We start from the raw sequence: 112461 nt of genomic DNA, 5'->3' as shown, positions 1-112461 counted from the left end.
CCACACCTTTGGCCCAGAGGCCACCCCTCCCCCTCCTCAGTCCGGAAGCATCGGAAGCGCAGGCCATTTACTTTTCTATTTGTGTCCCCCGCCCCCGGCCCCGCAAGCCGGCTGTGACCCCGGCAGGTCCGTGGCGCTTCCTCTCTGGCTGAGGCAGGGCCGGGTGGGCAGGGCCGCGCTGCCACACTGGGGGGGGGGGGAACGCGGCGGGGCACCCTTCAGCCCCAGCGGCCCCCTCCTGCCAGCTTGGGGCGGCTCCTGGGCCTGCCCCCCCCAGCACCTGGGGCCGCCAGGGCTCTGTGGGCCGTGACCCCGGAGACCCCACCAGGCTTCCCCCTATTGGCCTCGGGGCAGGCAGGGCTGTGGCGGGGACAGGGGCAGCAGCAGCCCAGCTCCGGCCTCAGTGTCTCCGTCTGCACAATGGGAAGAACCGCATGCCCAGGGCAGCACCTCTAGGAAAGTCCCCGGCCCGCCCCCCTTGGCCCGGGCCCAGCCCCCCCAGAGGCAGCACTTGGGGGGCAGGAGCTTCCCCAGGGACCGCCAGCCCCGCGGCTGCTCAGGCTCCAACAATGCGCTTCCCCCACACAATTCCCAGAAACGCAGCCCTCCCTGCGCTGCCAGCCAGCCTGGCGGCCACTCCACCCTCCCTGTCCCCTGGGCCCGGCGGCGCGGGGGTGTCAGGGGCCGCGGGTGCGCGGGAGCTCCGCTGGCGGGGCGCCCCCGGAGGTCCCTGAGGCAGCGAGGGGCGGGGCGGGCTCGGCAGTCCTGGGGAGGCAGCTCCCGGGGTGGGGGGAGGCGGCCTGCTCCAGGGCTGCGTCCGTCCTTCGTGCACCCAGGGCTCCGCCGAGGCCCTGTCCCCGCGGGTCGGCCCCTGCTCACGACCCTCCCAAGCCACCAACTCGCCTTCAGAGGAAGAAAACCAAGACCTTCCCAGGCCCCACGCAGCTCCGTCCACTCCCTCCTGCGCTTCCGGCTCGCCCCACGTAGCACACCTGTGAGCCCGGGCCTTTGCACGTGCTCCGCTGGTGCAACCCTTCCCCGGCAGCCCCGGCTCTTCCACAGGCTCCCTTCTGGGCTTGGCTCAAAGGTCACCTTGCGAAGCCACAGGCCGGAGGCCCCACAGCCCGACCCTTTCCCACACCCGCGGAGCACATGCCGCACCTGGCGCCCCACCTTCTCCCGCTGCTGCACCTCCTGACCCCTCGGCCCCAGAGGGGAACCGTCCTCCTGTGGCCAGGGCTTGGGTCTGTTTGTTCCCCGTCTGCTGGGACAGAACTGGAGGCGCTGCAGATGCTCACAGCAAGCGAATGAGGAGGGGTGGGTCCCTGGGTCCCCAGGAACACAGACCCGCCCCCAGCCCAGGTGGTGCCCCAAGTGCCGGGGCCCCTAAAGCTGCCTGTCACCAAGCTCGGGCAGCAGAAAGGACATGCATGGGGCGCACGGGGGGGGTCTGCTCTCTGCTCCCTTCCCTGGCTGCTGGGCACTGGCACCGGGCCCACAGGAGGGAGGTCGGGGGGCGCCGCCCAGGACACACAGACACAGACACACGGACAGGACAGCCCGTCCGCTCCTGCAGGAGCCCTCGGGAGGGGGGGGTACAGGGCTTGCCTCCCGAAGGACGGGGCACCCGATTCGAGCAAGGCAGCCACGGCAGCCCCGGGCCCAGACCGCAGGCCCCCAGACCGGGCGGCAGGGGGGCGGCGCTGGGGGCAGGAGCCGCAGGCCGGCCACCGGACGGCTGGACAGACAGAGTGTCTGGCGCCTGCTCAGCCGGGCTGGCCCTCGGCTCCCTCCTCGCAGCTGCGGCCTTCCTTCCTGAGCTGCTTCCTGGCTCCTCCCTGCTGTTGCCACGGAAACCCGGAGCCGGTTCCCATGGAGCCCCCGCTGCGCCTGCGGGGGGCCACACAGCTGGCAGGGCCCCCCACACCCGGCCACGGCCCCCCCGACTCCCGGCCACGGCCCCCCCGACTCCCGGCCACAGCCACCCCAACAACTGGCCACGGCGCCCCCGGACACCCAGTCACGGCCCCCTGACACCCGGCCACAGCCACCCTGACAACCGGCATGGCCCCCCGACACCTGGCCACGGCGCCCCTCCAACACACGGCCACGGCCCCCCTGATACATGGCCATGGCGAAGGGCATCTGACCGACCCGCCACGTGGGACCTGGGGCATCACATCCTCACAGCTGCCAGGCCCCGTGCTGTCCACCCAGAAAGCCCCCCAGCACCTGGGGGTGCGTCACTCCCTGAGGTGCCCTGGCCGCCGCCCCAGGACGCCAGAAACACCCCCGACAGCCCCACACCCCCCCTGCTCAGACTGGCAGCCGGTGGGACCCCCTGCCCCAGCAGACATCCTGGTTCCCACAGCGCCCAGTTGGCCTGCGGCGCAGACCCACAGCTGGGGGACCACACGACACAAGTGACCCCCACGCCACGCCCGCTCCCTCAGGCCCCCACCCTAACCTTTCCCCAGGGGCCAGGCCCCCCCCGCGTCCTGGAAGCCGGGTGACAGGCCCAGCGTCCCAGGGCTGAGGGCGGGAAGGCACGGGCCACCCGCCATCCGGGGCCCAGACCCAGTGTCCCCCAAACAGGCCTGCAGCAGGGGGCGGGCACGCACACACCTCCAGGCCATCGGGCAGCCTCCTCAGAAGCCCGGACCCCTGCTCGCAGGTTGAGGCTGACCCTGCACCTTGTCCCCCGCCCCCCGCCCCGGCCACGAGTGGAGGAGGAGCAGCCCCAGGACGGCGGGCCCAGAGCCCCCGTCTCAAGGGCCTCAAGGAGGCGGGATCCGCACTGAGCAGTGGCACTCAAAGCAGAGGTCTCAGGACACAGGAGATCCCCCTCCACCTGGACTCGCTCTGACAGGGACCCCGCCCCCACCCTCCAGGAGAAGGAGGGTCCGGCCCCAAGGGACCCCGTAATTGGTCCCAGCCTCCGCTCCTGCAGCAGCCAGGGCTGGGTGGGTGGGAGCCTGTGAGGTCTGTGCCCCGGGCAGCGCCTGGGAGGTCCGCCCCTCCCAGAGCCCAGCCACCCCCCACCCAGAGCCACCGAGGAGGACTGCCCAGCATCCTTTGCAGGCTTCATGCAGAGCCCGGGGGTCTGGTCCTGGCTGAGGCAGGCAGTGGGTGGAGGGCGGTGGGGGGGGCCGTGTCCACGCCACCCTCGGGCCAGCTGACACTGCAGAGCTGGCCCCTGCACCCCCTCTGTCCGGGGCCCTGGGGGCTGCACGCAGGACCCCCATGAGGGTGGGCAGCAGCCAACCTGGACCAAATGGGCAGGGGGGCCCCAGACTCACAGGTCACCCCCACGTCGGAGAGAGCTGGGGCCCCTCCCGTGGTGGGCGTGGAGGGTGAGGCCTTGGCCACGACGCCCTGTGCGGCCCCTTCTCGGGCCAGTCCAGCCCGTGCCTGGCTCCTAAGGCCCTGGGCAGCCTCCACGCGAGGCCTTCCTCGCCCCACTCAGGCAGACAGATGGGACCTTCACCCTCACACACGCACGGACCACCCACAAGCACAGTCACCCAAGGCCCGTGCCCCTCCCCCAGCACAGCTGACCACACCCACACCAGCCCTGGCAGAGCCCTGGGAGCCCCCCAGCCCTGCGCCTCTGAGGTCAGGGCCACCCCGACTGCAGTCCCCACCCCCACTGTCTTCCCATCTGGACACTGGGCCAGAGCACCACCAGGCAGCACACTCGGGGAGGCTAGCCTGACCCCAAAGGGGCGGGGGGCACCCCAGGGGGCTCCCCCCCTGCCCTGCCCGGCCCCAGCCCACAGGACGTGACAGCTGGACACCTGAGTGGCACGGCTCCGCCAAGAGGGGGGGCCACTGGCTGGCGCCAGCAAGGCAGCCACCCTGGGGGGCGCTCCGTGGTGAGGTAATGCCGGGTGGTGCCGCGGCTGCATTTGGAGCAGCTCGGTTCCTCTGCGCTGCCGGGAGGTGCCGCGGGCCAGGCCGGGGCTCCAGGAGAACCGGAAATCTACCCCAATGTAGGGGGGCCACAACGGAGGACCCCATGGGCCTCCTCCCCAAGCCCGGGGCCCATCCCCCAACCAGCCAGGCCCCAGTAGCCTCAGACCACTGCTCCAAGGGGGCGGGAGTCTCTACGGGGTGCTGCCTCCTCGCACCCATTTTCAACCTAGAGTCTTCCTCACACACGTCTCCCCCCACCCCTGCAGGACACCGTCCACCCACTTACGTTGGTCAAACAGGAGCTGGCACCCCCAGAGAGAACGGTGGGCCCAGCCCCCCAGGGCCCCCATTCTTCCTGCCTCCCAGTGCTTTACTCCCCCAGCCCATGGACAAGATCCTTGTGATAGGATCCCCCACAGCCCTCAGGTGGAGGGACCCTGTGGGGGTGCGGGCTTCTCCTCAAGCGGGAGGGCCACTGGGGCAGCTGCAGGACCGCCCATGTTGGACTGACCGTGGGGCCGCACACCCGGGAGCTGGGAGCCGGGGGTGGGGGCTCTGCCCGGGAAGGAGGCAGCTCAGCTCCCAGGCTATAAACAGATGTACAGGAAGGAAAACTCACCTCCCCCCCGCCACCCCCCCCCACCGCGGCTGAGCACACTCATCCCGCCCTGGGGGAGCCTCCTCAGCTGGGGCGCAGTCCTGGCAGGGGCAGGGACCCTCACACCCAGCAGCTGCGGGAGCCCAGAGCCCCCTGGATCGGCCGCTGGAAGCCCCTCTGCAAGCCCTGGAGCCTCATGGCCAAGGGGGGGGGGGCTGCCCTGCGCTCTACCTGCCCCGACCCCATCCCCACCCGCCCTCTGCGTGTCCCTCGCGACCACTGGTCCCAGCCACTGGTCCCAGCCCGACCGGCAGCCCCGGGGCTCTGCTCTCTGTTCACGGGGGCGACCCTCGGAGGTTCCTGGCAACGCCGCGGGCTTTGCCCTGTTCACAGCGGCTCTTGCCCGTGGGGTGGGGGGTAGCGCCAAGTCCACCTCCTTTGTCCTGCGGACGGGCCAGGAGCTCAGGGCCGCAGGGGTGACGCGGGCGGAGGAGCTCGGGGCACAAGGGTGACCCGGACAGAGGAGCTCGGGGCACAGGGGTGACGCAGGCGGAGGAGCTCGGGGCGCAGGGGTGACGCGGGTGGAGGAGCTAGGGGCGCAGGAGTGACCCGGGCGGAGGAGCTCGGGGGGCGCAGGGGTGACGCGGGCTGAGAAGCTCGGGGCGCAGGGGTGACGCGGGAGGAGGAGCTCGGAGCCCCCAGTAGTGATCCGGGCGGAGGAGCTCAGGGCGCAGGGGTGACCCGGAGGGAGGAGCTGGGGGCACAGGGGTGACGCGGGCGGAGGAGCTCGGAGCCCCTAGGAGTGATTCGGGAGGAGATGCTCAGGGCGCAGGGGTGACCCCCATGCGCGGAGGGCTGGGGACCCCGCGCCCCGGGCCGCCCCGCGCGCCCCCAAGACCCGCGGCAGGTTTCCCCACGCGCCCAGGGCTCCTGAGTTCTTGGGCAGCCTCCCGGGAACTCGGGATTAAAACGCGCGGCTGCCCCGTGTCCCTTCGCTCCGTGGGAGGGGACGGCGGTTCTGAAGGCCCGACAGCCCCCGGGGGCGCCCCCTCCTCGCTGCAGCGCAGGGCGGCGGCCCGCTGGGGTCCCTCCTCCGCAGAGGTGCTCCGAGAAGCCAGGGCGCCCGGCGGGGGGGGGGGGGGGGAGGGGGCGGCCCCGCGCCCCGCCCAGTGGCCCCGTGCCCCGCCCCTCGGGCCCGCGCCGCTATATCTGGGCGCCCGCCCTGCCCGCGGCCACCGCCGTCCGCGCCGCGCGCTCCGCCCGACCCGAGGTGCCCGCGCTCGTCCCGCCCAGGCCGCGCCCAGCTGGAATGCAGAGATCGCCGCCCGGCTACGGCGCACAGGACGACCCGCCCGCCCGCCGCGACTGTGCATGGGCCCCGGGACCCGCGGCCGCCGCTGAGCCGCGCGGCCTCCCCGCCGCCGCCGCCGCCGCCCCCGCCGCGCCCGCCTCGCCGCCCAGCCCGCCGCGCAGCCCGCCGCGCAGCCCCGACCCGGGGCGCTATGGCCTCAGCCCGGCCGGCCGCGGGGAGCGCCCGGCGGCCGACGAGTCGCGCATCCGGCGGCCCATGAACGCCTTCATGGTGTGGGCCAAGGACGAGCGCAAGCGGCTGGCGCAGCAGAACCCGGACCTGCACAACGCGGTGCTCAGCAAGATGCTGGGTGAGGGGCGCGGGGCGCGCGGGCAGGGCGCACCGGGGGCGGGGGAGGGACGGGGAGGGCGAGGAAGGGGGCACCGAGGGCAGGGGAGCGGGCACCAAGCGTGGGGAGGGAGCATCGAGGGCAGGAAAGGGGGCACCGAGGGCAGGGGAGAGACGGGGCGGGCGGGGAGGGGGCACCGAGGGCAGGGGACAGAGCACCTAAGGGCGGGGAGGGGGCACCAAGGGCAGGGGAGGGAGCATCGAGGGCAGGGAGGGAGCACTGAGGGTGGGAAGGGAGCATTGAAGACAGGAAAGGGCACCAAGGGTAGGGGAGAGACGGGGCAGGTGAGGAAGGGGCACCGAGGGCAGGGGAGGGAGCATCGAGGGCGGGGGAGCAGGCACCAAGGGTGGGGAGGGAGCATCAAGGGCAGGGGAGTGGCACCGAGGGCAGCGGGCGCCCAGCACCCGGGGCGCCCCGGCCCACGGCAGGCAGCCCGCTGAGCCCCGCGCCCACGCCCGCAGGCAAGGCGTGGAAGGAGCTGACGCCGGCCGAGAAGCGGCCCTTCGTGGACGAGGCGGAGCGGCTCCGCGTGCAGCACCTGCGCGACCACCCCAACTACAAGTACCGGCCGCGCCGCAAGAAGCAGGCGCGCAAGGCCCGGCGGCTGGAGCCCGGCCTCCTGCTCCCGGGCCTGGCGCCCCCGCCGCCGCCGCCAGAGCCCTTCCCCGCGGCGCCGGGCCCGGCGCGAGCCTTCCGGGAGCTGCCCCCGCTGGGCGCCGAGCTCGACGGGCTGGGGCTGCCGACGCCCGAGCGCTCGCCGCTGGACGGCCTGGAGCCCGGCGAGGCCGCCTTCTTCCCCGCGCCTGAGGACTGCGCGCTGCGAGCCTTCCGGGCGCCCTACGGCCCGGCCGAGCTGCCCCGGGACCCCGGCGCCGCCTACGGTGCGCCCCTGGCCGAGGCGCTCAGGACCGGCCTGTACTACGGCCCCGGCCCCTTCCCCGGGCCGCTGTCACCACCCCCCGAGGCGCCCCCGGCCGAGGGCGACACGCTGGGGCCCGCGGCCGACCTGTGGGCCGACGTGGACCTCACCGAGTTCGACCAGTACCTCAACTGCAGCCGGACCCGGCCCGACGGCGCGGGGCTCCCGTACCACGTGGCGCTGGCCAAGCTGGGCCCGCGGGCCATGTCCTGCCCCGAGGAGAGCAGCCTGATTGCCGCGCTGTCCGACGCCAGCAGCGCCGTCTACTACAGCGCCTGCATCTCGGGCTAGGCCCCCGGCCTCGGACCTGCCGGCCGCCCGCCGCCCTTCCGGGTCGAAGCGCCCCGTTCTCTTCCTGCAGTGTATTTTCTAGAACCGGGCTGTATTTTTTACTTTGCCTTTTTTATATGCGTAATACAACATATTTAATTTTTGATTAAACTTTGAAACTTCTTCCAAGGGGTGCCGGTGACCGAGAGCACCGATGTCCAAGGCTGTTTGAGTATGAAGAGTAGCAGTGTTTGCTTTAAAGGAGGAGCAGGAGCTGGGTCGCCCCCGGGGCCAGGCGAGGCCACAATAAAGTGACTCGCTCTTTCCTCTGAACACCCTGAACACCCGAGTCTGTGGTCGTTGGGGGAAGGGGGAGCGGTACACCCCAGGACCCTGGCCGCGCCCTTCCCCCCCGGAGTGTCCTGGGAGACTGACCCCCAGCTCGGGCCCCAGGGCACCCGCTTCTCCGTCCTTCCAGGATTCTCCCCCAGACAGAGCTGCGGAGGCACAAGGTGTGGGCGCTCCCTGCCCCCCCAGCTTCCATTCCCCGCCTGTCCCAGCCCCCACTTTAACTGGAGCCTAGCAGAGGTCAGCAACCCCCCACACCCCAACCCGAGTTTCCTCATCCTCGTCTCCTCTTTAAAAACCTTCCAAATAAATACACTCGCACATAACTAAAACTTTCCCCGAGCTCAGGCCTGTGCGCCTCCCCAAAGGAGGTTGGCGGGGTGACCCCTGTAAGGGACATGGCACCGCGGGACCCCGTTATTGGTGAACCAGAGTCCCCAGTAAGGGTGCCCCACGACACAGCCCCGCTGCTCCTCACGGTGGGTGACCCGAGCGGGAGGCCCAGGCTCTCCTCCCCAAGCCGCTTCCCGGCGCCCTTCCCGGCTGCCCTCCTCCCGCCGCCTGGGCCCGGGGCGCTGTCTGGTGCTCCCTCGCTGGGGACAAGGAAAAGCCCCAGCTGGGCCTCCTGCGTGTCCGCGAGCTCGCACACGCTTCTGCACTTCTGCGTGAGGCCCTGCGGCTCCAGGGCTGCAGGGGAGCTGCGTGCTCTGTGTGCGCACACGGGGTGGCACCGCCACTGTACGTGAGCACCCACGAGGGCTGGACGGCGTGTGTCCGCGGGTGAGCCTGGGCGCCCACACACAGGGCCGCTGCCTGGGGCCGTTTTTATGGGTAACCTGCCTCCCAGAGGCAGGGACGTTGCCCCAGTATTAACAGGCAAGAGCGCCACACCTCAGCTGGCAGCGGTGCCCGCGCCCCTACCCTCCCCATGAGCCGCAAGGTCCAGAAAACTCAAAAACAGACATAAAAGAACAGTGACAAGCTGGAGAAGGCAGGAGACAGACTCCCAAGTGGAGAGACCCCAGGGCGGGGGGGAGGGGGGGCAGAGACCTCCCACATCCCAGTATCCAGCGCGATGTGTGGCAGGGACACTGAGGCCAAAGGGAAAAGGCCGATCCAGCCCAGATCCAGCCCAGTCACGGCTGTCGGGGTTCTGTCGGGGGTTCGGGCGCTGCCCTGGGGCCCTGAGGCTGGTCCTGGGCTCCTCTCAGGGAAGTGCCCAGGACCGCCCCGACTCGGCTCTGGCTTTGCCCTGGGCCTGCCCCCTGGTGGGGGACTGACGACCTGAGCTCCGGGCCTGGAGCCTCTGCCCCAGCTGTGGGCCCCCCCTCCCCCCGCCCTGTGACCAGCCCCACCGAGGACCTCCCTGGCTGGGTGGGCGGAGTCACTGTCCATTGTTCTACCTGCGGCCCGGACACACCCGCGGACCCAGGAGAGAGGTGCCAGCCCGCAGCCAGGGCCAGCTGTGTCCCTCCGGCTTCCTGGCACGGCGGCAGCACTACTCTCCCACCCTGCGTTCCCAAGTCTTCACCCCACCCCATCCCACCCAGAGGGTGCACCCTCCCGGGCACCTTGGGGTCAGCAGGTCGGGGGCTGGCGGGTGCTGCCACCGTAGGGAGAGGACAGAGCTTGAGGCCCGCAAGCCCCCCCTCACATGGCCAGTGGGGGCCAGTGGGGGCCAGTGGGGGGCGGCCCCCACCGCTGGGGGCTGGGGGAGACCAGGAGCGGGGTGGGAACAGGAGAGGGCCTCCCACGGAGAGCAGCTGTTTCCAATAGCAGCTCCTCGGCGCGGTGGGCCGGTGCGGGGGGGGGGGGGGCGGGGGGGGGCAGGTCCCCCCAGGACCCTCTGCCCGGCCGGGGAGCGCTCCGAGGGGCCTGGCCACAGCCCCAGCCCCATCCAGCCTGGGCCAGGCGTCCCACGGCTCCCCTCCTGGCCCCACCCACCTGCCTCCAGGAGGCTCAGCGAAGGGAAGTCCCCGCCCCCGGCTCCCGCTGAGTCAGGCGGCCTCGCTCCTGGCGGGAAGTCCTAGCGGCCCTGCCCCGCGCGGGCTCCCACGCCCTGCACCCAGCCCAGCCACGGCGTCCAGCCCTCCCCAGCAGGCAGCCGGGGAGGGGGGCGCAGCAGGCGGGATGCGCCCCGTCCTTCATGGACATGCTCCCCCAGACGCCCTTGGGGACGCCCACAGCCAGGCCGGCGCTGGGAGGGGCGCAGTGTCCCTCCCCACTCGGCCCACATCGTTCGAAACCTACACTGGAGTTTGGCGGCCGCGGCCGTGGTTTCAGTCCACAGGGAGGACGGTGCAGGCCGTGCAGCCCGCATGCCCCTCAGGCCAGGGTCCCTCCGCTCCCCACGCGGGGCAGCGGCTCCCGGGCCCCGGAAACATCATCAACCTACCCTCTCCGCGGATTGGCCTGTTCTGGACGCTTTGCGTGAGCGACCTCATGCAACCAGTGGATCCTGAGTGTGGCTTCGTTCACCGAGTGTGGCGATGTCCCGTCCTCCCTCCCGCTGTGGGGCTCACGGCCCGCTGTGACGAGACCACCCCAACCGCGGGCACTCAGACTGTGAATGCTGCTGCCGGGAACACGCGTGTACAAAGTTTTTGTGTGCACATGCGTTTCACTAACATCACCCAGACTGTCCCTAATGACCGGGCCTGAGCAAGCAGGTCAAGCACGGAGAGCCAAAGGGGCACGGACCTGCCCTCCCCACGGCGGCGGGGCCATGGGTGAGCCAGGACCTGGTGCAGTGCAGGCTGGGCCCAGGCCTGAGGGAGAGCGGGGTGGGGGGGGGTATCTCCTTGTCGTGTTTCAGGCCACGAGTCCGCGGGGCTCCCTCCCCACCTGTAGCCTTGCGTGGGGGCCAGGCAGGCGGCGGCGGCTCAGCACGCTGGGGGCTCCCCGCCCTGTGCGCGGCTCCCACAACCCTCTGTGCGCCCGGCGACCCGGCCCTGTGGCCACGACCCCGTCCGCAGCCCCACGTCCCCGCCCCGTATCCCACGCTCCTGCCAGCCTGCAGCGCCGAGAAAACAGGAAGGGGTGCGCGGCGGCGGCGCTGGGAGGAAATGCAGGAAGTGGCCGCCGGGTGCGGCGCTTATCTTGGGCCGCAGCCGGGGACCCCTGGCCTCACGCCCCGCACAGCCGGGAGGGGACGCGGGGAGCGACCCGAGGACAGCGCCTGCTCCCCTGGCCCGGAGCCCCAGCCACCTCACCCCGTGCTGCGCGGGCCAGAAGCGAGCGGGCTGTGGCCGGGGGTGAGGAGACCATGTCTGGCCTCGGCCAAGCCGGGCTGAGCCCCCCACAGATGGGAGCCCCGTGGCCTCACGACCTTGGGGTCACAGGCTCAAGCCCCACGCGGGGCGTGGAGAGGATTCAGAACGGCGGGGCCCACAGCCCAGTGCTGACCCAGCGGCCAGCAGCCAGCCCCAGGCTGGCCCACCTCCCCCCCAGGTCCTGACCTTCCCGTTTCCCCCAAAACAAGGACTCACTTCCCCCCGCAAGTGTGGAATCCCTGCTGGCTCCTCAGGAGGAAGGCCGGGAAGGTGGGGGTTCATGGGGCTGGGGGATGATGCTTGTTGTTTGCTTCTGTGTTTACAGAGCTGGGTCTTTTCCTCGGGAGGGGACAGGATGGGGATGGTCCCTGGAGCCCCCAGGGTCCTCAGGCCCCTGGCAGGGACAATGGGCCGCGGCACCTGGCACCCCCCACCCCCGCGTCTTTGCTTCCTGGAGTGGGGGGTCCGTGTGTTCCCACGGGGAGCACAGATGGGCGGGCAGCCCCTGGCACACCTGCAGCCGGGACCGCGCTCGGGCTCACAGGCAAGGGCCAGGTGCCAGCGAGGCCGCGCAGCCTTCAGGTCTGGCCGCAGGTGCTTCCTCCCGGCCTGCGCGTGGCCCCAGGCCCCCCCGCGCCCAGCGCCAGGTGCAGGGCCTGGCTACCTCACATCCTGTCCCACAGCCGTGGCCCCTGGACGCGGGAGCCGGACCCCGTCTGCGCAGGCCCCGGGCAGGGCACACGCTCCCGCTTCCCAGCGCCCCTCGCCCAGCCAGGCTGCCCACGGGACCCGCGGTCCCCGCCCCCTCCCCAGCCTGCTGCAGAGGCAGAGGTAGGAAGTGGGGGTGGGGTGGGGGAGGGGAGCGGGTGTGGGCGCGAGAACACACAAGTGGCAACGTCAGATTGACTTTCTGGTTTTCAAATCCAGAGACCAGCTTGCCAGTCGCCCGTGTTCCAGATGTTCTTTCAAAGGCTCCCAGTCTGGGGAGGCTGTGGGACACGGGCTGCCCTTCAAAGTCGGCATGGCCCCCCTCCTTTTGGAGTTGCATACGGGGGGTCTGGCTCCCTGGCTTCGGGAAGTTGCACAACCCTGGCCGTGCCCTGCGGCCCCGTCTGCCACCCTGGCACAGCCCCTCCCCGTAGGACCGCCTGCCCCCCCGGAAGCAGCTGAGAAGGCACGTGGATGGGACAGGACGGCATGGGGTGCGGGCCACGCATGTGCCCCGGAACCCACATCTGTCGGAGGAAGAGCCGGGCTCAGGCCGCCTGCCCCAGACCTCAGCTAGGAGGGGCCTCGCGGGTGGGGGGCCAGGGACACACGGGACAGGACAACCGCTCTGGCCCTGGTCGGGGGTCCCGCCGCGCCTGTTGGTGCTGGTCAGGTCCAGCCGGCGTCACTGAGCAGCCGGCGCTGCTGGACAAGCCACCAAGGGGGTCCCGGTGCTCAACAGCAGGCCGGACGTCTTGGGGTCCGAGCGGGGCAGCCCGGGCTTCCCCTCTGGTCCTGTCTCGCCGGGTCACTGTGGCCGTCCCCGCCCTGGACCAGCGGACCTCGTCCCGGAAGCCAGGAGCCCAACTTGCCGCCATCCTGTGCGAGGAAGACGCGGCAGCAGCTGGAGGGGGCCGCAGGAGGAAAGACAGGTCCACCTGCCCGCCCGGGCCCGGCAGTGGGGTCTCACTCAGAACAGAGCCTTGGCCTACGTGCCGAGGACCTGGAGGTGCGGGGACGCGGACTCGGCGGCCGATAGTGGGGGGCAAAGTCCCGCAGGAGGAGCGGCCACATGCAGGAGGCAGGCGCGGAGCCACGAGGCCGCCAGCCCCGGAGCCAGGCTCAGCCCCAGGTCGCGGTGACGCCGGGCTTCCGCGCCCCAGGACCGAGGGGGACGAGGAGTCTGTGCTGAGCCACAGTGAGGATTCACTACCGCGGGCCCGCAGCCGGCCGGGCGCTGTGCGACGGGAGCCGCGGCAGACCCCGTGGGGGACCCGGGCGCCAGGCCCCAGGCGGACGCGCTGCTGCGGGCGAGGGCCCCCAGGCCCTGCCCTGAGCCTGTCCAGTTGCCCCGGGGGTCGACTCTGGGAGGGCCGCCCGCCAGGGGGAGCTGGGCCAGGCGGTGGGCCCGCAGGCCTCGCCCTGCTCCCACGGCCCCCGCCCCCAGGCTGGGGGGCCGCCCACCTCCCTCCCCCAGGGCAGCCCGACTGCTCTCAGCAGGGAAGGGACGCCGTGGGTGGCAGCAGCCCCGACAGCCCGGGAGTCGCCTCGGACGCCCCCAGGGCTCCTTACGCGCAAGGAGCCCCGGGGAGACGGGCAGGGGGCGGCCGTCATACAGGCCCCGTCCCTGTCCCCACCTGCACCCAGAGCCCTGGGACGCTTACTGACCCTCGGCCCCAACCCGGCGGCCCCACACCTGACACTCCACCCAACTGAGGCCAGAGCCTGAGGCCGGCGCCCTGCTGGGCCCCTCCAAGCACCTGGGCCGGACCCCAGCGCTTCGTGTCCAGCCCTCCTCCTTCGCCTCGCCCCACCCACGGCCCCGGGCCCCACCGACCATCTCCCATGAGGCCAGCGGACCTCTCCCGACCCGACTCCAGCATCACTCCTCAGCTCAGACCCTCCGGGCCCGGGCCGCCTCAGCAGGAGCGCAGGCTGCCCTTCCACGGCCGTGACCCCGCAGCCCGCAGCCCACTGCACACCATGGCACGCCCACGGAGCACGTGCGGCACGAGCCCAGCCGGGGGTCCGATCCCTGCGTGAGCATCGCCCTCGTCCCCACGTCAGGCCCCCGGGGCAGCTGCCCCGCGTGGCCTGGGGCTCCTGCTGGGCGTGCAGCAGGTGGCTGCCGCGTCCCGAGGCCCAGGAAGCTTGGGTGGCCGTGCTGTGCGCAGGTCATGGGGCACGGGGCGCCGTGGGCTTCCTGGCTGAGGTTGGGGCAGGATCTGTACCTCCTGTGCCGGGCTCAGCACACGCACGGCGGGCAGCTGGCTCAGGGCAGCTCCTCCACCCCTCACCTCGGGCGGTGCCGACGGCCCTACCGTGAGGGCCGCTCCGCACCGAGGCCGGGCCTGGCCCATCCACCTGTCCGAGGACTGTGAGCGCTGTGGTCCTCGGGCGTCCGGGTGCCTGACCTGCCGACTGCCCCACCCGCCCCGGGCTGACTGGGGAGGCGTCCTGGACGCTCGGGCCCACGCAGCTGTGGGCCGGGGAGCCCGGGGTCAGCCCCTCACCCCGCCAAGAGCCCAGGACGGCGGATCCCTGAGCACCCCTCCCAGGGCCGCAGGAAACAGCCTGGCCCCGCGAGCAGCCGGGCCAGCGACTGGCTTCCCTTCAGGCCCGTTTCCTTTATCCGGTTGTTTTGCTCTGGATTCACAAAGCTCGGCCTTCCCCTCCATGTCCACCCTTCCCCCATTCCAGAGTCAGCAGGCCGGGACCGGACATTTCAGGGCGCTAGAGCACCCCCGGCCTGGAGCTGCCCTGGAGCAGGGGAGGTCATCCAGCGACCCGGGCCGCCCCCTGCTGCCCACGGCGGGGAGCGCAGCGCCCGACCCTCGCCCGGGTGTGGGGGACGGGGCAGGCGTGGGGGACTGGGCGTGGGGGACTGGGCATGGGGGACCTGGCAGGTGTGGGCGACCCGGCGCTGGCCCCACGGCCTGCGGGCCAAGGGAAGACCACCAGACGGCAGCAGCAGCAGTTTATTGAGTCCTGGCTTGGCGCCTGGAGCATCACCCGCAGGCCCAGGGCCCCCCAGGAGCGCGGCCACAAGGGAGGGGCCGGGACCTAGCGGCAGGCCAGCCCGAGGGAGAGGCCGGTTCCAGGCCCCGCGGGCTCTTGTGGGCGCGCAGGACGCTAGGTGCCCTCCGTGGCCGCCCGCAGCGCGAACAGCTTCTCCCAGCAGGTGGCGATGGCATCCAGGGCGCGCAGCACGAGCCTCCGGCTGCCGCGCCGCCGCCGGGGAGGGCGCCTCTTGGGCCACTGGCTCCGCTGTCAGGACGGGGGCAGGGCGGTCAGCGAGCACCTGGGGTCCCCACCCCCGCGCCCCCTCCTTGCTCCCGGGGGGCAGGGGGCCCGTGGGTGGGGAGGGACCCGGGCCGGCCCCGCGCACCTGGCGCAGCACCCAGCAGTGGCGCCGCATGACCGCGTCCGTGCGCAGGGCCACGGTCCACGCTGCTCTCTCCAGCGCCCCGCGGCGGCGCCCGGCCACCACCCTGCGCAGGGTCCGACCCAGGGACGCAATGGACAGTAGGATTCCGCGCTCCTGGGGAAGGAAGGGAGGATGCTGGGGAGGGCCCTGTGGGAGGCCCGGGGGTGCCGGAGGCAAGGGGAGGGCGGCCCATACCTTCTGGGCACCGCAGGAAGCTCCCACCCGACCCCTCCAGCCAGAGGCCACAGCTCCAGTCAGGTTTTTCTGAATGAAATGCAGGGGTCGGGAGTCCGGCCCTGTCCACGCGGCCCCTGGCCCTCCCTGCCTCACGGCGGCCTGCAGGTCCTCCGAGATGACCGCTCGGTAGTGGCGGAGCACGTTAGGGACGCTGCAGGCACGGGGCCCTGCCTGGCCGGGCGCCATCCCCAGCAGAGCCAGCAGGAGCGCCCAGAGTGCAGGCCTGGGAGTCACCTGGAAGGGACGCTGGGTCAGGGCGGGGTGCCCAGGCCTGCGGGGGGCCCCCCACCGCAGCCCCCACGACAGCCCCCAGGGAGTCTCCCAGCAGGTGCACAGCGGAGAGGTCGCTGGGCCGTCGTGACACAGGCCTGGACCTAGCAGGACACGTCCTTGCTGTCTCAGGTTTGGGGCAGGATGGACGATAAGCCTGCAGGCCACACGGCTCTACGCAGACACGGGGTGAATGGTGGGGGGCCGGGAGGGGGGGCTCCAGGGGCAGAGCTGACCTCGGCCTAGGGGTGCAGCCCGCACCCCGCCCCCAGCAGGGCCAAGCTCTCCTCCGGAGCCACCCCCGCCCCCCAGAACGGGGGTAGAAGTGCTCTGGTTCCAGCACGACCGCTCCCCCAGGCTCTCCCTGGCTCGGGGCAGGGCATCCCAGCACCTCCCGCCCAGCAGGACAGGGCTGAGGGCTCCGCGCAAGGCCACACCCCCCTGGGAGGGGAAGGCTTGGGGGAACCCCCAGGGGCAGCGGAGGGGGGCAGCTGTGCCACCCCAGACACGCCTTCTCCAGCCCCCCCCGCCCCAAGAGCCCGGCTTGGGGAGAGGCCCACAGGTCGGAGAGCGAGCAGCTAGTTCCCCGACCCCGGGCCACACACCACCCCCAGGCCCCCCGGGCTGGAGTCAAACAGCAACGGGAAAATTAATCATGTGAAGCCAGCGGGACGCAGGACTCGACTCCGCTTCCCAGCCCTGGGAGGGGGGCCCGCCGGGCCGCACCCCAAGCTGCACAGAGGCCTGGGGTGCAGCGCTGGCAGGTTCGCCGTGGCCCCTTGAGCTCGCCCCAGGCATGCCCAGCGGGTCAGGGGTCGCAGCCGGGCAGCAGCTGTGGGCACGGGGAGGTCCACGCGGCCGGAGAGCAGGGCAGCCCTGGCACCAGGGGCCTGACCCGGAGGCCCAGCAGCCCCCTCCCACCCCCACCGGCCCCCCGCTGCCGGGAACCAGCACCCAGGGCCCAGCCAGCCGGACTGAGGTGGTGGGAACCCGGGGGGGGGGGGGGGGGGGGGGGGGGGACTTCCCGGCAGGGCACGGAGGGCCAAGCCACCTCCCCTGGACCACGCTCCCCAACCCTCTGGCCACGTGGGCCCCCTCCCCAGTGGCCGCTCACCATGGGCCTGTCACAGCGAGGCCCTCCCTCAGCCCCGCCAGGGGGCCTGGCACATAACCGTGGGTCGCGGGTCCGTGGGCAGGGGGCGGCTGAGGCCTCAGGACAGGCTGCAGCAGGGAGCGCTGGCGGCGGGCAGACGAGGCTTTTGAAGTTGGCTCCTCTGGGGAAGGAGGGAGGGAGCAGGAGGGAGGCCCCAGGATCCCGGCCCTACCCCCTCCCTCTCCCCACCTCCTATCCAATTGCTTCTTCAATCAACCTGACCCTGGAGCCGGCTGCGGGCTCCCTGCCCAGCCAGGGTCATGCTCAAGCCGAAGCCCCAGGACAGTCTGCGCTGCTGAAGAGGCGGGTGGGCTGGGGCGCCTGCCCCTCTGCAGGTGCTGCCCTCTGGGAGCCCGGGGTGGGGGTGGGGGGGCGGGCCGGCCCCTGCCGCAGCCCCCAGCGCCTGTACCCTCGCGACTGGGCCGGGGCGGGGGTCCTCCCAGGCTGAAGGGGTCCTCTGCTGGGGGAGCCCTGGGCGCCCAGGAGCGGGGGCCGCCACGCCCATGCCTGGCCGCACCCGGTGCCCCCCGGAGCACCTCAGAGCAGCCTCCAGAAGCCAGCCCGCCTGGACCTACAACTGAAGACCCGCCGGCTGAAGAAAAGCCAAGAAAGCGCCTCAGCGGAAACCATCCCCACGTGAAGGAGAGGACATTCACACATGATGATCCCGATGTTCCGGAACTTTCCAAGGGCTCTCCAGAGGCCGTGCCTGACCGCGAGATCGGAGGAGCGGCTGGGAGAAGCCAGGTCCAACCCAGGGCAGCGAAGGCTGCCAGCACCCCTGGGATTGTACAGAACGGCTGGCTGCCAAGCCCCTAAAGCCTCCGGGACCCATTCTGTGTAGCAGGCAGGGTCCCTCCCTCCCCTCCCAAGAGATCAGAGGAAACTCCGAGGTCCCCACCAAGACCCCGCAGAGACCACCCCCCCCCCCCCCCCCCCCCCGCCGTGAGCCGCCCTGCACCGCTCCACGGGCCTGGCCCACCTCAGGCTGTGAGGCGGAGGAAGCATGTCCGGATCCAGCCTGAGTGGGATCTGGGCCACGGGGTGGCGTGGGGCCTGCTCCGGGCACCCAGCGTCCTCCTGGCCCCCGGAACCAGAGGTGGCCCCAGTGGAGCCGCGTCTCAGGTGCCTGCGTTGAGGCAAGTGCCGCCCAACCCCGGCTGCCTGGGAGGGCGGAGCCGGCTGGAGGCCCCGTCACGGGTGTCACGGGGCATCAAGAGGCACCAGGCCCCCCGGAATCTCCCGGTGCGTGCACGTGCGGGGACAGCTGCCAGCTGCCCTCTCTCCACACGTAACAATCAGCACCTCTTCCCCCTGGCCCCGGCCTCCGGACAACCCGGGATTTCTAGCCAGACGCCTGAGCCGTGGCCGACACACCCCTCCTCGGGGACCCCGGCGGCTTCCAGCGGGACACATGGGACCCACAGCTGAGAAGGCCTCTGTCCTCACACACCAGCGGCGGGACTCCACTCAGACTCCAGGTTATGCCTTTTCCAGTCCAGAGATGAGGGCAGTTACAAGCACTTTAGGACAAAACTGATGATAACGTAGGAAAAATTCACTAGCAAATGTGAGAAAATCTCTTCTTGGTAACACTTCCCTCAACGCGTGCCCGAGGGGCCTCCTGGTGACCCCCTAGCGACACAGTTTGGGAGGCACTGCGGGAAGCTGAACCTGCAGTCTGCGCTCTCACTCGGGAACGCCAGCGACCCTGGGGGGCAGACTGTGAGGCGCCCCCCACCCAGGGGGATAAGGTCGTCGTCGCCAGGAGAGTGGGTCCGGCTGTTCCCAGAACGTGCCCGCCCCCGCCCCCACCCCCGCGCCCACCCCGAGCCAGGGAGGCACACGGCCTCCTCTGCGGCATACGGCTGTCTGCAAGAGGCCCCCTGAAAACAAGAACCCCAGTGAGGCCATACAAGGCCGGAGGGCCGAGTGGGGTGGCGGCATGGGGGGACTGGCGCAGAGAAAACCAGGTCACCAATCTGGACGCACTATCTAGAAAAAGTTTAATCAAAGAGCAGGGTGGACAGCTCAGAGCCCCTCCCAGCCTCTCCTTGCTACCCCACGCTCCTCCACGTGCTGCCCCGAGGCCCGTGCCCAACGGGGACCGATGATCAGAAGGTGTTCTTGATGTGGGCTGCCACCAGCACAAGGATCTCCCCGATCTTCCTCTGCCAGTTGGCGATGTCCTTGGACACAGCGCACCACAGCTCCCCGTGCCGGGGCTCGGCGTTCTCGCAGCGCCTCCTCACCTCCTCGCGCTGCTCCTGCGCAGGGACCAGCGGGCGCTCGAGTCAGGGCTCCTCCCAGGGGGCCCCACGTGCTGGCCGCCGCACCAGGCTCCCCCAAAAGCTACCCCTGGGCTCGCATGGAGTTGGGACAGAACCCACGGGGCACAAGGTCAGTCCTCAGCCCACCCCTTTACTCTTGGGATCCCGTGCCCCAGGCACCAACTTCTCAAGAAATACTAAGACACCCCTTAAAATCACCCAAACGTCCACGTTTCAGGCTAAGAGGCTACCAGGCTGTAGGGAGAAAGAGCTGTGGAAGCAGAGACTGTCGAGGGGGGTTACTGATGTGCACGCCCCCCCCGCTCCGGTGTGGGGGCAGCAGACCCCCGGTCGCCGAGCAGCACCTCACCTCCGTGCCATGCTGCAGCTCAAACTTGTAGAAGAACGCCCAGGCGTCCCCCAGGTCCGAGTCGATCTTCACCGTGCGGTGGAACCACTCTCTGGCCTTGGTGATCTTCCGCTCGCTCCAGAACAGCCTGTGCAGAAGCGCAAGTGCAGGCTGAGCAGTCACGTCTGACGGTGCCCGAGGGCTGCTGCGAGGCCAGCACGAGTGACCTGGGCGCCGCCTGCCCGGGCCTGAGTGCACAGCGAGCCCAGCCCTGGCTGCGGCCAGCACGGGGCTTGGCTCTGGCCACACAGATCTCCTGTCCCTGGTGAGCCCCTGGGCCCCCCCGGGAGAGCCGAGGACGGGCCTGACTGCCTGGGCGTCCCTCCAGATCACCGGCTTGCAACGGTCCATCAGAGCTCTAATAGCCGTTTCTTAAAAAATCCTCAGAGACCAAGAACTTCAAACTCCTTTAAGTCCGTGTATTTCCCTCTGGGGAAAATACCAGACTAGGAGAGTAAACCTGACAAAAAGTCAAATTACGACTCTGACCCGGGAAGGTGACGTCTCGACCCGCTCCTCAGTAGGTACCTTCGGGATCGTTCTGCTCTCACCCCACCGCCAGCCCCAGGCCCGCGCGGCCTCCCGCGGGAGCCCAGCCGACACTGAGGGGCTGGGCCTTGGGTCAGTACCGGGAACGTGGACCAGAGCAGACACGTGGACCAGAGCAGACAGACACGCCCGAAACCAGGCGGTGCTGGGAGCCACCGGTGAGGCTGGCCAGGGACCAAAGGACCCACGAGGGCCCTCGGACAGCCTGGGGCTCTGGGTGCTTCCAGCCAGCTCCACCAGCCCCGGGCCACAGGCGCCGAAGCCAACCCTACACCACGAACCTGCCGTTCAGGGCAGCTGTTGGCGCTGGCCTCGGTTACAGGACGAGTGACTTCGTGCCCTGATAGCTTGATTGTTTTTTAAGCCTTGTGGTATTCTTAATTGCTTGGTGTTAGATAAACTATGACTTAAAGAGCACAAACCCCGATAGCAGGTACACAGAACACCAACCTGGGAACAGCAAGGAGTGACTTATTTACTTAGCAAAGCCTTTTACGAGGTTTTATGGCCGCCCTATCGGAGTGTTACACATAACAGTCGTTCCGGGAGGCGGAAGCACAGGGTAGGAGGCAGGCAGCCCCAGACGGGCCCAGGCTGGGCCTCAGGAGCCGGTGCCCTCAGCCCTGCGGCACCTGAGCCCACTGCAGGGGATGGCCCGGCTCCTGCCCAGGCAGCGACAGCACAACGGGAGCTCCCGAGCTGCACGGGCCGTCCCCCGCCCCCCAGGTGAGGCCTGCGCAGTCCCAGGAGCCCAGCCGAGGTTCTTCCTGAGGACCCTCCACCTCCCAGGCCAGTCACCTCCCACCCTGCCCTCAGGCCCTCCACGCACGGCCACGACGTCACTCCATCTTCCCAAGACCCTGCGCTTCCTCCCATGCCCCGCACACCACATGCCTCCCCAGGGAGCACCTGACCCAGCATCCGGCACACGAGCTGCTGCTGGAGGCCACCGGCTGACCTCCTCTTGCCCTTGGGACCATGCACCCTCAAGGAAAGATGGTCTCCGGCACATCCACATCCCCATGCACGCTGACTGGGCCTGACCGATGGGCCCTGGATCGTCCCTGAGGTCACCACGGTGAAGATGTCTGCTTTCTCATCCTCACATAAGAAAAACACCTTGCTTATAGCCCTTTGAGCCAAAGGACTTTGCTTACTCAATTCTGTGTGGACCAATGTCAGCAAGTTTGCCTCTTACGGCCACGGACACGTGGAGGTGTAAACTGAAAGTGCCACAGACAGAGAGCAGCCCCATCAGGAGCCCAGGACGGAGGGAAGGCGGGCTGGGCCCAGAGCAAGCTGCGTCTGTGGTTCCAGGCAGCCCAGGCCAGCGGGGCAGCATGTGTCTGCGTGGCCTCTGCGTGGAGGTGTGCCCACTTTGGGTCAAAGCAGAAGTGCTTTGTCACGGAGCTCTGGTGGCCAAGGACCCTAAGGGGTTCCATTAGGCGCCCCAAAGGTCAGCAATCCCAGAGGAACCCCCCACTCACTTGGCCACAGCTAGGAGGACGTGGGGGTCATGCTCACACTTCTTCAGGGCATCGACGCTCTTGGTCTTCCTCTGGGGCCTCGCCTCAAGAAAGATGGCTTCAGACCACAGGACACCTGCAATTCAGACACAACACGACAGCTCACACCCACCTCTGCTCTCAGAAACGGCCCAACCACGTGCAGGCTACCTCGAGAGGGGCTGGCCGACCCTGGGTGCCCGCAGCCCGCGGCCATGACCTCCCATGTGTCTGCCCCACAGCAGCCCTGACGGCACAGGCCAGACGACTTTCCAGCGGTGACTGGGTTGCAAGAACCCCAAACCTATAAGATTCATTCCCACCAACGCTGTAATTCCACACGCAAGGATTTATTACAACAAAACAATCAGAAACGCCAGTAAAGATTCAAACTGGCCGACAGGTGAGTGGCATACTTCTAGCACATCCACGGGTGCGTTCTATGAAGCCACTAAAAAATATACATTCCTAAAGATTTGATGATGATGGAAAATTCTCACAAAACTTTCAGTTCTAAGGGCATCTGGGTGGCTCAGCTGGTGAAGCATTTGTCCTCGGCTCAGGTCGTGGTCCGGGGATTCTGGGATCAATCCCGGGTCAGGCTCCCTGCTCAGTGGAGACCCTCCTTCTCCCTCTGCCTCCAACCCTCCCCACACTCGTGTTCTCGGTCTCAAATAAATAATAAGTAACATCTTAAACAAAACAACCCTTTCAGCTTTATTTTTTTTTTTTTTTAAACATATTTTTCTTTTTTTAATTTTTTTTTTTTTTTTTTTTTTTATTTATGATAGTCACAGAGAAAGAGAGAGAGGCAGAGACACAGGCAGAGGGAGAAGCAGACTCCATGCACCGGGAGCCTGACGTGGGACTCGATCCCGGGTCTCCAGGATCGCGCCCTGGGCCAAAGGCAGGCGCTAAACCACTGCGCCACCCAGGGATCCCCCCTTTCAGCTTTAAAACAAGACACAACACTAAACACATAGTAGCACTTCAGTTGTGTGCAGGGACAGGCTGTAATAATACAAGTAAGCTAAAACTAACAGTTTCTCAGGAGTAGGTTTACACAAGACTTTTTGGGGGGTGTCAAGATTTTATTTATTTATTTAGTTATTGATTTATTGATTGATTGATTGCAATTTTTAAAAAGATTTTATTTATTCATGAGAGACACAGGCAGAGGGAGAAGCAGGCTCCATGCAGGGAGCCTGACGGGGCTCAATGCCCAGTCTCCAGGATCACACCCTGGGCCGAAGGCAGCACTAAACGGCTGGGCCACCGGGGCTGCCCTAGATTTTATTTTTGAGTAATCTCCACACCCAGCATAGGGCTCTAATTCACAACCCAGAGATGACGAGTCAGACGCTCCACCCGCTGAGCCTGCTGGGTGACCTATAGGTGATGTTTAATATCCTTTTTTGTTTATTAAACTCCAAATATGTTCGTTCTGCACATATGTTTAAACTAGATTTGATTGATTGATTGATTGATTGATTTTATTTATTCCTGAGAGACGCAGAGAGAGAGGCAGAGACACAGGCAGAGGGAGAAGCAGCCTCCCTGTGGGGAGCCCGACGCAGGACTCGATCCCGGGACCCCAGGGCCACGGACTGAGCACCAAGGCAGATACTCAACCGCTGAGCCCCCCCGGGCGCCCCTACACACGTGTTTAGATGTAGGTAAGATACCAGAAGTTAAGTTTCAGAAGAAAAAGTAACGGGGGCACACCAGAGAACAAAGTCAAACTCCTCACGCCAGGAGTAGAGACGCAGTGCAAATGCCTGAGACCAAGTGCAGCTGAAGCTCTGACAGACAAAGCACGTTACCGGCATGCGTGATTCCTGAGACCCTCTCCCTCAGGAAATGCCACTGCCTGCCGGATGTGGGGAGGCAGGAAGCCACTTACCGGAGTTGGGGCACTCCTGCAGTGCCTTGGCCATGAGCGTGTTGGCGATGTTCTTCAGCCCTGCACGGTACTCCAGTCGCACAGACTCCAACCTGAGGAAGGGCCCACAGGGCGGGTCCAGCACCCACGCACGGAAGCCCCGGGACAAGCCTAGCTACGTTCCCGGAATTCCTGGGAAGCCACCGCGGCTGGAGCTCCCTGCTCTGCCAAGCAGAGCTCATCTACTGGAGAAGCAAGGCACTGGAGCCCGCCCACCGTGAGGACCAGAGGCAGCTGCCACCACAGCTGAGGCCTGGGACCCCGGCATCACACGGGTGCGAGTAAATACAGGTAGGACAAGGACAGGCTGGCACAGGCTGGCATGCTAGTGCTGCTGGGACAGTGAAGCATATCCGCAGCATCCTGGACCTACCCATGCTCCCGGGTCTCCTTTGGCAACCACCACGCTGAGCCCTGACGCCATGAGCCCTCCGTGGCACAGCCCTGCAAGCTCTCTACTACGGACAGGAGGCCAGCCTCACCTGACAACCTCCTGCTCATCCCTTAAAGCCTCATCTAAAAGCCACCCCTTCTGGGAAGCCCTTTCTTGGCTGCACCCATACTCAACCCCCCGGTGTTAGCTCCCGGCTCCCCAGTCACCTTCTACCAGAGCACAAATTAAACTGCGTGCAACTAACTACGGGCCCACGAGTGTCCAGGACGAACCCTCCCAAGGCAACTGTGCTTCCTCATGGCCAGCAGCTGCCACCCTTGCCATGGAGCCTGGGCTGGAAATGCTGCTGCACGAATGGCCCCACATGCGCAACAGCGGGAAGACAGCCCACTGGAGGGGTGAGCAGGGTCCACCAGGACTCACCACAGGCCGGGGTTCTTTGGGTTCTTCAGGCGAGACTTTTCCAGAATGGCCCGAGCTCGGGTCAGCTGCCCAACCTTCTCCTCCAGCCGAGAAAGCAAAAGCCACAGAGGGGTGGAGTGGGGACATTTCTTCAACTGCAAGCAACAGAGACAAGTAAGAGAGGGCTCGGCTGGTGTTGGAGGAGCTGTGATGGCTGTGGCCGGCCCCTCAGGCTGGGGGAGTCAGGGATGCTCGTGTCCACAGAGTCCTACCCGTGAGCGTGGGGTGGGGGTTTATGTGTGTGGCAATGCAGTGAACAAGTGCACACAGGGTGCGTGTGTTCTCACTACCTGGCTGTGCTGCGCGTGCATGCACGTGGGGTGCGTACACAGCGGCCCTGTTAGGGGTCCTGTAACCCAGGCCTCACTGAGTGCAGTGCACACAGCTCTGCAGACGGCAGGTGCAGGCCTGAGCGAGGGGACCACTACCAGCTGGGGTCTAAGCAAGTCACTGCCCACCGGGCCTCTCATTCCCGCCCGGGAACCAGCTGAGCTCACCCCCTGGTTGTAGGCTTCCCGAGCCCTCTCCATCAGCTCCTCCTGCTCCTCAATCTGTCCCTTCATCATCCACAGCTTAGGGAAGTCCTCATAGTGCCTCAGCGCCTCCTCGCACAGCTCCTGAGCAGCTGCGATGTTCCCCAGCACCCACTCCAGCTTCACAGACTTCATGAACACCTGTGAGGCAGACACGCCATCCAACAGCCCCGGGCACCCCCGCCCCCTGAGACGTCCCGACGGCAGGACCGCCTCTAGCACTGGCTCCAGCCAGATGGCACCTTCACGATACGGGTTTCACACCACAGCTCCCCTGACAGGTCACTTGCCCTACTGGGTAAGTTCCTGCCCACACAGGAACTTCTGTAGGGTGTTTCACATCCTTTGGCAGAAAGCAGGGGGTCTAAATGCAGAAACACATCTCAAAGCCAAGGATGAACCAACAGCCCTAGAGTACTGGGGCCTTAGTGGCACCTCACGCTTCCCGGACCCCATAGGCCCCAGGGCAGCCTGCTCACCCGGGCAGTGGGCGCACTGCTCCGCGCCTTGGCCAGCAGCCTGCGGGCTCGCTCATACTCGTTGTTCTCGGACTCCAGCTTCACAGCAGCCAGCCAGATCTCCTCACTGTTAGGGTTGGCCTGGAGGGAGAGTGCAGCCGTGGCCGGGTGGGATCAGAGCACAGTGGCCTGCGCTAGGTTACACTTAATCAAAAGCAGCCAGCCTGGGTGTGGGGCCGGGGCCTCACTCTACTGCAGGACAGTCTAATCTAATAAGCACGTCCAGGGCTAACGGACAACAAAGCTGGGTCCAGCCCAAGAATGCTGACCTACCTGAAAACAAGCCTGCTCATTTTGTGGGCACCCAGGCAACAACACCGGCAGTGGCAGAGCCACCTTCTCCGTGGCCCACCTTAAGCCCTCGTGGCCTCTCAAAGCTGAAACAGCTCACTCACGTCCTACCTGTATGGATTGGCCACACCCAACCCTCTCTCACGCCTGCTGACAAGGAACTGGCCATCTCAGTGCGTCCATGGGAGTAGGAAAGAAGGATGCCCAGGGCATTGCTGACAGTGCGGAGGGCTTCCACGGGCTAGCACTGGGCCACCTACAACCCAGAATCCAGCAGACACAGGGGTAGTACCGTCACAGCCTCCTGAAAGCACAGCTGCCCGCTGGCACACTTGCCTGGCCGCATCACAGACCTGATGAGCAGCCCCAGAGCGACAGGCACCTGAAGGGTGGTGTTGGGGACAAGCTGCAGTGTCCAGGGAGATGGCAGGAGAATCTGTGACTCAGACGGGAGCAGTGTCCTCAACACGTGGCTGTCCTCCAGCAGACAGCAGAAAGCAAAAGGCCAGGTATAGGCCAACCCCCTCTCACAGCCTTTACTCAAGGGCCAACCTTGTCACGCTAGTCAGGGCTGCAACAACACACTGACAGTTGCGCTGCACTCAACACTTCATAAAAACATATGCTGTGAGCGCCGAATGACACATGGAAGTGTTGAATCGCTACGGCCGTACCCTTCCTGAAACTGATGGAGCACCGCACGCTGACTCTACTGCAAGCTCCTAGCACCCACACCGCCCCGCTCACGACATCAGCCGTAACGAGCCTGGCTACGCGCAGCTGTCTGAATGGAACGCCTCCATCTGAATGGAGCCAGATGCCCAGTGGCTCCAGGTGGCCCCGCAGGGACTGGACAACTGAATTTTCTCATAGGAAAGAGGCTGTCACTGTGCTCTTATGTGGGGAAACGGTGGTCTCTGGCAACTGCTCCATGCAGCTGGGGAAGGTCACCTGCTGGCCCTGTGCTCTGGGTTCTGGAAAATCTGGGCTATTGTTATACCAAGGGGCCACGACCAAGGGGTAGGTCCACTTCCTGGCCACTGTCCTGCCCGTGGGCCCTCTCAGGACCCCGACTGCCTGCAGAGCACCCTAAGTTTGGTGCATCCTGACCACACACACCTCCTCCCTTGGGTCGGCTCCCGTCAGTGAGCAGGGGGAGGGCTTGAGGGCACACGCACCCTGAAGCCCTCAGTCCTCAACAGACACGGAGGTTGGGTTCCAGTGCACACGCCCCCTGCAGCCCAGATGACCCCTCAACCCACCTGGAAGGCCAGAGCCAGGATGCTCCTTGCTGCAGGCACATCCCCTGCCAGCCACTTGGACTTGGCGCCCATAAGCCACAGCACCTCCGCTTTGGGGCAATGGGCCACAGCCCTCTGCAGGAGCGCTTCCAGGGACTCCCTGGAAGAGAGGGGGCTACGGTCACCACCGGAGCACACAGGGTGCTCACAGCCTCAGCGTGGGTGCTGAAAAGACAGTTACTGCTCCAAAGTTCGGCGCTATCAATGATTTACCAGATTTTACAATGGGGAGAGTGTGGGGAAATCTTTTCTCTTCATAAAGGTTCTAAAATCAACTACCAAAGAGGGTGCTACAAAGCAAGGCATTGTTACGTGGCTAAGCCCAATGGAGGGACTTCTCAGGGGCCCTTTTATGGCTTTGTGTCCTGAGCGGAATGATAACTTCACGGTCTGGGTGACAGGAGAGCTCTTTTCATCTGTAACCACAGATCCGCCGATAAAGATTACGACCTAGAATCTATTCTTTGGTATCCAAAGAAAAAGGCTTACTGGAAAAAAGCTACTTTGGTCACTACGGAGCAAGAGTACCGCCAGTGTGGGTGCTGGGTGTGAGGCCCCCACGCCTCCCGTGGCCACTGTCGCTCTGCGGCACCACCTGACACAAACGACCTCTCTGGGCCTCGGCAGCAAGACGAAGAACTCACTCTGTATGAAGCCCGAGAGAGAGCACATCCTGCTTCCCAGGCAACACCAGAACCAGGACCCCAGATCCCGAGTGCCCCACCTCCTCTCACCATTCCATTCCATGAGTCAGCCGGATGGGAAGGGTGCCAGAGACAGGGAGGGGAACTGCCCCGAGCCCAGGGACCAAGGGCAGCAGTGGCAGCGAGGCACATCCACAAACCACACCTGGCAGGGGAGGCCCTGCTCCAGACACGGACTGTCACAGGTGAACTTGTACAGGGTGCCCAGCACAGTCCTCTCAAAGCACCCCCAAATGAGTTAATTCCGAAACCCCAAATGAGATGGTGGGAGTGGGGATGAGACAGGAGCTCTGAGCAACGCACGTGGACAGACACCCTGACCAGACTGAGATTCGACAATGCCGGGCAAGGAAAGAACTAGGGCCCCGGTGCTCCTAGCAGAAGCCCTGTCCCCCACACCCCACCCAGCACAGGGAAGAGCAGCAGAGGGCCTGGGCAGAGAGCACGCACAGCAACATGAGAGACGCTGCCCCGGAGAGACACCCCCTGAACACCAGAAATTGCAACACCTAATTTAATCAGCAGTTACAGCCAATAAGGCAGATCCAAAAGATTTTTTCAATTAAAGAATACAATTAGAGAAAACTGTCAAGGACCTCCTCAGAGCACAAAACTAGCCCAAACCCAAAGTCAGCACAGCTTAAATGAAAACCATGCCTGCCTGGGCCCAGACGCCACACCGCCCACACTGCTAAAGCCACCGCTGGCAAGACACAGGGCTGCAGGCCCCTGCTTCGCCCCAGGCACCCCATCGGCCACCAGGCGTCCGCCAGCTCAGCTGTAGGCACTTCTACTTCTGCAGAGACACTGCGTCTCAGTCTCAACTCTGAAGCACTGCTGGCCCTATCACAGAAGGAGCCATACAGAGCTCACAGCCTCAAGTGTCGGAGAAGCCTCTGCCCCTCGTCACAGACGACTGGATCCCAGTTCAGGCCCTCACCCACCTGTGGGCACATGAGGTTTATATTCAGCTCTACCCAACCTGGTGTCAGAGGATCAACGAGCACACGGGGGTGGAGAGCGCCCGCACCTGGGGACCAAGCACATACCTGGTGCCGTGGTTCTTCTCGAAGTACGCAGCTCGCAGCCACACGCTCTTCTTGCTGGGGAACACTTGCAGGGCGTAGGCATAGATAGCTCGAGCACACTCCAGGGCATTGTGGGCCACACACTAGAGCAAAGAGACAAGCGTGAGAGCGGGCGGCCAGCACAGGCATCAGAGCAGGAGGCGTGATGGCATCTGCTCAAAATCACACAACAGGACGACCCAATGAGAAACACATCCAGGACAGGGAAGCCCCAGGAGGACGGGGACGTGACACACACAGGACCTGGCATGGGGCTGTCTACCGCCCCCGACAAACAGGAGTGGGTACAGAGGAGCGGCAGCCACACACACGGGTTCCTCCTTAAAAATTAGGTGTGGTGCGTATTTTCCATCATAAGATATACCACAGGTGAATTCAAAGAAGACCAAGAAAGTACCCACCCACTTGAGTGAGTGTGGATGGCTGTGGGCTCCGGCGTGCAGGACAGAGCAGCTCTGGAGTCACATAGCAGACTGCGAATGCACTGCATGCACTCAGTCACACACTTCAAGGGGGTGGAAAGGCAACTTTTAGGATATGTGTATTTTTTTTTTTTTTTTAAGATTTTATTTATTTGAGAGAGAGCGCGCGCGGGCGCGCATAGGAGCACAGCGGGGGGAGGGGTAGAGGGAGAGGGAGGAGCAGGCTCCCCACTGAGCAGGAAGTCCAACGAAGGACTCGATCCCAGGACCCTGAGATCATGACCTGAGCGAAAGGCAGACACTTCACCGACTGAGCCACCCAGGCACTCCTGGATATGTGTATTTTACTGCAATAAAAAATGCAGGTTAAAAAAGAACCCGTCCACTCACACAGCCCTACCATAAACAGGTGCTGTTCTCTTCGGATGTTGTTTTCCTCACTCAAGAATTATTTTATTTCCTGGGTAGCATCACGCAACACAAGAAAACAAGTTACTATTCATGGTGTCACTGTCTCTAGATGGTCACGACCCAGGGACACTCACTGGGATAGGCTGACACCTGTTCTCACTGGGCCGCACACAGCTTAAAGGCCAGTGCCCAGCACACTCCATGCCGGATGCTCACGGACCGCCCAAAAAAACACGTGGCTTGGGAGCACCTGGGTGGCTCAGTTGGTGAAGCGTCCACCTTTGGCTCAGGTCAAATGAATAAACAAAATCTTAAAAAAAAAAAAAAAATGCGGCTCTCCCATACTCTGCAGACCCAGGAAGCACTCTCATACCAAGGGGTTTTGTACCTTGAGGTAAATGAAAAGCCACTAGAAGTGTGACAGAAACAAAGTTTTGCAACACTGATCATCTAAATGGCACGGATGGAGCTGGACAGGCAGCCTCACAGCATCTGAGCCACCCAAGGCCACTTCCCAGATTGACAGCTGTGTTCTCGAAGAGAACCACTAGCAAGCCTCCTGGCGTTCAAAGACCACCAGCGTGGAAACGGGCGTGGAGGAGTCAAAAGAGCAGGGACGCAACTGAGACGTCCGCATTCAGACTGGGTTCCTCCTTGGTCACGGGACCTGGATCTGACTCAACCCCCACAGAAACCAGGAAGGGCCCTGGTCTGGGCATGTCCCAATCAGAAGCGTCTGGAAAAGTGAGGAAGGTGCCAGGTGAGGGTTAGACCCCACAGAAACCGGTCTGTACCCCTCTCTGTGACTGCTGACCAAGGTCCTGAGGCCATTACAAAGCCTTCTGGGTACCCACTGCCCACAAGATCCAGTGACATCCTGCCCAGGGCCTCATGTGTGGGTGGCCTGGGCCCATCCCCAGGGGCTGGGAGCATCAGGCAAACACTCCATTCTTCTAGGCACAGGACTCCAGCTCTTCCTCCAGAATCACACCACTCCGCAGAAGACACTGAGCCTGCTCCAGCACACGTGGAAGGGGCAACAACGGAGGGAAAGTCTGCAATGGCCCGTGGGTTCCTGCTCTCAGTCCACTACCCACAGGGCAGTGCCACCTGCCCCCCAACGCCCAGGGCCTCCAGTGCCATCAAAGGCAATAAGGAAGGTAAAAAGAAATGAAGCATTTAACTCCACAGGTGGAATAAAACGGAGTCCAGGGATACCTGGGGGCGCTCAGCGGTTTAGGGCATCTGCCTTCAGCCCAGGGTGTGACCCCGGAATCGAGTCCCCCATCAGGCTCCCTGCAGGGAGCCTGCTTCTCCTTCTGCCTGTGTCTCTGCCTCTCTCTCTCTCTCTGTGTGTCTCTCATGAATAAATAAAATGTTAAAAAAAAAAAAAAGTAATTTAACAACCAGAAACTGGGATTCTTTTGCATATTAAGGAATTTCCTTCCAATATAGACACTGAGCATGCTTAAGTTATTCTTCATACTTTGTGTCTTGAATGTTACACAATGAAAAGCTTTTAAATATCACCATGGTTGGCCTGTGTCTTGACTTCCCTAAAGAACCGAGAGCATATTCACTGTGCACAAGGTCACCTGCAGGCCCTGGAAGTGGCCAGCGCCCAGCACTGGTGCTCTGGGTCACAGCACACGTGGCATTCAAAGAGGAAGTCATGTGAGCTCCACACAGGTGATGCCAGCAGGGCCATGAGCTCACAGAATAGAGCAGGGATCCTTAGTCTCTCCTAACATAGGGAACCAAATACCCAAATGAATAAGGAACAGAGGAAAGCTCTTCATTATTATAGAATTCCATCCAATAAACTGTAACAAAACGTAGAAGAAATGATATTTAGAAAAGTGCTATTTGGCAAATAGCACACAGGCGGAAAACATCATTCGTGGACCTGCAAACTAGTAGGTCGAAGTTCGACAAGACACAGGATGTTTAGTCTCAGAGTGCCTCTCCACAAAACACTTATTACAAAGGACAAAAAGAGTAACCTTCCGGTGGAGAAAGCTGATGGACGCCACTTGAGTTGGTCTGGAGCTGAAAGGGCACCCAAGCCTACCAACAACCCTCCAGGAGGGCCCGATGTCCTGCAAAGAGGCAGAACCCTGGCCCACGGGCAGGAAACCTCACGGAGACGTGAATCAAGGGGGCCCCGCAAAACCACTGGCCCATCCTGACAAAGGTCAGACTCCTGAAACACAGAGATAGACCGAAGCCCCTCCTGCAGACTGACTAGCAGGGCCAGAGGCGAGGATGTGACTCTGGGTGGCCCCTGACTTTCCTTCTGCTAACAGGACACTTAGCAAGGGAATTAGTAACATTTGGATAAGGTCTGCAAATTACATAATAGCACCGTATCAACATTATTTCCTGATTTTGATAGCTCTGCTATGATTGTGTAAGAAAATGTCCTCTTTTACAGGAAAGGGGCCATCCCCTCTGCAGCTTACTTGCGCATATTCAAAGCACATGTAAGAGAGACGTGTGTGTGTGTGTGTGTGTGTGTGTGTGCGCGCGCGCGCGTGCACGGCTGGAGGATGAGAAGACAGATGTGGTGAAGTGGTCAAATCTGGAGGAATCTGGGTAAAGGGTACATAAGAATTCTTTGTACGGTTTTGCGACTTTTCTGGTAAATCTAAAATTATTTCAAAATAACAAGGTAGGGGCACCCTGGGTGGTTCAGCGGTTTAGTGCCGCCTTTGGCCCAGGGCAGGATCCTGGAGACCCAGGATCGAGTCCCACGTCGGGCTCCCTGTGTGGAGCCTGCTTCTCCCTCTGCCTGTGTCTCTGCCTCTGTGTGTCTCTCATGAATAAATAAATAAAATCTTTAATAAAAAAAAAACAACAAAATAAGGTTAAAAAAAAAAGGAAGGCTGAAATTAAGGCAGCAATTACCTAAAATATGTATGGATTTTGACCCCATGCTTTCTTCTCTGGACGCCTATTCTAAGGAAGCAGTCTCACGGTAGGCAAAAGCTGTGTATGCAAACTGTTTTCTGAAGGCAATTTATAAAAGAAACAAGGGGGATAATCCCGATGTGGAGAGGTAAACAGCTGAGAGCTCTGTGGGCTCCCGCTCTGTACTGGCTCCTGGTCCCCAGGACACAATCAGCTCACCCAGAGTGCAGAGCGCAGCAGATGACCAGGTACGCAAAAAGTAGCTCCCCAGGTAAACCTGGGTTAAGAGAAAACTGTATTTCTTCCAACTGCAATTATGTTTAAAAATCAGCAGATCGAAACCACATCCCAACAGCAGCCTAGTTCCCCACAGAGACTCCAGGCCCACGTAGCCTGACTTACGCTGTCGGCATCTTCCATCCATGTGTGCTTCCGATCTTCCTCCTCAATCCCAATGCCAATCACAGCACGCATGACGGCCTGGCAGGTGGCCACACTCCCAGCCTTGTCACACTCCTCGGCATCCTGAAAGAGGGACACAAAACTATAGTCCAGAGCCCCAGGTGCCTGAGACAGAGGACACATTACTCCTATACGATGAGGACCGAGAGAGCCTCTGCACTGCCAGTGGGGTGTGCACACAAGGCTCTGATGCCCGTCATGCCCTGCCATGGCTCACCTGACTGGGTCTGCCTCCTTCACTGAAGTACCCATCCCTGCCACCCGGCAGATGAATGCTCGGCAAATACCTAAGGGCTTAACAAAGCTGCGTCTATCCACTCAACAAACATTATATAAGCACCTACTGCATACAATATACCAAAGTAGGCAACTCAGTGGCTATAAGAGGCTCCTAGAGGAAAGAAACTTCCAAAGTAACAAGAATCAAGACAAGCTCACAGACACTTGTATCTGTTGGTCTGAACTCTGGATTCAAAATGGACAAAAGAAAAATGATCTAACCAAAACAGACAGGGGATGGGGATAAAAGAAGCCTGGCACATAGAAGGTAAGATAGAAACCCAGAGGAAGGACCAATCACAAGTGTGTCCCATCAAGCAGGCAGGCAGGCAGGCAGGCAGGCTGACCCGCCAGGAAAGCACTCGACTTTAGAAAGCAGATTTCAGGATGTGCAGAGAAAAGACAGCCATGGTTCTACAGCAGGAGATACAGAAATGTGCCACTTAAGTCTCCTGCACATCAATCAGGGAAGGACCAAAATGCAATAGAGTAATGCCACAAAGGATATAAAATACACAGTTCTCGGGGTGCCTGGGGCGCTCAGTGGGTTAAGCGTCTCCCTTCGGCTCAGGTCATGATCTCAGGGTCCTGGGATCGAGCCAAATGTCTGGCTCCCTGCTCAGTGGGGAGTCTGCTTCTCCCTCTCTGTCTGCCGTTCCCCCTGCTTGTGCTCTCTCAATCTCTCTCAAATAGATAAAATATTTTTTAAAAAAACCACACACAGTTGTTCAGAAAACAAAACTGCAAGTGACTTTTAAACATCTGAAAAAATAAATAAAAATAAATAAAAAATAAACAAACATCTGAAAAAACACCATTCTTATTTTTCCCAAGTACTATCTTATACGTAGGAGATCAGCAACATCAAAATGTGTACCGACATACTTGTACGGCAAAGGTAGAGACACAGATACTTGCATGTGGCTGAGGATCACACATGGACAATCCCCCAGGGGGCAATTTCATGTCCTCTATCAAAATAAAAAGTACATATGTTGACTTAGAAATCCTACTTTAAGTAATTCATCTTACAAAGATGTTCCCATCCATGCAAAACCACCTACATACCGGAACACTTTTATAGTGCTCTTTCCAACAGTAAAGGGTGGAAACAACCCTATTATATCTACTGACAAGAGCCTTATGGAAAGTGGTCAGGGCAACAGGGTGCGGGGGACATGCACTGCTGTGACAGTAGAGGCAGGCTGAACATGGTGATCCAGAGGCAACCTTGGACAGACCTCCAAGTGCAATGAGCCACAGAAGCCCACCCAGAGCCCCTTGGGGCCCGACAAGCATCAGAGAAGCCCCCACGCAGAGAGCAGAGCCAATGGCAAAGACCTGAGGAGACGGCATGTGTTAAGCCATGATGAGAAGGCCAGTGATAAGCAAGGAAGCACAGCAGCAAATGAGTGAGGCAGTGGCCCCCAAGCCTGGACCTCAGAGCCGGCCTTGCAGGCCACACCAAGAGCTCTGGGTTCTACTGCAACGTGGCAGGAAGGAACCCAGAGATTTTTAAGCCAGAGAATGAGTCACATAATCATGTTTTAAAAGGACCACCCTGTTGTGTGGAGCATCAGCAGGGGTATACATTAGGAGATATTGCCATGCCCAGGAGAGGCTGTGTGGTCTGGCTGAGGATGACCGCAGTTGCGTGAAAGGGAGTACCTGGACCAGGGATAGATGGGATGGTACACTTGCCTTCCGTGGGATAGGAGCAAAAGGAGTCAGCCGGGGTGCACAAGGCATAAACGGTGGTGCCACATACTGAGGTAAGCTAGCTCGAGGCCTAGCAGATCCTATAGGCAAACCAGAGATGCATCCTGGACACATCAGGCTGTGGTGCTGTCACATGTCCCAGGGTATGCAGGGCGGCAGGGGAGTGACCCAGGATGTGGGGAGCACCCAGAGCAGAGTCACACTTGGGGGGCTCCTGGCATGTAAGCTACATTCCTGGCAATGCGGGAAGATGAGATCACCACAGAAAAGTCTCAAAAAGGGGCTGATGATCAAACCACCAAGTGGTTTAGATTACAAGAAGAGAAGGAAAACCATCAAAGGAAGCAGAAGAGGCACCAGCAAGACAGAAGGAAAACTAAGCATGTGAGTCCATGCAGATGTGGTTCAAGGGTGCAGGTGGGCTGAGCAGGACCCGCCATGGAAGCTCCTGCGGTCTGCAGCAGGGCTGTGGGGACAGGGCCTGAATAGGGAAATGGGAAGTAGGAAGGAAAGGATAAAATGCGTTTAGCAGAGTCTGGTACGCTGTGGGTGCTCAATAAATGGTGACTGGCTCAGGAGGCAAAACACCTGAAAGTCACAACACTTTGCAGGACACCACAAAAAAACAAACAAAGTATGTATTATCCTTTAACTGACTGAAGTAAAACTAATGCCCATTTGGGTCTTTTTCAATGCGCTCTAGTATAAGCAAGTAGTAGCAAAACACGAAATCCAAGGAAAGTTTAAAAAAATTCTAGCTCATGCTGTATTTTCTGCACTCAAGCAGCGTCTTAATGAAGGGTTGGTAGGAGGCTGGTCTGAGAACCAGCCAGGGTACAGGACACCCCACCAACACTTCCTGCAATCATCCTTCCTGACAAGATGGAAACACAGACTGGCAGAAGGAATGGACTCGCTGTGGACAAGCAAGTGTGCCTCCAAAAGGGGGTTAGGAATGGGCAATGAGGGGACCCCTGGGTGGCGCAGCGGTTTGGCGCCTGCCTTTGGCCCAGGGCGTGATCCTGGAGACCCGGGATCGAATCCCACATCAGGCTCCCGGTGCATGGAGCCTGCTTCTCCCTCTGCCTATGTCTCTGCCTCTCTCTCTCTCTGTGTGACTATCATAAATAAATAAAAATTAAAAAAAATTAAAAAAAAAAAAAAGGAATGGGCAATGATGCCAGGCGGGAGCTCCTAGAGGCACATAACTCTTAGCTCTACTGTGTGCAACATGGTTACCGGGGCTTAAAGGAGACTGAGAAAGCACCTGGAGCACCAGAGCAGCAAGCCCTGGTAGGTGCACCACCAGGCTCCAAAAAGCCCTCAGAGGACCAGAGAGATACTGCTGACCCAGCCAGAACCCCCTGCTCCTGAGACAACCAAAAACCCAGACAACAATCATGAATAAGTGGTGGTTGTCCAGTCACTAGATATGGGTAACAAAGCGGTGTGAGGACTGTGATGCAGCAACAGTCAAGGGGAGCCTAAGGTCAGCCCAGCTCACTGCAAGGAGGGGGACCCAGGCAGGGCCAGTGGAGGAGGCTGAGCTAAGCCCTAAAAGATCAAGAACCAAGCACCAGAGAGGAAAAGTGCAGCACACAGAGAGAACCCTGGCATTATGCTCTGCAGAAGGCCACCTGTGAGTCTTCACTGAGCATCAAACACAACATGTGTATTTGGAAAGAACCAACCAAAATCCTCAGAACTCACATGGGGCCAGGAGCAGTGGTGGTTTCCACTAGCCAGACTGGAAACCCCAGGAGAAACAGGTCACTGTACAGAGTTCAGAGTACACAGAGAGGTCTCACCTCCATAAGGGGATTAGCCCTAAACTGTCCCAAACCCACTCCTGCTAGGGTCCAACCTAGCAAAGTACTGAAGGAAGATCCAAAGGATCAAAGTGACTCTAATAACACAACTGTACTCCAACAAGAAAAACTAGAGTATTTAATGGGATGCAAAAATACCCAGCACCCAACAAGGGAAAATTCACAACATCTGGCAACAAATCAAAGATTACCAGTCATGCAAAGAAACAGGAAAATGCAACTTGTAATGAAAGGAAACGTATCTATCAAAATCAATCCCAAACTGACAAAGATGTCAGAGTTAGGAGACAAGGACACTAAAACAGTTGTCATCACTGTGTTCCATGTGTTCAAAATATCAGATAGAGGTACAGAAACTCTAACATTTCATGTTAAAAATGTGAAAGACGGGCGGCCAGGGGGGCTCAGTGGTTTAGCGCCACCTTCAGCCCAGGGCGTGATCCTGGAGACCGGGGATCAAGTCCCACATCGGGCTCCTTGCATGGTGCCTGTGTCTCTGCCTCTCTCTCTGTGTGTATCTCTTGTGAATAAAAGAATAAAATCTTAAAGAAAAATGTGAAAGAATTTTTTTAAGAATTTTTTTTAAAGATGTATTTATTTTAGAGAAAGAGCATAAGCAAGTAACCGTGACTCGGAGGAGAGGAAGAAGGAGAGAAAATTTCAAGCATACTCTCTGTGGAGCAGAGGCTCAATCCCAGAACCCTGAGATCATGACCTGAGCTGAAACCAAGGGTCAGACGCTTAACTGACTGAGCCACCCAGGTGCCCCATGGGAGACATCTTTAAAAGACCAAAATTAAATTCCTGGAAATGAAAATGACAAAATCTGAGGTGGAAAACCCCCTAGATGAGATAAACATCAGATAAGACATTACAGAAGAACAGACTGAGAACAAAGCCGTAGAAGTGATCCAAAATACAATGGGAGAGAGAAAAAGAATTAGTCCATAAAACAAGACCAGAGCATCAGTGAGCTACAAAGCTAACACCACATTCAACTGGAGAACCTAAATACTTTCCCCTAAGATTAGGAACAAGACCAAGATGCTTTAGCTCTTCCCACTATTTTTTTTTTAAAGATTTTATTTATTCATGAGAGACAGAGAGAGAGAGGCAGAGACACAGGCAGAGGGAGAAGCAGGTTTCGTGCAGGGAGCCCGACGTGGGACTCGATCCCAGGACTCCAGGATCAGGCCCTGAGCCAAAGGCAGGCGCTCAACCACTGAGCCACCCTGGTGCCCCAGCTCTCTCCACTTTCAGTCAGCATTTCACTAGAGGTTCTAACCTGGGCAATTAGATAAGAAATAAAGGCATTCAGAATGGAGGAGGGGGTAGGTGGACAGATTGTATAGGCAAATGGCATGATCTCGTATACTGAAAATCCTAGAGAATCCATTAAACTAATCTACTATGATTTAACAAATGATTTCATCAAGGTCATACAACACAAGCTTAATATTCAGAGGTCAACTGCATTTTTTTTTTTTTTAAGATTTTATTTACTTATTCATGAAACACACTGAGCGTAGAGAGAGAGAGAGAGAGGCAGACACAGGCAGAGGGAGAAGCAGGCTCCATGTAGGGAGCCCGACGCAGGACTCGATCCCCGGTCTCCAGGATCATGCCCTGGGCTGAAGGCAGTGCTAAACTGCTGAGCCACCCGGGCTGCCCAACTGTATTTTCTTTTAAGATATTTCTTATTTGAAAGAGAGAGATGGGGAGAGAGAGAGAGCACAAGTGGGGTAAGGAGCAGAGGGAGAAGGAGGCTCCTCACTGAGCAGGAAACCTAAAGTGGGGCTTGATCCTGGGACCTCAGGATCATGACCACAGCCAAAGGCAGATATTAACCAACTCAGCCACCCAGGCTCCCCTCAACCATATTTCCATACACCAACAATGAACCACCTGAAAATATTAAAATTCCATTTCTAATAGCATCAAAAATAAGAAAATACTCTTGAATAAAACAAAAGAAATGCAATACTAATACACTGAAATTTTGCTGAAAAAAACTAAAGACCAAAATAAATGGAAAAGACATCCCATATTCACGGATCAGAAGGCTTAATACCATCAGGATGGCAACGGTCCACAAAACAATCTGCAGGTTCCATGAGATCCGTGTCAAATCCCAGCTGGTCCAAGTTTCCTTTTTGCAGAAACTAACAAGTTGATCCTAAAATTTATATGGAAACACAAAGGACCAAGGATAACTAAAATAATCTTATAAACAGCAAAGGAGGGCAGCCCTGGAGGCTCAGCGGTTTGGTGCCGCCTTCGGCTCAGGGCATGATCCTGGAGACCTGGGATCGGATCCTGCGTCGGGCTCCCTGTATGGAGCCTGCTTCTCCCTCTGCCTACATCTCTGCCTCTTTCTGTGTCTCTCATGTATGAATAAATAAAATTTAAAAAATAAAACATTAAAAAAAAACAGCAAAGGAGGAGACTCACACCTCATTTCAAAGCTCTCCACAAGCTGCAGTAATCAGAATAGCACAGTGCTAGCATAAAGACATTATATCTAAGGGTCAGGGCTGAATTCAGAAATAAACTCTTACACTGAGGACCACCAGCTCCTATAACAGCACCAAGACCAGCCAGTGGGAGAGAGCAAGAGCTGTGCTGGGACACCCGGCCACACACACGGACAAGAAGGAAGTGAAACCGGGATCCTGGGTGGCTCAGCGGTTTAGCACCGCCTTCGGCCCAGGGCGTGATCCTGGAGACCCGGGATCGAGTCCCACGTCGGGCTCCCTGCATGGAGCCTGCTTCTCCCTCTGCCTGTGTCTCTGCCTCTCTCTGTGTCTCTCATAAATAAATAAATAAAATTTAAAAAAAAAAAAAAAAGAAGTGAAACCCTTCCCTCACATCCCATACAAAAACGAACTCCTCTAAATATGAGATAAAACAATAAAAATATTAGAAAACATGGGAGTGGGCAGCCCAGGTGGCTCTGCAGTTTAGCACCACCTTCAGTGGGAAGCAGGTAGTTGAAGAAACAGGAGATTACAAGTTTTCCAGATTTGATATCTATTGGAAAAAAATAAAAGATTTGATATCTATAAATCCAACAGATCCAAGAAGCTGAACAAATTCCATGCACAAGAAACAAGAAGAAAATACCAGCAAGGCATGATTACAAACTCCTCAAAGCCAGTGATAAAGAAAAATATCTTAAAAGCAGCTAGAAATTTTTTAAATTTATAAATTTTTAAAATGTAATTAACTTTTTTAAAAAAGAAAGAAAAGACAGTATGCACAAAGGAATAAAGAAAAAGATGATGTATTTCTAGCGGGAAATAAAAGAGAGAAGACAGCAGAGCCGTATCTTTGAAGTACTGCAAGAAAAAGATTGTCAACTTCAATTCCAGAGAAAATGTCTTTCAAAAACAAAGATGGAGGCCCCTGGGTGGTTCAGTTGGTTAGGCACCTGCCTTTGGCTCAGGTCATGATCTCAGGGTCCTGGGATCGAGCCTGCTTCTGCTTCTCCCTCTCCCCCTGCTCATGCTCTCTCTCACTTTCAAGTAAATAAAAATCTTAGAAAAAAAAAAAAGATGAAATACAGAGTGTTTCCAGACATACAAAAGCTGGAAGAATTTACCGTCAGACTTGTACTGTAAGAAACATTAGTGCCTCAGACAGAAAGAAGATGACACTGGTTGGACATGTGGATCTGCACAAAGGATGAAGCATCAAAAAAATCTAACAATGTGGCTAAAAACATCACAGAAAAAGAAAATGAATCTCAATAGTTAAATTTTAGAGGGACATGCAAGGCCTTGCAAGCTGGATTAAAAAAAAATTGCCCAAACATAGAAAGAGGCCACACAGCTCAACACTCATGTGAGAAAGAGCAGGGCACTGATCTAGAGGGATCTCAGAAACAGGGCAGCACCCTCCTGGCTATACCTGGGACAGCTCTGCTCAGGGGCTGTTTCAAGAATGGGAATTAGGACTGTGGCAGCAGGAACATGAGAAGGAAGGGTGCAGGAGGCCTGAGGCCACTGTCCAACGCCAAGGGGCAGTAGGTGAAGTAAGGGGGGTTGCTCTATAGTGCCCTTTGTGGTGGCATGGAACAGATCACCCTAGGCTCACCACACCTTGCCCCCCAAACCCCACCCCAGGGGAAGAGGAGGTGGAAGTGGAAGGCAGGAGAGGTCGTCTGTCCTGGAGGCTGGGTCAGATCTTCAGAGATTCACTAGCCAGCAGCCTATCAGTCTCCTTACATCACAGTATTTCTACCTGCAAAGTGATACTACTCACCAGTGTCCATACACAGAAAGTTCTTTAAGCCCGAGACATACGCAAAATGTCAACTGTAAAAACCTGTCTTAACCACATAAGGAAGGGAGGCCCTGGTGGCCCAGCGGTTTAGCGCTGCCTTCGGCCCAAGGCGTGATCCTGGAGACCTGGGATCGAGTCCCATGTCAGGCTCCCTTCATGGAGCCTGCTTCTCCCTCTGCCTGTGTGTCTCTGCCTCTCTCTCCTTCTGTGTCTCTCATGAATAAATAATAACCTTAAAAAAAAAAAAAAAAACCCACATAAGGAAAAGCCACATGTGCCTGCTTCCCCTGCCAGCATGAAAACCCTCAGGTACCATCCAGCAGCCCCTACCCTATGAGAGACTCCAATGTGCATTTTTAAAGCAGATGCCATGACACCTGCTCGCAGTGGGGAGTCCTACCTGCTGACCTCACCTGGATCCACTGCTCACGGTTGATCTCGACGCCATTGGCCCGCAGTGAGGTGATGGCTCGGTCAATGATCTTCTCTACCATCTGTGTGTTCCCATTGGCTTCCTCCAGCTTGGCAGCCGTGATCCAGATGTGCCGGTCTGTAGGGATATTCTCACGGGCCTTATTCAAGACCTTGCGGGCATTTTCATAGGTCTCTAGCCTTGCCAGAGCAAGCCAGAGCTGTGTGGAGAGAACAGCAGCAAACAAAAAGACAGAACTCCCATAACTTGCCAGGTCACTTTCACAAAATCCTTTCTAACAACTCTCAAAGACCCTTTAAATAGAACCCTTGAATGTGTACAACACTCTCACCGATCTAGGAACTGTTCAGTTATGCTTCTTACTTATTTTTTTTTTTTTTAATTTTTTTTTTTTTTATTTTTTTTAATTTTTATTTTTTATTTATTTATGATAGTCACAGAGAGAGAGAGAGAGGCAGAGACACAGGCAGAGGGAGAAGCAGGCTCCATGCACCGGGAGCCTGACGTGGGACTCGATCCCGGGTCTCCAGGATCGCGCCCTGGGCCAAAGGCGGCGCTAAACCACTGCGCCACCCAGGGATCCCTGCTTCTTACTTATTTAGTGACTCTGCTTAACGTGAGAGGTTGACAGAACCTGTCACGTTTCAAACACCAGCTAACTGTACACAGTGTGCCAGGCTCATCTCAGGTACTGGACAGATGAGCAGGACAGGACTGCTGACTACAGAGGACAAGCGGGTGTTCAGCTTTCTGGGGTTCTCACACCCCGACTGTTGATTCTGCAACATTTCATCACCAAACATGTGTATGGGCTCTATTTACTTTTGTGTAAATAAATGAAGATTAATTTTGCTTGCAGAATTTCACAATACCCCTTAGGATAATTAAGGACATGTTGGATATCATGAAACCAAGACTAAAAATCATTGCACAGAATGTCGTGAACCAGAATGTTTGAAACTAAAGAAACCCAACTAGCTTTGAGGCAACGAGCCAAACTCATGCTGGGCTGACACAAAGCTCGATCAGTATTTTTCCCTCACCCTACACTGTTCAGGTCCTATTTTCAAACTCTGAGCTGAATTAGGACTGGCCCCTGAGAAAGAGTGTTCAACAGAATTCTCGGTAGGGGCCAGAGACAAGCTAAGATTCTGTTCTGCGCTTCCATCAGCAGCACAAGTGACCACAGCCAGGCCGGCCACTCTGGCAGCTATGCTACAAGGGGGCTTCCGGGGACTTCATAGTGCCTTCTAGTCCCAGAAATCACTGTTCAATGCTCAGCTGATGCCACTTGCAGGCGCTGTACTCAGATGCAGGCAGAGCCTGGCCGACTCACCTCCACACTGGTGGGGCAGCACTCCACAGCTCGGCTGAGCATGATTCTAGCATCTTCAGGCTCTTCCAGTTCAACGGCTGCCTTCCACAAGCGAACGGAGTTTGGAACATGTTCAAGGGCTGGAAAAGGTCACACGAGAAACCAGGTCACAGAGAGGCTGAAGCAAAAGCAGGATGAGTGCTGCTGCCGGCAGGGTCAGAGGATCTCTCACACAGTGGCAGGGCAGGATCACACAGCAGCCCCTTATACAGGTCCCCTCAAGTCTGGGGCCGACACAACCTGGACCAAGGCGGAACATCTTGAATCACAAGGAAGACAGACACAGCGGACGATAGTAGGTGCACAGGGGGCTGTGCATCAGCTCTACTTCCATTCATGCTTGGAAATTTACGTTATAAAGTAAAGCAGAGCAACCACAAGACAATCATGTACGTATGAAGAGCCTGGCTGGGCAGCGTGTGTGTGAGTGTGCAGAAACCACGGGAAAAGAGAAGTGGCCCTGGGCTACAGGTCTCTCCAGGCTGGTGCGCATCTTCCTGGCCCCGGCGGAGCACTGTGTGGGAACACCAAGCTGACGGTGGCAGGGCCTCGGGCTCTGCAGCAAGTCTCCTCTGGTGGCCCCCAGGCAGTAAGCACATGGAGGGACACCAGGGAAGGGGGACAGACTCCCAGAAAAAGCTACTATTCTGTGCAGACCAGAAACTTCCACACTTTTGTCTAAGCAACAGAGCCCTTTCTTCATATGCAATTTACCAAAAAGCCCAAAATAGAATGCAGATAAACACAGAGCCCTGTGGTGTGAGTATGGGGAGAGTGAGGCCAGGCCCCCTAGTCAGCTCCAGGCAGGAATGGACTAACGAGAACAGCACAGCTTGGGTCACCAGCAGGAAGCCAGAGCACCTCTAAGACAGATCCCAAAGGGGCTCTTGTCTCCCAGAAACACATGGGCCAACCTCATGGAAAAACAGACCTAAGATTTAACTGCGGAATTTGCAGACCCACAACATTTCTCCCATGAAATGAGGGCACTGACCAGGGACACCTGGATGAAGCCAGGATGTGATACCCTGAGCCTCTCTCAGTGGCAGAAGCAGCTGGCAGGCCTCCTCCCCAGGGGAGCCACCCCCCCCACCTGCTCCATGGGGCTGTGCGCAGGTGCCACAGAGCAGGATCAGAGGGAGCTCTTCGGCATTCACGGAATCCCTCACAAGGGTGACCTGATGATGCCCACTGCGGAGCCAAGTCCCTTCCCAGAGAACCATTCCCTAGGAAGCCCCTGGACTAGGCTGACATCCTGGACCCATTCCACGTGGAGGGGCAGGGACTGGTGCTTAACAGGCTGGACCTGCCTTCCCTGCCTCCAGAACTCTGCCAGCACCACTGTCCACAGACCTGGATGCCAGCACCACATGCCCACCTTTTTTTTTTTTTTTTTTTTTTTAAGATTTTATTTATTTATTCATGAGAGAGAGAGAGAGAGGCAGAGACACAGGCAGAGGGAGAAGCAGGCTCCATGCAGGGAGCCCGATGTGGGACTCGATCCCGGGACCCCAGGGTCACACCCTGGGCTGAAGGCAGATGCTCGACCACTGAGGCCCCCGGGTGTCCCACCGTACATCCATCCTGTGTGGTCAAGAAACTTACCTCACAGCCAAATACATGCAGCAAAGGGCTCAGGCCGTGGGATTCCCCGGCCTTACCAAACCCCACCTCCTTACCAAGGCCGGTAGGACAGTGGGACACTCCTGAGCATTCAGAGCACCGGCTGGGAGAAATGCCCTGAAGCAACAGGTCTCGAAGTTATAGGACACAATAAATGTTATGACAGGCAACCGCCTACAGTGGTGGCTCTCACAGCCAAAACACACAGGTCCAGGAAAAAGCAGTGACATCCAAGCAGCTCCCTAGGCTACACACCATAACCCACTGGGTTCCCGCCTCAACACCTGGGAACTCTGCTGTCAGAAGGTCTCTGCCCAAAGGAAGATGTGTCCAAGGAACAGGGCCACAGCTGAACTGCAAAGAACGCTGAGGCAGGCACCCATCTGTCTGGCCTTCTGACGCCAGCGCACCAGCCCCGGTTAGAGAGGGGAGCCCTGGCCCAAGGTGAGACTGAACTGCCACTGTGTACTGGGGTACAGGAGCCCAGACAGTCCTAAGGCCTGGCTTGGCATTCCCATTTCCAAGAGCTAGCTCATGGCAGTACAGCAGCCCAAGAAACCGAGACCACTGAGGCTCTAGCCCTTTCAGGAATAAGTCTGAGCCACTGGTCCAGATAAAGAACCCTGACCAGGTAAGGCACAAGCAGGGGAAAAAAGTCCTCACCTCCAGGCACGTAACCAGACAGAGGAACAAGGGCACAGAACTACGCCCGTTGCTCATGATGATGCTTCTGCAGGCGCATGTGAGCTACTGTGCCTTTGCCTTCCTCCTCCCTGTCACCCTGGCTTACCAGTGGAAGTGAACTTCATAATTCAGCCTCTAGGGTATGGAATTTCCAGATGGGACTGAAGTTCGCCTCACCCAGAGGTGGGTTTGACACCCAGGACCACCTGTCTCCACTTTATGGGAGACAGTGGGAACTCCTCCTCTGGCATCCCATCTGCAGCCCAGAGGACTGAAGCCAAAGCCAACTGCGGCTGGCTGGTCCAGCTCCTGCCAAGGGTCTTCCAAGAGGCAGCTACCATGCTGTGTTAAGGCTACCTTGAGAATGCAGCCTGCTGCGGTATGGGGGCAGCCCAGACGGGAAAAGACCAGTCTGAACTGGATGCACCTGCAAGCAGAAGTTGGGCTCACACAGAGGCCAACACGATCTCCAGCTGTGACCCTGCAGGGAGGACATTCAGTGCTATCCCTGCGCTCAAAGTGAGCCAACAGTGACAGCCACTGGAGGCTGCCATACTTTAGGCACCACGATACATGGTTTCAGGGTGAAACAACCTCCTGCTGTAAGACTGCTTTAATTACAGAGTAACATATAATTCCAAGCCTAGCATGGTGAGCAGAGCTGACAGGAAGCGGCCCATGGCCCAGCCACAGGCCCACATGTGCCCTTACAGACAAGAACCCGGCAGTTCAGAGGTCAAGGATCTTGCTCAAGGACACCTGAGGGTGTCAGACTAGTAGTCCAAGCTCCAGGACTAAGATGTCAGCTGCATCCAACTGAGATCCGGAACTCACATGCCAGTGACTAAGGGCTGGCAGGGTATCCTGAGTCATTGATGGAAGTAGCTGTTATCTTGATTTTCACCAAGAGCTAAATGAAGCGGCACCTGGCTTTGCCCCAGGCACGTGAAAAAAGAATGCTGTTTTTGGAAGTCCTCTAAGGACGGGGGCAGGGGCAGAGGCCAGGTTGAGGAGAGCACCAGAGCCAAGAGAGCCACCGTCCAGGAGATCTAGGATGTCCTGGAAAAGCTATCACTCAACACTGCTCTGCAGGCCCCATCTCCATCCCTGCTCCCCTCTCCAAATCTGAAGCCAGCTGGAAATGAACCCAGGTAATCTGGTGGTGAACAAGGAGTGGCCACAAAGACATTTTGACCATTTATCACGAGATTGTGGCAGCAAGATTCAGGAGAACTTTCCTAAATAAATAATGCTAATTACCCAGAGTTTAGTGTGTTTGTCATTAAAGAACTATTTTTCTGGCTGAAAAAAAGTTTTGTTTTTTTTTTTTTAAGACTTTATTTATTTATTCATGAGAGACACAGAGAGAGAGAGAGGCAAAGACACAGGCAGAGGGAGAAGCAGGCTCCACTCAGGGAGCCCGACACGGGACTCCATCCCAGATCTCCAGGATCACGCCTTGGGCTGAAGGCGGCGCTAAACCACTGAGCCACAAGGGCTCCCCCCGTTTTTGTTTTTTTAAAAGATTTTATTTATTCATCTATTCGAGAGAGAGAGAGAGAGAGAGAGAGAGAGAAGTGGTAGAGGGGCAAAGTGGGAGGGAGAAGGAGAGAATCTGAAGCAGACTCCCCACTGAGCACAGAGCCCTGTGCAAGGCAAGCCTGGATCCCATGACCCCGAGATCACAACCTGAGCCAAAACCAAGAGCTGAACACCCAATTGACTGAGCTCCCCCCATGTGCCTCAAGATAAGTGATTTTTTTTTTTCCTTCAAAAACTGTATTTATTCATGAGAGACACAGAGAGAGAGAGGCAAAGACACAGGCAGAGGGAGAAGCAGGCTCCTTGCAGGGAGCCCGACGTGGGATTCGATCCCAGGACCCTGGGGTCACGCCCTGAGCCAAAGGCAGATGCTCAACCACTGAGTCACTCAGGTGCCCTGATAAATTGATTTCTATAAACCAAGACAGGTGCTAACTTTCTGTTTCTGGCCTCATTTTAAAAGTCTGGCTCTGAGCATTTAATGGCTAGTAGGGCTGCAACCAGGAAACCAGACCCAAGAGGAAAACCCACTTGAATGCACACAAGGACACACAGGGCCACACACAAGGGGGAGCCCACCTGGCCTCTATCAAACACAAAAAATAAACACTCAGAAATTATATGTGATAACACTCTCATGGTCTGATGTCACACACCTCTAACATTTTACTCAAACACACATCTTAAAAACAAGAGTTGGAGGGCAGCCTGGGTGACTCAGTGGTTTAGCACCACCTTTGGCCCAGGATCAAGTCCCATGTCAGGCTCCCTGCATGGAGCCTGCTTCTCCCTCTGCCTGTGTCTCTCTGCCTCTCATTAATAAGTAAATAAAATCTTAAAAAAAAAAAAAACACAAGAGTTGGAAACCTCACTGAAAACCACCCTCAATCCAACAAAACATACCTTACCTTACCCACACTACGAGCTCAAGTAGAATCTACCACCTGCACAGGTTTACTCCACATCAACCCTGACTCGGATCTGCTCTGGAGCAAAGATTAAAAGCAGCATCTACTACATAGTTCGGGGGCGGGAGGGGGGGCTGCTTTTTAAATCGATTCTGCAGTAATGACAAACAAATCACTACAAAAGCTCCACCTTGGCAGTGATCCCTGGATGGAATCTTCCGCAGCATGCAAACCATGCCCTGTGACAGGGGCCGACGGCACGCACCACCTTGCATGAAGCACCAGGTGAGAAGAGGTGTCATCACATGATCTTGCAAGGGTTTCGTGAGATGGGAGGGGCTCAATTAATGCACAGATCTGCTGTGACCACCCGGTTGGTTCAGGCTTAAATCCAAATGACATGCTTCCAGCTACCACAGCAAGAGGCTCCTCACGGTGGAAAAGACCAATACCCTGAAGCCTGCCTTGGGCTGGCTCGGCTTGCCCTTCAAATACACTCCCACATCGAGCCCTAAGAAGCAGCTTCTGAATGAGTACTGGTCTCATTGTGCAAAGGAGGAAACCTGGGCCACAGAGCAAGTGCTTGCCTCATTCAAGGTCATACAACAGGGAAAGGCAGGCGTGGGATCTAAACCTGAGTGCCTGATCCAGAATAGAACCCCTGACCCCCTAAGTCCAGAGAGTTCAAGAGCAGAAGCAACCCAGCCCAGAAAAAGGCCTGAAAATGTTACCCATTTCTTAACCATTTCAACCAAAAAACTGACCAAAGCAGCAAAAAGTCTGTTCTTTAAGAGCACGGGCACCAGAAATGGAGAAGACGGCACCTCCTTCATGTGGACCAGAGCCCAAGTGCTGGTGACGGCATCCCCAGGGAGGCTCACCTTTCCGAAGAACCCGCTTTTTAGCACGAATATCCGTTTCTAGTTCTGCTGCTCTGATGTAAATCCTAACAGACTGGGGGAGGTGACGGACAGCTTGGGCTACCACAGCTTTGGCCGTGTCCCCAGGCTGTAACCTGGCTGCTTCTAGCCAGACATCTTCACTCTGTGGGGCAAAGAGAATAGTAAGTGTATGTGCAGGCCGGAAACTGAGATGAAGCAGCAGGTTAACCCCAAAGCCTGAGGAATGGGGGGTTGGGGTCATCAGACCCGTGGCCCCAGGTTTTACGACCAAACAAAAGTCCATCAGCACAGCCTCAAATGTGCCTGCACCAGAGACCTCCTTGTGACGCCAACACTTGGGAACGTGGCAACTTGGTCCAAGTCAGGGAGACACACATCACCACCATGGAAGAATGAGTCTGCCCTTCAGGATGATACATCAATTGACACATGAAACGGAGACCTATCAGCAGGAGGCTGGGCCTGGGGAGTTCTAATTTATGCCTGATGTTCCAGCCTAAGTATTTGGAGAAGGTATCTTGCACTGCCAAGGGCATCTCAGTCTGCACAACAGAGAGGGACCTTTAAAGGATTTCAGAGCTCTCTCTCTCTGTCGCTCATAAATAAATAAATAAAATATTTTTTAAAAAAGGTTATCTTGTCATTAAACTAATCACAGGTGGGCCTTCACTCTATGTGAAAATAAGCAGGAAAAGTGCCTTCCCTCTCGCCTATCCTATTGTCCAAAGTTACAACCTTGAGTTTACATCCCACAGGTGTCCTGCCTGCAACAGCCACTGAGGGTCCCTCTGGGGCTGGCGCTGTGCAGCCTTCCAGGAAAACACCCTAACATGTGCCTTACCTTGGGGCACATCTCTGTCCCCTTCATGATAAGGTTTCGTGCCACTTGTAGCTTCCCAGTGACTTCTTCCAGGCGGGCTGATGCAATCCAGGCTGGTGGGTGATGAGGGTTTGTCTCCCGAACAGACTTGAGGAGCAGGCGTGCCTTCTTGATGTCACTGCAAGGGTGAGAGAGCACACAGGGTCAGCCACCACCCTGCTGAGGGCATGCCCAGCCCTAGAATGCAGGCACCAACATAGCGACTGTCAAATCTCATGTCCCAAATGATTTAAGTAGCAGTATAGGACAGAGTGAGCAAGGAGCTTTCTAGCACAGCATGCACACAGGTTTAGGATATTATTTACAAGACATTTAATATCCACAATGAATAGAGTAAGTGGAAAATCAACCCACTTCACCATGTATTTCTTAGAATACCCACATTCTATTTTGACTGTGTATTTTTCAAATAAAATCCAAAATATTAAAAAAAAAATCCAACATATTCTAGGCAACCTGAGTCCTCCGCCCTGCCCCCCTCCATTCCACAGAGCACTTACTTGATGTCCCCTCCGTGGGTTGGGATCATGGAGTTCAAGTCAGTCAGATAGCCTTTAGGATCAACCACAGTCTGCCCACTCACCGAGTCAGACACCTAAAAGACAGGCCAAGCCAAGTGGATTGGAGAGTCAAAGATGCTCCAAAGCAAAGTACCCAGAAGCACTAGAATCCCTCCCCCATTCTGACCACCAGTTGGATGGGAATTGTTTTGTTTTGCTTTTTAAAGATTTTATTTATTCATGAGAAATACAGAGAGAGAAAGAGAGAGAGAGAGAGAGGCAGAGACGCAGGCAGAGGGAGAAGCAGGCTCCACGCAGGGAGCCCGATGTGGGACTCGATCCCGGGTCTCCAGGATCACACCCCGGGCCGAAGGCAGGTGCTAAACCGCTGAGCCACCGGGGTTGCCCTTGTTGGATGACAATTGTAAAAGGAGGAAAACAACCTTAACTCAAATAACAGTTTTTTTTTTTTTTTAACATTTTATTTGTTTATTCGTAAGAGACACAGAAAGAGAAGCAGAGACATAGACAGAGGGAGAAGCAGACTCCTTGCAGACAGCCCGATCTGGGACTCATCCCAGGACTGGGATCATGCCCTGAGCCAAAGGCGGATGCTCAACTGCTGAGCCACCCAGGCATTCCTCAAACAACAGTTTGTGATGATGACAAACAAATTTCGCAACTATGAAACAAAGATTTATATTAAAAAAAAAATCATAAAGCCCCAGGGGAAAAAAAACATGATAGGTCTATCTAAGAATAAGCGAAACCTAGAAATCATAAAGTACAAGTTCAACTAACTTTAAGTTTGCAAATAGCACTTCATTATACCATTCTCTCTGGCTGTAAGTCTTAAAATTACCATGATAAACAATAACAAACAAACTCAAATGAAACATGGGCAGAGCATCCTAGAGAATGCAGCAAGACAAGAAAAGGAGGAAGTGATACAGAGTGGGACGGAAAAGACGACTGTCAGGACGCCTGGGCGGCTCAGTGGTCTGTTCTTTGTGTTTGAGTCTGGCTTTCAGTGGATGGATTTGTTCATTTGCTTTCTTTTTCTTTTGTTCATTTGCTTTCAGTGGATGGATTTGTTCATTTGCTTTCTTTTTTAAAAGTCCACACAGAACCAAATCATAAAGTATCTTTTTCTGACTTATTTCACTTAGCATTATGCCTTCTGGGCCTACCCATATTGTTGTAAATGGCAAGGTCTCTCACTCTTTCATAGAGCTGAGTAACAGTCCACTGTGGACATACACGTGTACTCAATCCTGCGTAAGTACAGAAGGGCTGAGCTTAAGCAACAGAGAGCACGCGGCCTGTCATGAGTGTCTTTGTTCAGCCTGCCCGCCAGGCCACCCTTTATCACCCTGTATCACCACAGTCCTCAGCCCCCTAAGAGGGACCAGGAGTGCCTGGGCTGGCCTGCTGCTGGCACTGAGTGCACCACACCTGTGCAGGCCCTGTAGGTAGAGGCACAGACCAGCCTGGATGCGGGGTCCTGCCACTCTGTGTGATGGAATAAGTAAACTACATCATCACAGGTCTGCTGATCTTGTGATAAAGCACTCTAAAGATGAACTTTTCATTGATATATATTAGTTTTACAGTTAGAAAACTATTTCTAAGTCTGTAAGAAATTGTTGTACAACAGAAACTCACCTGGCTCAGCCTCATGTCCATCAGTGTATTCCTTGCTTGGCCTATCTTCCTCATGTCCAGTTCACCTGTGCCAGGTGTCATTAATCCAGGTGTCATCCCACCCGGGTATGGAGTGTTCAGTCCGCCTGGATAGGGTGTGTTAAGACCTCCAAATTGCTGGGGGTTGGGGGCGAGGACAAAAAACACTGGATTGCATTTTCATGCAAAAGAATCCTATCCCTCTGACATCTTTCCACTGTAGCCCTGATATACGTGCAGCTGCAGAGCCGAAGCCACAGCCCAGCTTCTGAACAGCAGAAGCGCTCCCTCTACCACCACCCATGGCTCCCACTACTGATCCATCTAACCAGACTAAAGACCTATTCGTCTTCTTTTCAGGTGCTCACAGTTTGTCGGGGATCCACTGAAGTGTGGTTCTCTCCAGTCTGTAAATGTTTGGCAAAGAAACTGTCAGGAACAGGGGTGAGCTTTTCATAGCGTGGGTTCCGCTGGCGTTTGTTTCTGGCATCACCAACTTCAGGAATGCTCAGCCACTCTTCTTCTGTGACTTCTGCCAACTTCCTCTGGAAACATTTGGCCCCCCAAAACATTTATGCTCTGGCAAATTTCATTATGTACAAGAAAAGCTAGGGTCTCCCTGACCTTAACCCCCAAATTATCATGGTTTAGAAAGAATTTTCATGCAGAAATTATCTACTTCACTTAGAAAATTCAATTTGTTACATCTACTCTACTTCACTGAAATGTAAATTGCTCTGTCATCGCCCAGAGGACACAGTGCAGGGAGCTTTACGTACACACAGAGTTAAAGATACTAAGAAAATAAGCTCACATGTCCCATTTTTTTCAGTGGAGGGACAGGGGACTTTTTTTGCACACATACACATAAAATTAAACACACTAAAGTAGGGTGCTGGTTGAATTTAACAAAGAGCAAAAAAACAAAGATAATAAAGTCTCATCAATTCTACCCAATTCTCTGCTGAGTAGGTTGAGTGCGTGAGAAACTGCATGCCATCCAACCACTTACTTTAAGATCTGAGAACTGCTGCTGGATTTTGGGCCGTTCCATACGGTATTTCTCTATTTCTTCTTTCTCCCTTTGCTCCCTAAGAAGTAAAATGTGTACATGCGTTAGAAATACCGGATACTTGGGCAGCCCGGGTGGCTCATTCTGAAACAAACTCATACTATCATACTTAATCAAGTCACCAGAAGCATAATTCCACACACTCAGCAGCTAAATCAAATGTGCTTTAAGGTAGCAACGAATACATCCACAAACATATATTGACTCAATTGTTTACCAAACGAAAACACGCAGAAATTCAGTAAAATAAAAACAAGTTGCCTTACTCTGATATAAATACTTATATTTGAACACGAGAGCATTTACAACTTTAAGATTCTACAAAATTCCAGAGCTAGTGCATTCCCATGAAGATTCAGGAAAGCTGACCCACTGTCCCCGTTGACCATCTGCCTCTCCACCTGTCACTGCTTCCCTCCCTTCCACGGAGTCAGTGCACCTCTAAAGACAGCTCTCCGCTCCACGTGCCAGAACTAATGGGCTGTTTCATCACCCATGCAACTGGTCTGCAGGGACGGAGATCTACTGGGTTCTGCTGACCGAGTAACAGGTATAGGCACTCAGAAGAAATCTGTGGGTTACTGTGACAAAGCATCAACCATATTAAGCAAACCAGAGGTAGTGTGACCCATTACTAGTAATAGCTAATACTTCCCAAGGTGGAGATTTACATTTTCTTCCATAAGGTAAAAGGGAAATACCAGGAATGTAAATTTATTAGGATGAACTGTGCTTGGCAAAGACAAACACCCCTCTGGGAGCTCGTGACAGTCAGTCCTCGTGGCTCCTGATATGAAGCAACACAGATGCGCCTACGAGATTTTCTGGTCAAACACATTTTACCTGATTTGAATGAAGCCTCAGGATCCAACTTCTACTCCACGGGAAATACTGGGAGCAGAACAAGTTAAAGGACTCCCTGAGGAGGTAGGCAGCTGTTCCATAACCTGAGCCCTTCCATAAAATAACTGATCTCTTCATAAAGCCGATGTCCCTTAGGAGACATGAGGAGTGATTCTGATTGTGTCCCGGTTTGGAAAAAAGCAGTTCTACTATGTTCTGGAGGCGAGCAGGAGAATATGGATGTGGACTGGCTATCAGCTAAGCACTGGGGTAGAGCTTTGGGGTTCATGCTGTTGGGTGAAATAAAGGTGCTGTGTCACTGCAGAGCATAAACAGACCCTGATACAACCCAGCAAAGACCATCAGCAGACATGCAAGAAGCAAACGTGCAAGCTGTGACCAAGGGCTGAGACTCACGAGAGCATCAATATTTGCTGCACTGTTCTTGCTACCGGTTTGTAGACTAAAAAGTATTCCTAACAAAATTTTTAAAAGCCAACAATTTTTCTAAAACCACTTAATGTGATGACTTTTCTACATGTATCCATATCACTTTTTTTTTAAACGAATTCCAGAAGACTGAAATCAAACCTTCTTTATGTGCAAAACCATGTCTACTTAATTACTATACATATATAAATTCATGCCCATCAACTTATTAAGAAGCATTCAGCCCTAAACAACCGTATCTCACTCTTCTAAAATTAAAAACACTACATACATATGGGAAGTCACAGAACTGCATAAATGAGCAACAGAAAGAGGAAAGGGAACCAAATTGTTAACTGTCACTTTCCAGACTTATGAATAAATGTTATTCTCTCACCTATACTTAAGTCTCACTGTCCTAATACTCTTTAATGATAATATATTGTTTCAGTAGCAAAAAATTAATAACACATTAGTATTAAATATTACTATTAAATAATATTAAGTAAGTTAATACTTCTTACTTATAATTTCATTTTTTAAATTTATTTACAAATCATAAAAAACTTACAAAGCAATACACTTTATTATGGTTTTATTTTTATTAATTAATTAATTTATTTATTTATTTATGATAGTCATACAGAGAGAGAGAGAGAGAGAGAGAGAGGCAGAGACATAGGCAGAGGGAGAAGCAGGCTCCATACACCAGGAGCCCGACGTGGGATTCGATCCCGTCTCCAGGATTGCGCCCTGGGCCAAAGGCAGGCGCTAAACCCCTGCGCCACCCAGGGATCCCTATTATGGTTTTAAAGATCATGTGTTGTTCATCTTGCCTAAATTTCCCCAGAAACAAGGATGGGGAATTCAGAAGGTTGCAATATCAAATGGTACACTGAAGTAACATCAATACAAAAATCTGCTAGACCCTGAGGGTCTTGGTGGGTGAAGGATCTGCCTTCAGCTCAGTTCACGATCTCGGCATCCTGGGATCAAGTCCTGCTTGAAGGCTCCCTGCTCAGTGAGGAGTCTGCTTCTCCCTCTCCCTGTCCCACACCACCTGCCCCTGCTTGTGCATACACTCTAATAAATAAAATATATATTTTTTTAAATTGCTAGACCAAAGTTCAGTGCAAGACACCCACCTGAGAGCCCCACAGACAAAACACGAGAGCCTTGCAAAATAGTTTTCTCTAGAACAGGCACCCAAGGTCAGAGCACACATGCTCCCTCCAGGCTCAATGAATCTGTCCCCACCAGCCCAACCGAACTCCCCACAGTCCTGTCTGACAAGGACGTGTGGACCAAGAGTCTCAAGACTGACCCCTCTGACGAGGATATACATGTTCATTTGTTATCTTCAGTTAACTTCCAAACTACATAATTTACAGTAATCAACATCACTACACCCATTTTAAAGACAGTAATCCTGGTGCGTGGTCAGAATAATCCCCCAGACTTCTTAAGCTCTCCACTTGGGTCCTCAGACCCTAAGACTACTCTCCAACATCCGGCATTTATCAAAGTGTGACTGCCATAAACCAAGACCAGGTGGCCTCAGAGCTGAGCAGAAATATATGCTACTCTTGCAACTTTTGTCCATGTCTGATAAGCTGAAACAAAATCTTCTTTTAAAGTTGGATAAAGGTGGTCTCCGCCTGCCCGTGTCTCTCCTCTCTGTGTCTCTCATGAATAAATAAAATCTTTAAAAAAATAAAACAAATAAAGTTGAATAAAGGTGGGACACCTGGGTGACTCAGCGGGTAACCGTCTATCTTCAGCTCAGGGCGTGATCCTGGTCTGAGGATCGAGTCCCACATCAGGCTCCATGCGAGGAGCCTGCTTCTCCCTCTCTCTCTCTGCCCCTCTCTCTCTGTCTCTCATGAATAAATAAATAAAATCTTTAAAATAAATAAATAAATAAAGTTGGAAAATAAATAAATAAAGTTGGATAAAGAGACGCCTGGGTGGCTCAGCGGTTGAGCGCATCTGCCTTCGGCTCGGGGCATGATCCCGGAGTCCAGGATTGAGCCCATTAGGCTCCCCACGTGGGGTACCTGCTTCTCTCTCTCCCTCTGCCTGCTGCTCAACCTGCTGTGCACACACTCTCCCCCCACCCCCCGTGTCAAATAAATAAACAAAAATGTTTAAAAAAATAAAATGAAATAAAAAGTTGGATTAACACAGGGGTGCCTAGCTGGCTCAACCAGTGAAGTATGACTCTTGACTCAGGGTTGTAAGTTCGAGCCCCGAAAGTAGTATAGAGGTTACTTAAAGATAAAATCTTTACGAATAAATAGATAGAGGCACTTGAGTGATTCAGTCAGTTAAGCATCTCTTGATCGCAGCTCAAGTCATGATATCAGGGAGTGTCAGCCCCACATTGGGCTCCATGCCCAGCATTAAAAAAACAAATAAGTAAGATATAGTAAAACAGGGGCACCAGGGTGGTTCAGTCAGTTGGTTAAGTGTCTGCCTTCAGCTCAGGTCATGATCCTGGGGTCCTGGGATTGAGACTTAGGTCAGACTCCCTGCTCAGAGGGAAGCCTGCTTCTCCCTCTCCTTCTCCCCTCCCCCCGTCACCACTTGTGCTCGCTCTCTCTCACATTCTCTCTCTCAAATAAAGTTAAAATCTTTTAGGGATCCCTGGGTGGCGCAGCGGTTTGGCACCTGCCTTTGGCCCAGGGCACGATCCTGGAGACCCGGGATCGAATCCCACGTCGGGCTCCCGGTGCATGGAGCCTGCTTCTCCCTCTGCCTATGTCTCTGCCTCTCTCTTTCTCTCTCTGTGACTATCATAAATAAATAAAAATTAAAAAAAAAAAATTAAAAAAAAAGTAAAATCTTTTAAAAAAATAATTAAATAAAATTAAAGTTGGATAATTAGATATGAAGGGCAATACTTTATCTTACCTTCTTTCCTTTCTTCTTTCATCCATCCTTTTATCAAGAGCTGCATAAATAGCATCTGCTTCCTCATCATCCTTTTCATAGGGCCCACTTGAGAAGAGGCTCCCAGCATAGCCATTAAACTAAGCACAAAACAGAGAAGGTCAGCAATTCCCATAAGTGGAAACAGAGAACACATCTAGTTATGTTTGCTGAACAATTTTTTTTCAATCAGACAATCCCCAAATCAGGGAAAACAAAATAACTAAACAGTTCTTTTCAGATGTGTCATGGGGAGGAGGTGCCTGGATGGCTCAGCCGGTTGAGCAAATGACTCTTGATTTCGGCTCAGGTTATGATCTCAGGGTCATGAGATCGACCCCCCGCATCAGGCCTCATGCTCGGTGGGGAGTCTGCTTGAGATTCTCTCTCCCTCTGCCCCTTCCCCACCCTGTGTTTGTGTGTGTGTGTGTGTGTATGTGCATGCTTGTATGCTCTCAATAAATCTTAAAAAATAAATAAAATCTTAAAAAAAAAAAAGAGGTTTCGTGGGCATGAAAGATGGAGAAGTTACCCCAATAAGAAGACGAGAGACACAAAGAATGCAATGCAGGGTCCTCGATCAGAAATAGGACACCACTGAAAAATCGGTGTTAATTTAATAAGACCTATAAATCAGTTAGCAGTGCTGTGTCAATGTTAGTTTCCTGGTTTCAATAACTATATTGAAGGGATCCCTGGGTGGCTCAGTGGTTTAGCGCCTGCCTTCGGCCCAGGACGTGATCCTGGAGTCCCGGGATCGAGTCCCACATCAGGCTCTCTGCATGGAGCCTGCTTCTCCCTCTGCCTGTGTCTCTGCCTCTCACTCTCTCTGTGTCTCTCATGAATAAGTAAGTAAAATCTTTAAAAAATAAAAATAGTAACTGTACTGAGGTCATGTAATATAGAGAGAAGCTTGTGAAGGGTATGCAGAAATTGTCCGTACTATTTTTGCAAAGTTCCTGGAAGCTTAAAATCATTTCAAAATTGAAATTTTAACAATCTTTCCCTCTGAACAAAAATGCCATCTGTTAGAACACATCTGCAGAAAATTTCAACAGACCAAATACTAATCAAGTAAGAGAGCATGCACTGAAACGTAATAAATCAAGTATCATCCTCAATTCCACTTAGAATCTTCATCATTAGGGACCAGCCAAGACACCACCACAATGCAAGTACATCTCTCAAAAGTGCACATCTCTTTCTACTTTTCCTGCTCCCCTCTCACACTCTGCTAAAGATACCCCGTAGGAGGCTGAAATACTAGAGGCTGAAATACTAGTCATGCCAGCCCCCACCCCTGCTCCTGCCCCGAGCGGGCATCAGATGCCAAGAGCGCAGTGGGCTCAGAAGCTGGTCAACCCTTCTGGAGACCGGCCGGGAGTGCACACGTGTCACCTCATCATAGTTGGTGTCGTTCAGATCCTCGTCATCGTCGTCCGCGGCCTGGCTTTTCTTCATCTGGTCCCCGACGGTCCTCTTGCCTGGGGGTGCATGGCGGTCATCCACAGGGTCATTTGCATCGCGGGCGGGCCCAATATCTGACCGGGTGGTAAAGCCAGTGGCACTGCAAGAGACCCGGGGACATCGTTTATCTGGGTGACCCCGTCCCTTTGTTCTTTCCTCCACAGTCCTCCATGACAGCTGCTCTTCTAACGTGTCTGGGGAGAAAACCCCCGAGGATCCAGGCAGCAACGCGCTAGGGATGCTGCACTCTCAAACGTTACTAGTCTGTTCTCTCCGTGGGAGACCCCTTTGGACCTACTCTGCGGAGCCCCACCCACCACCCACATCCTCCTGGAGAGATTCATCAGAGCATCAGAGCTCCGACCTCCCGAGTATCCAGCCTCCTGCTTCTCACAACCCGCTGATCATCTCCCCCAACCAGCCCCTCGGGATGCCCTCTGTGCTCATCCTGCCGCTGCCCTGGGCTGCTGCCGCTGATGACTGCAGCGCCATCCCAAGTGCCGAGGCCCACACCAGGGCATCAGCTTTGCCTCCCTCACCCGCCTTCTCCGCCCCGTCAGTCACCAGGTTCTACCCAGTCTACCTCCGAAACCCTCCTCCCCAAACCTGAGCTTCCCCGGCAGCTGGGACCCCGCTGGCCGCCGGGCCTCTAGCCTTCCTGGGCCGCCACACGGGCGTGGTGGGGTCGGTGGCTCCTCGGGCTCTGCCCCCCGACCTGCGGCATCACCCCACTCACCTGCACTCGGCTCGCACAGACTCCCCGAGACTCCCTCATCTTCCTCCACGCCTGCCCTTTTTTCTTGACCACCCAGCACACATCAAGCCCGCTTGTCCCTTAGCCCCAGCCACATTCCCGCGTCCCGGGCCCGCTCTGCTCCCAAGCGGGGCTCAGGTGCCACCGCTCCGCCGAGCACGCCCCGGGCTCCGACACCTGTTCCCTCTGCACCTGATACGCTGCAGGTGCTCGGAGGCTGGTGCCCCCCCCCCCGCCCCCGCAGGGAAGCCCGATACCGGCCTCAACCGACGACCGGCCGGGACGGCGATGCCGCGGGGCACCCGGCGCAGGGCAGGGCAGGCGGACCCGCTCGCAGACCCTCGCGGACGACGCCCCGGGACGGCCCAAGGCCCGCGCCGCTCGGCTGCTCCCCGGCCCAGGCCCAGCCCCCGCCCGCCCGCCGCCCCGAGAGGCCCCCCAGCCTCACCCCCGGCCCAGCCCCGGCACGTAGCCGAGCGGCGCGGGCATGCCCAAGAACGGCTTCTTCTTCTTGTTCATGGCGCCGGTGACGACCAGGGCCCCGGGAGCGACGGCGCGGAAGCCGCGGCGGGAGGCGGGAGGCGGGAGGCGGGAGGCGACAGGCCTTAGACGACCCCGGCCGCCGCACCGGAAGAGCTCGCGGGCTCCGCGTCACCCGCGCCCCGGAAGCAGAGCCCCGGGGCCGCCGAAGCCCCGCCCACCCCGCCTTCCCCGGGCGGAAGTTCCCGAAGAGCGACTTCCGGCTGCGTGCGGGGGCGGCAGCGGCGGGGGAGAAGGTGACAGGCGCATGCGCGCGGGGGCCTGGCGGGGGGGCGGGGCCTCGGCCTGAGCCTGGCGCGTCTTTACTGGTTTCCGACGCTTTTCCGAGGACACCGGCCTGTGCCCTCCCTGGGGACCCAGGACCGGGCCTAGGCGGGGACGCTTCCCTTCCGAGGTGTCCTGGCCCCTGTGCCCCGGGGGACGGGCTCCAGGCCTCGGCGCTCAGGCTCCCGGGCGGCCCGCGATGCAGGCACCGTCCTGAGCGGGCTCCACCGCCCCGCGCACCCCCGGACCCCGGCCCTGACCCTGACCCTGCCGGTGGCACCTGCACCCTGCCGGACCCCAGCCCTGACCCAGGCCCTGACCCTGACCCTGACCCTGACAGTGGCACCTGCACCCCGCTGAACCCTGACCCTGACCCTGCCGGTGGCACCTGCACCCCGCTGAACCCTGGCCCTGGCCCTGATGGTGGAAGTGCAGCCCCCAGAGAGCTGTTCATGCAGTAGATATGCCCGGATCGCTTCGGTGTGTGGGCCCGCGTGGCCACAGCTCGGGGGTGAATTCCATGCAAATCTCTCCTTGGGCGTGGTGCTGGGCTTGGGTACCAGTCATCACCTGGGCCCATGTTTTAGGTGGACATGCACGACGACTCTATCTCCGAGTGCGCCTTTGCTCGTGGTGCCGTGGGCGTCCTCTGGCACCCGCATACGCCTGGGGAGAGCGCCCAGACCCCTGGCGGTGCAGGCTCAACTTGGTGGGTAGCAAGTCTGGCCTTCTGACCCCGGCGGCCCCCAGCCCACCCTAGCACTTCCCAGGGAGGCCTGGAACAGACGCATCCCTCTTCCCTGCAGCGGCCTCCTTGGAGCGGCTCTGTCCTCCCCATGCCCCGCGAAACCGCCTTCAGCGGCACCCCCTGAGCCCCGGGCCAGATCCTGGGGCTGCGTAGGGAAGGGGACAGGTGCTGCCCGGCTGTCTTCCTGGAGTCCCCTGCGGTGGGTTAAGGGAGGCTCCTAGGGGAGCAAGTGCCCCTTGAGGGAGAGATCTCTGGAGAAGGCGAGGATAAAGGAGTGAGAAATGGAGGGGTCGGTCTGGCCCTCCACCTGGGCCTCGGTGGACCGACCATCCCAGGACCAGGGAGGATGTCCGCCTCCGGCCCGCGCCCTCCCGCCGGGACCTTGGCTTCCTCCTTTCCCCGCCTCAGAGGCCCCCGGGGGGTGGGCCCCCCGGGAGGTGCAGGCGCTCGTCCTGGAAGCCACCGCCAGGTTGCAAGGTCGCCCGGACCCCCGCAGGCTCCCTTTGCAGAGCAGAGCTGCGCGCCGCCGCTAGACCGCGGAGCTCCCGAGCGCGCCCGGCCCCGGGCTCGGGCTCGGGAGCAGGTGCCTCGCCGCGCAGACTCGCCCGGCGGGCGCGGGGACCGGCTCGGGCGCGGGGCGGGCGGGGCGGGCGGGGCGGGCAGGCGGCGCGCGTTCCCCGCCGGCCACACGGCCGCCTGGCGCCCGGCGAGGGGCGTGTGCGCGGCCCGGATCCCTGGGCCCCATGTTCACGGAGCTGAGGACCAAGCTGAGCCCCCCGCGAGGCCGCGCCGGGGCTGTGCGCGCCGGCTTCGGGGAGCGCCGGGATGTGGACGGTGAGCAGGGCTGACCACGGCGCGGGCGGGCGGCGGCTTGAGCCGAGGGGGGCCGCATCCTGGCCGATCGGGGTCCCTGGTGCCTTTGTCCTGATGGGGGGTGGCCTCGGGCCGGGGCATCAGCGCACCCTTGGCTTGGAGGAGGTTACGGCTGGGGCTCCTGCCCCCCGCTGGCCCACCCCGCGGTCACCTTTCCCTTTGCGCGCCCTTCCCTCCCCTGCTCCGCCGTGGGGCCGACAGGAGCCGAGGCCACAGCTGGGCTTGGACGCCCCCGGCCCCGTTTCATGGTGGAATTCTGACGTTGGGGCTAAGAGGGAGGGACGGAACGACGGGCGGACAGACAGAAAGACGCAGATCGTTCCCCTAGCCTGGGCAGCAAATGGGCGGGGCCCGCTGGACCCCGACAGGTGCAGCGCCGCGGCGACGCCCACCTCGGCCAGAGCTTCACGCTCCTGCCCCTGCCCCTGTTCCTGCCCCTGCCTCTGCCCTTGTTCCTGCTCCTGCCCCTGCTCCTCCCCTCCCCCTGCTCCTGCCTCTGCTCCTGCCCCTGCCTCTGCTCCTGCCCCCGCCCCTGCCTCTGCTCCTGCCTCTGCCTCTGCTCCTGCCCCTGCCCCTGTTCCTGCCCCTGCTCCTGCTCCTGCCCCTGTTCCTGCCCCTGCCTCCTTCCCCTGTTCCTGCCCCTGTTCCTGCTCCTGCCCCCTGTCCCTGCTCCTGCCCCCTGCCTCCTGCTCCTGCCCCCTGCCCCCTGCCCCTGCCCCTGCTCCTGCCTCTGCTCCTGCCCCTGAACCTGCCGCTGCCCCTGCTCCTGCCCCTGCCCCTGCCTCTGCCTCTGCCCCTGACCCGGCCAGCCCACTCCGCCAGGCCCTGCAAGGCGAGGCCGAGTGGCTCTGGAACCTGTGCCCTGAAAGATGCCAGCTTAGAATAAGTCTTTTTCCGTGATATCAGAAACCTCATCCAGGCAGGGACCGCACCAGGCACACCCTCTATTTGATCCTGGACCTCAAATTTAGAGTCACCTGGGGTCATCCAATTCCGAAAAGTTGCAAGTATGAAGACGGCGTGCTGAATCGGAGGAATCTGAAGGGCTAGAAGGGGGAAGTGATGGGTTTTCCCCATGGCTGAGAACTCCTGGGCACACAGCCAACCCCTCCCTGCCCTCAGCTGGGGGCACTGGGTTGTGTCCATGGAAGGCAGGGTCTCTCATTCTAGGGCTGAGAGCCAGGGAGGCGAGGGCCCTGGCCGAGAACCTGCTTCTGCCTGCCGAGTTGGGGCCTAGGTGCTGTAAAGATGAAGGCGAGCCTGGGCCCAGCTTCCTGTCTCTCCCCAGGGCTCTACTGGCTGTGGACACCACACAGAGCCTTTCTCCATCCACCCAGCCAGCCAGCCACAGTGTTCCTGGGCACCTGCTGTGTGCCCAGACCTGTGCAAGGGTCAGGAGGCCATTGTTAGGGTGTCTGCCCTCCCGTGACCTATGTGAGCAACGAGCCCAGGAAGGACAGCGAAACTAAAACTTGAGGAGTGTAATGAAGTCTGTGGAAAGAAAGCGCCAGGTGTCCCCGTGGCTCCCCGAGCTCATGGCTGGCCCCTGCACACCTGTGCTGAGCAGCCCATGTCCGCTGGATGCCCACCCACGGGAGCTGTCCTGGGCCAAGGGCCCTGCGACAGGTGGCAGAGCAGGGTTCCCGGGGTGGCTTGCCTGCAGTTCATTCAGGCTTCCCGCCGAGGGGTTGGCAGGTGAGCACCGCACGGCAGGAGCCACGTCTCAAACGCCAGGTATGGCTGCAGAGTTGGGGTGCCGTCAGTGGCGATGGCAGGCAGCATTCTCGGGGACGCCGTGACGCAGGGCCTCCCAGGACAGAGGGGCCGCAGCGTGCCCTGGTCTGGCTCAGCGTGCGTCAGCCTAGAGCGAGGGTGAGACGAGGCCTGTCTCAGGGTAGCTCCTCACCAGACTGTGAACCTTAGGCTCCCCGGTGGGCACACTGTCTCTCGAACCTATGCGGAACCCCTCGTGCTCCCCAGAGCACGGCCAGTGCGCCCAGAAGAGGAAGGATGCTCCCAGGCCATCAGCTTTGGGCTGGGCGGGCTACGCAGGACCGTTCTTGCGCACTTCCTTCCTGTCCCTGGGGGCTTGGGGCCCCCCGATTGGGAAAAGGGGCCTCGTGTTCAAGGGAAGATGGGTTGAGCAGGGAGTTGGTTTGCAGAGAGACGATCCTCTGGCCCCGGCCCTGACCGCCCTGACCAGGCGCCCATGCCCCGCAGCCACTGCACACTTCAGCTTCTGCCGAACCCTCCTGGAGCACACGGTGTCCGCTGAGAGCATCCCCTGCCACCTGCCTCGGACGCCAGGCACCAGCCTCACATGGCACGACTCCCGTAGCCAGAGGGCCGCTGGTGGCCGGCCGGTCAAGCTCCTGCAGCAGCCTGGCACAGAGGCCCCCCAGGTACCCACCCGCCGTCCCCCCTCAGCCCCTGCCCTCCCACCACCTCACCGCACCCGGCACCCGTCTCCCCCGCAGGGCCGGATGTACTCTGACCACTATGGCCTGTACCACACGAGTCCCTCCCTGGGCGGCCTGACGCGGCCTGTGGTCCTGTGGAGTCAGCAGGACGTGTGCAAGTGGCTCAAGAAGCACTGTCCCCACAACTACCTCGTCTACGTGGAGGCCTTCTCCCAGCACGCCATCACAGGTGCCCTTGGGGGCTGTGGCATGGGGGGGCATAAGGATCCCCTGGAGAGCCCCCCCAGCCTGCCTTTGTCTCTCTTGCCGTCATTTGTCTCTCCTCGGTTTCCTCTTGGGCCAACCTCTCCTGCCAGGGCTCTCTCTCCGCAGTCTCCCCGGCGTGTTGCTCCGTTCTCATGGCTTTTCTCTGCCCTCCCCTCTGCCTCTCACTCTCTTTCCCTCTCTAAATCCTGCTGTCTCCGCCTCTCCTTCTGTGTCCTTGAGTGTCTCTGTGTCCCCTTCCCGTTTCCCTCTCTCTGCCTCGGCTCTTAATGCCCCTTGGAGGTTGACCTTGGCTCAACCCCTCTCTGCTCAACCCCTGGCTCCCAGGCCGGGCGCTGCTGCGGCTGAACGGGGAGAAGCTGCAACGGATGGGGCTGGCGCAGGAGGCACAGCGACAAGAGGTGCTGCAGCAGGTGCTACGCCTGCAGGTGCGCGAGGAGGGGCGGAGCCTGCAGCTGCTCAGCCAAGGTCAGTGGGGGGAGCCAGGAGTGCCAGAGAGCTGGCAGTCTGGGCCACGAGCCCAAGGGTGGGGATGGGTGGGCTGACGTCAAGGGGGCAGCCATAGGACTCTAGTCAGGGCCGTCTTGTGCCTGGGGCAGAGCAGAAGACGCCAGAAGTCACCCCTCCTCACCCCCATCCGCCCTATAGCCTCCTTTGGAAACGCGTCCTAGCTGCTGCCTGAAGCTTGAACCCCAGACCCCAGCACTGTGACCAGAGCCCGTGGCAAGGACGATGCAGGGCTGGCACACAGCCCCTCTCGGACCCCGCCAGAGGCTCCAGGGGCCGAGCCCAGCCCGATGGACAGGTGGGACCAGGATTGCCATCTCTGGTTGTGCATTCTGGGCTGTGAGCAGGTGGGGGCTGCTTGGGTGTGGCCCTTCCTCGCAGGACCTGAGCCCAGATCCACCCTCTGGTGCTGCTGGCAGCATGTGGGGCAGCCACCTGGAGCCAGAGCAGGTCTGGTTATCCCCCTAGACTCCCAGGGAGTCTGTTTATTATTTATATTCCCCTCACCCACACTCGTGTCTGTGCCCCCCATGCCTGCCGAGTCACGCTTCCTCTGGGCGTCCCGCCTCCGCCACGGCAAGAGGTCTGGGTCTGCCCATCTGTCCAGTTCTACACCCTCACCCGGCCCCTAGAGGATTGCTGGCCCAGGTGGGATACACTGTGGAGGCTCCCTTAGACGAGCGCCCTGCCCCCGCCCCCCCACAGTCCGCGGCATCAGCACCCACCTGACGTGCCACGCCACGCACTGTCTCGCGTTGTTTCTGAGACCCTCACCACACCCCCGTCCATTCCCAGGAACTGAAGCAAGAGAGGTCTGGGGATTGCTCAGGGGCCCGAGACCTAACGGCAGCATGAGGACCCGGGGATTAGGATTAGGCTCAGCCACGTCTCCACCTTGGGTCTGGGAGTCCCGTTCCTGCTCCCCCCACATTCCTGGAGGCTGCCTCTGACGCATAGTTGGGGGCCTGTGTAGTCTCACCGCTCCTTTACCTGGAAAATCCTGTCCCGAGGGCTGCGCCCTTCACACCCACCCACCAGAGACCCAGCCAGCACCTGAGCAATGACCCCGTGGGCCACAGGGCCCAAGGCTTGGGACTGGGGCTGCCCAGCAGAGGCACAGTGAGGGGGTCCTGGCGGCCCCACCCACTTGCTCCTCTGGCCTCCTACTCCTCTAGGATCTCTGAGTCTCAGGGACAGATGAGGCCGAGCCTCCAGCCTCTTCTCTGTGCCCTGAGCCAGCCTCTGGATGGGAGGTTGGTTGTTGCAGGTCCTGAGTGGACAGGACAACTGGCCTGGTGCCCCCCGCCTAATCCTGCTGGTGCAGACAGGAAGCCCCCGTGTCCTGTCTGGTCACACTGCCCGTCCCTGCCCACCTTGTGCCATCACAACGTTGTCTGTTCGGAGGGTCCTTCCTGTCACTGCCCCCACCTGCTCCCTCTCCTGTCTCCTCCCCCCCCATGCCCCCATGCTCTTGTCTTGTCTTTTTTGTTTGCGCTTTTTTATATTCTGACAAAAAGACCAGAAATAAACCTGGTTCTCAAGTGCCCCAAGTGTGTGTTTGGCTCTAGCCAACTGGGTGTTTGAGAGTGGGAAGAGCCCTGGGTGGGGGGTGGGGGGGCCCAGGATGTGGGAGGAGGGGGCAGGGTGCCCAGCTCAGGTGCCTCCCCAGGGCCACTAGGGGGCAGTGGTGTCGCATCTTGACAGGGCACCTGTTCACCCCAGGACCAGGTGGGGACAGGAGGCAGAGGCTGGAATCCTGGGCTCAGCCCTGTGGACTGCACCCAGATGCACGGACACAGGTGCGTGACTTTCCCGGGGCTGCCTTAACAGAGGACCACAGCTGGGGAGCTCAGCACAACAGGAGCTGCTCTGGGTACAGTGACGCAGGCCGCCAGTCAGACCCAGCAGGGTCCCCCTCCCTCCTAGGGCACAGGGTAGGACCCTTCGGCACCTCCCCTAGCTTTCAGGACCTCCAGGGGTCATGGCCCGTCACTCCATCCCAGCCTCGGCGGCCGCCTCACCTTCTGTGTCACATCTTCCTCTTACAAGGAAACTTGTCCCTGGGTTTAAGGCCCACCGGGACAATCCAGGAGGATCTTCTCATCTCAAGACCCTTACCTTAAGCAGATCTGAAAAGACCTTTTTTCCAAATAAGATCCCATTCGTGGGTTCCAGGGATTTGACGTGGCAATCCCGGAGGGCCCGCATTAATCCTGCTCCCGGCCCCCCGCAACAGGGTAATGTCCTGACATAAGAAACACACAGGACACGACAATGCCCTGACGCAGGCACCTGCACAGCAACCAGACGCACGGTAATACAGAGGCGTAAACTGACACAGCGATGCTGGTGTCCGGACCCACAGCAGCCAGACACACAGGAACACAGGGGCTGACTGCAGATGTGTTGTAGCCTGGACACACCTACTAGGATCCAGATTTCTCTCCACCCACTCACACCTTGCATCTAGTCATCCGGATACTGACACACAGATAGGCATCTTTTCCCCCAGCACAGGACATACAGACATGCCCTGACATCAGATGCCCACGCAGGCCACGGCCTAGCACACATGGCCACTCAGGCATCAATGGACACTGACGTGTCACACGCGTGGACATGCGGGCTTACATGGGGAAACATGACAGGCTTGTGTGCATCCCGTGCACTGACCTCTCCCCAAATCCTGCATGTCCTGTCCCCCGCATGGGCACGGTCAGTAAGGGAAGGACAGGACACTCCCTCTTCCTCCTGGGGTCACTCGGGCCTCTCCGTGGCTCTGATTCCCAGGGGAACTTCTAACCACTGACCCCTCCACGAGGGGGCTCCCACCCCTCCCTGTGAGCACTGGGCGCCACCCTGGAGAAGGGGAAGACCCCAACCGCAGCCCGGCTTCGGGCCCTACCCCAGGCTGCTGCAGGGCAGGCCTGGGAGGGGGAGGTGCGGGCGTGGGGGGTTGCGGGGGGCGGGGGGGGGGGGAGACGCACCTTGCAGGCATTTCCCAGCCAGAACCTCGTCCCCCGCCTGTCCCCCCGTCCTGGTACTGTCCCCCCGTCCTGGTACTGTCCCCCCGTCCTGGTACTGTCCCCCCGTCCTGGTAGCTTGCTGCCCCGGCGTGGGGAGGGGGGCGCGCTCGCAGGCGGGGCGGGACCGGGCGCAGGGGCCTGGCCGCGGGGGCGGGGGCCGGTCCCTTGGTCCCTTGGTCCCCGTGGCCCGCCCCCCCCCACCCGGGGGGCCCCCCCGCCCCCAGCGCGGCCACCGGCCCGGGGTCCAGGTCCCGCCCCGCGCGCAGCCGCCCGAGCCGGGCTCCCCGAGGCCGGCCGTCTCCGCGCCCGCAGCCCGGCGGCCCTGCGGTGCCTCAGTTTACCCCGCCGCCCGAGGGAGCCCCCGCGGGAGCCCCCCCGCTCCCGCCGCGCGGCCGCAGGAATACCGCGAGAGTTCGCCCCCTCCCCCCCCACAGTAAAACTGTCAAAGGTGGGAGGGGCGGGAGCGCGCATGTGCGCAGCGCGGCGCGCAGCCTGCGCCGCCCGGACCCCGCGCCCCGCGCCCCGGCCCCGGCCCGGCCCCGGCCCCGCCGGCCGCCCGCTGGGCCCGCAGGTGAGCGCCCCCGCCCCGCCCGGCCCGGCCCGCGCCCGCCGCGCCCCGCCCCGCGCCGCGCCGCCCCCGCCCCCCGCCCCCCGCGCCCCGCCGCGCCCGGACCCCCGCCCCCCCGCGCCCCGCGCCCCGCCCGCGCCGCGCGCCCGCCTCCTCCTTCTCCAGAAAAAGTCGCCATTTTGGTTCAGTGCCTTCGCCCCCTCCCCCCGGCGGCGAGCGGCCTCTCGGGGCCCGGCCGGCCCGCGCCCAGGTGACAGGTGGGTGGCGAGGCTGCGGGTGCGCGCGCCCGGCCCCCCCGTCCCGCCCCTGCGACCCCGCCGGGCGCCCCGTCCGCCGCGGCCGCGGGGCCTGAGCCTGCGGGTGCCTGCCGGGCCCCCACCCGCCGCCGGCCGCAGCGACGTTGGAAAGTGGGTCCCGGGCCGAGGCCGGGGGCGGGGGCGCGGGCGGGGGCGGGGGGCTCCTCCCGGAGTTGAGAGAAGTTGGCTGAGGCCCCGCAGACGCGCACCTTCCCGGGCTCCGGACCGGGCACCCCCTTGGCAAGGGGCAGTGACCTCGCGCGCCCCGACTCGGCCCCTGGGCCCCCGCGGTCGCCCCCGCCAGAGGAGGGGCCACCTGCCGGCCCAGCTGCCCCCACGCGCCCCCCGCGGCCCTGGGCGTCCCTGTGGAAGGATCCAGCGGGGCTGAGTGTCCAGTCCCTCTCCCCAGCCCCCAGGGTGCGGGCCCCAGCAGCAGGTCCGTGCAGGCCCAGCCTCGGTGGCGGGTGGTCTCTGGAGGAGGTACTGGTGGGCCTGTAGGTGGGGGCACAGAGGCTTTGCAGGGTGCAGGTGGGGAGGCGGTGGGTGAGCCTGGCGGAGGGCGGCTGGGGGCCTCCTGCGGAGACGGGGCTGAGAAGAGGGTCACCCGGGGTGGCTCACGGCCAGAGGCTCTAGGGCCCTCCATCCCGGATCTGCCCACCTCGACCATCTTCCACCTGTGTTCCGAAGAGAAGGATCCGGGGTACCCACCCCGGTGGGGTGGCATTGCCTTTGGCCTGGGTGGGGCTGTGGAGAAAGGTGTCCCAAGGTGCTGGGCCAGCACAGCCTGTGAGCCAGCAGCCGTGCCGGTGTCATCATCGGCCCTTGGGACGCATGCTGTTGACCTCTTTCCTCCCGAGCGCTCCACCTCTCTGGGGGCCGTGCTAGCCCAGTAGCAGGTGTGATTCTTGGCGCTCTCTGGGACTGTTGTGTGCGGACAGAGGAAGTCTGTAGGAGCCGGTGAGGGTTTCAGGACAGGGTGAGGTGCTTCCGAGATGATTGTATCTTCTGGATAATCCAAGGGGACCTCAGCTGGTCAGTCCCTCCCCTAAACCCCTAAACCAGAAGTCTCCATCGCCGCCTTTCCCATGTGGCTAAATACAGAGGCAGGCAGGCTTTCCTGTCCTGAGCCTGAGAGGGGCCTGTCTGGGGACGGGGCTCGGGCCCAGCCCATTTCAAGTCCTGAGCCAGGCCTGGTAGGCCTCACGGGTCTGTCTGTTTGCTTTGCAGAGATGACTGATCCCTTTTGCGTTGGAGGAGGCCGCCGGCTCCCGGGGTCTACCAAGAGTGGACCTGGGAAGGATGGCGGCCGGAATGAGGTCCGACTTCCTGTGCTGCACGACCCACCAAAGTTGGGTAAGAGGGGTCAGGCCAAGGTCAACTCCAGGTGGCCACAGGCAGCCACTCCTCCCGCCTCCCCCGTGGGCCAGACCCTCGGTACCCAGCTGGGCCACCTGGGCTCTTGAGAGCCGTTCCAGGGTGGGGGCAGCCTGGCAGCCCGGATTCTTACCCTGTGCCAACCGCAGTCTCCCACTCCCCACGCTTCACTCTGAGGGAAGCAGGGCTCACTCCAGTCCTGACCAGCCCCCCAGGAGGCAGGCAAGACTGTGGGAAGCACAGCGTCCGCATCTTGGCGTACCATCTGTTGCAGGGATGCCAGTGGTCCGGGGTGGGCCGACGGTGCCCAGCCAGGCCGCACTCTGCTTTGATCCCGGAAGTCCAGCCAGTGACAGGACGGAAGGGAAGAAGAAGGGGCGTCCGAAAGCTGAGAACCAGGCCCTGCGAGACATTCCTGTGAGCTCCCCGAAGGCTGGGGTGGGACTCCTGCTGGGGTCTGCCTGTGAAGACCTTGCCCTGTCTTTGCTGGCTTGCCGCGCAGCCAGCACCAAGCTCTCTCAGCCTGCGTCACGGGGTCGCTCCATGCTCTAAGGCTTCCTGGTGTGGCCTGGGACCTGGTGCACCGCGTTTGTGGGGCTTCTCGAGCAGGTCTAGGATGCCGTCGCCGCCTGAGGTGGCCTGCATCCTGCTGCAGTCCTGAAGTGGAAGGGCTTCTGCAAGCCTGCCTGCCCTGCAGGCCTGGGGAGGGTGCTGAGTCTGGGGCTGGGCTTGGCAGAGGCCCAGCTGGCCAGGGGTCAGCAGTGTCACCTTTTTCATGCCCAGCTCTCCCTGATGAACCAGTGGAAAGATGAATTCAAGGCACACTCAAGGGTAAAGTGTCCAAACTCAGGGTGCTGGTTGGAATTCCCCAGTATCTACGGGCTCAAGTACCATTACCAGCGGTGCCAAGGGGTAAGGGGCCGTGGGGCAGGGAGGAGGAGGTCTGGGGCCCATCCCGCCCCACCTGCCTTCCTCACGCCCACCGTGTCCCCTCAGGGCGCTATCCCAGAAAGGCTGACCTTTCCCTGCCCCTTCTGTGAGGCCGCTTTCACCTCCAAGACCCAGCTGGAGAAGCACCGCATTTGGAACCACATGGACCGACCCGTGCCTGCCCCCAAGCCTGGGCCGGTCAGCCGGCCGGTCACCATCAGCCGCCCCGTTGGGGTCAGCAAGCCCATCGGAGTGAGCAAACCTGTCACTATTGGCAAACCTGTGGGTGTCAGCAAACCCATCGGCATCAGCAAGCCAGTGACAGTCAGCAGGCCTGTGCCGGTCACCAAGCCAGTGCCGGTCAGCAGGCCTGTGCCAGTCACCAAGGCGGTCACGGTGAGCAGGCCTGTGCCGGTCACCAAGCCCATACCAGTCACCAAGTCTGTGCCGGTCACCAAACCTGTGCCGGTCACCAAGCCAGTGACTCTCAATAAGCCAGTGCCAGTCACCAAGTCTGTGTCGGTTACCAAACCGGTGACCGTCAACAAACCGGTGCCGATGACAAAGCTTGTGACAGTTACGAAAGCCGTCCCAGTCACAAAGCCGGTGACGGTCAGCAGGCCCATTGTGGTCAGTAAGCCGGTGACGGTCAGCAGGCCCATTGCCATCAGCAGACACACACCACCTTGCAAAATGGTGCTGCTGACCAAGTCTGAGAACAAAACTCCTCGTACCACAGGGAGGAGCAGCGGTAAGAAAAGGTATGGGGTGTCCCTCGGGGTTGGAGGTGGCAACAGGGCCCAAAGGGGGCCCTCCCGCCCCTCACCTGCCTGTTCCCCGCAGGGCAGCGGACAGCCTGGACACGTGCCCCATCCTGCCAAAGCAGGCGAGGCCGGAGAACGGGGAGTACGGCTCCTCCACCACGGGCCACAGCTCGGCCTTCCAGCTGAGCGCAGACCCCGGCGGCAGCCCCCTCTCCCTGGGCAGCAGGCCCTTGGGGAGCAAGGAGGGCCTGAGGGCCACGGGCCCCGTGTCCCCACCTGACGAGGGAGCAGAGCGTATAAAGCACAGTAAGAGGAGAGCGGGGGGGGGGGGCAGGGGCCGGGGTGGGGAGGCCTGGTGCCGGCCTCCCGATGGTTATTTGACCAGAATCTCAATTTCGGCCCCTGTTTTCTCTCCCCCGAGTCAGGAAGGAAACAGAAAACACCCAAGAAGTTTACAGGGGAGCAGCCGTCCATCTCAGGGACCTTCGGACTCAAAGGTAGGGCCCTAGTCCCTGGGTGTCGGGCCGCGTGCGTGCACAGGTGTGCCCACAGCCCTGGCTCACAGCCGCCCTGTCCTGTGTGCTCGCAGGCCTGGCCAAGGCAGAGGACAAATCCCGCATGCACCGTGCCAAAAAGCCGGAGGGGCCGGGCCCCGAGGACGTGCGGAAGAAGGTGCTGGCTCCCGCCAGCACTGTCAGCAAGGAAGCACCGGCCCCCGCGGCCCACACAGCTCCAGGTGGGGGGCCGGCCGCGAGGCGGGGCCCAGGACAGACGTCAGCTCTGGGGCGGATCCTGGACCACAGGGACTGGGGGCTGAGCGTGGACCGTGGGTCCTGTGCTTGGCATCCAGGGCGTCCGGGAGCCCCCACCAGCCCCTGAGGCCCTGGCCCTGCCCCACAGGTGGCCCCGAGGAGCAGTGGCAGCGGGCCATCCACGAACGGGGGGAGGCCGTCTGCCCCACCTGCAACGTGGTCACCCGAAAGACCCTCGTGGGGCTCAAGAAGCACATGGAGGTTTGTCAGAAGGTAAGGCTGCCCCGGGGTCCCAGGCGGGGGGTGCCCAGGGTCAGCGTCTCACGGCAGGGACGCGTGTGCAGCTGCAGGACGCTCTCAAGTGCCAGCACTGTCGGAAACAGTTCAAATCCAAGGCGGGACTCAACTACCACACCATGGCTGAACACAGCGCCAAGGTACACCCAGACCCACCGACCCCTGCCTCCTAGTCCGTCCCCCCACCCTCCCTCCCCTGACCACTGACCTTTCATCGCCACGTGGCAGCAGAGCTCGCTGGCTTCCGTGGTGACCTTGGACATCTCAGGCCCTGACCCCGGGGCAGGGGCCGGGGCCCTGTGGTGGTGGGGATACTAAGGCTGGGCCTGCCCCCCAGCCCTCTGACGCTGAGGCCTCGGAGGGGAGTGAACAGGAGGAGCGGGAGCGGCTGCGCAAGGTGCTGAAGCAGATGGGGAGGCTGCGCTGCCCCCAGGAGGTCAGTGGGACGGCCGGGGGCGGGGCTCGCGTGGGATGAGCCGCAGCAGCCCCCCGGCTGGCCACTCACCCAAGCCCGACCCCAGGGCTGCGGGGCCGCCTTCTCCAGCCTCATGGGCTACCAGTACCACCAGCGACGCTGTGGGAAGCCTCCCTGTGAGGTGGACAGCCCCTCCTTCCCCTGCACCCACTGCGGAAAGACTTACCGCTCCAAGGCCGGACACGACTACCACATGCGCTCGGAGCACACGGCCCCGGTGAGCAGCCCGGGGCCTGGGTCCTCCTGTCCCTTGGGCCCAAGCCTGTGTGTCTCGTGCCACCTGCCGTGCGCACTCTCCCTTCTTTCCTGGGGGCCACAGGCGTGGGGACTCGGGAGCCTTGGACCCCGGGGCCTCTGTGTTTGCGCCTCGCGGCCCATGCCCTTGTGCCTGTGCGCCTGCGCTCCATGCCCCGTGGCCCCTGCTGCTCACCCTGGCCCCTCTGCTCTGCAGCCACCCGAGGAGCCTGAAGACAAGCCCCCCGAAACGGAGGACCTGCTGGGGGTTGAGCGGACTCCCAGTGGCCGCATCCGCCGCACGTCGGCCCAGGTGGCCGTGTTCCACCTTCAGGAGATTGCAGAGGATGAACTGGCTCGAGACTGGACTAAGCGGCGGGTGAAGGATGACCTGGTACCCGAGACTGCCCGGGTGAGCTGCCGCCGGGTCCCCGACTCCCGTGTCTGAGCAGGACGTGGTTTAGCTCAGGGTCTCCCCTGTGATGGCCCTGCCCCTGTGACCTGGGCCGTTGGCTGACCTTCCAGGTCCAAATCCCCATTTGCGGAGGGCACAGCCGAGGTGCTCAGAGCCGCTGGGGCTATCCGGCCTCAGCTCTGACCTGGCGCTCGGGGCCCCCGTTACATAGGCCCACGGGGCTCACGCTGGTGTGCGTCTGTTCTTGTAGCTCAACTACACTCGGCCAGGCCTCCCCACGCTCAACCCCCAGCTTCTGGAAGCATGGAAGAATGAAGTCAAGGAGAAAGGCCATGTCAACTGCCCCAATGATGTGAGTTTTGGGGTGGGCTGGTGGGGCGGTGTGAGGGCACTGGGATTCAAGGACAGAGAGCCCAGGTGTGACCCTGGGTAGGAGGAGGCTTCCAAGTGACCAGCTCACCTGTGACCTGCAGGGCCCTTAGATGGAACCCCATGACCTTAGCCCTAGAGGTCCAGCCTGCCCACAGCTCAGGCTTCCTGGGGCCGAGCCCTGCACTTAGCCCAGAGAAGCCCCACATCCCCCCGGGTGAGGGGTGCGTGTGCATTCGTGCGGGGGCATCTCCTGGGAGGCGCTCTCCCATGGCTGCCTCCTGTCCCCAGTGCTGTGAAGCCATCTACTCCAGTGTGTCCGGCCTTAAGGCTCATCTCGCCAGCTGCAGCAAGGTCAGTGCCCTGGCCCGTTCCCGTGGTGGGTTGGGTGCTCGGCACTCCTAGCCAACCCCTAGAGGTCCCCACACATTGGATGTGTGACCCTACCCCCGTGGGGCAGCCTCCTCCATGAGCCCAGGGACCGCCCAGCGCCTGGTGGCCAGCCCTGCCCAGGACACTCCCGCTCAAAGTTGTTCCGTCCACAGGGGCTCCTTGTCCATGTGGGTGTGAGCACTAACTTGGGCTTGGGGTGAGGGGCTGTGCCCTGGAGCACTTGCCTCTTCTCATTCTCTCCTTATCCGTCACCTTTCCTTAATGGTGGCAACTCAGAGGTCCTGCCACAGAGAAGCTGTGTGGGTCCTTGAAGCCCATCCCCATGAGCTGTGGCTTCCCCGACCCTATAGCTACACAGGTGCAGGAGGAGGGGCAGGTGCCCTGGTTGGGTCTGATGCTTCTGGTCCTGCAAGGATTGGGGGTGGGGTCCAATGTCTGGTGGCCGGCCTGGCCCATGCTTTGCAGGGAGACCACCTGGTGGGGAAGTATTGCTGTCTGCTGTGCCCGAAGGAGTTCAGCTCTGAGAGTGGCGTCAAATATCACATCCTCAAGACCCATGCGGAGGTGGGATGGGCTGGGGGCCTTGCTGGGCCTGGGGCAGATGGGCTGACCCCACAGCGGGGAATGGGCCAGGGTGGGAGTGGCGGAGTAGTCACTTGTGTGGCCTTTGAGGGAGCAGCCAAGGTTAGGAGAGCTGGTGGTTTCCCTTGAGAGCGGCTGCTGGCTTCCCTGGAGGAGCAGAGAAGCCTGGGTGCCCTACCCCCGTGCCCTGCCCGGGCGGCACGCTTCACGTGGGTGCCCTGTCGCTCAGCCGCCTGAGCCATCTGTCTGGCCCCAGGACTCAGCACTCTCCTGTCCCCGGGTCTTCATTGTGGTTTCTTTCCTTTCCAGAACTGGTTTCGAACTTCTGCAGACCCACTTCCCAAACATAGGAGCCAGGACTCGCTGGCACCCAAGAAGGAGGAGAAGAAGAGCCTGGCGGGTGGGAAGAAGCGAGGCCGAAAGCCCAAGGAGCGGACCCCTGAGGAGCCTGCACCCAAGATGCCCCCCCGTCGGGATGACTGGCCCCCAGGAGGCAGAGACAAGGGGGCGCGGGGCTCCACTGGCCGGAAGGCGGGAGCCAGCAAGGCTCCTGAGAAGTGAGCGTGGTGGCTGGCAGGTGGGTGGGGCCCGGTCCCCACGCTGGACGCCAGGTCCACTGCTGAGGGGGGTAGCTGGCTCCAGGACCTCCTGCCCTCTGGGTCTCCACCCCACACCCACCTGTTCACCTGCCCGGTGGAGGCAGCCAGCCCCTCTCTCTTTCCCGAGGATGGCCCTTCCCCCGTGCAGGCTGTGTAGGGCACACGTGGCGGGGTCCCTTAGGGGAGGGCCCGTGGCAGCCACAGAAGTGCAATAGCGTGGAGGGGCGCTCACGGGCTCGGCAGGGTCTGGGGCCCTGGACGGGCAGGAGGAGGGTCTGCAGCCCAGGCCTCGGTGCCGCAGGGCAGCGCAGGGCGGGCAGGTGGCCTTCACCGTGTGAGCTCCGTGCCCCGTCTGCTTTCTCAGGCCCAAGGCTTGGGGGGTCCTTGGTGACCCGCGGTTCTGGGCTGATGAGGGCACCTGAGCAGCCTCACCTCTCCACCCGACACTGGACCCCAGCACCCCCAGCTACCTCCCAGGACAGGCCCCGAGGCTGACTGCTGCCGTGCTGACCTGACGGCCTGCCCCACCGTGGCCTCCCTCGTCCTTCCGCCTCCGGTTCCTCTGCTTCTGTTCTCTACCTCTCCAGGCCCTCCCCCTACCTGTGCAACCCCTGCTGCGCTTGGGCTCCCGCCCGCTGGCCCCTGGGCACCATGCTGGGTGGGGGTGGCCCTGTTAGCAGGGCACTCCGCCATCCCACGCCCGTGGGTGCTCCCTGCCTGGGACAGGGGGAGGGTCCTGCCCTCACCTGCAGGGCTGCAGGAGGGGGGCCGGGGGCCATGTGGAACACAGCTTTGCCCCCAGTCTCTGGCTTTGTTGCCACCACGGGTCTGGGTCGGGGCAGCCCAGTGGGTTGGGGATGGGCCAGTCTAGGCTCCGGGGTCCACCTGGGGCCCACAGGCATGTGGGGTGTGGACCTGGGGCCCAGCTCCGAGGAGTAACCCTGTGGGAATCAGCCTTCCGTGTGCTGGGCTGGGTTGGCTTGTGGCTGAGCTCCCGTGGGAGCCCCCTCCCCCGTTTTACCTGCCCTTTTGTTTCTGGTTGTGTGGTCTTCTGATCTGAGAGCTGAAGGCCAGAGAGGGGGCCTGGCCGAGGTCACATTGTGTTGGTGGCAGCTCTGTGTTGGGCCCCGAAGGGGATGGCTGGGTCTGCAGGTTGACCAGGGTTCGGGCTGGAGTTCAGGGCACCCAGGGGAGGTGGCCGCACTGCCTCTGGTCGCCTCCCGGGGCCCCGCCTTCCGACTTTGGCAATGTGGGGAGGACGACGATGCTCAGAGCCACTGGGTTTGGACAGAGGCTGGTTCCCACTGGGGGGTGGGGGGCTGAGGGCTCGGCCTTGCCGATCCTGGACGATGTGAATTTTGATATTTGCCCGTGTGCGTGTGTCTCCTGGGTGTAGTGGATGCCAGTCTTGTTGCTGTGACAAGTAACAACCTTTTTTTTATTCTGTTTTTTATACAAAAACACAACAATCTGACATTTTGGTGCTAAGGGTTTCCTGGTGCCGACGGTGGATCTGGGGGCTGAAGGGGTGTCCCTCCCCTGCTCAGGGAGGCAGTGCTGACTGGGCACCTCTCTGCCCTCCCCCCTCCCGCCCCCCAGCGCCCGTCCTCATCTAGTCCCAGGAGAGGAGGGGCTCCACGTCGGGTCGGCTCTCCTGGTCCTGCAGTAGGGAGACAGCGCCCAGGGGGGCCTTGGGACTCGTCACGCTGTGTGTCTCCAGCTTCTTCCTTCGGCCAAAAGGCTCTGAGTTGGGCAACCCTGGCCTCATGTGTGGGGAGAGGGTGCCAGAGACATGGCCGACCCCAGTCACACACACCTGGATTTGGTGGAAGGGTGGGTGGAGGCATGGGCAGAAGGGGGTGATCCAGTGTCACAGGTCAAGGGAGGGCAGTGGGGGCAGGGCTTCGGACTGCGTGGGCAGAAGGATTTTCTTTTCCGTGTTCTGGGTGTCGTTTGGTATACAGCTGGTGGAGGCAGAGGTGCAGTCAGGCAGCCGCTGCAGGGGCAGGGAGGGGATGCAGGTGCTGGCAGGAGCCCTGGGTGCATTTTGTCCTTGTCACCAATGGCTGGAGGAGGTTGGACCTCAACACCTCTGCTGGGGACGGCCGCCCGCCCCGGCCTCTCAGGTACTTGGCCCTTGGGGAGTGGGGGGCTGGATTTTTGCTGGGGGGTGAGTTTCCAGGTCGCCCCCTGAAGTCCGCAGATGGTCCCTGGTTTGGGAACCCCGCCTAGATGTGTGGGAAGAGGTGGGGTCCTGGATAACTTGATGTTTAGCACTTTAACCCCCTTCTTTGTCTTTAAAGTGGATGTGGGGAGCTGCTGCCAAACGTGGCTGTTGGGTCGGACCCCTCTCCCTTCCTTCCCGCTTCCCTGCCCTGGTGAGCCCGGCTCCAAGGGGCAGCGCCCTGGGGGCCTCAGCGGGGCCTGCCCACCTGCCACTTGGTGGGAATTTGGCGGGGCGGCCCCCTGGCCTTGGCTGACACCTTGGAACGGGAGGGGACTGCAGGGGCAGACCCGGGCCAGGTGGGCGCCCCAGACCCGAGCCGGCGCGGGGCCAGGGCCCTCTCTGAAGATCTACCTCTGGCCCAGCCCGCCCGCCCCACCTCGCCCGAGAGAGGAGAGGGCCGCCGCTTCACACGAACACGGGATGCACTTTATTTGCTTGTGCAAAGGCAGATGAGGGTGTGTCCTCCTGCAGCCGCAGCCCTGCGGCCCCTGGGGTCGCCGGGTCGCCGGGGTCGGGCGGGGGCGGCCAGCACCTCGGGCCTGGCAGCCTCGCAGCCGCGCTTCGGGTCTCTAACGCCAGTTCTCCGTACATAAGTGCATTTTGAAAGAGAGGTTCCAGCTATCACCTGTACCCGTATATATACATATATATTCTATCTACAAAGTGTTTATTTGCAAGATGTTTGACGGTGAGCTCGGGCCCTGCCCGCCGCGTGACCATCTGTCCCCGGTCCTCGTCCCCGGCCCCGGCCCCCGGCGGCGCGGGGCGGGCCATCAGCTGTATGTATTCAATATGACTGTATCGAATAAATGTTTATTGATTCTTTTCCAGGGGCTTGTGCGGCTGCGTTTGTGGGCGAGCGCGGGTGGGAGGCCGGACTACGAGTCCCGGCATGCGCGGCCGCACGGCCTCCTGGGACTTGTAGTTCGCGGGCGCGCGCCGGCCGTGCGCGGCGCCGAGCCCGGAACTACGGCTCCCGGGGCCCCGTGCGGCCGCCCGCAGCTCCGCGGCCCGCGGCCCGCGCCCCGCGCCCAGGCCTCCGAGCTCCATGGCGGCGCCCCCAGCCTCCGCGGACGCGCCCCGCTCGCCGCCGCCGCCGCCGCCGCCGCCGCCGCCGCCCGCCGCCGGAGACGGGCCCGACCGGCCGGCGGACAGGAGCGAGCCCGCGCGCGAGGACTGGTAGGCGCGGCGAGCACGGGGCTGGGGCTGCGCACGCGCCCTCGCGTCCCGGGGGGGCGGGTTCCCGGGAGCCGAGTCGCTCTGCCCCGGGCTCGGCGGCGGGACCCCGGGCTCGGCCCCCGTCGCGCCGCCCCCCGAGGCTCCGGGAGGCCCAGCGGGCGCCGGGGCGGGGGCCGGGGCGGGAGCCGGGGCGGGGGCCGGGCCCCCCTCCCCGCGCCCTCGGGTCTGGCTCCTCGGGGCGGGAATGCCGCGCGCGGGGTCTCGGGGGCGCGGGGCCGCACGGTCGCACCTGCCCGCGCAGCACCCCGAGCGCCCCGGGAGCCGCAGGTCACGCCCAGGTCACGCCCAGGTCACGCCGGGGCGCCTCAGCGAGGCCGGAGGGCTCCACCCGGGCGGGGACCCGAGCGCTGCCTCCGTGCGCCCCGGCCCAGAGCCTCCAGGCCCCCCGGCCGCGCTGCCCGCTGCTTCCCCTCCGGGCGGCCCGGCCCAGCGGTTTGCGCCCCTTCCGTCGCCTCCCGGTGCTCCTCGAGGGCCCGCCCGCGAGCACGGGGACCGGGGGCTCCTTGAGGGAGCACGGGCGCTAGCGGTGCCCCCGGGCAGCCTCCGGATGCGGCCCAGGCGGGCGGGCTCTGCAGCTTTGGGAACAGGGAGGAGGCGGGCTGGGCCCGGAGCAGCAGGAACCAGGAGGCTGGGAAGGGGCCCTGCGAGCCTCCCGAGCCCGTGGCACTCCCTCCGGGGCCGTAGCCTCCCAGCCCGCCAGTGCTTCGTGGGCTGAGAGCGCTGCTGCTGCCTCCGTGCCTGAGCCAGTCCGGGATCCCCGGGGCCTGGCCCCAGCCGTCAACCCCGCCTGCCTCCGTCTAGCCTCCCATTTGCTCACCCACCAAACTTCCCTAAACCGAGCAGGGTGTTGGGTACGAGTGGAGGCCCTGGTGCTGCAGGCCCGACTCTGCAGGCCTGCCCAGGGCCGCACCAGCCTCCGAAGCGTGGACCAGCCCCTGAACCATGGGGTCCAGGCCAGGGGTCAGCAGAGAAGAGCTCTCGTGAGCCGGGATGGGCGGTTCGGCCCTCCCTCCAGGCGCCTCTGCACTGGGGGGCACACGCCCTTGTGACCTGGGCGGCCAGGAGAGGCTGCTCCCGAGGCAGCTCCCAGGAGTGCCTGCGCTCAGGTGTGTGGGCCTCCTTCCCTGAGCCTCCGTGTGGTTCAAAGCCAAGTCAGGGGGAAAGCTGGAAAGGAGCCCAGGGAGGGGCTGAAGGAGTGCAGACCCCTTTGCACGCTGCAGCCTAGATTCCCGGGCCGAGCCCCACCTCCCTCCTGCTGCTGGACAGTGGCCCGTGCCGTGCCCTGGCTGGGGCGCCGAGCCTACCCCGTGGGGGCGGGGCGGGCGGCTCGAGTGTCAGGCTTGTTTGCTGTTTGCGCCTCTGGAAGGCACCTTGGGGCCAGGGGTGTGACGCAGGGTTCAGCCCCGAGGCTCAGCGACGCTGGGCCCCAAGACACTCTGATTTCCCTGTTGTCCACGAGTGGGTAGGAGGGGGTCGGTTCTGCAGTCCCAAGCAGGCCTGGGGTCTGGAGTTCTAGGAGGGGTGCACCGCGGTCCTTCCAGGCCTGGGCCAGCGGGACAGCAGCCAGTGCCCAGGAGGGGCAGTTGACAGCCAGGGCCAGCCAGGGCCGCTCGGCAGTGTTCTTCTCGGCAGGGTCAGTGCTATTAATATCGGGAGCGCACGCAGCCCCGCCGGGTGATCCTCTTAATGCCTGGATCCTCGGCCCCGGAGGCCGCCAGCGAGCACTGTTCTTCCTCGGACCGCACCGGCTCCGCACCTGCCCTGCGGCCTCCCAGCCCTGGGGGGCGGCTCCTGAGCGGTCCTGGGGGGCCGCTGTGTGTCTGAGTGGCACAGGGGATGTTCCTGCAGACTCCGGGGCTCGCCCTGCCGTCCGCTATCCCCTGCCCCAGCCATGAGCAGCCCCCCAGCTTACCCTGGCATCAGGATCTCGGGGTGCTGGGCCCTTGGAGCGGAAGGCAGGTGAGTGGCAGGCCTGTGTCTCCCGCAGCTGTGGTGAGGCGACTGCCTTTGCTGTGTCGTGGCCGCTCGCAGACGTCAGGAGACTGGGTAGGTGCCCTCGAGGGGCCAGGCAGGGCTGGCCGCGAGCAGGGACTCGTTTTGCGTGGGGCTCTCTGTTTCAGGTGAGTCTCTGTCCCTGGTGGCTCGGAACCCGTTGGCTTGAAATTACTTTTTGTCCCTGTAGCGAGAAGCACCCCGTCCACGTGTAGACTGGGAAAGGAGATTTTTGGGGTGACCTTCCCATTTCCAGGGTCGTGTCGCTGAGAAAATGGGGTGAGGCTTGCGCTGAGGTCACAGTGAGGCTTCGTCCCTGGTTCCCAGAGAGAGATGGGGCTTTGGAGAAGGCGGTGGAGCCGGGCTTGGCTGCACACCCGCCCCGGGGCCGGTCAGACCCACGTGGGGCGGGTTTCTGGCAAAGCTCTCTCTGGCCTACTTTCCCCTTTTCCTGGCGCATGGGCACTCTTCCCTGGGACGGTGTCTGCCCCAGGCGTTGGCAGCATGGGCCTCAGAGGTCGCCGGCAGCAGTGGCCGTCACTACCTCGTAGGACAAGGGGTGTTCGCAGGTAGGGAATAGAGTTTCCTGCTGGAGAGGCCAGGCCCCTGCCCCGCGGTGAGAAGCAGGGGGATGGGCGCCATCGGGGCCAGGCCTGCGCCCCCGCCCCGCTCCCCATCCGGCTGTGCACGCGGGAGGTCAGGAGGTCGGCCGGTGGTGGGCCCTCCTCCTTTGCAGTGGGTTGTCCGCTAGGGTTGTCTCCCAGGAGGCACGGGGACGGGCTGGGCTGCCCCTCGTCCCCTCCAGGGCCACCGAGAAGCTGCCAGGCGGCTCCACTGTCCCCACTTGGGCCATCTGCCACCTGCGGGGAGGCAGCGCCTGGGAGCCCTGGGGCTGGTGGGGGTGGGCGCTGCCCCCCGGTGTGAGGCGCGTGTCCTGGCCGCCACCTCTTGGTCCGCGCTCCCTCCAAGCTCCCCACCCCCGCCCGTCCATCCCTTGGGCCGAGTCTGCGTTGTCCTCGGGGCTCTCGAGCGCGCCACCGCCGCTGCGACCTGTCGTGCTTCTGGCTTTAGCTGGTTCCCCCCACTGCCTCGTACCCCCAGACATTCGAGTGAGCAAGTGTCCTCCTGGCTCCGGGCGCACAGCCGGGAGGGCCGGCGCGCCGCAGGTGCAGATGCCCAGGCTGTTCCACAGGCAGGAAGGTACTTCCGGGGCCCTCACCGGGCACCCCGTGTCCTGGCGTTGCCGGTGGCCATGGCGGTGGCAGGCCGGAGACGGGCCGCGGCTTGGTCCGAGCTGCTGAGTTGCAGCGGGGCGGAAGGCCCGACCCCGGTCCCCAGGGCGATCCTGGCCCGTCTGTGCCCCCCCACGCACATAGGCCGCGTGTGCACTGAGCAGTGTGTGTCGGCTGGTTGCACGAGTGGGCTCACGCCGTGGCTGTCGGCTTTCCCGACTCCCCGGCCTCGAGGACGCTCTCCTGCGTCGTCAGGCTCCCATTCGAGCCCCGGAGCAGTGGTCACGGGGCCCGGGGCCCGCGTGCTGGCCAGGCCGTGTCGCAGGAAGCTTCTTGCAGGGACCCACTTGCCCAGTGCGTCCCCGTGACTCGCTACACTTTGTTCCCGCCCGCCGGGGCCACCTCCTGCCCTGAGGCCCCAGAGCAGGCCCGGGATCCTTTGGCCGGCCCCACGTCTCTGTTCCCCGAGCGGGTCCTGGCCCTGCGGCCACCCTGACAGCAGGCTTTGGTGACCAGGTTGTCAGCACAGACGCTGAGCAGGCCTCAAGCAGACACTGCCCCCAGGTGGCCCCTCGGCCACATCGAGTCCCCCCAGAGCTGTCACTGCTGGGATTTGGGGCCTGAGCCAGCGGTCACACCGTGCTGCTCAGGAGCTGACGGAGAAGTCAGCGTGCCACCTGGGGACGAGCGGCACAGCTGCTGTCCTAACCCTTCCCCAGATTGGGTTTTCCAGCCCCCGGCCCCTGGGACTGGCGCCTTCTCTGCCTGCAGGGTGCTGGAGGGCGGAAGCGAGGGCTCCCCTGCGGGCCTGCCAGCCCAGGACTGCGCCCCGCGCCCTGCGCCCCGCCCTCTCAGCCGCCCTGCCAGCGCTCTCTGTCCCAGAGCCCACGGGGTGGCAGGGGTCGGCCCTGACAAGACAACAGGGCTCTCCAGAGAGTGTCGTGGGGCGGAGCGCAGTCCCTGATGGGTCCCGACGGCCCGTGGGGTGCCCCCCCACCCGAGGGGCCAGCAGCCAGCCCGGACGGCACTCCTCCTTTCCCCCAGTGTTCGCTCCCCCGCACTGCTGCGGGCAGTGACAGTCCCAGGCCCGCCCCCCGTGAGGGGGCTGCAGGAGCTTTCGTGTGCTCCCCGGCCCGCGGGGTGGGGGGTTTCCCGCGGCCACGCCAGCTGACACGTGGCTGACACGGGGGGGGGAGGGGGGGCAGCCAGCGGACCTGGGCAGAGGCGAGTGCGTCCTCTTCCTCTGCAGCAGCAACGCGGAATCCTTGGACAGGCTCCTCCCACCCGTGGGTGCCAGACGCTCACCCCGGAAGCGCACCACCAGCCAGTGCAAGTCTGAGCCCCCCCTGCTGCGCACCAGCAAGCGCACCATCTACACGGCCGGCCGGCCGCCCTGGTACAACGAGCACGGCACGCAGTCCAAGGAGGCCTTTGCCATTGGTGAGCGAGGCTCGTGGGCGGGAGGCCAGGGCCGGGCGGGCCCCGCCACCGAACACCCGACTGGCGTTGCCACTAACGCGACTGCCTTGCCCGCCCCGGGGAGCGTGGGGCGGAGGCTGGCATCCCAGCTGGAAGGCAGTGCTGGCCCTGCAGCCGGGGCAGAGCGTGAGCCCGTCCCGGGGGCCGGCCGCACCGCCCGCTCCGGCCCTCTCTGCCCCTTGCCACAGGCCTGGGCGGTGGCAGCGCCTCGGGGAAGACCACCGTGGCCCGGATGATCATCGAGGCCCTGGACGTGCCCTGGGTGGTCCTGCTGTCCATGGACTCCTTCTACAAGGTGGGGAGCACGGCCTGCGCGGGTGGGAGGTCCTGCCCCGCCCCCCCGCCCCCCGCCTGGAGGCCACAGAGCCCCCGCTGCTCCCCCCACAGGTGCTCACCACGCAGCAGCAGGAGCAGGCCGCCCACAACAACTTCAACTTTGACCACCCAGACGCCTTTGACTTTGACCTCATCGTGTCCACCCTCAAGAAGCTGAAACAGGGCAAGAGCGTGAAGGTGCCCGTCTACGACTTCACCACGCACAGCCGGAAGAAGGACTGGGTAGGCCCGTGGGCTCGGGCTGCGCCTGCCCGCCTGGGAGCGCGGCAGGCTGGCGGGCAACACACTGCACGGTTCCCTTGCAGAAAACCCTCTACGGTGCAAACGTCATCATCTTCGAGGGCATCATGGCCTTTGCTGACAAGACGTTGCTGGAGGTGAGGGCAGGGCTTGCGGCCGCGGGGACGCCCGTCCCTACTCAGCTCCCTGCTCCGCTTGTCGTTCTAACCCAGGCCCAGCCACTTGCTCTGCCCTTGTGGCGCGTGGTCACCTGTCCCATCCCTGTGGTGCAGGTGCCGGGTACTGGGGGATACAGGGCTGCCCTCCGGAGAGTGGGTCAAGGACGCTCGGTGAAGTGAGAACGGAAACGCCCTCGGTGGGGGGGGGGGCGTGCATAGCTCCGTCCTTCCTGCCAGGCCTGCTGGGGGCGGCCCCCCTCCTGCCCCCACCGAGGTCCATGAGGAAGGCCTGTGCCCACAGCCAGCCGTGCTCCGGTCCCTGTAGTTCTGAGGCCAGTGAGTTTGGGCTCGGGCTCAGGGGACCCTGTTGGCAGCCATGCAGCAGTGCGCAGCCCCCCAGGAGCACCTTCAGGACCAGACCTGAACTCACTAAGCCCAAGAACTGTGGTGGGGGGAGAACGAGTCCCCAGTCCCTGGGAGCGCGTGTGACGGCACACAGATGGCAGATGACCCACAGTCACGGCACCAGGTGCATCCTGCCTCTGCAGCCACTGTCCCCCGCTGGACAGCAGCCCCCCAGCATGTACATGGCCCCACACGCTTCCCCACCCCCGTGCACACTGCCAGCTGGACCTGCGAGGTGCCCCAAGGCCTGGTCTGTTCCCAGGCCAGCGCCCAAGCCAGAGGTCTTTGCAGGAGCTGGTCCCCGTGTCATCCACACTGGCCCTGCTGGTGCCGCACCCTGCTCAGCACCTTGCTCTCCCCATCTAGCTCCTGGACATGAAGATCTTCGTGGACACAGACTCTGATATCCGCCTCGTGCGGCGGCTGCGCCGGGACATTAGTGAGCGAGGCCGAGACATCGAGGGTGTCATCAAACAGTATAACAAGTTTGTCAAACCTGCCTTTGACCAGTACATCCAGCCCACCATGCGCGTGGCGGACATCGTGGTGCCTTGGGGTGAGCCTGCAGAGCTGCCTGCCCTTGGGAACGTGGGCAGGTGGAGCCTTGGTCACCCAAGTCACCCTCCTAACCTGTCCCATCCCAGGGAGCGGGAACACGGTGGCCATCGACTTGATCGTGCAGCACATGCACAGCCAGCTGGAGGAGGTGAGCCCCCGGGCCAGGTTCCCGGGTCCCCGTAGCCCACCAGGCCCCACTCCCTGCTCCCCTGCCATCACCACCCACAGACACCTGCTCTGCAGCCCCTGTGTGTCTGCTGTCCCCTGCCATGTCCCTGCTCGGTCAGCCCCCGGCCCTTGGTGCTGGCAGAGGCAGCTGGATTCCCTGAGGAAGTAGGGGTGCAGAGGAGCCTCCCGGGCTGAGCTGAGCCTTGAGTGGAAGGCTACACTCCCGTCCCTCCTAAGCCTTCGGGGGCCATTGGGTTGTAGTGCTGAGCCCCACATCCTGAGCACTCCCAGAGGGATGCCTCAAGCTGAAGTTACGTGCCCTGGGCTGGCCAAGGGCACCTCCACTCTGGGCAGGCATCAAGGTGGGGTGCTGGAGGCCTGAGGTCTGAGGAGCGGAGCCCCAGGAGCCCCAGCTCTTACTGCCCAGACCAGACAGTGCCCAGGTTACAGGCTCCCTCCTGTGGTCAGCGGCCACCTGGGACTAACCCTTGGGACTGTGGCCGGTCCGTTCCTGGGTGGGGTGGCCTGGCCGGCCAAGGTGCACAGTGGCCACCGGCGGTGCTGTCCGGTGACTGCGAGGTGAGCGGTGCTACCGCCACTGACGTGCCGTCCCCATTCCCTTGTGCCTCCCCGTGTCGCTGCCGCAGCGTGAGCTCAGTGTCAGGTAAGACTTCCCACACCTGTCTGCACGGACGGAGGCATTTCCAACATCTGCTGGCAGCTCGGAATTTGGGTTGTCACCTGGGCAGGTGGGAGGGTCCTCTCCTGTCATGCCCATCCCCTGTGGCAGCCCTGCCCCAGGAACAGAAAGGATGGTGTGGTGGCCCCCATGCTGCTTTTGTCTGTCTTTGCTGCCAGATGAGGAAACTAAGGCACAGAGAGTTTAAGGGACTTGCCCAGGACCACACAGTGCCCCGACCACACTGGTGAGACCTCTCTGGAGGCCTCTCCCCAACAGGGGCTGGTTGCATGGGGTCTGACGCCAGAGGGCACAGAAGCAGCACTGCTGGCCCCGCCCAGGTCAGTGGTCACAGGCATGTCCCTCAGCAGCCAGAGGGACCTTTGCCTGATCTGAGGGTCCAGTCTGGACTCCCCCAGATGGTGGTGAGGCCCCAGCCCCCTGCCCCCTGCCCACTCTGGCCCTGCACCCAGGGCACAGAGGACCAGGAGGAGCTCCGAGTGCACCCGGGGCCCATGAGAACGAACGAAGCCCCCGTCCCACAGTGTCCAGCACGAATGACCTGCCTTTAGCCTGGGCTTTCTGGACTCGGGAAGCACAGAGAGACCCTCCGGGTCATGCTTGGGACCTTGAAGCTGCTGCACTGGGAGTGCCTCCAGGGCCACTTGCTGCCCTCGCAGGAGTCCCCGCTGGCTCCCCTCCAGACCCGGGTACCTGCAGGTCTTACCCTGTCAGGCCCTCTGGAAGCCTTCGTGGCCGGAATAGTTTCCTAGGGTCGCAAACTTGGAAAAAGGCCTAAACGCAGCGGGCTGCTTCCCTTCTCTGGCCGAGGTGGCGGCTGCGGGCGCGCAGGGCACAGGCGGGTGGCCGGGGGGCTGCTGGCCTCCCTCCCGAGCCCCGGCGGCGGAGCGCAGAGCCTCGGTCTCCCTGCCGCCCCGCCACCTGCCTCTTCTAACCCTCAGGCCGGCTGCTGGCCGCCGGGACCGCTCCCTTGCTAAATGGTCTTTTTCTCTTCTTTTCCTCCTCTTTGTAAACCCCTGGGTTTCCTGCCCTGTTCCCTCCCTGAACACACTCTTCACCTGGCGAGTAGAGGAAGCTGCGCTGGGATATGTGAGGACAGAGTGCGCGCTGCTCGCGGTGCTGTGCTGTGCGCTGTGTGCGCGGGCTGCTCCCCACGCCCCGCCCGCCCCGGCTCGCACCTACGCTTCCCTTCCCCGCTCGGCCCCGCCCCGGCTCGCTCCTGCGCTGACCGCCCCCGGCTCGGCTCCGCCCTCCCTGGCCTCGCCCCCTCGGCCCCGCCCCCTCTCCCCGCCCTTTTCTCGGCCCCACCCCGCCCCCGGCTCGCTCCTGCGCTTTCCCTCTCCCGGCTCGGCTTGGTCCCGCCCTCCCCAGCTCCGCTCCTCCCCTCTGCTCTCCTGACTCCTCTACTCTCCTGACCCCGCCCCTCCCCGGCTCCGCCCCGCCCCTCTGCTCTCCTGACTCCTCTCTACTCTCCTGGCCCCGCCCCTCTGCTCTCCTGACTCCTCTCTACTCTCCTGGCCCCGCCCCTCTGCTCTCCTGACTCCTCTCTACTCCTGGCTCCGCCCCTCCCCGGCTCCGCCCCGCCCCTCCCCGGCTCCGCCCCGCCCCTCTGCTCTCCTGACTCCTCTCTACTCCTGGCTCCGCCCCTCCCCGGCTCCGCCCCGCCCCTCCCCGGCTCCGCCCCGCCCCTCTGCTCTCCTGACTCCTCTCTACTCCTGGCTCCGCCTCTCCCCGGCTCCGCCCCGCCCCTCCCCGGCTCCGCCCCGCTCCTTTGCTCTCCTGAGTCCTCTCTACTCTCCGGGCCCCGCCCCTCCCCGGCTCGGCCCCGCCCCCGCCCCGCCCCCACCCTAGGCCTGGTGCGGCGGGGCGGGCCTGCAGACTCGCCCGCGTCCCCCGAGGGGCTGCGCGTCATCCGGAGGGAGGGGCTGGGCGGGGCTTGGCTCTGAGGCTCAGCTGTGGCCCAGAGACACGACCTGGGGCCGAGTCCCTCGCCCGCCCGCCCGGCCCACGGCGCGGCCCCCGTCTGCCGTCCCCGAGCCCGCGCAGGAGGGGGTCGGGGCTGGGAGGGGGCTCGCACCGCAGCCCCGCGCTTCCCCACCCACCCGAGGGTCAGCTGCTCTGCTCGCCCCCGCCTGGCGGGGCGACTCGGGGGTTGGGCCCCGCAGATCAGCCACGGGGAGGCGGCGGCCCTCGCCTGCACACGTCCCTGGCCCCGTCACCTGCGCCCCCTACACTGTCAGTGTCCGGAGGGGGAGGACGGGGCCCTGGGGGAAGACCCCCCCTTCTTGAGTCCCCACGGTTTGTGTTCCCAGGGCCGCGCTGGCCTCGGCGCACCAGTGCCACCCCCTGCCCCGGACGCTGAGTGTCCTCAAGAGCACGCCGCAGGTGCGGGGCATGCACACCATCATCAGGTGAGGGCCCTGGCGAGGGGCGAGGGGCGAGGGGCGAGGTGGCCCCGCGGCCCGCACCCGGCCTAACCCCGCCGTCCGCAGGGACAAGGAGACCAGCCGCGACGAGTTCATCTTCTACTCCAAGAGGCTGATGCGGCTGCTCATCGAGCACGCGCTCTCCTTCCTGCCCTTCCAGGTGCGGGGCGGGGGCGGGCGGGGGCCGGGCCGGGCCGGGGCGGGGCGGGGGCGGCTCCCCGGCTCACGAGCGCCCCCGCCCTCCGTCGCAGGACTGCGTCGTGCAGACCCCGCAGGGGCAGGACTACGCGGGCAAGTGCTACGCGGGGAAGCAGGTAGCAGTGGGGCGCGGGCGGGCGGGCAGCCGGGGCGGTGGGGGTCGGGCCAGCCCGCCGCGCCGCTCAACGCCCCGCGCCCCTGCCCCGCAGATCACGGGCGTGTCCATCCTGCGAGCGGGTGAGACCATGGAGCCGGCGCTGCGGGCCGTGTGCAAAGACGTGCGCATCGGCACGATCCTCATCCAGACCAACCAGCACACCGGGGAGCCCGAGGTGGGGCGAGGCCCGGGGGGGCGGGGGCCCGAGGCCGGGGGGGGGGGGGCGCGGCCCGAGGGCAGCTCCGGGCTGCCTGTGACCCTGGCCGCGTGCAGCTCCACTACCTGCGGCTGCCCAAGGACATCAGCGACGACCACGTGATCCTGATGGACTGCACCGTGTCCACGGGCGCTGCGGCCATGATGGCGGTGCGCGTGCTGCTGGTGAGTGGGCCCGCGGGGGGCGGGGCGGGGCGGGGCGGGGCGGGGCTCACCGGCGGCCCCCGCAGGACCACGACGTGCCTGAGGACAAGATCTTCCTGCTGTCGCTGCTCATGGCGGAGATGGGCGTCCACTCGGTGGCCTACGCGTTCCCGCGAGTGCGGATCATCACCACGGCCGTGGACAAGCGCGTCAACGACCTGTTCCGCATCATCCCGGGCATCGGTGAGGCCGCGGCGCTCATCAGCGGTGGGCGGGGCCTGCAGGCCGAGCCGCCACCGCAGGGGCCTGCTTGTCTCCAGGTAACTTCGGTGACCGCTACTTTGGGACGGACGCGGCGCCCGACGGCAGCGACGAGGAGGAAGCGGCGTCCACCAGCTAGCTCCCGCGAGCCTCCGGCCTCGCCCGCACAGACGTCCTTGCTTTGATTGAAAAGGATGTTCACGCTGTAACCTGCTCCACACATTTTATAAAGTAAAGTTTAGGAAAACTGAGCGAGCGTGGTCAGCTGCCCCGCGGCTTCCCAGCCTTATCCGGGCTGCAGGGTCGGCCTCGCGGTCAGACTGGGGGGTGCAGAGCTGGGGCCCTGGGGTGGCTCCCGCCTGGGCCTCCGCCCCACCACGTGTGTGCACTGCCCGGGAAGGGCGGAAGTCTGTGTGGGTGGCCGTGGGGGGAGCCGCCAGGTGCAGGGGAGATGCCACAGCATCGGTGGCAGCATCAGGGGGCAGCATCAGGGGCAGCCGTGCTGAGGGCCAGGCAGCGCCGCCAGCCCTGCTTTTGTGGCTTGGGGCCTCAGTGGCCGGCCTACCTGGGTGGGGTACCACAGGCGCACTCGGGCACGGGACTGGGTTGTTGGGCCCCGGCTCCCTCCCCTCCGACGTCAGGCCTGTCTCTGGCCTCTTTCCTGCCCTGCGGGTCTCCTTGGTGCCCCCCGCCCAACCCCAAAAGGCCATGTCGTGGAAAAGCTGGTTGTGGGGGTGGGGACAGGAAGTCACTGGGGGGGCAGGTCAGAGGCGGGCAGATAGAGCAGGAGGCTGTCCTGCACCAGGATGGCACCAGGAGGAGAATGGAGAGGGGGCCCGGAGGTCAGCAGGAGGGGCTCCTGGCCACGCAGGTGAGTGGCCCCATGTCCCGGGCTCCACTGGCTGGGGCCCCCGCCTGGCCCTGTTGGGGAGGCTGCTGGCGCCCTCCTGGCAGCCCAGCCCGGGCTCCCCAGCTCCGGGGGTGGGGTAGCGGTAGGTCGTTCCTCTGTGGCCTTCCCGCGTCCAGCTGGGCCCCCAGCTCCCCCCACACGCTCCACAGTGTCCTGTGCTGTGGCGCTCGGCCCATGTCCAGACGCACGCGTGGGCTGGGGGTGCAACTTCCACCCTGTTCTTGAAGGGCAGAGGGGACCTGGGGCACAGGAGCCGCCCCTCAGGCTGTGGTCACCCAAGGCCGCCTGGGGACGCTGGGCCATGGGTAGGGTGGGCCTTGTGCGGGTCACTGTCACGGCAGGGCCGGGCGACCCGGGCGACCCCGCAGCCTCCTCCCCGAGGGAAGACCCGGCGCCCAGTGCTCGGGGGCCCACACTGCCGTCCAGGGCCGGCGCCGGGGACAGTGCGAGGGACAGTGTGGGGCACCGGCCGAGGGAGCCGCAGTCCCCGCGCTCATCCAGAGGGGCCCCGACCCGGGAGGCTCCCGGACTGACGGGCCTCGCCGCGGGCCCGGGCGGCGCCTCCAGGACTGTCCAACCTGAGAGTGTGTCCCCGCGGTCAGTCTCAGGTTCGTCAGCCCGAGAGGTGCCGCCCCTTCCCCGCGGCGGCCGCTGGCTCGGTCCGTGGCCCTGCCCTGGCCCCGCCGGAGGGGAGGCTGGGCCGCCCCCTCCCCCCAACCCAACCCCCGCCTCCCAGCACCGCAGCCCCGGTCCGCCCCGGCAGGCAGCGCCTCGGCCAGAGGAAGCTGCGTGGTGAGTCGGGGCGGGGGCGGGGGGGCACCGTGCGGCGTGGCCGTGGGGCCCCCGGGGGCTGGGGGCGGGGCCGCGGGGGCTGGGGGGCGAGCGGGCGCCGGGCCCCAGCCTCCGGGGTCTCCCCCCACGTCTCCCCCCTCCCCGTGTCTCCCCTGCACCCTCCAACCCCTCCAGCCCCGGTCGCGTGAGGGCGAGCGCGCAGGGGTGCAGGTCGACCCCGGAGTGGAGCAGAGGCCGCGCGGGAGCCCGGGTGCTGGGCACGGGTCCCTCCCGCCAGAGCCCGCCCCGCTCCCCACCCCCACCACCGTGGACGCCCAGCAGGAAAGCTGGGGCCCTATTTCCCCGTGAGCACCGGTCTGCCCGGTGGGGAGGGGCCCCGGGGGGCGGGGGGCGGTGCCCGGGCGGCCCCTGAGCTGCCTGCACCTGCTGCGGGCACAGCCCTGTGCCACCCTCCTTCGCAGGGCGGCCGCTGACCCGGCGGCGGGTGGGGTCACCCCGGCAAACCCACACGGAAGGCAACAGGCGGACGTTGTGCAAACTCCAGAGCAAGGAAATGACGATGACACCGGGTCCCTGGGAGGCAGGGGCAGCACTGGCCAGAACCGCGGAGGGGGAGGGAGGGGGGCGCAGGTCCCCGCAGTCACAGGATTCCCATTTCCTACACCCACGCGAGTCTATTGCACGCTGCTTACACGATTTAGTATTTTTATGCTGCTTTTTAAAAAATACTGGTGCCTTGTCCTGAGTTAAGGTGGAGGAACAGAAGCCCCAGCCCCTGACCCAAGGGGTCACACCCAGGGGCTGGGGGTCTCCCATTTAGCACCCATGGGTGCTCAGGTCAGCCCCACTCCACTGATAGCCCCCCCACCCGCTTGACATGTGCAGAAGGGGACACGAGCACCCAGGGACACACCTGCCCTGGGACAGAGGCGAGGCCAGGAGCCCTGCGTGGGGACCGCGTGGTGCAGGGAGGCCTGGCTGGGCCCTCTGTGCGCCGGGCAGTGGCGCAGGGCGGCCGCAGTGTGAGGGACAACGGCCCCGCGGGGAGACGCCGGCGCAGCACCAGCTCACCAGTGGCCTGGACGTGAGCCAGGAAGGCGCAACAGCAGGGTGGAGGCGCGGGGCCTCTGGCCTCCACGGACGCCCCGGGGCAGCAGGCCGGGCACCACTGGGAGGCTGCCCTGAGGCCCGTCCCCTCCGCCTGCTGCAGAGCCCTGCGGCCCAACTCCCCTCTGGGCGGGTGGACGGAGGCTCTTGGGGGGGCAGAGCTGTCCCCACCACACGTGGGCTCAGGGGACCCCTTCTGCGCGCTGCACTTAGAGAACCAAGGGGGAAACAGCCGAGGGGCGCGGGCCAGGCAGGCGGGAGGGAGACCCTGCCCCCGAGCGCGACGCCCCCAGAGGACTCCAGGGCTCATTGAAGGAGACACAGGCTGGTTTGCAGTGAAAACATTTATTGTACAACAGTTATCTTCATCTTAAGGTCAACATTCAGACATACGCGATGGACATCAGCACGGAACCATCCTAAGCCTCCGGCCTGGCCTCGGGGTGCACGTGGGACTCGGGGCCACAGGCCCACCCCCCGGAACCCGGGGACAACGGTTGGCCATGCAGTCGCTCTGAGCATCTGAAGACAACGTGTATAGGTTTCAGGGTAAACCGCCCCTCACGTAGCTTGACACACGGTCCCGTTCTCCGGGGAAACCACCTCCCAGGGTGCTGCCCCTTCCCGGAGGGCGCCCCGCGGCCAGGACGCGTCCCCCTCGGGATGCACTCGGTCACTGGTTGTATCTGACGCTCAGAAAACTGGCCCTACCGTTTCAGGGAGGGAAGGGTTTCCAGCCTGAAGATGTCACAAAGGACACTCACCTGGAGGGCAGGGGAGCACGACGGGTGGGCCCGGCACCCTCCCCGGGGAAGGGGAGCCACCCGCCGCCCTGACCCAGGCACGTGACAGGGCCGCTGTCCCCTCTGGGCCCCGGGCGGAGCGCTCCCGCCACGACCCTGTTCTTGACCCGACTCACCAAGAAACCCGAGGCCGTTTCGGAGCCAAACTTTTATTGTACTTGTCGCCGGACAACAGCAGCCACACCGCGGCGTGGTATATACATATCCACATATGTACACGCACAGAGGCACCCACGGCCCGCACCCACGGCCCAGACACGCCAACCGTGCTCGGAAGGACAGGAGGACGCGGCTTCTGCTGATTTCCACAGGAGGATTCACAACCAAAATAACGAGAACACACAGGGCGGCCCCGGGACACCGGGGCTCCCAGGTCGGCGTGCTGACCAGGAACGGGATGAGCTCCCGCCCCCACCCCCCGGTGCCGGGGGGGCCCCCATCCCCCCCTGCAGGCGGCCCCCACGACCTGGCCTGGACGGGCATTCCCTGTGCGGGCTGCTCCCCCGGCCGCACCCCCGGCCTCCCCCCGGGACCGGCGCTCACACGAGGGCTAATATCTAAAGCAGTTCGAAGGGAGAGTAAAGCCAAAGGAAGACAAGACCGCGTCACTGAGCAGGGACAGAAGCGTGTGCCAGCAGCCACCCTGCGGCGTCTCCGTGCTCCCCACCCTGGGCCCAGGTGCTCTCACTGCGCAGCCCGCCAACAAGGTCCCCCCCGACTCGGCACCTCTGCTCCCAGAGACACACACAGACCACTGGGGACGGGAAACGCAGGCGAGGCCTGCGGACTGCAGAAGGGGCTCGGCCTCCGACCCACCCGGTGCCGCCGCAGCCCGGGCCCTGTCCTGGGCAGGCCTCGCCACCATCGGGGGCTGTTGTCACCACTGCTAACTCACTCACTGTTCACCGGTCCTGCAGGAGCCCGGGCTCAACAGCCGGCACCCCCCAGGGGAGCCGCCCGGGTGGGTGCGTGGAGACCCCACGAGGCCCCCGCAGACCCCACCGCCGTGGGGATGCTCGCTCCCTGGGGGCCACGCCTTGACCCCGGTTCCTGCCATTCCAGGGAAAAACCGCTCAAAGTCACTTGCACACGCACGGCAGAGGCTGCGCCCTTGCGCTGCACCCGGGGGCGGAGAAGGCGGCCTGCGCTCGGGCCTCCTCCCCGGTTCCGGGCTCAGCCAATGACCTGATCCTCTCGTGACGACGGACTTGAGCAAACCATTTCTAATTTAACATCATATGCCTATTTTCCTTCTCACTGAAAGTCTTCACGATCGTTTTAATGAACAAAAGCCAATAAAAAGGGGGGGGGACCAAAAAGCTGCCCAAGGACCAGCTCCTCCGCAGCCACCGGTGCCCCCCGCGGCTCTGCCCACCCCCCCACCCCCCCCCCCCGCCGGCCCCGCCGGCCCCCCGGGCCCTCGGGCTCTCGGCCACGCTCCCCATCGTTCTCATCTACTGGGAATCCAGGAGACGATCGGCAGCGGCCACGAGGTTGCCGCGCGGAGACCCCAGCTGGGAGGCCGGCGCCACAGCACACCCAGGGCTGCTGGGGACAAGCCTGGACTCTGGCTCGGGCGCGGCCCTTCCCCATCCTCCGCAGCAGGGGCCCCAACACAGCTCAGGGACAAGGACAGGAAAGACCGACTTCAACAACGGTTCACAGAAGGTGCTGCTCAAGACAGTGGGGGTCCCCTGGCCTGGCCGCTGCCTCACACGCCACGGGCACCAGGCCGTGCCTCTGGTCCAGCTGGTCCCTCCGCCAGGAACCTGGCGTCTCTAGCTCTGCCTGAACCATCGACAGTGCCCGGAGGCCCAGGGGAAGGACCGGGGGTGGGGGGGGGGGGGGGGGGTGGGGGACGGGCCCGGGAAGCAGGGACCCGGCCGTGTTCCCCGCGTGTGCCTCCCAGGGCTGCTCGGCCGTGCTCCAGCAGCAGCCCGCGCGCAGGCCCTCTAACAACAACAAATGGGGTCACTGCTGCCATGTGCGGTTCTTAGAGGTTCAGAAAGGACCAGAAGGCCACGCGGGCCTGAAGGAATGTGGAGGGTGGCAGGAGGGGAGAGGAGGTAGCGGGAATATGGCCCCAATGATCCAGCTCGTGGCCCGGGGGGAGCGTGGGAGACTGCGACAACCACGTCCCGCAGGCTGGCGAGGGAGCAGCTCAGAGGACCGTGAGACGCGGAGACTGAGGCCGCACCAGGTACACCATGTGGTCCCGGGGTCAGTGGAGCCCCCCACACTTTCTACAACAAACTTCCCCGGCGACCGGGGCACACACACCCGCACAAAGCAACAGCACGGCAAGGGCACGCCCAGGGCCACACAGCCGGCAGCGCTCGGTGGGGCTCAGGCCCCCCACTCCCGCCAGCAGCCCCGGCCGCGGCCCTCACCAACCCGGGGCAGAGGCCCCCCCTCCTGTTTGAGCCCGCCCGCCCGGGAGGCACCACGCAGCCACGGTCCATGCAGCGTGTGGGAAGCCCCGAGGAGGCTCCACCGTCTGCTCAGTGCGGTCACGCCGCAGCACGTCCACGACACGGACAGACACAGAACATAACCCCGTACATGCTATTAAAAAAGGAGAAAACAGAAGAAGAAGAAGACTGTAGCTAAACTGCTTTAAATACCGCATGCGACGCACTTCACGTGTTGGGGGCGACGGGTGGGCGGGCACAGAGGTGGGAAGGGCCCGGCGGGCGGCGGCTGCCCCTCCTCCGTGGCCAGGGCGGCTCCCCCCATCTCTGTGACTACAGTTCATGATTCTAAGGGTGAAGTGGCCGGGTGCTGCGCTATCCTCTATCACAGCTGCTCCTGAACTTAATTGAACCCGTCGGTGTGGTAGCTGGGGTGGGAGTCGGCCGTGAGCTGGGTGGTCTCTGTGGCAGACGCTGGCTGTATGACAATCGGCGTGTCTGTGGCCTCTGAAAAGCAAGCACACGCATGCTCATCGTGTGAGGGCGGCGGCCTGGCCATCGGCCGCAGCAGCACACGCGTGGCCCCGACAACACCGTCCTCGTGTGACCATCCTCCGTCGCCTGGCCGCTCCGCTGGGGTCAGAGGTCGGAGGGGAGAGGCTAGCTGCGGACCTCCACCCAACACAGCCTGCCTCAGTCGCCTCAGGTCGCCGCCAGCCCCCGGGCCCTCCCCACCTACTCGGTCCCGCCGAACTCCGGCCGCTTCAGTGCGCGGGTGGGGACGGCCCTCTGCGTCTGCTTTTACCTCAAGTGTCCACGTTCACACCTCAACAGTCCCAGCCGCCACCACAAACACTCCCGCACAGTGTCAGTGCCCTCCTGTTTGACAAGACAGGTCGACACGGTTCAGGGCCCGCCCTGCCCCTCCCCGCCCCACGCGGCGGCCCTCGGCGGCACTCACCCCGCTCATCCGACTGCAGCTGCGCCTCCAGGTCCTCGGGGGACACGTAGAAGTCGGCGTCCTCCCCTGCGGGCGCCCGGGGCTTGCACCGCCCGCAGCAGCAGTTGAAGCAGCAGCACAGGCAGCAGCAGAAGTAGCAGCAGGTGAGCACCCCGCACACCCCGAACAGGACCTGCATGGGCGGACACAGGGGCGCTGGTGGGGGCCTCCCTGACCCCCACCCACCACCGCCAGCCCCGGGGAGAGGCGAGGGCCCGGGCCACGAAAGCCCCTGCGGACCCAGGAGCGGGAAGACGGAGGGACAGAGCTCACTCGCTTCAAGAAAGGGCTGTCGGCACCGCACAGCGGCCTCCCCGGCCTGGCGCCTGCAGGCGACTCGGCCTTCGGGTAAAGTTAGGGCAAGGACGAACGTTCCAAACGGGTACAAATACATGGTACGTCCAAAGTGTCTCAAGCCAGAGAGATTCCAAACGAGTCTTCCCTGCTAGCGACAGAACACCTACCCGCCGCGTGACGGGAAAAGGCCCCCCCGCCTCCGTGGAAGAGCAGACGGTGACTCAGAGAGCAGAGTGGCACCGCTGGCCCCATGGTGGAACCCGGGCACTCACACGGGATGGGGGCAAAGGCTGCCCCCTGCCCGGAAACCACTCCCCAGGGGCACAAACCCTTGGCCCAAACACCCTGACCCCGCGAGACCTGAAACCTGAGCTGGCACCAGGTCACCTGCCCCCCTCACCTTGGCCCACCAGCTGGAGAGCACGAAGTAGGTGTTCACGTTCTCCTCCCCGAACTGCTCGGCCACGTAGAGCCCCAGCGAGCCGTACTTGTCGTAGATGTTCCTCTTTGTGGCGTCCGTCAGGATGGCGTGGGCATTGTTGATCTCCTTAAACTTGTCTGCGGCCTCTGGGTTATCGGGGTTCTTGTCGGGGTGATATTTCAAGGCAAGTTTCCTGCAAACCGAAACCATTTCTTTGTCCCTAATTCCACATTCCCCCGTGAGAGGGCAGGAAACCTCACCACGGAGCTGGAGAATGTCAGATGGGAAGGCACCTGTGCAGTCGTCTGGGGCAAACCTCCTGGCCCTGACCTGGCCGCACCAGCCCATCCCTCTTGGACGGCGCCAAGGCGAACCTACTGGTGAACCTACTGCTGACCTCTAGCGTCCTCGCGGGCTAACTGCACATTTAGCCGAATAAAGTGATGAGCAAGGGTCCTACTGTCTGCTGTGTAGAACTGCACAACGGGGAGAACACAGGAGAGGACTCGAAGGGTACAGATTAACGAGTGCACTCAAGGAAGCCGAACGGAAGTTCGACGTGAAGGCTACGTGGAGGAGACGGTCATCCCGGTGTTGAAAGGAGGAAATCATTCAACACTGAAGCCCAGTCTGCTCTGATGAACAGACTCAGACCTGCCTCCCGGAACTGGCTGCTCCAGGGTAGACAGCGTGGATTATCCACAACTGTTACTTTCTTGTTGCCAAGAAAATACCAATATAAGAATTTTAAGCTACAAGGGAACACGCTACCATACAAAGGTAGATGGAAGTATTCCCAGTCACACACAGAGTCAGCGGGCGAACCCATGGCGTGGTTCTTGGTAAATGCAGATCAAAGCACAAGAGGTACAAGGTCCTCCTGCAGTGCGCGCTCTTACCGATAGGACTTTTTAATGTCATCTGAGGTTGCATTCTTGTCCAGCCCCAGAACATGGTATAGTGATTCCCCAGAGGTAGAGAGTGAGCGCTGTCTCTGGTCTGCCATGGTAGGCTAATCTACAAGAAAAATGCAAAGAAAACATCAAAAACTATAGATAAAGATTCCAAGTGCAAAGCTGGTGGACTTTATTCCACAGGACTGCTTTAAGCGAGCTATCACAGCCCTGCTACTGGGGGCCGTGAGGTTCACAGGCGCAATACATCCAACTAGAACACAAAGGGGTGTGGGGAGTGGTCCCATATGGGGAGCAGAGGCAGAGTCTGCGACGTGCCTGTGGGGTGCTGGACTACTGCTACACACACTGTAAACAACTGAGTGTCCTTACTGTCCTCCCTAGAGCGACCTCTAAATAAAAAAATGCAAAGTAGTAGAGGTGAAAAGCCAAAAGAAAGAGGGAAATGACGTCTCTATACTAAAAAGTGAAATAAAGAGGTTGTCAGAATGGATAAAAACTCAAGACCCAACTACACACTTTAAAAAGAGTCTCAAAAAAAAAAAGTCTCAGATGGGGCAGCCCGGGTGGCTCAGCGGTTTAGCACCGCCTTCAGTCCGGGGCCTGATCCTGGAGACCCAGGATCGAATCCCACCCATGTCAGGCTCCCAGCATGGAGCCTGCTTCTCCCTCTGCCTGTGTCTCTCCCTCTCTCTGTGTCTCTCATGAATAAATAAATAAAATATTTAAAAAAAAAAAAAGAGTCTCAGAAGACTTTAATACAAGTACTGACAAAATTAAAAGGAAACCCACAGCTATAGAAATCTTCACACCCCTCTCTCAGAATGGACAAACCACAACAAAACAAGAAAAATAGGTGATCTGAAAAACACTATCAACCACCATAACCTGATACTTAGAGACACCTAACATGTAAACAGTTTTTTTTTAAATCACCCAAACATGCCACATGTTAAGACTCTAAAACAAGTTTTAATATATTTATATGGGTTGAAATCATACACAGTGTGTTCCCTGACCTTGGCAAAAATTGTTAGGAACCCAACAATAAGATACCTAAGAAAACCTCAAGTATTTTTTTAAAATAAAATTTGTTTTTTGGGGATTTTGTTAGATTTTATTTATTTGAGAGAGCACACAGGAGTGTACGAGCAGGGGCAGAGGGGGAGAGGCAGAGGGAGAAGCAGACTCCTTACTGAGCAGGGAGCCTGATGTGGGCCTCGATCATGACCCCAGGATCATGACCCAAGCTGAAGGCAATCAACTGAGCCCCCCAGGTGCCCCAAGAAAAATTACTCTGAGTTGAATAATAAAATATATTAACCAAGATCTAAGATTCAAGTTCTATTGCTTTAGAAGCAGCAGGGCAGACCCATAGGAAATGGAAAGCAGGAAATAATAAAGAGCAAAAAATCAAAATAAAAAATAGATAAATGATAGAGAAATTTAACAAAGCCAAAAGCTGGCTCTTTGAAAACCATAGCAAAACTGATCAACAGCTGACCAAAGAAAAAAAAAGAACAGAAATGAATGACATGAGGAAGGAAACAAAGACAGGTCATCAATATAGACCCTATAGGCACAAAAAAGATGATACAGAAAATTACGGACAACTTTATGCCAATAAGTTAGATGAAACAGATAAATACCTTGAAAAATACAATTTACCCAAATTAACACAGGATGAACCAGAATCTGGTTAGTTCTAAATGCATTAGCACAATTGAATCTGTAACAGAAAACCTTCCTACAAAGTTCCAGGCCTTGATGACTTTTCTATCAACTATCCAACTATAAATCTCAGGCAAACTTTCTCAAAAACCTTTTCTGTTTTTGGAGGCCAGCATGACCTCACAGAGACATTATGAAAAAAATCCCTCACAAACACAGACGCAAAAATCCTTAACAAAATTCTAGCAAATCAAAGCTAATCAAACAGAAATTATCCCAAGAATGCAAGCCTGATTCAACATTTCAAAATAAACCAATATAATCCACTATATTATAGAACAAATGAGATAAATCACATGATCATCTCAACAGATTCTTCAAAGTATGTAGCAAAGTTCAACACTAATTCATGATTTAAAAAATTCTCCAGGGGCAGCCCGGGTGGCTCAGCGGTTTAGCGCCGCCTTCAGCCCAGGGCGTGATCCTAGAGACCCAGGATCAGGATCGAGTCCCAGGTCGGGCTCCCTGCATGGAGCCTGCTCCTCCCTATGCCTATGTCTCTGCCTCTCTCTCTCTGTGAGTGTGTCTCTCATGAATAAATAAATAAAATCTTTTAAAAAAATTACATTAAATAAAAAATTCTCCATATACTGGGAATAGAAGATAACTTCCTCAGTCTGAAAAACCTATCTATTGCTGATATGCTTACTAGTGAAATACTGAATGGTTTTCCCTTAAGATCAGAATGTGACAAGGATGTCTGCTCTCACCAGTTCTAGCCAACACTGTTCTTGGACCCTGAACACCATGACAGGGGACAAAAAAAAAAAAAAAAAAAAAAAAAATCAAGACATAAAACTGTCCCTACTCACAGAGGATTTGGTGGTTTATTTTTTTTATTTTTATTTTTTTTAAATTTTTATTTATTTATGATAGTCACACAGAGAGAGAGAGAGAGGCAGAGACACAGGCAGAGGGAGAAGCAGGCTCCATGCACCGGGAGCCCGATGTGGGATTCGATCCTGGGTCTCCAGGATCGCGCCCTGGGCCAAAGGCAGGCGCCAAACTGCTGCGCCACCCAGGGATCCCGATTTGGTGGTTTATATAGAAAATCCTAAGGGATCAACAAAAAACGAAAACAGAACAAAAACTAACCAAATTAAAACAAAAACCTACAACTAATAAGTGAATTTACCAAGGTCACAGGATATAAACATTTAAAACTGTATTTTTACTTGAGAGCAGTAAACAATTGGAAAATAATATTATATACAAGTTTCATTTACAGCAGCATCCCAAACCACAGACTTAGTTAGGAATAAAAAATTAACAAAAGACATACAAGACCTCTAACTGAAAACTACACATTGCCAAGAGAAACAAAGGATCTAAAAAATCAGAGCTTTATCATGTTCATGAATCAGAAGACTCAGGACTATCAATCTTCTCCAAATCGATGTACGGTTCTATACAATCTTAACTCTAATCCTTGCAGGCCTTTTTGCAGAAACTGGGAAAATTACTTCAAAATTGTATGGAAATACAAAGGGCATATGTTAGCTGCAGCAACGCTGGTACACAGGAATAATACATGAAAAGATGTTCATCATTAGTTATTCAGAAATGCGGACTAAGAGGAGGTACTACTACATACCTACTAGAATGGCTTCTATTGAAAAATGAACCACGTCAAGTGTTAGCAAAGATGTAAGGGAACATGGACTCTCATACATGCTGAAAATGTAAAACAGTTCAACCCCTTTAGAAAACAGCCTGGTAGTGCCTTAAGTGAAGAGGTTAGACGTACACTCACCGTACGAGCCAGCAATTCCACTGCCGGTATAGTATTTGACCTACATGAACTGAAAACACACGTCTACACAAAGACCTTACACCAATGTTCACAGCAGCTCTCCTCACAATACCCCAAACTGGGGAATAATCCAAACGTCCCTCGACAGGTGGATGGATAAACAGGGGTCTACCGCAGAGCGGACTACCACGCGGCAGGAAGGGAATGAGCCACGCACGACTCTTCAGCATGCTGCTGAGCGAAAGGGGCCGGACCTAAAAGAGAAACTCTAGCAAATGCAAAGTCATCTATATAAGGTGGTCTGAAAGCAGAGGCAGAGAGAGGGACGAGTTACAAGGGCTCAGGGTAACTCTGCACAACTACCTGGCACACACCTGCCGTGGCACCCAGCAGTTCTGCTCCTGGCTGATTTATCCAAAAGAAAAAGAAACACAACACGTGTTCACATAAAAATCTACAACATTCATAGCAGCTTTATTTGTAACAGCCCCAAACTAGGATCAGTCCAGATGTCCTTCAACTAAATGGTTAGAAACTGCAATACGCATGGGCAGGATGTAACAGGACTTGGCAACAAGACCACTGCTGCATGTGTCCACTGGATGAACCCCGGGGAATTAAACTGAGCAGATAAAAGCCAATCCCAAAAGGTTACACACTACACCACTGCATTTATACCACACTTTGGAAATGATACAATGTTAGAAACTGAAGAGGGTCTGGTCAGCTGGTTGCCAAGGGTCAAGGAAGAGGTGTGGGTGGGACTCACTGGGTGACCTGTGGTACTGAGGATTCCAGTATCCTGGGTCCAGTGGTGGACACACAAACCTGCACAGGTGCCAGCTCTGTACAGAGGTGGGACACACGCACACGAATAAGTACAAGTAAAGAATGAGGACTCGGAGTAAGGCTGGTAGATTATATCAACACCAGGATCCTGGTGAGGATAGTAAATTAAGGTTTGGCAAAATGTCACCGTTGGGAAAAACCAGCAAAGTGCTGGTTTTCTTAATAACTACACATGAATTTACAATCATCTTAATTAAAATTCCAATTAACAGCTCATTACTATTCTAATTCAAGTTACTTGGTTGGTCTAGACCATTAAAAGAAGCTTTGAGCAACCCAGGTGGCTCAGCAGTTTAGCGCTGCCTTCAGCCCAGGGCCTGATCTTGAGACTCGGGATCGAGTCCCACGTCGGGCTCCCTGCATGGAGCCTGCTTCTCCCTCTGCCTGTGTCTCTGCCTCTCTCTCTCTCTGTCTCTCGTGAATAAATAAATAAAATCTTAAAAAAAAAAAAAAAAAAAGCAGCTTTAACTGGAGAGAACATAGCATATTGCTACCAGCAACAAAAGCTAGATCTAGCAGAGCTGGAAGCAAGAGAACAGTGGGAAAAGACGACCTCAGATACAAGGTCCTGGCCCAATTCTTTCAGATTATCAAAGGGAAGGAAGCCCAAAGATGCAAAATGATTTACCAAAATTCATAAGTAATTAGTCACAGAAGCAGGCCCAGAAGCTACTGCTGATTTCAAGTTCAGGGATCACCCACACTAAAGGTGAGTCGGCCTTCTGGTTCTCCAAAAGGACACACTGTCCTAAGTTATGCCTAGCTGGGGACGCCCGGGTGGCTCAGTGGTTTAGCGCCTGCCTTTGGCTCAGGGTGTGACCCTGGGGTTCCAGGATCGAGTCCCTCATTGGGCTCCCTGCATGGAGCCTGCTTCTCCCCTGCCTGTGTCTCTGCCTCTCTCTCTCTCTCTCTCTCTGGGTCTCTCAGGAATAAATAAATAAAATCTTAAAAAAAAAAAAAGTTGTGACTAGCTGAATTGTCTTTCCTGCTGCTTAACATTAACAAAAAAATATAAACAAACCACCTTCTCAGGAAATACAGGGACATCCCTAAAATAAAAAAGGGCTTCCAATCTCTGCACTATGTCTGCCTCTGTGAAGGGAGCATGACAGGCCTCGGCGGCACCCGGCCCCATCACACGCCTGCAGATCGCACCCAGAAGTCAACCATGTGAAAAACGAGGAGATGGATTTAATTCCTAAACTCAATACTGATTTAATAATCTATTATGTGACGATAGCCTACTACTTTAATAAGCTAATGTGTTCATAATTGCCAAAACTTAGGCGCAATGAAGATGTCCCTCAGAGCGAGTGCATAAACAAACTGCGACCATGCAGACACTGGATATTCTTCGATGCCGGAAAGAAATGAGCTACTGAGCCGTGAAAAGGCTCCACACTGGGTGACTCCATCTCTATGACATCCTGGAAAAGGTGAAACTCCAGGGACAGTACAGAGATCGGTGGTTGCCAGGGGCTGGAGGAGGGAGGGATGAGAGGCAGAGCACGGAGGATTTTGGGGGGATGAAACCGTGTGACACTACGGTGGCGGATACATGTGATCACAGGTTTGTCAAAATCCCACAGGAGGTGCAACACCAGAGTGCCGCTAAGGGAAACTATGGACTTGGGTTAGTAACGCATCAACCCTGGGTGGGTCAGCGGGCCAACGACGCGCCACACCAACACGAGCTGTGCGGGGACAGGAGAGCCGTGGGGTGGCGCAGCAGAAGGGAACATATGAGAATTCTCTCTACGCTCTGTCCAATCTTTCTGTAACCCCGAAGCTGAGCAGCCATCAACCAGGAAACAAAGTACAAAAGAGAGAGTTGAGGAGCCGAGGAAGAATGGCAAGCTTTTCAGTTCTGCGATCCCCAGAGGTTGAAGGCTACTATGCCTATAAATGAAAAGAAACTGTGGAAAAGAGTAAACTAGGACGACAAGGGAGTGCCAAGGAGTAGGACCGCTCTGGGACCTCGCGCCTGAGCAGGCAGGCGTCCCTCTGCCAGCACAAGCCAAGGGCGTGAGGGACAGAGTGCAGAGGAAGTCACAGTCGGGGTATCTTCCAGGGAGAATTGGCACAAAGCAAACAAAATAGGAAGAGAAATTGTGTAGCAGGAAGTTGAAAGATAAGGAATACAGGCAAACATGGGGGGGAAGCCAATTAAAAACAAAAGGAATGGGGCGGGGGAGATCCCTGAGCCTGAGTGGCTCAACGGTTTAGCGCCACCTTCAGCCCAGGGCGTAATCCTGGAGACCCGGGGTCAAGTCCCGCATCTGGCTCCTTGCATGGAGCCTGCTTCTCCCTCTGCCTGTGTCTCTGCCCACCCCCCACCCCCATGAATAAATAAATAAAATCTTAAAAAAAAAAAAAAAAAAAAAAAGGAACCAAAACTAGAGCGGTAAGAAAACACAGGTGTGCCAACTGAAAAGCGCTATCAAGTACCAGGGCAGGACTGAGAACTGCCCAACACCAGAAAAGCTGCATATTCCAGAAGAAAAAGATTTTCAGCCTAAAATTCTATCATCCACCAAGCACAAAGTATGCAAATAGAAGTTTGGGAAGAGCACGGCTCCTGCCTTCTAAAATGAAGGCAGAAAGAGAGAAGAGGGAAGACGAAAACCCGGGATGAGACAGTGAGACGCAGGACCCAGGCCACAGGCTTCCACTCCCTCCTGGCCCGACGACAACACAAAGGCTCACCCGGGCAGGACAGGGTGCTGGGTTGACGGCCACTGGGGGCAGGCCCACCTGGATCGCCAGACTGGGCTCCTGGAGGGTGGCAGCCCATAGGGCCTCCCGCCCTCCCCAGCAGGCTCCCCAGCAGGTACATCACAGATGTAGAGACGGAAATACAGAGAGGTGAGGTCAGGATCTGAACCCAAACCCAAGGGCATCACCCCTTGACCCTAAGCCTAAGGGATGATGGCGGACACACAATAAAACACGTCTCCCCGCCATCCGAGGGAGACCTCGGGGAATCAGGGAGGGAGAAGTCTAAGGCCAGCTCTGCAAGCTTCCAGCTGCGTGAGCCTGGGCAAGTCCCTGCCACGCGGAGTCTCCTCCTCCGCTGTGGACCTCGCGGCAGCAGGCCAGCACGGGGCCAGCAGGGCCCCTGGTGACGCTGGGTGAGGCAGCACGTCGCAGCCGGCCGCCCAGGACCAAGTATCTCCTCCAGCTGGTCCGTGACAGGGAGCCACGGCCTGTCCAATCGCTGCCCACTAAGTAATTGCTTTGGTTTTTATTCTCAGTTACCCAATATCTACTAAATAGCTGACCTCCAGACCCCATCTATAGAAAAACATTAATAATTAATACTTTTTCATCTGCTCTGTAAAAATAATCAACTACAAGCATTCTTCTTCTTATTACATGTTCCAGATAATGGTGTTTTGCTTTGTTTACCAAATCTAAGGTTTTTGGCAACCATATGTCAAGCTAGGCTCTTTTCCTTTTCCTTTTTTTTTTTTTTTGCTAGTCTCTTTTCCAACGGCATTTGCTTATTACTCTCTCTGTCACATTCTGGTAATTCTTGTAACATTTCAAACTTTTTCATTGTTATTATATTTATCATGGTGATCTGTGATCAGTGATTCTGACTCAAAAGCTGAGATGATGGTTAGCATTTTTTAGCAATAAAGTATTTTTAAATTAAGGTATGTACCTTTTTTAAAAAACACATAATGCCACTGCACACTTACCAGACAACAGTACAGCATAAACATAACTTTTATATGCACTGGGAAACAAAAAAATTCATTTGACTCACTATACTGCTTTGCTTTACTGCAGTTTTCCTGGAACCACACCCACCACACACACTGGAGACATGTTGATGATATCTAAAGGCAGTCAGCTACTTAAATTTAACCCTGTGAAACTTTCACATTTTATTTTTTTTAAAGATTTTATTTATTTGACGGAGAGAAAGAGAGACTGAGCCCACAGGAGCGGAGGGGAGAGAGGCAGAGGGAGAGGAAGCAGCAGACTCCCTGCTGAGGAGGGAGCCCGACTAGAGGCTCCATCCCAGGACCCGGAGATCACGACCTGAGCCTAAGGCCGACTTTACCAACTGAGCCACCCAGATGCCCCCAAACTTTCACATTTTAAATTATGATTCACCAGTACTACTTACAAGTCAGTGGTCAGCCAGATATCACAGATGTGACTATAATGAATGTCAAAAATTTCCTAGCCTCAGAACTATCCTAAGAAAAACCAATACCATTAAATTTAGATTTAATTTTCTTAGTTTCAATGGATTGCCAGTAACTATATCCAAACTTTTTTAAATATTTTTTTTTCAATTTTTATTTATTTATGATAGTCACAGAGAGAGAGAGAGAGAGAGAGAGGCAGAGACACAGGCTGAGGGAGAAGCAGGCTCCATGCACCGGGAGCCCGATGTGGGACTCCATCCCAGGTCCCCAGGATCGCGCCCTGGGCCAAAGGCAGGCACCAAACCGCTGCGCCACCCAGGGATCCCTCCAAACTTTTTTAAAGGCTAATATTTGCTTAATAAAAAACTATACCTAGGGCACTTGGGTTAGTGAACACCTGCCTTCAGCTCAGGTCATGATCTCGGGGTCCGGGAGAGTGCCCTGCATCGGTGGGCTCCCTGCTCGGTGGGGGGTCTGCCGCTCCCTCTCCCCCTGCCCCTGCCTGTGTGCTCTCTTGCTTACTCATTAATAAACAAACAGATAAATAAATAAATATTGTTATCTCTTCAAACACAGAGATTAAAAACAAAATTATTTAGCATCCTGAGTCATTTGTGACTGGCAGCTTTCTCCCTTGTAACTCGAGTAGCACAAATCTGTAACACGGAGCATCAGAATGTTACTGAAGCAACATCTGAACATTTCTGACCCGATAATATTATAATCAGGCAAGCTCTCCACAGACGGAGGCATAGACTAATATTCATGCGGACACAAGAACTTACAGAACAAGAAGCTTCTAGAAAAAATGATCTGTCAAAACACCAGCCAGTGAAGACACAAACCAAAAGGTAGCAGTCAAGAATGGAAACCAGGGGTAGGGGAACGCCCGGGGGGGGCTCAGTGGTTTAGCACCTGCCTTCGGCTCAGAGCATGATCCTGGGGTCCTGGGATCGAGTCCCGCACCAGGCTCCCTGTAGGGAGCCTGCTTCTCCCTCTGCCTGTGTCTCTGCGCCTCCCCCCCGTGTCGCTCATGAATAAATTAATAAAATCTTTTAAAAAAAAAAAGAGAGAGAGAAACAAATAGACTTCCCACTGAACATGGAGCCCAACTTGAGGCTTGATGCCACTACCCTGTGATCATGACCTGAGCTGAAATCAAGAGTCACATGGTTAACTAAGCCATCTTTGTGCTCCGAGGTGAAGGCATTTCCAACAGAAACCATTCAAGAGAAGTCAACGTTATCCCATCAGTCCACTCTTCTTACTTCAGTTAATGATTTATTCACTATTTCCTCTGGCAACCAAACTGGAAAGGTAGCCCACAACAAATGGGAAAATTTAAACCAGAAGACAACCAAAAGTTAAACAAGTGCTACCCACTGTAAGGAAATGCAGTGGTTGTTACAGCTGCGGAGGACTCCCAGGGAGCACTGCACCCCCAGCAAGGAGAACTGTGCCCTGCTGCTTCACTGATCCCGGCTCCCTAACACACACTGCTTGGCATCCAAAGCGCCTGACACTTGGATGGGCGGAGGACGGCCACTGGAGACTGTCACAGCTCATGCATGACCCTCCAATCACACGCTATCAACATATTCTGTGTTTTTTTTCCAACTGGAATTTTAATTAAATTATCATGCAATATGGAACTATCTTTATAATATTTCCCATCAAAGAAAACAGAAACAAGATCCCTATTTTGATCATTTCTGCAATGCTAAGAGGAAAGTCCACTTACTGCATCAAATGCATACGTGTTCTTTTTTTTTAATATTTTATTTATTTATTTATGATAGACAGAGAAAGAGAGCGGCAGAGACACAGGCAGAGGGAGAAGCAGGCTCCATGCCGGGAGCCCGACACGGGACTCGATCCCAGGACTCCAGGACTGCGCCCTGGGCCAAAGGCAGGTGCCAAACCGCTGAGCCACCCAGGGATCCCCTGCATACGTGTTCTTAAAGAAGATGCCCTACTCACCCATTTCCCATTACTACGAATAATTACATACGATGGCACAAGCACAGGGCAACACCCCACCTAAAGGACAAAGACCATATATCCACGTGGCTCACGTGGCATTTATCATCCTCCATAATAACTTATTTGAAAATTATTTAGTGAGTCTCTCACATGCCAGGCATTGGGAGCACCGCACCACGATGAACAGGAGATAACAATCTGAGAGCAGGGACTGAGTCCAGGGAAGGAGGGCACCCAAAATCAGAATGAACGCGGTTCCCCAAGAAAGCCATTTTATGGCAACAGGCAACAGAAACACCTTGTTTATGTTTTAAGATTATTCTGGCTGCAGGGTATACAATTAATATGAAGAAAACCATGCCTAGGTACAAGCAAACCGCTGAAAACCAAAGATCAGGAGGAAATCTTGTAAACAGAAAACTGACATTATCACATAGGAACAATCATCTGAATTCCATGCTTCTCATCAGAAATCCTGGAAACCAGAAGGCACCGGAGCATATCTTTAAAGTGTTGAAATAAAAAACCCGTCAAACCAGAATTCTATTTGCAGCAAAAACATCCCTCAGAAACAAAGGTGAAATAAAGACCTTTTTAGAAAAACAGAGACTAAAAGAACCCATGACAAAGACCTAAATTACAGTAAATGAGGCTGGAGAGTTATTGAAGCTGAAGGGAACCAGTATCAGAGAGAAACCAGCATCTTCAGGAAGGAATCAAAGTCAAGGATAATTTTTTCCTTCTTGTTTTAAAAAAATACATAGAACTGAAAGCAAAAGTTATCAACATTGGCTTGTAGAGTTTAAAATGTAACACGAAACACACAGGACTCGCGTGCGCTGGAGGAACGGGGCAGGGAGGAGGTGCCTCCACTTCGGGGCCCCTCCTTGTGCACAAGTGAGAGACATCAGCTCCAAGAGTGAACACCACAAATGGCAGCAACAAGGACTGATCATTTCCGGTCTATTCCATATGGGCTACCACTCACCAAAACAAAAAGGGTGACCTACTGACACAAGCAATAAAATAGACACCCCTCTAACACATTATGGAGGACAAACAGGCTGGGCACAGAATGAGCCCATTTATTAGAAGATTAAGAACAGGACAAACAATCTATTGTGATATAAACCAGAAAGCTGCTCGTTTGAGGGTGGTGAGGGTAACTCTAACCTAATTGGGGTAGTGATTTCACAAATGCGTACATACACCAAAACTCACTGAAGTTTACTAAGATCTGTGTATTTAACTGTATGTCAATTTTACCTGCATTTAAAAGCAATCTCTTGTAATTAACGTTATTTGTTCTCAAAGCAAATTAGACACTATGAGAAGTTCAAACAGAATATAAAATTCTCCAATCACCTAGAACCAGCTGCTTATTTTTACGAACTCTCATCTGGACACAGCCACATCCATTTCTTTCTGTTACATCTATGGCTGCTGTCGACAGAGGCTGTTTAACCACAAAGCCTAAAAATACTGTCTGGCCCTTTAAGGAAAAAAGTAGTTGCCGTGAATATTACTCAAATTGGTATTTTATATTTTGAATCAGGAGATGAAACAGATGCTTTCTAAGCATAAAAACTATTGAATTTCCACACCACTTCACACACATTTCAAAAATTCACGCTCAATCGCCGAGCCACCCAGGCGTCCCAAAAATTCACGTTCTAATTAGAAACCATTGCTAGGCAGCATGCACCCCTGAAAGTTCCATGTTCAGTGGGAACACAGTCTTGTAACTAAAAGACAAACTATAAATGGAAGGACCTTATTCCAATCTTAGGATATGTGATATTGGGAAATCCATCAGGAAGCTATGGGCAAACAGAAAGGTTATGAAAGGCCATATGAAAGAAAACAGTTAAGGCGAGAAAGAAAGAAGTTTCATGGTTTTTTTTTAAACCCTAAATTCAACTTCTGAAAAAACTTGTTGTCGGGACTCCTGGGTAGCTCAGTGGTTGAGCACCTGCCTCTGGCCCAGGGCGTGACCCCAGGGTCCCGGGATCGAGTCCCACGTTGGGCTCCCTGCATGGAGCCTGCTTCTCCCTCTGCCCGTGTCTCTGCCTCTCTGTGTGTCTCTCATGAATAAATAAAATCTTAAAAAAAAAAAAAGAAAAAAGTTATTGTCTTAATACTTTATTGTCCGTATTTCCTATAATGAGCAGATATACTATAGTGATTAGAAGAAATAAACACTTCTCCGATACAGGAAAAGCAGATCACCTTACACACCTGACCCTACAACATACAAAGTGAAGAGAGCACTGCATTGTCCCTGGTGACGCTTCTCCGCCACTGTGAATTGCTGGTTTGCACGTGTCTTCTGCTCCCCTCGTATTTCCTTCCGTCTCCCCAGCATCTGGTGCCACAGGCAGGCAGCTCCAGGCTCGGCGGCAGGGGCAGATCCCACGAAAGTGCCACCAGCCATGAGATCCCGTGATATCCCAGCTGGGCTGATTCGGTGAGCAGTCTTCACGGGGTCTAGACCTTTAGATGTCTCTGCATGTCCTTGGGGTGATGATGTGGGAATTTACCACCTATCTCTGAAGCAGCCCTGCACCAGGTTGTTGTTCCTAAATCTATTCTTGGTAATTTCAAGGCAGTCCTGAGACCCGCGTTCAAGGTCTGGAGAGCAGCCACGCCTACCTGAACTACACTTGCCCTAATTGATGAACTGCCCTCAGAGGTCTGCTCCCGGGCTTCACTCCAGGAGGGATAAACCACAATCTCTGGGCTGGATCTTCTTTAGTAACACCGTGTCTTTAAAAACAAACAAAGGGCCACATTTTGCATCCTTGTAGTGCATCCTGGTTTGTGCTGCTGGAGCAACGCAAGGGCCGGGCAGACAAGAAGGCTCATACACACACAAGAACAGTGCGCTCTAAAATGGTCAGAGATTGCCAGGCACAAGAGGCAGAAATCTGCTAGGACGGAGAGTTTCCTGGAAGACACATGGTTTGCCCTCCTCTGTCCCTCTCACGACTGCGAGGGAGCTTCTGTGGTGCACACCTCTGTTCCCATCACCATTCCTCTCCAGTCCTTCTCTGATACCCCATGGGCTGCAGCAGCAAATTCTAGCTCCCTGGTCTGCCCCACTTCAAGGCCGTTTTGGACACAGGACCTGCCCACCACCAGCATCTTCCCACCACTGTGTCCACTGGGTCTTGGGGCCTGACTGCCCACCACTGGCTCTTAGGCAGACACAGTGCTGTCACACAGGAATACCTGGGCCCTCCTAAAACAATGCCCCAAGCCCTTCCATGCAGAGAGCTCCTACATGGATCCCTGAGCCCTGCAGAGACATCCCTGGCCACTGCTCCCAGCACACATGGCAGAGGCCCATCACGTCCCGTGGAGCTCTCTTGGGCCT

General features: G+C 59.4%; 6 protein-coding genes and 1 non-coding gene across 23 annotated transcripts; 4 read left to right on the top strand and 3 right to left on the bottom strand.

Moving 5' to 3' along the window:
• The first annotated feature begins 5761 nt into the window (after positions 1-5761).
• SOX18 (SRY-box transcription factor 18) lies at positions 5762-7735 on the top strand. The gene is made up of 2 exons (XM_038571386.1): positions 5762-6174; positions 6675-7735. Exons 1-2 carry the CDS (start codon positions 5823-5825, stop codon positions 7421-7423), a joined length of 1101 nt encoding a protein of 366 aa, XP_038427314.1. The 5' UTR covers positions 5762-5822; the 3' UTR covers positions 7424-7735.
• A 7042-nt stretch (positions 7736-14777) lies between these two features.
• C24H20orf204 (chromosome 24 C20orf204 homolog) lies at positions 14778-17091 on the bottom strand. Its single transcript, XM_038571385.1, has 4 exons — positions 16779-17091; positions 15353-15628; positions 15119-15271; positions 14778-14997 (listed from the first exon to the last, which is right to left on the bottom strand). Exons 1-4 carry the CDS (start codon positions 16779-16781, stop codon positions 14863-14865), a joined length of 567 nt encoding a protein of 188 aa, XP_038427313.1. The 5' UTR covers positions 16782-17091; the 3' UTR covers positions 14778-14862.
• Positions 17092-18806: 1715 nt separating this feature from the next.
• Positions 18807-63233, bottom strand: PRPF6 (pre-mRNA processing factor 6). Of its 3 annotated transcripts, XM_038572941.1 has the most exons (22): positions 63208-63233; positions 62528-62596; positions 58303-58471; positions 56887-57005; positions 52642-52720; positions 51998-52174; positions 51612-51767; positions 49947-50041; positions 49408-49564; positions 48546-48708; positions 42869-42987; positions 41513-41731; positions 32929-33051; positions 28745-28866; positions 26953-27091; positions 25361-25480; positions 24846-25022; positions 24310-24443; positions 23454-23545; positions 21533-21647; positions 19458-19584; positions 18807-19084 (listed from the first exon to the last, which is right to left on the bottom strand). In XM_038572941.1, exons 1-22 carry the CDS (start codon positions 63216-63218, stop codon positions 18932-18934), a joined length of 2835 nt encoding a protein of 944 aa, XP_038428869.1. In that variant the 5' UTR covers positions 63219-63233; the 3' UTR covers positions 18807-18931. The 3 variants fall into 3 exon arrangements, with proteins under 3 accessions (XP_038428869.1, XP_038428871.1, XP_038428870.1); XM_038572943.1 differs by lacking the exon at positions 62528-62596; XM_038572942.1 differs by lacking the exons at positions 62528-62596; positions 63208-63233 and adding an exon at positions 59574-59751 and having other exon boundaries at positions 18932-19084.
• Positions 61353-66540, top strand: SAMD10 (sterile alpha motif domain containing 10). 4 transcript variants are annotated; one of them, XM_038572946.1, is made up of 5 exons: positions 61353-61511; positions 63771-63952; positions 64028-64199; positions 64562-64702; positions 64883-66286. In XM_038572946.1, the coding sequence occupies exons 1-5, from the start codon at positions 61421-61423 to the stop codon at positions 64903-64905; spliced, it is 609 nt and encodes a 202-aa protein (XP_038428874.1). In that variant the 5' UTR covers positions 61353-61420; the 3' UTR covers positions 64906-66286. The 4 variants fall into 4 exon arrangements, 3 of the variants coding, with proteins under 3 accessions (XP_038428874.1, XP_038428873.1, XP_038428872.1); XR_005378126.1 differs by lacking the exon at positions 61353-61511 and adding an exon at positions 66464-66540 and having other exon boundaries at positions 62320-63952; positions 64562-64662; positions 64883-65039; XM_038572945.1 differs by lacking the exon at positions 61353-61511 and having other exon boundaries at positions 62322-63952; positions 64562-64662.
• Positions 66474-77289, top strand: ZNF512B (zinc finger protein 512B). 6 transcript variants are annotated; one of them, XM_038572935.1, is made up of 18 exons: positions 66474-66540; positions 69859-69984; positions 70280-70422; positions 70789-70917; positions 71002-71696; positions 71779-72005; positions 72125-72196; positions 72289-72435; positions 72600-72724; positions 72796-72888; positions 73086-73184; positions 73270-73440; positions 73675-73869; positions 74123-74224; positions 74533-74595; positions 75100-75198; positions 75526-75773; positions 76180-77289. In XM_038572935.1, exons 2-18 carry the CDS (start codon positions 69861-69863, stop codon positions 76235-76237), a joined length of 2790 nt encoding a protein of 929 aa, XP_038428863.1. In that variant the 5' UTR covers positions 66474-66540; positions 69859-69860; the 3' UTR covers positions 76238-77289. The 6 variants fall into 6 exon arrangements, with proteins under 6 accessions (XP_038428863.1, XP_038428865.1, XP_038428864.1 ...); XM_038572936.1 differs by having other exon boundaries at positions 66477-66540; positions 75526-75793; XM_038572938.1 differs by lacking the exon at positions 66474-66540 and adding an exon at positions 68289-68338.
• A 2651-nt stretch (positions 77290-79940) lies between these two features.
• On the top strand, positions 79941-90199 carry UCKL1 (uridine-cytidine kinase 1 like 1). Of its 7 annotated transcripts, none has more exons than XM_038572930.1 (15): positions 79941-80387; positions 83755-83945; positions 84173-84279; positions 84372-84542; positions 84626-84697; positions 85490-85679; positions 85768-85829; positions 87619-87638; positions 88862-88960; positions 89042-89135; positions 89227-89289; positions 89383-89505; positions 89604-89711; positions 89777-89933; positions 90011-90199. In XM_038572930.1, exons 1-15 carry the CDS (start codon positions 80272-80274, stop codon positions 90088-90090), a joined length of 1653 nt encoding a protein of 550 aa, XP_038428858.1. In that variant the 5' UTR covers positions 79941-80271; the 3' UTR covers positions 90091-90199. The 7 variants fall into 7 exon arrangements, with proteins under 7 accessions (XP_038428858.1, XP_038428861.1, XP_038428856.1 ...); XM_038572933.1 differs by lacking the exon at positions 79941-80387 and adding an exon at positions 80674-81240 and having other exon boundaries at positions 83758-83945; XM_038572928.1 differs by lacking the exon at positions 79941-80387 and adding an exon at positions 80674-81842.
• A 4443-nt stretch (positions 90200-94642) lies between these two features.
• MIR8809 (microRNA mir-8809) lies at positions 94643-94787 on the bottom strand. Its single transcript, NR_128749.1, has one exon. It is a non-coding gene; the product is annotated as a microRNA mir-8809 (primary transcript).
• Positions 94788-112461: the final 17674 nt, after the last annotated feature.

The sequence above is a fragment of the Canis lupus genome, chromosome 24 (genome assembly GCF_011100685.1).
Source record: "Canis lupus familiaris isolate Mischka breed German Shepherd chromosome 24, alternate assembly UU_Cfam_GSD_1.0, whole genome shotgun sequence".
NCBI classification, from domain to species: domain Eukaryota; kingdom Metazoa; phylum Chordata; class Mammalia; order Carnivora; family Canidae; genus Canis; species Canis lupus.
The sequence above is the reverse complement of the archived record's forward strand: the minus strand, read 5'-3'. Positions and strand labels throughout refer to the sequence as shown.

What these genes read in the sequence shown, in the direction of transcription:
- SOX18 (XM_038571386.1), top strand. Translation starts at nt 5,823, where the DNA reads ATGCAGAGATCGCCGCCCGGCTACGGCGCACAGGACGACCCGCCCGCC. An exon ending in GGTGCTCAGCAAGATGCTGG is followed by an intron (nt 6,175 to 6,674) that starts GTGAGGGGCGCG and finishes CCACGCCCGCAG; the next exon opens with GCAAGGCGTGGAAGGAGCTG.
- C24H20orf204 (XM_038571385.1), bottom strand. An exon ending in CTTCCTGCGGTGCCCAGAAG is followed by an intron (nt 15,272 to 15,352) that starts GTATGGGCCGCC and finishes TTCCTTCCCCAG; the next exon opens with GAGCGCGGAATCCTACTGTC. An exon ending in ACTGCTGGGTGCTGCGCCAG is followed by an intron (nt 14,998 to 15,118) that starts GTGCGCGGGGCC and finishes CCGTCCTGACAG; the next exon opens with CGGAGCCAGTGGCCCAAGAG.
- PRPF6 (XM_038572941.1), bottom strand. An exon ending in GAAAGAAGAAAGGAAAGAAG is followed by an intron (nt 52,721 to 56,886) that starts GTAAGATAAAGT and finishes TTTACTTCTTAG; the next exon opens with GGAGCAAAGGGAGAAAGAAG. An exon ending in GCTGCCCCACCAGTGTGGAG is followed by an intron (nt 41,732 to 42,868) that starts GTGAGTCGGCCA and finishes CTCTCCACACAG; the next exon opens with CTCTGGCTTGCTCTGGCAAG.
- SAMD10 (XM_038572945.1), top strand. Translation starts at nt 63,506, where the DNA reads ATGCGGAACCCCTCGTGCTCCCCAGAGCACGGCCAGTGCGCCCAGAAG. An exon ending in CTGGCACAGAGGCCCCCCAG is followed by an intron (nt 63,953 to 64,027) that starts GTACCCACCCGC and finishes TCTCCCCCGCAG; the next exon opens with GGCCGGATGTACTCTGACCA. An exon ending in AGCAGGTGCTACGCCTGCAG is followed by an intron (nt 64,663 to 64,882) that starts GTGCGCGAGGAG and finishes TCCGCCCTATAG; the next exon opens with CCTCCTTTGGAAACGCGTCC.
- ZNF512B (XM_038572935.1), top strand. Translation starts at nt 69,861, where the DNA reads ATGACTGATCCCTTTTGCGTTGGAGGAGGCCGCCGGCTCCCGGGGTCT. An exon ending in AGGAGCAGCGGTAAGAAAAG is followed by an intron (nt 71,697 to 71,778) that starts GTATGGGGTGTC and finishes TGTTCCCCGCAG; the next exon opens with GGCAGCGGACAGCCTGGACA. An exon ending in TCCTCAAGACCCATGCGGAG is followed by an intron (nt 75,199 to 75,525) that starts GTGGGATGGGCT and finishes TTTCCTTTCCAG; the next exon opens with AACTGGTTTCGAACTTCTGC.
- UCKL1 (XM_038572928.1), top strand. Translation starts at nt 81,607, where the DNA reads ATGGGGCTTTGGAGAAGGCGGTGGAGCCGGGCTTGGCTGCACACCCGC. An exon ending in CAAGGAGGCCTTTGCCATTG is followed by an intron (nt 83,946 to 84,172) that starts GTGAGCGAGGCT and finishes CCCTTGCCACAG; the next exon opens with GCCTGGGCGGTGGCAGCGCC. An exon ending in AGTGCTACGCGGGGAAGCAG is followed by an intron (nt 89,290 to 89,382) that starts GTAGCAGTGGGG and finishes CCTGCCCCGCAG; the next exon opens with ATCACGGGCGTGTCCATCCT.